The sequence below is a fragment of the Loxodonta africana genome, chromosome 6, assembly GCF_030014295.1.
Source record: "Loxodonta africana isolate mLoxAfr1 chromosome 6, mLoxAfr1.hap2, whole genome shotgun sequence".
Taxonomy (NCBI): Eukaryota; Metazoa; Chordata; class Mammalia; order Proboscidea; family Elephantidae; genus Loxodonta; species Loxodonta africana.
Window position 1 is genome coordinate 139162384 of NC_087347.1, and position 144179 is coordinate 139306562.

At 43.2% G+C, this 144179-nt stretch overlaps 3 protein-coding genes across 9 annotated transcripts; 2 read left to right on the plus strand and 1 right to left on the minus strand.

Annotated features, from left to right (window-relative positions):
* Positions 1-28188: 28188 nt before the first annotated feature.
* CCDC115 (coiled-coil domain containing 115) lies at positions 28189-33145 on the minus strand. The gene is made up of 5 exons (XM_003416693.4): positions 32891-33145; positions 32708-32811; positions 32509-32591; positions 31571-31702; positions 28189-30516 (listed from the first exon to the last, which is right to left on the minus strand). Exons 1-5 carry the CDS (start codon positions 32999-33001, stop codon positions 30404-30406), a joined length of 543 nt encoding a protein of 180 aa, XP_003416741.1. The 5' UTR covers positions 33002-33145; the 3' UTR covers positions 28189-30403.
* Positions 33146-33163: 18 nt separating this feature from the next.
* IMP4 (IMP U3 small nucleolar ribonucleoprotein 4) lies at positions 33164-53259 on the plus strand. Its single transcript, XM_010596419.3, has 10 exons — positions 33164-33716; positions 34131-34239; positions 43445-43528; positions 44276-44385; positions 44491-44623; positions 44710-44864; positions 44941-45035; positions 45136-45209; positions 45299-45453; positions 53115-53259. The coding sequence occupies exons 1-9, from the start codon at positions 33714-33716 to the stop codon at positions 45409-45411; spliced, it is 876 nt and encodes a 291-aa protein (XP_010594721.1). The 5' UTR covers positions 33164-33713; the 3' UTR covers positions 45412-45453; positions 53115-53259.
* Positions 53260-58730: 5471 nt separating this feature from the next.
* PTPN18 (protein tyrosine phosphatase non-receptor type 18) lies at positions 58731-108121 on the plus strand. Of its 7 annotated transcripts, XR_010322346.1 has the most exons (17): positions 58746-58880; positions 62083-62191; positions 62438-62514; positions 62597-62692; positions 62852-62890; positions 88916-88984; positions 90068-90130; positions 90336-90478; positions 91038-91104; positions 91193-91270; positions 91374-91463; positions 91759-91847; positions 92502-92725; positions 93241-93315; positions 93542-93738; positions 107250-107346; positions 107612-108121. XR_010322346.1 is itself a non-coding variant. In XM_023556097.2 (15 exons), exons 1-15 carry the CDS (start codon positions 58788-58790, stop codon positions 93607-93609), a joined length of 1380 nt encoding a protein of 459 aa, XP_023411865.2. In that variant the 5' UTR covers positions 58746-58787; the 3' UTR covers positions 93610-93742. The 7 variants fall into 7 exon arrangements, 1 of the variants encoding a protein (XP_023411865.2); XR_010322348.1 differs by lacking the exons at positions 107250-107346; positions 107612-108121 and adding an exon at positions 97080-103068; XR_010322345.1 differs by lacking the exons at positions 107250-107346; positions 107612-108121 and adding an exon at positions 97097-103068.
* The last annotated feature ends 36058 nt before the right edge of the window (positions 108122-144179 follow it).

Genomic DNA, 144179 nt, shown 5'->3' on the forward strand with positions numbered 1-144179 from the left:
TAGCAGTTCTTTGAGTCACATGGCCAGAGTAGCACACGTAAATGAGGAATATGTTGCCTCCAAAATTCAAAGAGGTCACTAGGTGTTGTACCTCCTTTTTAGTTGTGGGAGCAGCCAGATGCAATAACTTATCCTTCACTTTAGAAGGAATATCTCAACATGCCCCACACCACTGGACCCCTAGGAATTTCACTGAGGTGGAAGGTGCCTGAATTTTGTGGGATTAATTTCCCACCCTCTAGCACACAAATGGTTTACCAGTAAGTCCAGAGTCATTGACACTTCTTGCTTACTAGTCCAATCAGCATAATGTCATCAATGTGGAAGGAAAAAGTGATCAAGCTCCCTTCGGACTAAGTTATGACATAGACCTGGAGAGTTGATGTAGCTGTGAGGTAAGCAAGTGAAAGTGTATTGCTGGCCTTGCCAGCTGAAGGCAAACTGTTTCTGATGGTCCTTCAAAACAGGTATGGAGAAAAAGGCATTAGTCACATCTGTATAGCTGGATACCACGTACCAGGAGATGTACTAATTTGCTCAAGCAATGAAACTACATCTGGAACAGCAGCTGCAGTTGGAGTCACTACCTGGCTAGGTTTCCAATAATCTACTGTCATTCTCCAAGATCCATCTGTCTTTTGCACAGGCCAAATAGGCGAGTTGAAGGGGGATGTGGTGGGAATAACCCCCCCCGCCACATCCTTCAAGTCCTTGGCAGTAATTTCTGCAATCCCTTCAGGAATGCAGTATTGCTTTTGGTTTACTACTTTCCTAGTTAGAGGCAGTTCTAATGGCTTCCACTTGGCTTTTCTTACCATAATAACCCTTACTCTATTTGTTAGGGATCTAATGTGGGGGTTCTGTCAGTTGCTGAGTATATCTATTCCAATTATGCACTCTGGAACTGGGGAAATCACTACAGGATGGGTTCAGGGACCCACTGGACCTACTGTGAGATGGACGTGAGCCAAGACTCCATTAACAACCTGATCTCCATATGTCCCCATTCTGACTGGTGGGTGTTAGTAGTGCCTGAGCCTCAAACTAGTCCATAAAGTGTTTTCTGCAGCACCATTTAAAATTTTAGACCTGGTACTAATCTTGGTAATGGCGTAATGATTAAGCACTCAGCTGCTAACTGAAAGGTCATCAATTCAAACACACCTAGTGGCTCTGCAGGAGAAAAGACCTGGCAATCTGCTCCTTTAAAGATTACAGTCTAGAGACCCTCTGGGACAGTTCTACTCTATCCTGTATAGGGTTGCTATCAGTCAGAATCGACCTGACAGTACACAACAACCACCACCACCATCCTTGGGGATTATATCCTAAGGAAATAAAAGGTGTTCTCCAAGAACAAACAACAAATGGCTGCCACAATAGGCTCAAACACAGCAACCATTGTGGGAATGGCACAGGACCCAGCAGTGTTTTCTGTTGTACATAGGGTTGCCGTGAGTCAGTACCAACTAGTCAGCACCTAACAACCACCACCACCAAAAAGAAAATTGCTCATGATAGTAACAACTGAATTTATACAAATATTCAATAATAGCAAAATCCTCCAAACAAACAAGCCCACTGATGTCAATTCTGCCTCATAGTGACTCTGTAGGACAGAGTAGAACTGTCCCATTGGGGTTCCAAGGCTGTAATCTTTACAGAAGCAGACTGCCACATCTTTCTGCTGCCAAGCAGCTTGTGGGTTTGAACGGTCGACATTTCTGTTACTGAGGCTTACCCATTGCACCACCAGGGTGCAGGTGGTATAAGTTATGGAGCATCCATACTTACCTTTTGTAGATATGAAAAATACTGATCTCAATCTATGTTTACTGATATAGAGAGATGATCATTATTAAGTGAAAAATCAGGTCTTTTTTTTCCTATTCGTGTGCACGGAAGCACATGAGTATACTAATAAGAAAAAGATGGGTCGGTAAGACATTTTCAATTTTAAGTAAGACAAAGCTGTACCACAAATGACTCTACAATGAGGAAATGTATTTTCCAAAATAAGACATCCAGAGGTGGCGGAGCTCTGGGCTCATGCCCCACTTCTTGGTGTTTCTGCTGCTGGCTCTATCCTCCTTGTGTTGGTCCTGCCCTTAGGCTGTCCTCCCTCCTCATCAGACAACAGCTGCCCACATAAAAAAAAAAAAAGAGAAGCCAAAACCCAGAAGGAGAGCTATACAGATGAATCCTCTGTGGCTCACAGATTAAGCACAAAGAGGCCTTTCCCAAAATCCCCAAGAGTACTGCCTTTGTTTCTCATTGGCCAGAACTGGGTCCCATGCTCACGCTTTGACCAATCACGGGCAAATGGCAGAGGCCCACCATGATTGGCTTAGACCTATCAACTGTCCCCCTGTTCCCCCCGCCCCCCCCACACACAGAGAAAGGGCTTCACCTCCCACAAGGTACGTGGCCAAAGCAAGGAGGTGGCTACCTGCATGGCTTCAGGATTTTATTAAAAAGAGGGGCTGGAAAATGGAAGTTTGGGAGGCAACCTACAGTGTCTGCTGCACAGAGCACACAACATAGTGCTAACAGGGAAATCTATGAACAGCAACGTGCTTAAGAATGCTGGGGTTTGAGTCCAGCTTCTGCTTACTTGATAGATAATTTTTCCCTGAATAAATTATTCAACTTCTCTGGGCCTGTACTATAAAATGCAGATAATTAATTCACCAATTAATTACTTAATTAAATTCACCAATTTTGGTGAATTAAATGAGACAACATGTGAGAACGTCTTAGCACAGTCCCAGAAATATTAAATGCTCACTACAGTTTAGCTGTTATTATTAGCCTTATTATTGGGTTATAAACTGTGATCTGTACATGGATCAAGAGGCAGTCATTCAAACAGAACAAAGTGTTACTGCATGGTTTAAAGTCAGGAAAGGTGTGTGTTGGGGTTATATCCCTTCACCATACCTATTCAATCTGTACATTGAGCAAAAAACCCAAGATGCTGGACTATCTGAAGAAGAACGTAACATCAAGATTGGAGGAAGACTCATTAACAACCTGCATTTTGCAGATGGCACAACCTTGCTTGTTGAAAGCGAAGAGGACTTGAAGCACTTACTGATGAAGATCAAAGACCACAGCCTTCAGTATGGATTATACCTCAACATAAAGAAAACAAACATCCTCACATCTGGACCAATAAGCAACATCATGATAAATGGAGAAAAGATTGAGGTTGTCAAGGATTTCATTCTACTTGGATCCACAATCAATACCCATGGAAGCAGCAGTCAAGAAATCAAAAGACCCATTGCATTGGGAAAATCTGCTGCAAAGGATCTTTTTAAGTTGTTGAAAAGCAAGGATGTCACCTTGAAGACTAGGTGCACCTGACCCAAGCTGTGGTGTCTTCAATCACCTCATATGCATGCGGAAGCTGGACAATGAATAAGAAAGACCAAAGAAGAATTGACACCCTTGAATTGTGGTGTTGGAGAAGAATAGTGGATATACCATGGACTGCCAAAAGAATGAACAAATCTGTCTTGGAAGAAGTACAACCAGAATGCTCCTTAGACGCAAAGTTGGTGAGACTTTGTCTCACATACTTTGGACATGTTGTCAGGAGGGATCAGTCCCTGGAGAAGGACATCATGCTTGGTAAAGTAGAGCGTCAGCGTAAAAGAGGAAGGCCCTCAACAAGATGTATTGACACAGTGGCTGCAACAATAGACTCAAGCACAACAACAATTGTGAGCATGGCTCAGGACAAGGCAGTGTTTTGTTCTGTTGTGCATAGTGTCACTATGAGTTGGAACTGACTCAATGGCACCTAACAACAATAACAAATTATGAGGTTGGAGATATCAATTTTTAAATATGTTACCTAGCTCCAGACTTATTTTTCAGTACTTGCTTGTTCATAATCTGAATTTTTAAAGCTTTTCTCTTTTTCACTGAGCATCACATTGAGGTTTCTCAATAGAGGACGCTGAAGGTTCACTGTAGGAGGAAGCTGCTTCTTTTACACGTTCTGGCTATTGCACCATCGGTCACTGGTGCAGGTATGAGGTGTAGCCTGGGGCAGGTGATGGGATTCACAGACTCTGGGAAAGCCTTTGGAGCCCCCAGGAAGTTTTCCTGCTCTGACCACAGGGAGGGGGTGCAACACTTCCCAAGCTGCCATTAGGTGATGGTGCCCCCAGTGGTGAGTGGTCCAACTGCAATGGAGGGAGCCTGGCTCCCAGGTGAGAATCACAGCAAGCCCTGGCCCCATCCTTACCCATCCCACTTGCATGTTGCTATTGTGTCAAATACCTTCAAGTCCTTTATCTTGAAGGGAAAACCAGGTTTTCCAGGAAGAGCCAGTACAGGTCAAGCTCTCAATCTTGATGCTTGGCAGGGAAAGGAAAAACATAGGTTTCAAAAAATGGGTTCCTCCCACGTGGATCAAAGGAGAATGAAGAACATCAAGGTCATACGATAACTATGAGCCCGAGACAGAAAGGGCCACATGAACTAGAGACTTACATCATCCTGAGACCAGAAGAACGAGATGGTGCCCAGACACAACCAATGACTGCTCTGACAGGGAGCACAACAGAGAACTCCTGAGGGAGCAGGAGATCAGTGGGATGCAGACCCCAAATTCTCATTAAAAGACCAGACTTAATGGTCTGACTGAGGCTAGAAGAATCCTGGCGGTCATGGTCCCCAAACCTTCTGTTGGCCCAGGACAGGAACCATTCCCGAAGACTACTCCTCAGACATGGAAGGGACTGGACAATGGGTTGGAGAGAGATGCTGATGAAGAGTGAGCTACTTGTATCAGGTGGACACTTGAGACTGTATTGGCATCTCCTGTCTGGAGAGGAGATGGGAGGGTAGAGAGGGTTAGAAACTGGCAAAATGGTCACGAAAGGAGAGACTGGAAGGAGGGAGTGGGCTGGCTCATTAGGGGGAGAGTAAATGGGAGTATAGTAAGGCCTATATAAGCTTATATGTGACAGACTGACTTGATTTGTAACTTTCACTTAAAACATTATAAAAATTATTAAAAAAAAAATGGGTTCCTGGAGTGATGCTTAGGCCCCTCACTTTTCTAAAGTACCCCAGTGAGCTCAGGATGCAGCCAAGATGCAGAACCATGACCCAATGGCTTGGGCCCAGCAGTCAGCATTCTGGCTGCAACTCACTTGCTGCATGAACTTGGCCAAGAAGTTTCTCTCTCTTGGCTTGGCTTTCCTTCTTTATGATATAGGAGCCCCGTGCTGGGCACAGAGCAGCTCCTCAATGCATGTTTTCTTTTTTTGGCTGCCAAGCAACCATTTCCCATTCTCCAGGTTCCTGGAGACAATAGGGCAGGACATTGTAATGGAGGCTCCCCTAGTCACGGAACAGACATGTGTCCCAGGCCAGGCCAATCTGATGCTCCCTCCCTGGAACTGACACCTTAAACAGATGGATATAGGGTGGGAGCTCCTGTCACTGGAGAGGTGGAGCCCTAATCACACTGTCCTCGCTGGGCGATTATCCCCAGGAGTACCCCTTCCTGGCCTTCCAGAGCTGCCTTGGTTTTGTCCCATTTCCCAGTTCTCCAGCCCTGCAAGGATTCTGGGAATGTCCATCATCTTCCCAGTTTATCCCCCGTGCTGAGTTAGCTAACTTTGGCTTCATGGATCCATGGCTGCAGGGAGGGGGCATGCTCAGTGCTTGCACCCAGTTCCGTCTTCAGAAGGGTGCACTGAATACTGGGGGTTTAGAGGGCAATGCAAATCCTAACAGTGGCTTCCAAGGCCCTTTGTGTCCTGGCCCACTACTCCTCTGGCCCACATGTCCACTCCACCCCATTGGCCTCCTGGCTATTTGTCACACTCAGTAGGCACACTCACACTTCTTGGCTTTTGCACTTGCTGTTCCCTTTGCCTGGAACACTCTTCCTCCAGAAATTCCCATGGCTCACTCCTTTTCCTGTTTTCTCAAATGTCACCATCTCAGCGGAGCCTCTCTGGACCACCCTGTTTTTAAATACAAATCCCACCCCTCAGACCCTCCTATCCCCCTTGCCTGCTTTTATTTTTCTCCATGACTTTCTAACATACTATATAATTTGCATATTCATTTTGGTCTACCTTTAAGCTCCACAGAGGTAGGGCTTTTTGTCTGTCTTGCTCATTTCACTAACTCCAGCAGAGTAATCTGCCACATAGTAGGTGCTCAGTAAATATTTGTTGATTTGAGTTGCATTCTGGGTGGACAGTCAAGGACTTGGGGTTAGTTGGCCTCTTGATGGAACAAGTCTTGGTCCCTCACAGCTCACTGCCTGCCCAGACCTGGAGATCCTGGCTGACAGATGGTCCCCCTTGGAGGCAAACTCCTGGGGGGGCCCCAGACCCAATGACTGCCCGGTGAGGGGAGGGGCTCTTAAGTCCTGGCCTTTCCTGGCTGGACAGCCAGTATATCTTGGAGGACTCTCACTCTTAAAAATAATAATGACGACTCAATAGGGGGAGAGCAAGTGGGAGTACGGAGTAAGATGTATGTAAACTTACATGTGACAGACTGATTGGATTTGTAAATGTTCACTTGAAGCTTAATAAAAGTTAATAATAAAAAAAAAATAATAATGACAACCACGATGTTAATAGTGCAGCTGCCATTTATGATTGTTGACCTTTATGCCCTGGGTCTGTGTTAAGGGCTTCACATCCAAAATCTCACTGAAGTCTCAAATCATTCCCATGAGATATTCATATTATAAGGAGACTTGGTGGTGCAAAAGTTGAGAGCTAGGCTGATAACCGAAAGGCTGACTGTTCAAACACAGCCACTCTTCAGGAGAAAGGCGTGGTGATTCGCTCCTGCCAAGATTACAGCCTAGAAATCTATGAGGCAGATCTACCCTGTCACATGGGGTCACTGTAAGTTGAAAGCTACTTGACAGCACCTAAGAGTGACAGCTTTCATATTACACCCATTTTAAAGATGAGAAAACTAAGGCTTGGAGAGGGTAAGTAGTAGCCCCATTATCCCCAGGCCTGGCACATAGCAGAGGTTCCATAGACGATGCTTTCCTTCCCTGCTCCACGTAAGGGTAGTGGGACGGGGGGGGGGGGGGGGGGGGGGGCGGAGTTGAGCATGCAGGGTTAGAGGGGATTCCTGGAAGTGATGGCGCTGGACGTGTGAGAGCAAGGGTGTGTGTATATCTGTCCTGGAGGATCCTTCCATTGGCGGTCCCTGCTGCCCCACAGCAGGGTGGTGTTCCAGAGGGATGGGGTCTGGTGGCTGGCAGAGCCTGACATCCGGCGCCCTGGGCCTTCCCTGGGCGCTGGCCACGCCCTCCGCGGCTGCAGCAACAGCGCCCAGCGAGGAGCAGCCTCTGTCGCCGCCGCCCCCACCTCTCAGGCTCGGAACGCAGCCTGGAGCCATGGCTTCCGGCCCTGCGGCTATCGGGCGCGGGCTGGGGGCAGGAGGGCAGCCCGGGCCCCCTACTCTCGGCTAACAGGCACTCTTCCGTCTGCTCCACAGAGGCAGACACCTGGCAGAGGCTGCTGTGCACCCTCAAGAAGAAGATAGGTGCCAGTGGGGACGGGGGTCGGGACTCCCAAGGGGAGGGGGCAACTGCAGCCACCCGGGGAAAGGTGCTCCGCAGGACGGGTGGCTACTGGCCGCGGGGGCGGCTGCCTCCGATGTGGGGCTCACTTCCGTGGGTATTTACCTCTGGTGAAGGCCCTCCAGGTGGGGGCACCCCTAGATGTGTCTGGGTAGGATCCACCTATCGGGGGACAGCCCCAACAAGGAAAGACCCTCGCTGTGCCTCCTGGCAGATAATCTGAAGAACTGACACATAGCCCTTTCCAGATGCATACGCCTTCAGGGAAACTTACTGACACGGGCAAGCAGCTGTGCTGCAGCGGCAGTTGGCTGGAGTATTTTCTGCAGCCACCTAGCAAGGGACCCAAGCTTATATACCACTCCAGCTGGGACCAAGGCTCATTGTTTTTCTCTCACCTCCTTGGGCAGTCAGCATTCCCAGGGACTTCGTGTCCAAGCCCAGATGTTTTCCTTCTTGTTGCTAAGGCATTCTTCAGCCTTGGCGGCTGGCCCAGTCATGGCACTCCCGGCCTTTTATCTTAGCCCAAGTCCATCCCGAAATCATCCCCAGGTGCTTGGGGAAGAGCAAAGCTGATTCCATTAGGGAGAGGGTGCATACAGCTGAATAGCATTACCCTACACCGCCCCCCCCCCATTGTGGAGGGGCAGGTGAGTGGGCCTCATTGGGAGGCCTTCAAGGTGACAAGTCCCTGGAGGGTTAGCAGGTCATGTGTGTGTGTGTTGGTAGGGGGTTGTGGTGTAACACGACCTTACTAATGCCAGTAAATTTCTATTAGTCTTTAAACTAGCCCAAATCAGATTTGGCCTGCCCCGCACATGCAGAAGGGCCACCTGTGACCACTAATTGACCTCAACAGAGGATGCAAAAACAGGAAGAAGTCAGAAGAAAAATTGTCACTGAAGCCTATTTTGAAGCAAGGAGTCTGACAAGAACCACGTCACTTCTTGTTTCCTGGTCACCTTCTAGAGTTTTCCCTCCCCAGAACACCTGCGTGGCCACCACCTTGCTGCCCAAATCACACATAAGCCCTGCCTACCAGTAGCTTCCTAAGCTGAATCTGAGGAACTTCCTCCCAGCTCCTTGCTCTGCACATTCCGATAAAGTTACTTTCTCTTTCTCAAAGACCGTTGTCCAGATATTTGGCAGGTCTCAGCACGCCGTACAAGGACCTACCTTTCCAGGTTCAGTAACAATTTTCGTGCCCAGCGTGGGGCCTCTGTCTGCAGTCCGGCACCCCCTCAACCAAGAGCGGAAACTCCAGCGACCCTCAGCATGCACTGAGCCCCTTGTTTGGGAGGATCCGGTGGGTCTCCTAACCTCTACTGAGGCTGCAACCGGCCCAAGGTGCTTTTACTTTGAGGATTAGAAACTAACTCTGGAGTGGACGCAGACTAGGTAAGTGCCCTAAGAATTTCTCTTGTTAAGTGTAAGTGTAAGTGCTTGGGATTGGAGGTGGGGAGGTATCTGGAGGATTGAGGTAGGACTAAGACACCTCCATTGCGGGGATTGAAGTCCTACTAAAATCATCCCCCTTACTCTGCCACTCCCCCTAGCCACAACAGAGAATGGGCACACTAGTTTCTGGTTGACCGTGGTTCTGGTTCTGGTTCTGAGGTATCTGAAGGACTGAGGCAGAACTCAGAGCTAAGACATCCCTATTAGGCGGGACTGAAGCCTGAAGCCCTACTAAGATCATCCTCGTTACCTCGCCACTTCCTGGTTCTGGGGTGAGGAGGTATCCGGAGGATTGAGGTAGGACTCAGACATCCCCACTGGGGGGATTGAAACCCTACTAAAATCATCCTCATTATCCTACCCCACCACTCCCCCTAGCCAATGGCAGAGAAGAACAACCTAGTTTATGGTTGTTGACTTTGGTTAAGTTCAGGTTCTGTTTCTGTTTCTGAGTATGACAAAAGAGAGGGATGTCTCTCTGGCAAAATAAAAACCTCTGTTTCTGAGTGAGTATGTGTCTGTAAGTGAAATATAGGCCCTGAATGTTCCGCTTCTTTAGTTATCAGCCTATGGAGAAAGTGAACCTTATTTTCCTTTGTAACACTGTCTGGCCCCGGTACCAGTTGGAGTCCAGCGAAAGGTGGCTTGAGTATGGGTAACTTAACTATTCTACCATTTTACAGTTAGACCTGTTTTGCAAAAGAGAAGAAAATTGGGATGGAATCCCCTGTGTGCAAAACTTTTATGTGTCTCTGGCAGAATAAGAACCTACAAAAACTGTACTAGCTAATGGTGCAGGCAGCAGGGGAAAAAAAGGAGTGGGGGATAGGAAGCCCCTGGTCCTTCCAGACTCAGAGAGCAATCCATATCCCTCAGTCTCTTCTCTCTACCTGTGTCCCCTCCTCCTTATCCACCTGATGGTGTAGGCCTGGTTGCTGGCCCGGTGCTGGCCCCGGCGGCCCTTGTGCCTACTGCAGCAGCAGCTGCCCCTTTGGCAAAACATTTGCTGGTCCCTCATGAGTCAGAAACTCCCAGTCCTGCCCAGGGATTAGTTTCCCCAGCACACACCCATAGTGGGGTACAGTTCGTTCAGGGATCCACCCAAGTCTCCCGAGGGCAATTTCCACTGAGACAAATGCCTGCTGGACTGGATCACAATGGCCAGGCTAGAGGATTTATCTGGGTCCGTACACTGTTCTCCACCTCTGACCTGTACAATTAGAAAAATAATCTCCCAGTGCGTAGAGATAACCCAAAACACGTCGAAAGCTTTGTGTCCATCTTTGCCACGTATCACCCTAATTGGGCCAATGGTCAGTGACTCCTAAATATTCTTCTAACTCCAGAGAAAAGGATGATGGTCTTAGAAAAGGCACACCAAGAGGCCGACAGATTGCATAACCTCAACCCTCAGAAAGGTATTAGACTCCTGGCAGCCCAAGCTGTACCTGCCATAGATCCACGCTGGGACCCAAATGATCAGCTGGGGGCAGGACAGCTAGAACACTATAAAAACTATTTGATAGTTGGTTTGCAGCAAGGGGCCCCATAACAGAAAAGCCTTAGAATAGTTCAGGATGTACAAGGCCACAAGGAAAATGCCCCCAGCTTCCTAGAGCAGGTGAACGAAGCATACCTACATTTTACTGAGATAAACCTTGAGGACCCAGAGAATGCTAGGTTAATAAATATGACTTTCATCAGCCAGAGCACCCTTGACATCAAGTGGAAACTTCAAAAATCAGGAGATCTAGGAATGAATACTTCACAACTTGTTGAGAGTGCCTTTAAGGTCTTCAATAATCAGGACCAGGTACAAGGAAAAAGGTCATGCTCCTGGCAGCAGCTCTTGGAGGTAACCCGCCACTCAGGCAGACCTCATGTGGGGTATTTCCTCGTGGGCCCCAAAAGGGCCGGTGGCCAACCCAAGGCCTCCTAAAGCTAGGCTCCAGGCAGTGTGCCTACTGCAAACAAGAAGGCCACTAGAAATGAGAGTGCCAATCGCAGCCAGCCCAGTCCTTGCAGGAAACCCATAACACACAGCTCCCACAGCTGTCAGCCAATGACTTAGATTCATGGGACCCAGGGGCTCCTCTGCAACCCACGAGGGGCCCAGGGTTGCAATAACAGTAGAAGGACAACTTACTGACACAACAAACCTGAGAGCTGAACAACATGGCCTCTGTTGCTGTCTCAGGCACACAAAGGACCCTTCCTTGGCTCCAGACAGGGACAAGTCTGCAGTCCCAGGCCTCCGCTGGCTTCATCAGTCAAGTGGAGAGCTGCCAAACACAGGCAGAGGCGGCACACAGCTTCAGGGCTTGGTGAGATGGTCACCATCCTTAACTCACCCCAAACCCTGGCAGGCTCGTGATAGCAAAGAGCATCTCAGCTGGTGGGACTGGAGGAAAGAAAGCCTAATAAAACCCGTTGCTGTGAAGTCGATTCTGACTCATAGCGACCCTACAGGACAGAGTAGAACTGCCCTATAGAGTTTCCAAGAAGTGTCTGATGGATTCAAACTGCTGACCTTTTGGTTAGCAGCTGTAGCTCTTAACCACTACGCCACCAGGGTTTCCAGAAAGCCTAATAGAGATGCCTTTTTTGAATAGTGTACTATGGTCAACAGGGGTGGCAGTTATACACTGCCCTGGGCACCAGCAGGGAGAGTTTTTTCAGCTACCAGAAAACCCCCAGGGATAAACAAAGCATGTGAATGGGGTTTTGACCTTAATAACAGAGCAGAAGATGGGTACAATTTCCAAAGAGAGGTGTTAATACCAGACCTCCTGATGTACCTGATAATAAAGAGAGCTCATGGGAGCACACATTATGGTCGGGATGCTATGTTTCAGCAATGTGCAAAGAACAATTCAAAACCAGGCCCACCACCTCCTATGCTTGGCGTACAAGCCCACGGAACCAGACCAGAGAAGACTGGCAAGTGGGCTTAAGATATGCCAAAGGCTACAGGAGGTTGTTTGTATATACCAAAAAAAAAAAAAAAAAAAACCAAACCCAATACCTTCGAGTTGATTCCGACTCATAGCGACCCTATAAGACAGAGTAGAACTGTTCCATAGAGTTTCCAAGGAACACCTGGTGGATTCGAACTGCCAACCTTTTGGTTAGCAGCCGTAGCACTTAACCACTGTGCCGCCAGGGTTTCCATACATTTTTTTGTGTGTGTGTGCTTTAAGTGAAAGTTTACAAATCAAGTCAGTCTCTCATACAAAAACTTACATACACCTTGCTATATACTCCAAGTTGCTCTGCCTCTAACGAGACAGCACACTCCTTTACTCCACTCTCTATTTTCATGTCCATTCGGCCAGCTTCTGCTCCCCCTGCCCTCTTATCTCCCCTCCAGACAGGAACTGCCCACATAGTCTCACGTGTCTACTTGATCCAAGGAGCCCACTCTTCACCAGTATCATTTTCTACCCCATAAAGTCCAGTCTAATCCCTATCTGAAGAGTTGGCTTTCGGAATGGCTCCTGTCCTTGGCTAACAGAAGGTCTGGGGGCCGTGACCACCGAGGTCTTCTAGTCTCAGTCAGACCATTAAGTCTGGTCTTTTTACAAGAATTTGGGGTCTGCATCCCACTGCTTTCCTGCTCCCTCACGGGTTCTCTGTTGTGTTCCATGTCAGGGCAGTCATTGGTTGTAGCCAAGCACCATCTAGTTCTTCTGGTCTCACGCTGATATAGTCTCTGGTTTATGTGGCCCCTTCTGTCTGTTGCGCTCATAATTACATTGTGCCTTTGGTGTTCTTAATTCTTCTTTGCTCCAGGTGGGTTGAGACCAATTGATGCATCTTAGATGGCCACTTGCTAGCGTTTAAGACCCCAGACGCCACTCTCCAAAGTGGGATGCAAGAATGTTTTCTTAATAGATTTTATTATGCCAATTCATTTAGATGTCCCCTGAAACCACGGTTGCCAAATCCCTGCCCCTGTTACACTGGCCTTCGAAGTGTTCAGTTTATTCAGGAAACTTCTTTGCTTTTGGTTTAGTCCAGTTGTGCTCACCTCTCCTGTATTGTCTGTTCTTTCCCTTCACCTAAAATAGTTCTTACCTACTAATTAGTGAAAACCCCTCTCCATCCTTCCCTCCCCACTCTCATAACCATCAAAGAATATTTTCTTCTCCGTTTTAATTATTTTTAGAATTCTTATAATAGTGGTCTCATATAATATTTGTCCTTTTGCAACTGACTCAGTTCACTCAACATAATGCCTTCCAGATTCCTCCATGTTATGAAATGTTTCACAGATTCATCATTGTTATCAATACATAGTATTCCATTGTGTGAATATACCATAATTTCTTTATCCGTTCATCTGTTGATGGGCATCTTGGTTGCTTCCTTCTTTTTGGTATTGTAAACAATGCTGCAGTGAACATGGGTGTGCATATATTGGCTGGTGTAAATGCTCTTATTCCTCTAGGATGTATTCCAAGGAGTGGGATTTCTGGATTGTATTGTAGTTCTATTTCTAGCTTTTTAAGGAAGCGCCAAATCAATTTCCAAAGTGGTTGTACCATTTTACATTCCCACCAGCAGTGTAGAAGTGTTACAGTCTCTCTACAACCTCTCCAACATTTATTACTTTGTGTGTTTTGGATTCATGCCAGTCTTGTTGGGGTGAGATGTAATCTCATTGTAGTTTTGATTTGCATTTCTCTAATGGCTAATGATTGTGAGCATTTCCTCATATATCTGAATGTCTTCTTTAGTGAAGTGCCTGTTCATCTCCTTTGCCCATTTTTTAATTGGGTTATTTGTCTTTTTGTTGTTGAGTATTTGCAGTATCATGTAGATTTTAGAGATCAGATGCTGATCGGAAATATCATAGCTAAAAACTTTTTCCCAGTCTGCAGGTAATCTTTTCACTCTTTTGGTGAAGTCTTTGGATAAGCATAGGTGTTTGATTTGTAGGAGCTCCCAGTTATCTAGTTTCTCTTCTGCACTGTTAGTAATGTTTTCTATATTGTTTATGCCATGTATTCGGGCTCCTAGCATTATCCCTATTTTTTCTTCCATAATATTTATTGTTTTAGATTTTATATTTAGGTCTTTGATCCATTTTGAGTTAGTTTTCATGCATGGTGTGAGGTATGGGTCTTGTTTCATTTTTTTGCTGATGGATATCCAGATATGCCAGCACCATTTGTTAAAGAGACTGTCTTTTCCCCATTTAACTGATGTTGGGCCTTTGTCATATATTAGCTGCTCATATGTGGATGGATTTATGTCTGGATTCTCAATTCTGTTCCATTGGTCTATATATCTGTTGTTGTACCAGTACCAGGCTGTTTTGACTACTGTGGCTGTATAATAGATTCTAAAATCAGGTAGTGTAAGGCCTCCCACTTTGTTCTGCTTTTTCAGTAATGCTTTACTTATGTGGGGCCTCTTTCCCTTCCATATGAAGTTGGTGATTTTTTTCACCATCTCATTAAAAAATGTCATTGGAATTTGGATCAGAATTGCGTTGTATCTATAGATGGCTTCTGATAGACATTTTTACAATGTTAAGTCTTCCTATCCATGAGCAACGTATGTTTTTCCACTTATGTAAGTCTGTTTTGATTTCTTGCAGTAGTGTCTTGTAGCTTTCTTTGTATGGGTCTTTTATGTCTTTGGTAAGATTTATTCCTAAGTATTTTATCTTCTTGGGGGCTACTGTAAATATTATTAATTTCCTTTTCAGTGTTCTTTTTGTTGGTGTAGAGGAATCTGACTGATTTTTGTATGTTTATCTTATATCGTGATACTCTGCTGATCTCTTCTATTAGTTTCAGTAGTTTTCTTTAGGGAATTCTGTACATAAGATCATGTTATCTGCAAACAGAGATACTTTTACTTCTTCCTTACCAATCTGGATGCCCTTTATTTTTTATCTAGCCTAATTGCTCTGGCTAGGACCTCCAGCACAATGTTGAATAAGAGTGGTGATAAAGGGCATCCTTGTCTGGTTCCCGTTCTCAAGAGGAATCCTTTTAGACTCTCTCCGTTTAGGATGATGTTGGCTGTTGGCTTTGTATAAATGCCCTTTATTAGGTTGAGGAATTTTCCTTCTATTCCTATTTTGCCGAGAGTTTTTATCATGAATGAGTGTTGGACTTTGTCAAATGCCTTTTATGCATCAATTGATGAGATCATGTGGTTCTTGTCTTTTGTTTTATTTATGTAATGGGTTACCTTGATTGTTTTTCTAATGTTGAACCATCCCTGCATCCCTGGTATGAATCCCACTTGGTCATGGTGAATTGTTTTTTTGATATGTTGTTGAATTCTAGTGGCTAGAATTTTGTTGAGGATTTTTGCATCTAAGTCCATGAGGGATATAGGTCTGTAATTTTCTTTTATGTCGTGTCTTTACCTGGTTTTGCTTTCAGGGATATGCTGGCTTCATAGAATGAGTTTGGGGGTATTCTGTCTTTTTCTAAGCTCTGAAATACCTTTAGTAGTAGTGGTGTTAACTCTTCTCTGAAAGTTCGGTAGAACTTTGCAGTGAATCTGTCCAGGCCAGGGCTTTTTTGTTGTTGTTGGGAGTTTTGTAATTACCTTTTCAGTCTCTTCTTTTTGTTATGGGTATACTTAGTTGTTCTACCTCTGCTTGTGTTAGTTTAGGTAGGTAGTGTGTTTCTAGAAATTCATCCATTTCTTCTAGGTTTTCAAATTTGTTAGAGTACAGTATTTCTTAGTAATCTGATAGAATTCTTTTAATTTCAGTTGGGTCTGTTGTGATATCACCCATCTCATTTCTTAGTCAGGTTATTTGCTTCCTCTCCTGTTTGTCTTTTGTCAGTTTGGACAATGGTTTATCAATTTTGTTAATTTTTTCAAAGAACCAGCTTTTGCTCTTGTTAACTCAATATTTCTCTTCTCTATTTCATTTAATTCTGCTCTAATTTTTATTATTTGCTTTCTTCTGGTGCCTGAAGGTTTCTTTTGTTGCTCTCTATTTATTCAAGTTGTAGTGATAATTCTTTGATTGTAGCCCTTTCTTCTTTTGGATATACGCATTTATTGATATAATATGACCTCTGAGCACTGCTTTTGCTGTGTCCCAAAGGTTCTGATAGGAAGTGTTTTCATTCTCATTGGATTCTATGAATTTCTTTATTCCATCCTTGATGTCTTCTATAACCTAGTCGTTTTTGAGCAGGGTATTGTTCAGTTTCCAAGTGTTTGATTTCTTTTCCCTGCTTTTTCTGTTATTGATTTCTACTTTTATGACCTTATGGTCAGAGAAGATTCTCTGTAATATTTAGATGGTTTGGATTCTGCTAAGCCTTGCTTTATGACCTAATATGTGGTCTATTCTAGGGAATGTTCCATGTATGTTGGAAAAGAAAGTATACATGGCTGCTGTTGGGTGGAGTGTTCTGTATATATCTATGAGGTCGAGTTGGTTGATTGTGGCATTCAGATCTTCTGTATCTTTATTGAGCTTCTTTCTGGATATTCTGTCCTTTACCAAAAGTGGTATGTTGAAGTCTCCTACGATAATTGTGGTGCTGTCTATCTCACTTTTCAATGCCATTAGAGTTTGTTTTATGTATCTTGGAGCCCTGTCTTTGGGTATATAAATATTTAATATGGTTATATTCGTATACAGTGTCCTTCCTTATCCTTTGTGGTGGATTTAACTTTAAAGTCTATTTTGTCAGAAATTAATATTGCCACTTCTGCTCTTTATTGGTTGCTGTTTGCTTGATATATTTTTTTCCATCCTTAGAGTTTTAGTTTGTTTGTATTTCTAAGTCTAAGTTGTGTCTCTTGTAGGCAGCATATAGACAGATCGTGTTTTTGTATCCATTCTGCCACTCTTTGTCTCTTTATTGGTGCATTTAGTCCATTTACATTCAGCATAATTGTGGATAAGTATAAGTTTAGTGCTGTCATTTTGATGTCTTTTTTTGTGTGTTGTTGACAATTTCTTTTTCCCACTTAATTTTTTGTGCTGAGTAACTATCTTTATATATTGTCTTTTCCTCTTATTCATTGTAGTTGATTTTGTTTCTGTTGAGTCTTTTTTTTTTTCTTATATTTTATTTTGATGAGTAGGTTGTTCGTCTCCTTTGTGGTTACCTTAATATTTACACCTATTTTTCTAAGTTCAAACGTCAATTTTATTTCTTATATCGCCTTGACTTCCTCTCCATATGAAAGATCTATGACTACATTTTTTGTCCCTCTTTATTTTTTTAATGTTATCTTCTTTTACATAATGACACTGCCGCTTTCCTGTTTTGAGCATTTCTTTATTTTTTTTAAACCTTGATTTATTTTTGTGATTTCCCTATCTGGGTTGACATCTGATTGCTGTGTCCTGTGTTCTGATATTATTGATTTTCTAACCAAAGAACTCTCTTTAGAATTTCTTGTAGTTTTGGTTTGGTTTTTACGAATTCCCTAAACTTCCGTTTATGTGGAAATTTCCTAATATCACCTTCATATTGAGAGACAGTTTTACTGGATATGTGATTCTTGGCTGGCAATTTTTTTCCTTCAATGCTTTATATAAGTCATCCCACTGCCTTCTTGCCTGCATGGTTTCTGCTGAGTAGTCCGAGCTTATTTTTATTGACTGTCCTTTGTAGGTGACTTTTCATTTATCCCTAGCTGCTCTTAAAATTGTCTCTTTATCTTTGGTTCTTGCAAGTTTGATTATAATATGTATTGGTAACTTTCTTTTGAGATCTACCTTATGTAGAGTTCGTGGAGCATCTTGGATAGTTATCTTCTCATCTTTCATATCAGGGAAGTTTTCTGCCAACAAATCTTCAACAATTCTCTCTGTATTTTCTCTTATCCCTCCCTGTTCTGGTACTCCAGTCACTCATAGGTTATTTCTCTTTATAAAGTCCCACATGATTCTTAGGGTTTCCTCATTTTTTTAATTGTTTTATCTGATTTTTCTTCAAGTATATTGGTGGCAAATGCTTTATCTTCAGTCTCACAAACTCTGCCTTCCACTCCCTCAATTCTGCTTCTCTGACTTTCTATTGAGTTGTCTAATTCTGTAATTTTATTGCTAATCTTCTGGATTTCTGATTCCTATGTCTCTATTGGTTCTTGCAGCTTCTTAAATTTTTCATTATGTTCTTGAATAACCCTTTTAATTTCTTCAACTGCTTTATCTGTGTGTTCCTTGGCTTATTCTGCATATTGCCTGATCTCCTTCTGGATGTCTTAAAGAGTTCTATATATTAATCTTTTGTATTCTGCATCTGGTAATTCCAGGAAGGCACCTTCATCCAGAAAATCCCTTGATTCTTTGAGAGCTTGTTGAAGCAATCATGGTCTGCTTCTTTACGTGATTTGATATTGACTCTTGTCTCTGAGCCATCTATAAGTTATTGTATTAGTTTATTATATGTTTGCTTACTGTATCTGAGCTTGTTGCTTTGTTTTGTTTTGATATGCCCAGATAGGTTACTTGAGTGAGCTAGCTTGATGATTTTCGCCTTTGAAGCTCTAACGTCCTGTCACCAGATGGCTAGAGGTGTTACCAGGTATGTGAGCCTAGGAGTCCATTCACTTTTCTTGTATGGATTCGGCTCAGGTGTCCAGGTAGTTGGTCATTAAGTTTGTGGTTAAGGCTCTGTCCTACAGTCTTAGGGGGGCAGGGGTGATTGGTGTAGGTATCAGTACCTGGTTGCAGCAGGGGGTCATGCTCTGAATAAAGCAGGGGGCTGAAAACCGTCCCGAGTGTCTGTGAGGAAAGCGCGTCCCCGTTCCCAAGAGCACACAGGTGGTTCTGCAGACAGACATTGGGTACACAATGCTTTTGGTAGTAAGGACTGGGAGGTACTGCTTATTCTTGGACCCCAGTTGTGGGTGGCTGGGTGACCTGAGTGGAGCCACCAGTCTTTAGGCCCCTGTTGTGGGTAGGTGAGGGCCCTGTTTAATAGGCAAAGCGGTGTCAGACATCAAACACCCACATCTCCACTGCACAGCTGAAACCATTGCAGTCCGTCAACAAGGGCCTATTCTCCTGAAATAGGCCTGCACAGGTCTATGCAGGGGGAAAGGTATTCAAAGTCCACGGACTGTTTATGCCTGGACAGGAGCTGCTTCTGTCCTGAGCTCCCCAGGTTAGTGGAGCTGGCAGATTATCTTTTCCCCGAATGTGAATTTATTCCTTCTCCAAGGCCACGAGAATGGCTCAGATCGCACAACAGGACTTATCTCAGGCCCAGGGAAATCAACAGATACTGAAGCCGGCTTTGGGGCGGGAGGCATGGTAAAACATACGCAAGTGTTTAGTTTCTGCCAAGAGCCCACTTCTTCTCTGGGTCCAGAGGTGTGAGTAGGCTGTGCAGTTGGATGTTTCTCCCTGAGGGAACTGCGGCTGGACACTACCACCAGCCCACTGCTGCTGCTCCTGGGAATGGTGCCTGAGGGTTCCTGGTGATTCAGGTCCGGCAACTCCTCTCTGCTTCTGAACTGTCTCTCCCTCCCTCTGTCATTCAGTCTGTTTTCTGACTTTGCGTTTGATGTTCAGGGCTGCTAGCTTGTTATAAATGTAATCTTTTCACTAGTTTTTTCAGGTCTTTATTATAAGAGGGTTCACTGGAAGCATCTGACTACTCCACCATCTGGACTCTGCCCCCCGACTATATACTTTTACCTGATGGGTAGAAGCCTTCCCCTTCCAAACAGAAAAGTCATCCAAGGTAAGCAAAGCTCTCCTAAATGAAAACATTCCTAGATTTGGCCTACCTTATTCAATTCAAAGGGATAACAGAGGAGCCTTTGTATTCAAAGTCAGGACATTTAGGAATTCGGTGGAAGCTACATGCTCCCTGGAGACCAGAGTAACCTAAGCTAGTGTGGGCAATGTGAGTGAATACTTGTATTCTAAGACACCAACCTGCCATGGATCAAGCTGCTACATTGCCCTGTTGAGAGTCTGGGTGGCCCCTAGAAGCAGGCTCCAATTGAGCCCCTATGAAATGCTATATGGGAGACCTTTCCATACGGCAGCCTGGGGATGTAGTGCTTCAGATGATCCTTAAGTAGTCCAGGAACTTGTGTTTCCAAGTATCTTAGGCAATGGTTCTATTTCAGTCTCCTGGGCCGGGGGTGAGGTCAACTTGCATTCTACTCATTATTGATGCATATGCAAGGCAATTTTCTTTGCTTCTCCTAGCACCTGAGAAACTTCCGTTGGCCATTCTTTTTGTACTCTTAAATCTCAGGGGTGGAGCAAGGTGGCAGATGCTGCAAGTAGTACTGGTGCCCAGAAGTTGGAAGCCATCAGCAAGTGTACAGTCTTTACAGGGAGGTTGTTAATTGGATTGAAGGGAAACCTCTGAGTGTATGAAAGGACCTGGCAGCAGAAGACAGCCAATAAAGCTTCTGGTGGCAGTAAAGCAGAAGGGTCCTGGAGACCATCTGCCTGAGTTCAAATCTTGACTCTGCTAGCTTTTGATTTTTGGGTCACGGGGCTTCACTTTCAGGAGGGTCAGTTTCCTTATCTGCAAAATAACTGTGAACAACAGTGGCCACTTTATTGTGAAGATTAAATAAGATAAACTGAAAACCACTTAGCTTATTGCCTGGCATATATTCTTTATAAACTATGTTATGCCAATTGAGCTAGATGTTCCCTAGTAATTTGATCCGTTGGGAAGTTTGGATGTGTACCTTGCCTTGGACAAATTGTGCTGGCTTCCCCAGTTGTTTTTGTTTTATGGGCCTGTCTAATCTTTGGCTAAAGGGTGAACCTTAGGCTCCAGCTCCGTCTGGGACCCTCTATTGTGCTACCTGTCAGAGCAGTCAGTGGTGGTAGCCAGGTACCATCTAGGTGTGCTGAACTCAGTCTGGTGGAGGCTGTGGCACTTGTGGTCCATTGGTCCTCTGGAGTAGTTTTTCCCTTGTGTCTTTGGTTTTAAGTCTTCTTTGCCTGCTACCCCCAGGAACTAATCATTCCTTGCCTATTCCTAGGTCCCTAAGACTTAAAGCCATGTCAGCAGGAAGTAGCCAGATGAGTTGCCAACCCTTATCCCCTAAGATTAAGGAATTGCTACAACTTAAGGGGGGATTGTAATCTGACCTTAGGAATGCCAGTAAACCTCCGTAACTATCCCAAGCCAGAGTTGGTCCTCTCCATATGTGCAGAAGGGCCAGCTGTGACCACTGACATTCAACAGAAGGCACAGCAACAGGTGGAATGAATCAGAAGGAAAATCATCACCTGGACCCTATTCCAAGTGAGAGGTCTGACGAGACTCACGTCACCTCCTGTTTTCTGGTCACCTTCTAGAATTTTCCCTCCCCAGTATGCCTGTGAGGCTGCCATCTTGCTGCCCAAATCACATATAAGCCCTGCTACCCCGTAGCTTGGTGAGCAGAACCTGAGGAACTTCCTCCTGGCTCCTTGCTCTGCACATTGCAATAAAGTTACTTTCTCAAAGACTAGTGTCCAAATAATTAGCAAGTCTGAGCATGCTGGACAAGGACCTGCCTTTCCAGGCCCAGCAACGCAAACATCCATTAATAATTGAAACATGGAATGAAGTATGAATCCAGGAAAATTGGAAGTCATCAAAAATAAAATGGAATGCATAAAGATCGACATCCTAGGCATTAGTGAGCTGAAATGGACTGGTATTGGCCATTTTGAATTGTATAATCATATGGTCTCCTATGCCAGGAATGTTAACTTGAAAAGGAATGGCATCGCATTCATCATCAAAAAGAACATCTCAAGATCTATCCTGAAGTACAGTGCTGCCAGTGATAGGACAATATCCACACACCTACAAGGAAGACCAGTCAATATGACTATGACTATGCACCAACCATTAATGCCAAAGATGAGGAAACTGAAGATTTTTACCAACTTCTGCAGTCTGAAATTGATCAAACATGCAATCAGGATACATTGATAATTACTGGTGATTGGAAAGCGAAAGTTGCAAACAAAGAAGGAATAGTAGTTAGAAAATACGGCCTTGATGACAGAAACGATGCCAGAGATTGCATGATGGAATTTTCCAAGACCAACAACTTCACTCCAAATACCTTTTTTCACCAACATAAATGGCTACTATACACATGGACCTCACCAGATGGAATACACAGGAATCAAGTTGACTACACCTGTAGAAAGAGATGATGGGAAAGCTTAATATATCAGTCAGAACAAGGCGAGGAGCTGACCATGGAACAGACCAAGTTGAAGCTGAAGAAAACTAGAACAAGTCCACAAAAGCTAAAGTATGACCTTGAGTATATTCAACCTGAATTTAGAGACCACCTTAGGAATAGATTTGACTCATTAAACACCAGTGACCAAAGACCAGATGAGTTGTGGAATGACATCAAGGACATCATACATGAAGAAAGCTAAAGATCATTAAAAAGACAGGAAAGAAAGAAAAGACCAAAGTGGATGTCAGAAGAGACTCTTAAACTTGCTCTTGAATGTACAGTTGCTAAACTGAAAGTAAGAGCTGAACAGGAGATTTCAAAGTGTGGCTCAAGAAGACAAAGTATTATAATGACATGTGGAAAGAGCTAGAGATAGAAAACCAAAAGGGAAAAACACGCTGGGCAATACTCAAGCCGAAAGAACTGAAGAGAAAATTCAAGCCTTGAGTTGCAACATTGAAGAATTCTATGGGGAAAGTAGTAAACGAAGCACGAAGCATCTAAAGAAGATGGAAGGAATAGAGTCAATGTACCAAAAATAACTGGTTGACATTCAACTATTTCACAAGGTAGCATATGATCAGGAACCAATGGTACTGAAGGAAGAAGTACAAGCTGCACTGAAGGCATTGGTGAAAAACAAGTCTCCAGGAATTGGCAGAATACCAATTGAGATGTTTCAACAAATGGATGCAGTGCTGGAAGCCCTCACTCGTCTATGCCTAGAAATTTTGAAGACACTTACCTGGAAGAAATTTCAAAGACACTGGAAGAGATCCATATTTCTGCCCATTTCAAAGAAAGTGATCCAACAGAACGTGAAATTATCGAATAGTATACACAAGTAAAATTTTGCTGAAGATCACTCAAAAGCGGTTGCAGCAGTACATTGACAGAAAACTGCCAGAAATTCAAGCCAGATGCAGAAGAGGACGTGGAATGAGGGATATCATTGCTGATATCGCATGAATCTTGACTGAAAGCAGGGAATACCAGAAAGGTGTTTACCTGTGTTTTATTAACTCCACAAAGGCATCTGACTGTGTGGACCATAACAAATTATGAATATTATCAAAATGGGAATTCCAGAACACTTAACTGTGCTCATGAGGAGTCTGTACATAGACCAAGAGGCAGTTGTTCCAACAGAACAAGGGGATACTATGTGGTTAAAAGTCAGGAAAGGTGTGCATCAGAGTTGTACCCTTTCACCATACTTATTCAATCTGTATGCTGAGCAAATAATCCGAGAAGCTGGACTACATGAAGAACATGGCATCAGGATTGGAGGAAGACTCATTAACAACCTGCATTATGCAGATGACACAACCTCGCTTGCTGAAAGTGAAGAAGACTTGAAGCACTTACTGATGAAGCTCAAAGACCACAGCATTCAGTATGGATTATATCTAACATAAATTCTCACAACTGGACCAATAAGCAACATCATGATAAAAAGAGAAGAGATTTAAGTTGCCAAGGATTTCATTTTACCTGGATCCACAATCGATGCCTATGGAAGCAGCAGTCAGGAAATCAAATTACATTGCATTGGGCAAATCTGCAGCAAGAGATGTCTTTGAAGTGTTCAAAACAAAAATATCACTTTAAGGATTAATGTATACCTGACCTAAGCCATGGTGTTTCAATCATCTCATATGCATGCCAAAGCTGGACAATGAATAAAGAAGACTGGAAAAGAGTTTGATGTCTTTGAATTACAGTGCTGGCAAATAACACTGAATATACATACTACAGACTGCCAGAAGAACAAACAAATCTGTCTTGGAACAAGTACAGCCAGAATGTTCCTTAGAAGCAAGGATGGTGAGACTTCATCTCACATACCTTGAACATGTTATCAGGAGGGATCAGTTCCTGGAGAAGGACATCATGCTTGGTAAAGTAGAGTATCATCAAAAAAGAGGAAGACCCTCAATGAGATGGACTGACACAGTGGCTGGAACACTGGGCTCAAACACAACTATCACGAGGATGGCACAGGACCCGGCGGTATTTCCTTCCGTTGTACATAGGGTCGCAATGAGTTGGAACTGACTTGACGGCACCTAACAACAACAACAACAACAACAGGCATGTATGATTCCATAATAGGAAATAAAATACAATGGCTATTTTACAACACTGAAATTACTTTATGCATATTCCTCACTTTAATGATCACAAACTGCACAGCAGAAAGCTTGTTTTCATCCCTAAAGAGATTTCAAAAACCCTCAGCGTACAAAAATGATTTAAGAAAGACTCGTTTTATTATCTTTATTATGTACAGAAGTAAATATTGTTTGGCAGCTTAATTGTGATGAAATCATTGAAGAATTGTAAGAGCAAAGAGTAGAAATGTTTTTAATTATAACATGTTAGAGATGAAAGATCCAGCTAAAAGTAAAATATAGTAATTTCTTGTAATACTTGTAAAACACGGTAATTTCTTATAATAGTTCATTAAACTTTATGACATCTTTTCATTTGTTCATTTATAATTATAGCAGTTATTATGCAACAAGCATCAAAATTGAAGTATGAGCTGTTTAAAGCAAAATTGGTGAAAGTCAATTTTTTGTTATGGGAGATTGACAGATTTTTACATTCATTGTTGAAACAACTGAGTTCACTGACTCATTTCTTCATTGTAGAATATGTAGAATATTCTTTTTGTAGAAAATGTGTTATATCCACTAAAAATTCTGTAATTCATTTCATCTCATTCTGCTAAAATATTATACAACACTTCTGCATTCAATTTCTAATAAAAAATATTATAGTCACACGTAAAAAGAAGTTACATCATGGGTAGCTAAAACACACACACATATAACTTAATCTGTTACTGTTGAGTCAATTCCGACTCATAACAACCCTATAGGACAGAGTGTTGCCAGAATCGAACAAGGTTCTTGCCTCTCACTGGTCAAGAATGAGCAAGTAAGGCACACAGTTTTCCACACGAGCAAAACTTTACTGAAGAGGCTTGCAAGCAGAGACGAGGAGGGCCTAAAGCAACGCTTACCCCCATCTCACAGAACAAAAGACTTGCCTGGGTTTTTAAAAGTTCTTGGGCGGGAAAAGATTCATGTTTATTTACAAGCAGGGTTTTCCCCGGCAAGTAGCCCATCTTGGGCAGGGATAGGTTAACTACAGTGCGTGCATAGCAGCTTTCTAAGATGGCTCCTGTCCCGGAGGCCTCTGGGATTCGTAGCAGGACTTATTATGGGGTGTCAAACCTGCGCAGTCTCCAGGCTGCTGCTGCAGCCCCTCACTGCCCCTGGTGGAAGGTCACACAGTGGTCACAGGTGGATGTTCTGCACATGTCCCTGGGGCTGGTTTTATCCAGCTGCTTCTGAAAGCCAACTTTAAAGACATTTGCGGGCTATTTTCCAATACCCTGCCCCACTGTTCTGGTGAATGGCTTTGTTTCTACACCCTGGCCTATTTCCTATACTTTGCAGGTTTGCGGGGGGGCCTCTGTTCCCTGTCTTAAGAGTAGAAAAGAGTACAACGGCAACATAGGGTTTCCAAGGTGCAGCTGGTAGACTTGAACTGCCAACCTTTTGGTTAGCAGCCGAGCTCTAAACCACTGTGCTACCAGAGCTCCACATAAAAAACAAAACAAAACAGTGCCATATATAAAAAATAAAAGCTCCATATATGTAAAAAAAAAAACAGAGCTCCATACATATACACACATATATATATGTATAAAACCAAAACACCCATTGCCCTTGAGTGGATTCTGACTCACTGTGCTACCAGGGCTCCTAAATACATATATATTTATATACACACACACACAAATATATATGTGTGTTTGTGTGTATATACACACATACATGCTGTCGATTCAACTCATACTGACCCTATAAGACAGAGCAGAACTGCCCCCACAGGGTTTCCGAGGTGTGGCTGATGGATTCAAACTGCCGACCTCTTCGGTTAGGAGCCGTAGCTCATGGGAGCTCTTAACCACTGTGCCATCAGGGCTCTCTCTCTCTCTATATATATAACTCACAAATCCCGTTCTCATGCATGAGTTAACAGAAAAGGGGCAACACAGATTATCAGTGTTTAGGCCCCTCACATGCCTTAATCTGGCCCTACTGCTAACCTAAAGGTTGGCAATTCTAACCCACACAGCAGCTTCATGGAAGAAAAGGCCTGGTGATCCACCCCCATAAAAATTAGTCTAGGAAACCCTATGGAGCAGTTTTACTTTGTCCTATGAGTCAGAATCTACAGTTAAGATTATTGATAGACAAAACACCTAGCTAATGGTGTGATGAAAACTGACACTTTGATTAGGACACAGAAGGATGGGGCTTATGGTTCCCCAGGCCTGTTTCTCGGGGTTTAAAATGGAGAACCAAAAATCCAAATTCGTTGCCATCGAGTGGATTCCGACTCACAGCAACCCTATAGGACAGAGTAGAACTGCCCCATAGGGTTTCCAAGGAGCGCCTGGTGGGTGGATCACTTAACCTCTATGCCACCAGGGTTTCCTTAAAATGGAGAGAAACGCCAGATTTGACCTGAGGCCCTTAGTGGCGGAAAACTTAACTTCTGGCCATTGTTTTCTCCAAGTTGGAAAAACCTACATTCTCTTCCCATACCAGGAGTTGAATCCAGGCCGTCTGAATGAAAACCAATATTCCTGACACAAAGAGGTCTTCCCGTCACTGTATACATTGCTTGCGTCAGTTTGGCCTCGGCAGCCCACCCCAGTTGTGGCTGCATGTCATGCCACCTGCCCTACACCCGTGGACATTTGTCCTGAACTTGGCCCCGTCAGCCCGATGCCCTGACCCACTTTCTTCCTGAACTGGCTACATACAGGTGGAACAAAGGGGCTCCTACGGCGCAGGAACCACCCACCTCCTCCTGGGGAAGTCTCCCAGAAAACTGGAGCACAGGCGGAAGGAGGATGAGGAATGCTCACAGATCTTCGCTGTCCTTAGCTACTTTCTGATTGAACGCCACCCCGCACCCCAACTTCAAAGGGCAGATGATTTAGCATGATCAATCCTTGTTCAGGAAGGCTTTTACTTGACCTTCGACATCAAACCTCATCATAAACGGCACCACCAGACACCAACGTTCCACAAAAATCTTTTCCTGGGGAAGAATTTATAGTTGAAAGCAAAAACTGCGCCGTTTCCTTATTTAAGTTCCAAAATCTCACCAGCTGGCAGTTGGTAAACAGCAGAATTTTTTCTGAAATTCAACTCTCTGTCAAGGAAGCGATCTTTTCCTCAGTGTCAGAGGCTCTTTTTGAGTGCTATTAGGCTTTTCGCTGGCAACGCAAGCTCTCCGTGGCCAAAACCGATCTGGGAATGTCCCCCTAACCCAACCCCAAATCTGCCTATCAAAATTAAAATATATGTTAACAGCTCAAGAATTAAAACAGTGTGATGCTGGTGAGTTGACAGGAAGATCCATGAAACAAAATAGCCAAGCCCATTGCCGTCAAGTTGATTCCGACTCAGAGTGACCCTATAGGACAGGGCAGAACTGCTCCCATAGTTGCCAAGGAGCACCTGGTGGATTTGAACTGGTGACCTTTTGGTTAGCAGCCATAGCACTTAACCACTATACCACCAGTTTCCATGAAACAAAATGAATACTCCAAAATTAAAGCCGATGTACACCAGGATTGGATCGCTGACGGTGCAGTGGTTAAGAGCTTGGCTGCTAACCAAAAGGTCGGCAGTTTGAATCCACCAGCCAACCTTTGAAAATCCTATGGGTCAGTTCTACTCTGTCCTATAGGGTTGCTATCAGTTAGAATTGACTCAACAGCAATGGTTTTCTTTGGTTTTATACACTGGGATTACTGTGGAGTTGACTCCAACTCATAGAGAAATGCCCCATAGGGTTTCCAAGGAACCACTGGTGAATTTGAACTGCAGGCCTTTGGGGCAGTTCTATTCTGTCCTGTAGGGTCACCGTGAGTTGAAATCCACTCAATGGTGTTTTTGTTTATTTGAATGCCCTGGGATTAAGTGAAAGATAGAGGTGGTGTCTCAAACTAGGGGTGAGGGCAGTCATTAACACGCAGCATGTAGACACGACGACAGCAAAGATAAAATTTGGATGCAGGACTCCCATACCCCAATAGAAACCTCAAAAATTTTTAATTTTTTTTATAAGTGAAAGTATACAAATCAAGTGAGTCTCCACCCTGTATTCCCCCTGTCCATTCAGCCAGCTTCTGTCCCCCTCTGCCTTGTCATCTTCCCTCCTAACAGGAGCTACCGACAGTCTCATGTGTCTACTTCAGCCAAGAAGCTCACTCCTCACCAGTATCATTTTCTATATTATAGTCCAGTCTGATCCTTGTCTGAAGAGTTGGCTTTGGGAATGGTTCCAGTCTTGGGCTAAAAGAAGGTCTGGGGACCATGAAGAAACCCCATACATTCTTGAGGTAAACACCTGAGAATTGCCTCATTGCCTCATCAGGTTGCCAGGTGGAAACCCCAGGTTTTGCTTTGCATGACTTGTCATAGCCAATAAACAAGAGGCTGTGGTAGGAGATCAGAAAAGCACCTTTATTTAGCTGGCCAAGGAAAAGGAACAGTTAGGGCTGCTGCCTCCAGGACTGCTCGCAGGCGGTTTGGGGAGGAGGGCTTTTACAGAGAGCAGACAAGGAAATGTAAATCTATCGTGGATATTCAGGATCAACCTTCAAGCAGGCATCCAGAGCTTGGGGATGACTATGCATTTTCTTTAGACAAGGGTTCGATTCTCCTGGACAGAAGAAGAGGTCAATTTTCCCTCATTAGCATGTTAAGTCTCCACCTGGGGGCAGGGTGCTTACATGTATTTTGCACTTAATGAGCTAGCAGATAACTTAAAGTGCTAAGATGGTGTTGGAAACCTGCTAAAACTAGTTGGGGCCAGCTGCCATCGTATGGTTATCTTGTCAAGGACAATTTCAGAAGAATGTGTGGCCTATTCGGCTGGGATTAGGAAAGTGAGCCAGGGCAGGTGTCTCCTGGAAAGGCTTGGCTCTGAATCAATTACAGTCCAAATCGAAAAATCATAAAACAGCTGATTAATTCAACTCTATTAAAAAAAAAAATTAAAAAACACAAGAGCTGGATGACAGCTATTAGTGTTCACCTTAGTTATTCATTAAGCTATTCAAATGTCCTGTACAATGCTCCATAATGTTTTCTTTTACAATAAAAAAAATATTGAAAAACACCACAAAGTCAAAAAACAAACTAGGAAAAAATTATTTTTATCTCATATTATGAATGAAGTACTAATTTCCCCCAAACATAAAAACTCCTAGAAATTGCTAACAACATAAACAAACCAGTAGAAAAACAAACCAAGGATAATGACAGAGTTCCCAGAAAAAGAAACACATGAAAAGAGGCTCTGTCTCACTCCTGGTGCGGTAGCAAGCAGATTTTTAAAAACTCAGTTTCCTCCTAGGGTTCCCTTGAAAATCTAAGATCTTTACTTCAAGGCGTAAAACCTGCCAATGGCTGCCCATCTACTCAGGTGTTGCCTGCTTGTTTACTTAGTATCCGATTGTCCTGATCTCTCAGCCATATATGTCACTTTCCTCACCTGAAGCCAGTTTTGAGGACTGAGTGAATGCTGTGGCGCAGGTGTTAAGCGTCTGGCTGCTAACCAAAAGGTCGGCAGTTCGAATTCACCAGCTGCTCCTTGGAAACCCTATGGGGCAGTTCGACTTTGTCCAATAGGATCACTATGAGTCAGAGACGACTGGATGGCAATGGGTTTCATTTTTTTTTTTTTTTTTTTTACAGATAGTGAACCCGAAGCACCTGTTTCTTGCCTTTCTCTGGGACAGGGTTGTACAGTGTCTCACCTTATAACTAAACCACAGCTGATTTATCCATGAGGCTGTTTCTGTTTCCTCACTAAGGTGAACAGCCTTGCATCTGCCCCATGTGAGTGTCTGTCCCATGAGAACACAGGCCTAGAAGTGGTTTTAAAGCAGTGACTTTCAACATTACTCAGTTTGCCTCTTCAAACTAACAAAATTGGAAACATAAAGATCATGGGAATTTTAAGGACGGGCGATTAGCTGAGGTGGAATAGGGGCAATGTGTAAAGGAAGAAGGCCTGATTTAAGGCCGTCACATCTGAGAACAGCTGTGTTCACTGCCCTGACTCTCTGGATGCAGGTCAGTCAGCCCCAGGCTTGAGCTGCCTGAGTTTCTCTTGGAGTCCCTGGAACTGGCTTCGACACCAGGTGATGCGTATCTGGAGGCTGGCTATGTCTGCAGCCAGCTGCAGACCTGGAGGCAAAAGAGACAATGTCATCATGGTATCCCCAAACTCCAGATGGCTGTGCCCAACTGCCCACTTAGTATCTCCACCTGGGCATCAGGTAGACATTGCACACTAACCACAACAGACTGAACTCCCAGCTTCCCCTCAGCTGCTGCCCAAAGCCTTCCCACCGCAGGTAAGGACCACTCCATCCTTCTGGGCATTTGAGATGGAAACTGGGCTCATCCTCAACCGCTCTTCTTATCTTACCCACATCCAATCTGTCAGCAAGTCCTGGGCTTCTATGCTCAATACATGTGCGGGATCCCACTGCTTATTCCTACCTCCGCCTTCATCTCACACTTGGCTGCTCCCTGCCATGTGCCTTCTGCCTTCCAGGCTATCCTTACCCAACAGCCACAAGAATCCTGTTACCCTGCGAGTCCAATCACGCCATCCTCTACTCAGAGCCACCCCATGGCTCCGAAAGTCCTCACTGGGACCTACAGTCTTCAAATCATCTATGTCCAGACCCCTCTCTGCCTTCAGCCCCTAGTACTGTCTACAGCACTGATTCCGCTCCAAACTACTGGCCTCCTCTTTGCTGTTCCTTGAACACACCAGACACGTTTGTCCTGGCTGATCTCTATGCCTGGAACACTGTTTCCCTAGAGAATTTGCACAGCTTTCTCTTTCATCTCCTCAGAGAAGCATTCCCTAGCCACCCTTCATAAAACAGCCCCCAGCCCACTCCTGTCTCACTCCATTCACCACACTATCCTATTTTTTCCTAATAATTTTCACTACGTGGTATTATAGTAATGGCCTACTTTCTTACTTGCATGCTGCCTTTCTCTCCTTCATACAATAAACACTCCATGAAAGATATGTGGAACGCTACCAAAAGACGGTAAATTTTTTTTTTTTAAAGAACAATAAATGTCCAAGCAAAGTCTATGATGAAGGCAATCCATAAAGCCCTTTACAAACTAACCCAAGGTGTGGCATCTCAGGTGCTCCCTGTGGATAGAATCAGAGTTTGCCCCAGGGCCACATGTTCAACTGGCAGGGTCCACTCACCCTCCTGGAAGCTGGCTTGGGCCTGCCGCAGACTTTGAGGAACCAGGATCCCGAACCAGTTCAGGGGATCCTCAGGGGCTGCAGAGGGCTCTGGCTTGGAAGTCCTGGAGAGGCCCTTTCGCCTTCGCAGAGCTGGGGAAAGAAAGGCAGGTGGCTGGGGGTTTTACTCCCTGGCTCTTGTCTCGTTGATGACAGTGTTGAACTTCCTGAGCCTTGTGATCCCAGAGAACAGCAATGGTTGAGAAAATCCCAACAATATTTTGTGTTCTAAGAAACAGCTTACTGTAAAAAACCACCCTTCCCCACACGACTTAGATAAGACTCTCTGTCTGCTCTTTCTCGTAACTCCCAGAAGACTCACAGTGATCCCTTTGTTTACCTATGACAAAATCAAACACGAACTTCTTCCCTTTTGCTTGAACTTGCGGAGAGGTCAGACACAGATCCCCTAACTCCCTGCTGTCTCATGAATGATTAAGGAGATTAGAAGTCTGTCCCCTCCAAACTAGCTAAACACAAAGATAGACATTACCTGTTCAGCTGAGCAAGATTTCTCCTGACTGCAAAACAATCCCAACTGTCTATTCCTCCCCTCCATCAGAGTCTAACCAAAGACCAAACCCGTTGCTGTCAAGTGGATTCCAACTCTTAACGACCTTACAGGGCAGAGTAGAACTGCCCCATAGTGTTTCCAAGGAGCAGCTGGTGGATTCGAACTGCCAACCTTCCGGTTAGCAGCCGAGCTCTTAGCCACCGAGCCATCAGGGCTCCATATCAAAGTCCAAGACAAAACCAAAATCACCCTGACGAGACATTTTCATCTTCTGATCTCGGGTGCTCTGTCTATCGCAACAGCCGGAATGAAAACATCTCCTTGTCTTGTGCACTTTGTCCTCTACATTGGGAAGGTACCCTGACTGGAAGGAGTGGGCGCTCACCTGGCTCGCGCGGGCCCACCTCCTCTGGGGTCTGGCCGACGGCTCTCACCACCCACAACTTCTCAGGTCCGTCTTGGGTCTCGCTGAAGGGCAAGAAAGGATGGATTTCTGGCGGCACCGGGCTGGTCCCCTTTCTGGCCTCTTTCCTGCCCCCCACCTCTCTTGCTCAAGCCTGGCCTTGACATCCATGGCCCCTCACCTGGTGCGGACGCGGCAATGGGGCTCCATGCGGGACGCATACTGCAAAGGCCCTACCGACTTGGCACCCATGGCGTAACGAGCCTTGGAGAGCGAGAACCAGCCCTAAGGCGAGAGAAGAGAGCGGTGAGCCCCAGTTTACCTCCGTGTAGCCACTCGCCCGCCCACCGCCCCAAGCCTCCACCTCCTCCACCCGGGCGTTCAGAGCCGCCCGCTTCGCCTCTAGCTCCTCCAGGTCCCGGAGCAGCTGCAGTAACAGCGAGTCCAACTCGGCCCGCAAGTCTGCTCCTGCCATGGGCTACACGAACAGTCCCTAATTGCGCAAAGGCTCGGGTCTGGGGTCGGTCTCCGTTCAGCTCGCCCAGTCACCGCCCGCCGCTCCGGGTAACAGCCAATCGGCACACGAAACCCTCAGCGGCTGCCCTTGAAGGGCGAGCGCTCCTAGGGACGGAGCGCCGGAAGGCCCAATTCTCCTCTCTCGGATCTGTGCCTGAAGCGTGCCTGGCGGTCGGCGCAGGCTTTGGTGGCTCCGACCCGCTTTCGGAAGCAGGCAAGCGCTGTGGGGAATTAAAGGTAGCGGAAATGGATGGCAACAAATTTGATTAAGGGAGTAGAGGCTTTGAACTTAATTCCAGCTGACAATCCCCTAGTCAATCGTGTACCGCATTTACAACTGCTGGGCTGTTTCGACCCTCCAATTATTGTTGTTTTAGGGGTTTGCCGCCTTAAAATTAGGCATCCTACACAGCTGCAGCAAGCAGTGAAGCCGCGGGCCGGCATCTTTGTAATGGCTAGCCTAAGCCGTGTGACCACCAAGGCTATCGGCTGCTCCAGTGCCCCTCGCCTTGCAACGCCCGCCGCTGCTCGCCATCTTAACATTGGGCATTCTCGTAGACAACAGCAGTGAAGCCTTTAGCGACCTTCTTGGTTGAGGGCGGAAGTGAGGGCTGCGTTGCGCCAGCGACGACCACAGATTCTCCTAGACCCACGTGGGAGCGGCGCTCAGGATGGTAGGAGGAATCGGTTTCCCTTTAGTGGATAGGGGCTCCTCGAGGCAGAAGCGTAGTGGGGAGGGGGGGACAAGTGAGGGGAGGGTTCCCTCGAGAAGAAGTGCAAAGGGGCCGAGGCGCGGAGTGACGTTTCGAGTCCGCACAAATACGAAACGCGCCTGAGGAGACAACCGGGCAAGAGGTGAAGGAGTTTCTACGCTATCAACGTCTATTCATCTTGAAATTGGGGGAGGGCAGCTCAGTTTAGAGGTTACCCCTGGGCGCTCGAGTTGGAGGGGGGCAAGCGCAGTTTAGAGATGGCCCCTGGTCTTTGTTACCCTCGTTACGCCCCTGCCCGCAGGGCTGGGGATGTGAGCCCTGGGGCTCGGGGCGGGTGTGGAAGATGAGGGGCTGACCCGACGCGCTTTGTCCCAGCTGCGCCGCGAGGCCCGCCTGCGCCGCGAGTACCTGTACCGCAAGGCCCGCGAGGAAGCGCGGCGGACGGCCCACGAGAAGAAGGAGAGGCTCCGGCGCGCGCTCGAAGGTACGCCGCCCCAACCGGGGAGTGAGGCAAGGTCCTGGGACTTTAAAATAAGAAGTCATTATAAACATCGCGCGGGAAAATGACCTTCCGTAGTAAACGCGTCTGTTAGTATTTGTTAGTGTGGTTAGGCGTTTTTTCAAGTGTTTACGTACGTTTTCCTTGCCCTTGGGTCCTGCTGTTGATTTACAAGTGTCCCTCCCAAATGGTGGTATTGTTCATTATTTATGCTGCAGTATCCAGGCTCTGGAGCCCTGGTGGCGTAGTAGTTAAGAGCTCCGCTGCAAACCAGAAGGTCAGCAGTTGAAATCCACCAGTCACTTCTTGGAAACTCTGGGGGGCAGTTCTGCTTTGTCCTGTAGGGTCGCTGTGAGTCAGCTCACTCAGCGCCACCTAACACCAACAACATCCATATTTTGGATCCGTGGGTGGTGCAAACGATTAAGGACACTCGCCTGATAACCAAAAGGTTGGAGGTTTTGAGTCCATCCAAAGGGATAGAAAGGCCTGGTGATCTACTTCCAAAAAACCAGCCATTGTAATCCCTATTGAGCACTGATTTTTGTTTGTTTTTAATCCAATTTACAGTTTACTTACTAACTTTGTTTACAGTGTGTTGTTGTTTGATGCCATCTAGTTGGTTCCCACTCACAGCGACCACATGTGTATCAGAACGAAGCACTGCATGGTCCTGCACCATCCTCAGAACAGTTGTGCTTGAGCCTCCTGTTGCAGCCGCTGTGTCAGTCCATCTTCCTCTTTTCCATGACCCTCTACTTTACCAAGCATGATGTCCTTCTCCAGGGACTGATCCCTCTTGATAACATGTCCAAAGTATGTGAGACATAATCTCACCATCCTTGCTTCTAAAGAGCATTCTTGTCATTACTTGTTCCAAGGCAGATTTGTTTGTTCTTTTGGCAGTCCACTATATTCAGCATTCTTAGACGACACCACAGTTCAAAGGCGTCAGTTCTTCTTCAGCCTTCCTTATTCGTTGTCCAGCTTTCACATGCATACGAAGCAATTAAAAACACCATGTCTTGGGTCTGGCGCACATTAGTCTTCAAGCTGACATTTTTGCTTTCAAGACTTTAAAGAGGTCCTTTGCAGTAGACTTGCTCAGTGCAGCGTGTCATTTGATTTCTTGACTGCTGCTTCCATGAGCGTTGATTGTGGTTCCAAGTAAAAAGAAATCCTTGACAACTTCAATTTTTCTGCATTTATCATGATGTTGCTTATTGGTCCAGTTGTGAGAATATTTGTTTTCTTTATGTTAAGATGTAATTTGTACTGAAGGCTGTAGTTTTTGATCTTCGTCAGTAAGTGCTTCACTTTTAGTATGCAAAGTTGTGTCATCTGCATGATGCAGGTTTAATGAACCGCCAGTCCTGATGCCACGTTCTTCTTCATTTAGTCCAACTTCTCTGATTATTTGCTCAGTGTACAGATTGAACAAGGACGGTAAAAGGCTACAGCCCTGATGCACACCTTTCCTGACTTTAAACCACGCGATATCCCCTTGTTCTGTTTGAACGATTGCCTCTTGGTCTATGTACAGGCTTCTCATGAGCACAATTGTTTTGGAATTCCTCTTCTTTGAAACGTTATCTGTAATTTGTTATGACCCACACAGTCCAATGCTTTAGCATAAAAAAAAAAAAAATAGGTAAACATCTTTCTGTATTCTCTGCTTTCAGCTGGGATCCATCTTATATCATCAGTGATACCCTCGTTCCACATCCTCTTGTGAATCCAGCTTGAATTTCTGGCAGTTCCCTGTAGATGTATTGCTGCAGCCACTTTTGAATGATCTTCAGCAAAATTTTACTTGTGTGCGACATTAATGACATCGTTCAGTAATTTCCACATTCTGTTGGATCACCTTTCTTGAGAAATATGCATAAATTTGGATCTCTTCCAGTTGGTTGGTCAGGTAGCTGTCTTCCAAATTTCTTGGCTTAGACGAATGAGCACTTCCAGGACTGCATCCATTTGTTGAAACATCTCAATTAGTATTTCAAAAGTTCCTGTAGCCTTGGACTTCTTCCTTCAGTACCGTTGGTTTCTGATCATATGCTACCACCTGAAATGGTTGAACATCAACCAGTTCTTTTTGGTGCAGTGACTCTGTATTCCTTCCAATTTTCTTTTGAAGCTTCCTGGGTCATTCAATATTTTACCATAGACTCTTTCAGAATTGCAACTTGAGTCTTGAATTTTTTCTTCAGTTCTCTCAGCTTGAGAAATGCCGAGCGTGTTCTTCCATTTTGGTTTACTATCTGCAGGTCTTTGCACATTTCATTATAATACTTTAATTTGTCTTTTTTAAGCTGCCCTTTGAAATCTTCTGTCAGCTTTTTTACTTCATCATTTCTTCCGTTTGCCTTAGCTTCTCCATGTTCAAGAGCAACTATCAGAGTCTCTTCTGATATCCATTTTAGTTTTTTCTTCCTTTGCTGTCTTTTTCATGATCTTTTGCTTTTTTCATGTATGATGTCCTCGATGTCATTGCACAACTCATCTGGTCTTCGGTCATTAATGTTCAATGTGTCAAATCTATTCTTGAGGTGGTCTCTAAATTCAGGTGGGATGTACTCAAGGTTGTACTTTGGCTCTCGTGGACTTTTTCTAATTTTCTTCAGTTTCAACTCGAACTTGCATAGAGCAATTGATAGTCATCTAGTTCTTTCCAATTTTTAAATTATTGCATAGCTCTGTAGATATTTTCCACCCGTGGTTTTTCTCCTTGCTGCCTTTTTCAGTACAAGAATATTTTTTTCTCATTTAGAGCTATTAGGATTCTCTTGTGTTTTTAAAATTGTTAATTGCTGTAGAATTTAATTTATATGTGTTTTGAAGTAGGAATCTAGCTTTGCAGTCCACCTCCCCACCCACATTGCCATTTGTCATATTAGCGAAGAGATTTTTCATACATGCCTGATTGAAATTGCTACACTTATTCCTATTTTGTTGGTTTTTGTGTTGGTTGAGCTTTATGTTTCTTATCTGATGGTTCAGCACATTCCAATAACTTAGATTATTTTAAATTCACTTTGATGGTTTTATGTTTCTGGTGTACAGATACAAAAAGTATATGTGTGTGTGTGTGCGTGCACGTGCATGCATGCTTTTATGTTAAGAAACAACATTAAAATAAACGTCTGTGATCCATCCACCTACCTTAAGGAATGAAAAATCGCCAATACATTGAAATTCAGGAATATTTGCGTCAATTTAGAAAACTATTGTATCCAATACTGTTTAAAAGTAAATCATTTCTTTGCTGTTCTTTGTGTGTACAGCACATTTATTTGTATCTCTAAACCATGCTGGTTGAGTTTTAGTTTTAAAATAGTATCAGGTGGTATGTATTCTTTTGTAGCTTCGCTTTTTCATTCAGCGTTCTAAAACCCATTCTGCAGGATGTTCGTTAGTTATCTAGTGCAGCTATAACAGGCACCAGGGCTCCTTAACAGAAGCACCACAACTGGGTGGTTTTAACAAACAAATTTGTTTTCAAACAGAGAGTGGAAGTCCAAATTCACAGCTCCAGCTCTAGGGTAGGGCTTTCATTCTTTCACCTCTGGGGGAAGGTCCTCGTCTCTTTAGTTACTATTTCTTGGCTCCTAGGTGATCTCATGGCATGGCATCTATCTTCTACCGTCTCTGTTTGCTTAATCTGCTTCTTTTATATTTCACAAAAGTTTGACTCAAGATGCATCCTACACTAATGGTGTGTCATTAATATAACAAAGAAAAGCCGTTTTCAACTACAGGTATAAAACCCATTGTCCTGGAGTCCATTCTGACTCATATAGTGACCCCATAGGACAGAGTAGGAGCCCTGGTGGCACAGTGGTTTAAAGCGCTTGGCTGCTAATTGCGAAAGGTCAGCAGTTCAAACCCAGCAGCCACTGTGTAGGAGAGAGATGTGCAGTCTGCTTCCACAAAGATTACAGCCTTGGAAACCCTATGGGGCAGTTCTACTCTGTGCTATAGGGTCCTTGTGAGTCAGAATTGACTCAATGGCAATGAGTTTAGGACAGAGTAAAACTGCCTGATAGGGTTTCCAAGGTTGTAATCTTTATGGACCATCAATTGCTCATTTGTAAGTTTAAGTTGAAGCTGAAGAAAACTAAGACAAGTCCATGAAAACCAAAATAAGACCTTGAGCATATCCCACCTGAAACCATCTCAAGAATATATTTGACACATTGAATATTAATGATTGAAGACCAGATGAGTTGTGGGATGACATCATACATGAAGAAAGCAAAAAGTCATGAAAAAGACAGGAAAGAAAGAAAAGACCGAAATAGATGTCAGGAGAGACTGAAGCTTGCTCTTAAACTTAGAGTAGCTAAAGCGAATGAAGGAAATGATGAAGTGAAAGACCTGAACAGAATATATCAAAGGGCAGCTCCAGAAGGCAGAGTATTATAAAATGTTCAAAGACCTGGAGTTGGAAAACCAAAAGGGAAGAAAACACTTAGCATTTAGCAAGCTGAAAAAAACTGAAGAAAAAATTCAAGCTTCAAGTTGCAGTTTTGAAGGAATCTATGGAGAAAATATTGAATGACCCAGGAAGCATCAAAAGAAGATGGAAAGAATACACAGAGTGACTGTACCAAAAAGAATTGGTTGACGTTCAACCATTTCAGGAGGTAGCATAAGATCAAGAACCGATGGCACTAAAGGAAGAAGTCCAAGCTGCACTGATGGCATTGGTGAAAAACAAAGAAAGCTCCAGGAGTTGACAGAATATCAGTTGAGATGTTTCAGTGTATGGATATGGGCTGGAGGTGCTCACTCATTTATGCCTGGAAATTTGGAAGACAGCTACCTGCCCAGCCGACTGGAAGAGATCCATACTTGTGCCTATTCCCAAGAATGGTGATCCAACAGAATGTGGAAATTCTCAAACAAATCATCAATACCACACAAAAATAAAATTTTGCTGAAGATCACTCAAAAGTGATTGCAGCAGTTCATCAACAGGGAACTGTGATAAATTCAAGCTGGAATCAGAAGAGGACATGGGAACAAGGGATGTCATTGCTGATGTCAGATGGATCTTGGCTGAAAGCAGAGAAAACCAGAAGGATGTTTATCTGTGTTTTATTGACAATGCAAAGGCATTTGACTGTGTGGATCAAAACATATTATGGATAACATTTCGAAAAATGGGAATTTCAGAACACTTAATTGTGTTCATGAGGAACCTATACATAAAACAAGAGGCAGTCGTTCGAACAGAACAAGGGGATGCTGCATGGTTTAACATCAGGAAAGACGTGCATCAGAATTGTATTCTTTCACTGTACTTATTCAATTTGTATGCTGAGCAAATAATCCGAGAAACTGGACTATATGAAGAATGTGGCATCAGGATTGCAGGAAGCCTCAATAACAACCTGCAGTGCGCAAATGACACAACCTTGCTTGCTGAAAATGAAGAGGACTTGAAGCACTTACTGATGAAGATCAAAGACCACAGCCTTCAGTATGGATTACACAACATAAAACAAGAATTCTTACGATTGGACCAATAAGCAACATCATTATAAATGGAGAAAAGATTGAGGTTGTCACGGATTTCATTTTACTGGGATCTACAATCACACCCATGGAGACAGCAGTCAAATAATCAAACAACACATTGCATTGGACAAATCTGCTGCAAAAGGCCTCTTTAAAGTGTGAAGAAGCAAAGATGTCACTTTGAGGACTATGGTGTACCTGACCCAACCATGGTGTTTTCAATCGCCTCATATGCATGCAAAGGCTGGACAATGAATAAGGAAGACCGAAGAAGAATTGGTGCCTTTGATTGTGACACAAATCTGTCTTGGAAGACATACAGCCAGAATGCTCTTTAGAAGCAGATGGCCATACTACATCTCACATACTTTGGATGTGTTATCAGGAGGGACTGGTCCCTGGAGAAGGACATCATGCTTGGTAAAGTAGAGGGTCAGCGAAAAAGAGGAAGACCCTCAATGAGATGGATGGACATGTTGGCAGCAACAGTGGGCTCAAGCATAACAGCAATTGTGAGGATGGCGCAGGACTGGGCAGTGTTTCATTCTGTTGTCCATAGGGTTGCTATGAGTCAGAACTGGCTTGATGGCATCTAACAGCAACAACAATCTTTATGGAAGCTGACTGCCACATCTTTTCTCCTGTGGAGTGGCTGGTGGTTTGTTTTGTTTAGCAAATTGTGCCGTCAGAGCTCCTAGTCACAGGTTAGGCTTACACACAGTGGAACTACTATGCAATGATAAAGAACAATGGTGAATCTGCGAAACATCTCACAACTTGAATGAGTATGGAGGGCATTCTGCTGAGTGAAATAAGTTGATCACAAAAGGACAAATATTGTATGAGACTGCCAGTATAAAAACTCTTGAAAAGATTTAGACACAAAAAGAAACAATCTTTGCTGGTTACAAGGGAGGGGAGAGGTGGGAATGGAAAATTATTAACTAGACAGTAGATAAGTGGTAGCTTTGATGAAGGGCAAGGCAGTACACAGTACTGGGGAACCCAGTATAACTTGTCCAAGGCAAGGTCCTGGAAGCTCCTAGACACATCCAAACTCCCTGAGGGACCAAATTACTGGGCTGAGGGCTGGGAACTATTGTCTCAGTGAACATCTTAACTCAATTGGCATAACATAGTTTATAAAGAAAATGTTCTACATTCTACTTTGGTGAGTAGTGGCTGGGGTCTTAAAAGCTTGTTAGCAGCCATCTAAGATACTCCACTGGTCTCACCCTGTATGGAGTAAGGGAGAATGAAGAAAGACACATACCATACCATACCATACCATACCATACCCACTGCTGTTGAGCTGATTCCAACTCACAGTGATCCTATAGGACAGAGTAGAACTGCCCCACAGAGTTTCCAAGGAGCACCTGATGGATACCAACTGCCAACCTTTTGGTCAACAGCCGTAGCACTTAATCACTACGCCACCAGGGTTTCCCAGTTGGCATAACATAGTTTATAAAGAAAATGTTCTGCATTCTACGTTGGTGAGTAACTGCTGGGGCCTTAAAGCTTGTGAGCGACCATCTAAAATACTCCACTGGTCTCACCCTGTCTGGAATAAGGGAGAATGAAGACCAAAGATACAAGGGAAGGATTAACTCAAAGGACTAATGGACCTCAAGCACCGCAGTTTCCACCAGACTGAGTCTACCACAACTAGGTGGTGCCTGGGTTCCACCGAGTGCTCTGACAGGGATCACAGTAGAGGGTCCTGGACAGAGCTGGAGAAAAATGTAGAACAATAATTTAAAAAATATATAAAATAAGAAAAAAATACATATTTTGGGGGAACAGAATTCAGTCTATAACATTCATCTGTTTCTCAGTGGTTGGCACTGAGCTTGTGTTCAGTTGTGCGTAGCTAGGAACAGTCCTACTGCTGCTGCTGCTATAAACAAGGCCTCTTCTGTGTGCAAGGCTTCCTCTGGGGCACAACGGAGGGAAACACTGAGTCCTGGGAGGGTACGTTCCTCTTCAGCTCACCTCTATACAGCAATGTCAGAAGTTTCCCAAAGTGGTCATGCCCACAGCCCAGCCCCTCTGACCAAGAGCCAGGACTAGCCATGCTTCTCTTGGCATGATTAGCTATTTGTTTGTTGGAGGGTTTCAGGGTCTCTGGTCTACCTTCATACAGAAACAGCAGTCCATATTTAGTCTTAAAAAAATTAATTTGTTATGAAATTTTGATACACAGTACAATATGGATGGAGCTTGAAGACATGCTGAAATAATTCAATTACAAAAGGAGAATTACTATATGACCTTACTTACATAAAAAGAAAAAGAGCAGATGGATGTGTAGAGACCAAACTCTTAGCGGTTACTAGGCATGGGGAGGTGAGGGAGGTTTTTGCTTATGAAGTACTGAGCTTTGGTTTACGATGATGGAAAATTCCTATTAATTAAGGATAGGGTTGTACAGCCAATTAATGTAATGATTTCAATAAGTTGTGCACCTCTGAAAAGTTGAACTGGCAGAAGTTGTGTGATGGATATATTTGCAGCAGTGACCAGAAGAAAAAACTGCTGAGGCTGCTTATGTACAACCAAAAGCCTCATGGGATTTGGTTTCTTGGTTTGGAAGTGTAGGGTCATACTTTTATGGGACATGCCAGTTAAATGTCCTAATACCATGTGTAGTGCTTCTGTTCTGCCTCCTAGTTTATTGTGCCGTGCCTGGGGTCTTAAAAGCTTGCAAGCAGCCATGCAAGGCACAGCAATTAGTCTGTATTCACCTGGAGCAACAGAGGAAGAAGGAGAGTCAGGAATAGGAGGAGGGTATGCAAAGGGCGACTTACTGCCTCCGTGAACAGCTGCCTCCTTTGCCGTGAGACCAGAAGAACTAGATGGTGCCCAGCTACCATTACTGAATGTTTTGATCAAAGATTTTAGAGAAGAATCCTGATCAAAGGGGGAAAATGCAGAATTTAAAATTCTCACGGAATCCAGATTTTCTTGAGCCATAGAGTTGGATGAACCCTGAAACTACTGTCCTACGATAATCTTCAAAGCTTAAACCAAAAATATCCCCAGAAGTCTTCTTAAAACCAAACCATAGTTTAATTTAACTAAGAAAGAACGTTTGCCTTAAACATAATGCTCTTTTAAGATCAGTCTGTACAGGATCATATTGGCAACAGTAACTGGAAAGAGAGGAACCTTAGGGAGCAATGAGTTTATATTAATGGGGGAGGAGCAACTCAGAAATCCAGGGTGAGAATGTTTGCACAACTCAAAGAATGTAATCAATGTCACTGAATTGTACATCTAGAAACTTGAATGTGGTATATGTTTTTGCTGTGTATATTCTAACAATAAAAAATTAGTTTAAAAAATTAACTTTTTCTGACTGGAAGCAATACATACTTGTAATAAAATATTTGGAAAGACCTCAAGTCATGAGCATCAAGAGCCGTAAAAAATGAAGGTCCTTATACCCGCTGCATATAGACAAATAAGCATATATAGCATATATAAACAAATAAGGTTGGCATATAGACAAATAAGCTTTGCTCCCCCCACCCCCATCAGGGATCACTGCTGTGCTCAGAAAGGAGTAGGATAGGTATTGATATGTATGTTAGCCACAGTGTTGTGTCAGCTAAGGGCTTCATGCATGTGTCTCAGCCCTTCTGTCTTCCTCCTCCAGAGAACCGTCTGATTCCCACCGAGTTACGCCGGGAGGCTCTAGCCTTACAGGGATCCTTGGAGTTTGACGACGCTGGTGGTGAAGGTGACTGTGTGGCCCTCTCTGACCCCGTGAACTGACTTCTCTCTGCGCTTGAGCCCTCTCACCTCCATGTCCTTCCCCAGATGTGCCAAGCACTTTTCTACCTTGGGGAAAAGGCTGTGCTGCTCCCATTCTGTGCTCCTGGGACCCATTTCCCAAATGCTTTCCTGGCTCTGCACAGATGTTACTTCCCAGGGGGGCTCTCCTGGTCTCTCCCAACCTCGTTCTAATGACACGTACGATAGCACCCCGCTTACCCTTTAGTTACTTTGTTAATCCTCCCCCCGCTTAGAATGTGAGCTCCGCAAGGGCAGGACAATGCCCATTTTGTTCATTGCCATGTCCCCAGCCCATCATTGGCACCCAGATGCTTCATTCATTGTGTCATTCAACAAATGCGAAAAGAATAACTAACATGGTAAATGTTTGTTGAGGGACAGGAGTCTGTCACCTCTGACCTTAGCAGAATCTAGACTTGTCCTGTCTTAACATGGTAGCCACGTGACCGTTATAATTTAATTTAAATAAAATTAAAAAATTCATCTCCTTAGTTGCACTGGCCACATTTGACATGCTCGGTAGCCTTCTATGGATGTTAGCTGCCTGTTGAGCACAGTGCAGGTGTGGACCATTCCCATCTCGTTGAAGGTTTTGTGGAGTAGCACTGCTCTAAATAGATTCAGCCCGCCCTCGAGTTAGCGTTTCACTCCCAAGACAATACTGAGTTACTCCTCTTCACGCTCCTGACAGGCGTAACCAGCCATGTAGATGATGAATATCGATGGGCAGGGGTCGAGGATCCCAAGATCATGATCACCACCTCCCGAGACCCCAGTTCCCGCCTCAAGATGTTTGCAAAGGTACTGGTGGGTGAGGGATGAATGGGAGACATGAAGTCAGGAATGGACCAAATAGGCTTACCCATGTATTCTGGGACCAGCCGTGATAGACGTGTTCACGTGCAGGAGCTGAAGCTGGTGTTCCCGGGAGCACAACGCATGAACCGAGGCCGGCATGAGGTGGGCGCCCTGGTAAGAGCCTGCAAAGCCAATGGAGTCACCGACCTGCTGGTTGTTCACGAGCACCGGGGCACACCTGGTAAGCCTGGGCAGGAGGGAGCGGGGGCATAAGACAGGTGCTCTGAGGGCAGACAGGGTCTCTGACAGCCCACCTGGCCCTGCCAGTGGGACTTATTGTCAGCCACCTGCCCTTTGGCCCCACCGCATACTTCACACTTTGCAACGTCGTCATGCGGCACGATATCCCTGACCTGGGCACCATGTCAGAAGCCAAGCCCCACCTCGTCATGCATGGTTTCTCCTCCCACCTGGGCAAGCGGGTGAGTCTGAGGCTGTGGGTGAGGGTGGGGCTTAGGCCTGGCCAGGCACTCACCACTTTCTTCCTTTCTGCCCCAGGTCTCTGATATCCTGCGGTACCTGTTCCCTGTGCCCAAAGATGACAGCCACAGGATTATCACCTTCGCAAACAAGGATGACTATATCTCCTTCCGGTGGGTTCATGGGCCAGGCCCCCAGTGATCATGTCTTGATGTTTACGTCCCTTGTATTGTTTCTCACTGACCCACAGCTGTTCCCACCCCTCCCCACCAGACACCACATCTACAAGAAGATGGATGCCCGCAATGTGGAGCTGACTGAAGTTGGACCTCGTTTCGAGTTGAAGCGTAAGTCTGGGCTTTATCCCACATTTCAGTAGGAAGGGAAGGGGTGGCTGGCTGTGTAAGTATTGACATCCCCCTCCCGCCCCTCCCAGTGTACATGATTCGCCTAGGCACGCTGGAACAGGAGGCCACGGCTGATGTCGAGTGGCGCTGGCACCCGTACACCAATACTGCACACAAGAGGGTTTTCTTGAGTGCTGAATGAGCCTTGCTTGTTGGTCAGAGACATGGACTTGGAACGCAAAAGGTGGGATCGTCATGGACCCATGGAGCTATAGAAAGGAGTTTCATAGGGGAGGGGTGGAGGAGTCAAAATAAACCCTCTGTGGCGTGTTGCCCCCGTCTTCTGAATGTGTTGGGACAGGGACCTAAGCCAGGCTGAGTCTGAAGGAGATCTGGGCATACTCAGACCTGGTATCCTGAAGGGATTGAGGTCACTTTAGGTCTGGAATTTGGGCTTGTGTTTGGAATAAGGCAGGTTCCATGCCCCAGTTTTGCCTTTTAGCCACAGGTAGGGCCTGGTAGGAGCTCACTGAGGAGTCAGGGTTGGACACAGGTGGTAGGGCCTGGTCACACTAGTTGTGTTTACAACTAATGAGCGTGAGCCGACCAGAGTAGAGGAGGACATGGCATGATTCGGTTTGGCCAAGTGGACTTCCCTGAGGTGCTGGGTCATACCTTGCTTTTTTCTTGAGACCTCCTCCAGGCTCACCTTCTCTTCATGCACTGGAGACACAGTGGGGGACCACTCACCGTGCACACCTCCACCTCTCGTGTCAGAGAGGAACCTGCCAGAGGTCACACAGGGGAGGGCCAGTGCAGCCCAGGAGAGGCTGTGGTCTCCTGCTCTCTTCACACTTGTTCCCTCTGGGGATCACCTGAGGCCAGCCCCTTCCTTCTCTTTGCACACATACCTTGTATCTTCCAAAGGGTCCTGGTTTGACACAAGTAGGTTTGAAGACCATGCAGAGTGCACATGACTTTTCAGAGGGCAGTGATAAAAATAAACAATCACGTCAGGTGAGGATAGGAGCCATGAAGACAAAGATGGGTGGGCGGTGGAGATGGGGAGTTGGGAGGCCTCTTGGAGAAAGCTGAATGATGGAATAGGGCAGCAAAGGCCACCTGGATGACCTGGGGGAAAACACTACAGGCAAAGGGTGCAGCCTGTGCAAAGGCCATGTGGTGGACAGTGCTTGTAAGGGTTCTAGGAACAGGAGTGAACCAGTTGTGGGGGGAGGGTGGGCTAAAGAGAGGGCGGGGGCTCACTGGGCCATAGCGTTCAGGGATTGCAGGAGATAGGACCTTTGTGTCTCCTTCTCTGGCTCTGCCTATGGCAGTCCAGTTTCTTCTGCAGAGCATTCCACAGCCTCGGCCAGCTTCCACAGCCTCACTCCATCCTCATTGAAGGATATGCCATTAAATTCTCTCTGTAAATTTTGGGAATTGCCAAACATGTGTAAAAGGATAGTATGATGCCCTGTATTAGATTCCTGTGGCTGCTGTACAAATTACCTCCGAAGTCAAGGTGTCTCCAGGGTCACACTCCCTCCTGGTGTTCCAGGGGAGATCTGCTCCATGCCTGTCTCCCAGCTCCTGGTGATTACCAGCAGTCATTGGCATTCGTTGGCTTGAAGCTTTCTCATTCTCCTCCCTGCCTCCATCTTCACATTGCTTCCTCCTCATCTGTCTTATCTGCCCTGTATGTTTCTTCAAAGGACGATGGTGATTAGATCTGGGACCCAGCTGGGTAATCCAGGATGATCTCTCCATCTCAAGATCCTTAACTTAATCTCAGCTCCAATGATCTTTTTTCCAAGTAAGGTCAGATTTGCAGGTTCTAGGGATTAAGATGTAGACATGTCTTTGGCGTGGGGACAGCATCCAGCCCACTGTGGGTACTCGTAAATACGCTTCAGTGGTCATGGGCTTCCTGTCTTTCCTCTTTCACGTAGCTCCTCACCCCAGCAGGCATCACAGGCATGATGAGGTTGTCCCTCTGCATTGTCCTGGGCTTAGCAGCGAAAGGTCCAGGGCTGTATCAAATGTTTTCCCAGCACAGAACAAGTGCTTAATCAATGTTGTGTGCTTTTTAATAACTGGAGCACAGAATGCTGGTTTAGAGCAGGGCTTGGCACTGTGGGGCCAGCTCTCAGGCACGGGGAGACAGAAAATAAACAAGATACAAAAATGCACTTCATTGTGGCCTTCACTATGTTAAATATGTTAAAGTAAAGCTTCTTAGTGTAATTCTTTCAAATTCCTCAGCTAACCCAGCAGCTCCACCAGCAGTGGAGGACTTTACAAAGGCCAATTATATACCATCAGGGTGGATGGTCTGTAGTATCAGTGGCACTCTGGGACAGGCCCTTTCATACTGCACTGGTGGTAGAACCAAGGACAACAACTTCTCAGAATGCAGGGTGGAAGAGTTTTTACCATTTAAATGTGATCCCACTTCCCGAGTCACCGTCCTGGGCATCACATGAGAACACATGGATGTAGGAGTCAGAAATGGTCATTGGGACAGACTCCTCTGAGGACAGCATGGGAGTGGCTTTCTTCGGAGGCTTGTGCAGGGGATTTTTTTTTAAGCGAGGCAAAGAAAACAAAATTAAGAGAGAAAGTAGTCGGGCGAGAGTGTCACATAGGACGTCTTGTGTGTTGAGCAGATGATGTCTGGAGATTCCCTGCCTGACTGATGACTCTGGCAAGGAGACGTGGATTTTAGGGGTGGTGCAGTGCAAAAGGGGTACTTTTGCATCTCTTTCTTTGATTTTTCTATTAGGAAAATAAGTATAATTTTGAAATGTAAAAGTAAGGGAGGCAAAAGTTGGAGCAGGGTCTCATGCTCCCTTGTGAACATCCTGGGGTTGGTGGTTAGACTGTGGTTGTGGAGAATCACACTCTTAATGGGAATCAGCCTACATCATGTCTGCCACATGTTTCAGGAATGTTAACAAGTGGGATGCCAAGCGAAGGGCATGTGGGAGATCTGTGTCCTGTATTTGCAGTCTTTATATAAATTTGAAATTGTTTCCACAGAAAAAGTTATTGAAGTTTTTAAGGAATTACTGTTAATCTCATTGGGTGATATGGCATTGGGGTTACTTTAGAAAATGTTCTTAATATTTAAAGACATGCTGAAGTATTTGGGGGTGAAATATCAGCCTGGTATTTGAAGATGTTTAAGCAGAGGGAAAAAAATGTAGCTGAAGCAAAATACTAATTGTCAGATGTAGGTGATGCTTTTTTTTTTCTTTTACTTTTATGCGTCTTTGGAAATTTTCTTAATAGTTAAAAAATAATTACAAGTGCCCTTGTCCCCATTAAGACAGCTTAATTGTTTTTCTATTGTTTCAAGTTATTACAGGTATTCAAGTAAGATCTACAAGTGGACATGCCAACCTGTTGATAGTTTAAAAGCCAGTGAGATTTAGGGCAAAAGATAATGGAGATGTTTATTCTACATCTATTTGAAATTTTTTGGAGTGAACATGTATTCATTTGCTACTTAATGTTAAAAAAAAAAGCATAACATGAGATGCATTTTAGGCAGAAGTCTGTCTCACAAAACTGGCTGCGGTTATTTTTGGCAGCTGAGTGGGAAAAGTGGTGCTGGTAAGAGGAGACTTGAATGATATAGTCCGTGTTCTTCCATGCTTGTTTCTAATGGAATAAGATAAAACTGCACCAAAAAAAAAAAATAATAATAATTAAAAATTAGGGCATTGCAAATTAATTTGTAAAAAATGTCCAGAGGAACAAATAGGTATAAAGAAGGTGACCTCACAATGAGACATTTCAACAAAATTTCAGGACCTGTGATCTACCACATAATTTTTATGGCTGCAAAGAATTTTTTTTCTTATGGCTGTGCTATGGTTTATTTAACTAATCCATCATATGTTTAGGTTGCTTCCAGTTTTTCACCATTACAGGAATGAACAATACAGGAATGAACATCTTGCCCACCATCCTCATTGTATCCTTAGAAATAATTATTTTCTAGAAGTAGAATTTTCTGGTCCAAGAAGATGCACACATTTAAGCCTTTTGATATTGACTGCCAGAAAGTTTTTAACAAACCATTTTTATCTGTCAAGTTGACAAATTTGAAAAAACCAGAATATGATTGGTTAAAAAAAAGAAACCAAACCCGTTGCCATTGAGTCGATTCTGATTCATAGCAACCCTATAGGACGAGGCCTCCAAGGAGTAGCTGGTGGATTTGAATTGCTGACCTTTTGGTTAGCAGCCAAGTTCTTGACCACCACCGCACTACCAGCGATTCATGATTGCTAAAGGTTTAGAGAATTAGGCTGGTAATAGGTAAAGACTTCTTTAGAAGGAAATTTCAATAATACCAGTAAAATTAATCAAACATCTACTCTGATCTAGTGGATAGACTTCTAGGGATTACCCAACATGCACACTCCAAAATGTGCCCAGTGATAGCCATCAGAGAAATGTAAATCAAGATTACAATGAGATAACCATTTCACTCCTACTAGGATGGCTGCATAAGGAGCCTTGGTGGCACAGTGGTTAAGAGTTCAGCCGTTCACCAGAAGGTTGGCAGTTCAAATCCGCCAGCCGTTTCTTGAAAACCCTATGGAGTAGTTATACTGCGTCCCGTAGGGTTGCCGTGAGTCCAAATCGACTCATTTTAGGATAGCTAAGGTAAAATGGAAAACAGCAAGTGTTGGAGGGGATGTGGAGAAATTGGAACTTTCATCCACTGTTCGCAGGAATGCAAAATGGTACAGCTGTTGTTGAAAAGTCTGGTGGTTCCTCAAAAAAGTAGAGGTAGAGCTGCCATAAAAAAAAACAAACCTGCTGCTGTCGAGTCGATTCCGATTCATAGCGACCCTGAAGGACGAGTAGAACTGCCCCATAGAGTTTCCAAGAAGCGCCTGGTGGTTTCAAACTGCTGACCACCTGGTTAGCAGCCATAGCACTTAACCATTACGCCACCAGGGTTTCCAGAGCTGCCATATGACCCAATAATTCCATTCCTGGGTATATGCACTAGGGATCTAGAAGTGACATGAAAGATATATGCACACCTGGGTTTATTGCAACACTATTCACAGTAGTGAAAAGATGGAAACGACCTAAGTGCCCATCAGCAGGTGAATAGATGAGTAAAGTGGTGCATATGTACAATGGACTGTTAATCAGCAATAAAGAAAAACGACTTTCCAAGACATCTTGAAACATGAATGAATCTGGGAGACATGTTGACCAAAATAAGTCAATCACAAAAAAAACAAATAGTCTATTTCTCACTTTTATTAAATGACATGAACAGGTAAATATACAGAAATAATGTTCGTTAGTGGCTACCAAGGATGGGGTGTGGGGGAGAGGGCATCACTCTTTAGATAGTAGACACCTGTTATTTTTGGTGATGGGAAAGGTAACAGAATGAGGGTGAAGTGGGCACAGCTTGATGAAGGTAAACAATGTCGTTAGATAGTACACAGAATGAGGGTGAAGCGGGCACAGCTTGATGAAGGTAAACAATGTCGTTAGATAGTACACAGAATGAGGGTGAAGCGTGCACAGCTTGATGAAGGTAAACAATGTCGTTAGATAGTACACAGAATGAGGGTGAAGTGGGCACAGCTTGATGAAGGTAAACAATGTCGTTAGTACACAGAATGAGGGTGAAGCGTGCACAGCTTGATGAAGGTAAACAATGTCGTTAGATAGTACACAGAATGAGGGTGAAGCGTGCACAGCTTGATGAAGGTAAACAATGTCGTTAGATAGTACACAGAATGAGGGTGAAGCGTGCACAGCTTGATGAAGGTAAACAATGTCGTTAGATAGTACACAGGATGAGGGTGAAGCGTGCACAGCTTGATGAAGGTAAATTGTGATGACATCATTTTAAAACAACCAAAAGGTATATGTGTATGTATGTCTATAGATATATATACGTATATATATAGGTATACGTGTATGTGTTTGTATTTGCATCTGTGTGACTTACGCACATGTGTTCGTATGTATAATCAAGCCCATAAGGGGCACAGTTACAGATACTTGTTAGACAATACCTCATGGGATTGGTTTTCTGAGTTTGAAAGATTAGGACCATAGTCTTGTGGGACATCTCAGTCAATTTGTGTAATAGAGTTCATAAAGTTACGTTCTGCATCTTAGTTTTGTGAGTAGTATTTGGAGTCCTAAAAGCTTGTGAGTGGCCGTCTAAGATACAGCTGTTGGTCTACTCCTCTGGATCAAAAGAGATAATCACTATTGACTTTAAAATCTGGCCAGATATTCTCTATTCATGGTATACATACATTTGTCAACTGGTATTTTTTAGCCCAAATGGGATCATGTTATGCACAAAACTCTGAAACTTGTGTCTTTCTCTTTAATGATATCTTTAGGGTGTCTTACTTAACGACAGTTCCATGTGGATCTGTTTCCTTTTTAATGGCTGCACATTCAGGTTGCTTCCTGCTTTGCTACTGCCAATACTGCTTCAGGAACATCAAACTGAAGACTCTCCTGTGTATACTTAGCAAGTGTATCTGATGAATAAATTCCTACAAGTGAAATCCTGTCTTCAAAATGATAATAAAAGACCAAACCAAGACTGTTGCCATCAAGTCATTTCTGACTCATAGTGACCCTACAGCACAGAGTAGGACTGCCCCATAGGGTTTCCAAGGAGCAGCTGCCATCCTTTCGGTTAGCATCTCTTAACCACTGCTCTACCAGGCTCCAGAATGATAATAGATGTTGACAAATTGCCACCGTCAGTGTATGTGAGTGCCTGCTCTTCCATGTCTGCACCAGCACTGAACATTATCAGACTTTTTAATTTTTGCCAAGCTCTAGTTCTGTGTTTCATTATTTGAATTTTCATGGCTATCATTATGACAGGTTTTGCATTTTTTTCAAATACTTGCCATTGTGTGTATATTTTTTTTCTGGGGCATGTCTGCTCTTTCTTTATCCTTTATCATATATGTAGATAACATTTGTTCACCTTCTCTATATTATTTTAATTCTTTTAATTGTGGAACATTTCAAACATACATGAGAGCAGAGAGGATGGTCTGATGAGTCCTGGGAGCCTGTCTCAGGAGTTGGCCAGCCTCATCTCTTCTTAGCCACCCCCATCCACTATACTCTTTTGAAGCAAATCTGACATATCATCCATAAATATTTCCATATATATCTTAAAAGATAAGGACCCAACAAAAATAATACCATTATTACACCTAAAAATATCAACAGCTAGTCCTTTATTATATCATCAGATATCTAGTTGGTGTTCAGTTTTCCCTATTTACAGTGTTTGTTTGAATTAAGATCCAAATTAAGTCCATTGATTGCAAATTGTTAATATGTTTCAAGTTTTTTTTTTTAAACAGGTTTATTGAGATACAATTTACACACCACTCAGTTCACCCATTTAAGATGTACATTTTTTTTTGCATATTTACAGGATTGTGCAGTCACCACTGTGAACTAATTTTTGTTCCTCCTAAAAGAAACCCCATACCTGTTAGCTGTCACTCCCCATTCCCCTCCAACCATTCTTCTACCCCCAGCCCCTGGCAACCACTGAGGTACTTTCTTTCTATGGATTTGCCTACTCTGGACATTTAATATAAATAGAATCATATGATATGTGGTCTTGTTACTGTCTTCTGTAACTTAGCATAATGTTTTCAAAGTTCATCCATGTTCTAGTGTGAATCAGTATTTTCTATTGCTGAGTAATATGGATATACCACATTTTATCCAACTGCTCATCTGTTTATAGAATGTGGGTGGTTTTCCACTTTTTGGCTATATGAATAATGCTGCTGCGAATATCTGTTACAAGTCCTAAGTCTTCTTTAACTTACAGGTTTTTATCTCTTTCTATCTTTGTAGTTTATTCAATTAGGAAACCGGTTGATGTGTCTTGTGGAGCTTCCAGAGTCTGGATGTTGCGGATCTTATCCTTGTGGTGTCATTGACTATTTCCTCCGCCCTGGTGTGTCCTCCGAGTTAATATTAAAGAGGCTCCCTCAGATAACACGTTCAGCCTTTTTTGTCAGGAACCCTTGACCTGGGAGTTCTATGTTCTTCCACCAGGAGAATCACAGTGTCTGGTTATCATTTTCTTGATGTCATTAGTATCATTGCTTAGATCCATTCGTTCATTAGGGATTTGAAACTTGTTGCCTATGTTCTTCAAGAATGTGAAACCTTTTTTTTGCACTATAGTTTCAAATTCAATATTATTTGCATATATGAAAGCAGTTTGAGTTTATATATATGTTTGGTGTGTTTCAACTGGATACTTTATTAAATTTTAAGTTCTTGATGGCTTTTCATAAGATTTCCAAGATCTCCAGAACTTTCCAGCTATTATGCCATCTGCTAGTTGCAGATTTTTTGACTCCTTGTTTCTGGTTTTATAGATCTTTTTTTTTTTCCTTGCCACATTGAATTGGCTAGGACTTGAGGATGCCCTTGGCTAGCTGCAGCAGCGGTGGGAGTGCCCCCTCGAGTCATCCTTGATCTCTTTACTGAATGTCTGTGTATGACTTTTCAGGGAGAATCTTGAGTGTTGGGGCCTGACTGTAGTACACATGCCCACCTCAAGGTATGGCTGGGCCCAGTAGTGTCCCTTGCTGAAAGGGGCCTGCCCCTCAACTCACCCTCAGCCCCAGTGTAGGGGAGGGAGTGTAGAGCTTACTGGGGGGTTCTTTTCCTCCCAATTCCCATTTGCTCTTCTAGGATTCTGTAGTTCAGGTTTTCATTTCCTTCAAAGAAGGCTAGAGATCTGCTGGCGATGGTGAAAATGCTACAGAGTAGTCATGTATTGTCTGTGTCAGAGGTCCAGCCTAGGGCTTGGCGTCAGGTAGACATGGTTCAGAATTAGCCCCACAACCCACAACCTTGGGGAATTATTCCATGCGCTTTCTTTTAAAATGTGATTTTGTGAACCAAAAATTAATTCATGGTTCAAAATTCAAGAAGTAAGGGGATAAAGAAGACAAAAATTTCCCAAATCTGTGTGCCCATTCTTCCCTGCTAGCCAATCATTTTCTTTCCCTATAGGCAGGTAATAACTGGTTTTAGACCCTGAGGTGTCCTTCTGGAGTTATTTACACTCAGTCAAGTATGGGTGTACACTTCTCTCCAGTGGCATAACTGGGTGAGAGAGGCCAATGCAAATGAGTCTGCTTGTCACTCTGGTTTTTGTGGGGACCTTGCTCAGCCATGATGTTGTGGGGACACTCAGTGTGCAGAACCCCAGTGTCAGTCTTAAAAAACACCACCAGAGGGTCTTATCCAAATGAAGGGAACCTTGCTCCACCTAAGCCCAGGGCTGCACACACAGAGGTGTGCTGGGGCTGGACTAGAATTAGGTGGTAGACACTGCAGGCTGAGGCAGCAGGGCCATCTGCTCAGCTCTGGCCATCCACAGAGGCCCCAGGGCTCTGTCAGCATCGCTGTCAGAGCCTCTGTCTGTCTGGAGCTCACAGGAGCCCGAGCTCAGAGGCCCAGGGCTGAGTTTGTTTACTCCAGGTACATGTGCCAGCACCAGGGGCTTGTGCTGTGCACACGTGAAAGTGAGCATGCCTAGGTCTGCCCTGGAGAAGAGTGGGGCCAGCCTGGGGGAAAAGCTGGTATGAGCATTTTAAGGACATGGTGTTTTAGAAATAGCAAGAGGGTTTTCCCTCCTATTTTTCCAATGTTGCCCCCTACCTCCTTGAAGCAGAATTACAAGGCTGTTCCCAAAGGCAGTCTTCCACAAAGACTGGGCATAAGGTAGGCTTGGGGGCTGGGGCTAAGGCCCAGAAAGGGTGGGGTGGCTTTTCTCCTTCAGCTCTCAGCTGCTGACCTGTTACCCAGAGAGGGACCAGAAAGAATCCTATATTCAAAATGCTGAAACCCCTGATGGGAGAGGAGACTAACAAAAGCTGCCATGTGTCCTACTTGCCAAGTGGGGCCAATGCCAGATTTGTGGATGGGCCAAGGCAATAGCCCATCTAGCCCACAATTTCTTAACTGTGGAGCAGTGGAAGATTTTTTTTCAAATTAATTTTACCCTCCATTGGCCTAGTTAAAAAGGAAGCCAGCCATACAGTAGGGCTTATAGTCTCAAAATATCTCCCCAGAAAACTCCTGGGCCAGGTTTCTCCACTGTAGAGTTGCTATTTTCCTTTTGTGCCAGTAGCTCAGGCCAGCCTCCTCATGGCATGTAGAGGCACCTGGAACGCCCTCCAGGCCCCTGTCCTTTTGGCCCTGCTGAGCAACCAGTGCAGCTGCCCTCTGAGCTGTCCTCTGTGTGGTTCTCATGTGTTCAGGGTCTGCACGTTTGCCTTGCCAGCTGTTTCCACTGCGTGGGACTGCTGCAGACAGTGAACAAGAGGGCCACCAGCAGAGGAAATCCACTGGAAGAATACCAGCTTGCAGTCATCTGGGGGGAAGGGAGTAGTGGGGTAGGCCAAGGGCTCCTGGAGGAGGCTTCTGGGTCTCCCCCATCCCCAACACCCAGCTTAAGTGAAGTGGAGGGCAAGATGGGCAAGTTTAGATGTTTGGAGAGACATGATGGGATGGTCAGGGTCAGGAGGGTAAGTGGGTTAAATGCTCAAGAGGGGTGGAAATGGAATGGGAATAGACACCTGGCCAGAAAGACAAAACACCCAATCTAGATGGAAGCATGACAAGTTGACAATAGCTTAGCCACTCATGTCCATAGGCAACAAAGGAGCACATAGCTAGTTTATTCAGATCCTCAGCCAGATAGAAAGATGGATCTCCAAAGAGACCCCTAGTCAGTCAGACACACAGACCCCAGCTAGAGAGATACATACACCCCCTTAGCCAGACAGACTTCTAGCTGGACAGATAGAACCTTAAGGAAACAGACTCAGCTGGACGGACAGATGAACATGTGCACAGGTTTTCAGATGAAAAGACTCCACCCAGACAGCCAGATAGACCTGTGGCCAGACAGACACATGGGCTCCCCTCTGCCCCCGCCCCGCCTCGCAAACCAACTGGAAGATGGACTCCCAGGCAATGAGAAGACAGAACCTCGCTGACAGGCTCCCCTTCCCCCTAGAACTGAACAAAGATGTTAAACCAACTGGAGAGACAGCTGCCTTACTCTCACTCAGTCAACCAGCCAGCCAGACTTTAGCAACAGACAGGCTTACCCTCAGCCAGCAAGACTGACCCCCAACCTGTGAGAAAGACTCAGCAGTATAGACAGATTCCCCCAAGCAAGCTGGATAGACAGACCTTCAAGTGAAGCAGACTGATAGATGCTCAGATCAACAGATCCCATGCCCCAAGTCAGACAAATAGTTGGACAGCAGATCCCCAGCCAGTCAGGTGGAGAGACTTCCCTTGTCACTGTGTCAGCCCCCTGCCCATCCCCTGCTTACCATCATAGATAACACAGATGACCCAGTGGTCCCCCATTGCTGCCACTGTTCCCCACTGCTTCCCGGGTACCACCGTGCTCCCATGACCACTGGCCTCCCAAGGACTCCTCCTCCTCTGACCTCCAATGACATCCACTACCACTAGGGCCCACAAAGACCTTTCATGACCCTCCCCCACTTACTGTAGTATCCACTAGCCCCAAATAACGCCCATTAGTACCCACAAATACTAAGGGACTCAGACATCCGCCATGATTCCCCTAATGAACCTCGGTATTTTCTCGAAGTTCACTGATATCTTTATATCCCCAAAGACAACCACTCCCATTGACCTCACTGAGTTTCCAACAACCTGTGAGCATCCACAGGACCTCAATGATTCCACTGACATTCACTATTATGCCCTGAATAGGAGCCCTCTATAACCATCTCTGACGCTTTAGACCCTGCAATTAACAGTCCAAATCTCAGTGGCCCCTCACTTACTTTACTGTCTTTCATTGACGCCTCATCCCAAATTAACCACAGATCTCCCAGTGATTACCATTAACATACACTGATAGCCCCTCTGTGTCCAGTGACCCCACTGACCCACCCATCCCATTAATCTTTTAAGAACCTCCACTGACCTTTTATGAATCCACTATTACCTGTCCTCAATGATCATTATTGACCCTACTGGCCCCCTTTAAACCCTCAAAGATTAAGGTGATAAACGATGATAAGCCCTGAGCTCTCAGTGACCCCCCCCCCCCACCATATGCTCCTCAATCATTTAAACTGGTACCAACAAACTACAGCCTGTGTGGGCCACTGAAAATAAATCTAAGGAAGAATATTTCATGAAAATTACATGAAATTCAAACTGCAGTGTCCATAAATAAAGTTTTATTGGAACCTGCCATATAGTCCACAAAGTCAAAAGTACTATCTGCTCCTTTATAGGGTACCTATGAATCAGGAATTGATGGCAACGGGTTTAGTTGTTTGGTTGGGTCCTTTAGGGGTTTGCGCATCCCTGACACCTTGATCCTTCAAAGGGTTAAACTGGCAACCTGACAACGTTGATTCAGTTGACCTGCAGTGACTTGGAGCACATCTGAGTTCCCCCAGTGACCATCCTTCTACATCTAAATGATGTCCCCACCGAAATTCCTCCCATGACCCGGGTGAGGGACAGGCTGACTTATCTACCCAGGCCAGGTCCCTGGCGGGTCCCTGGGCGCCTGTCCATTCTCTCCAGCCTCACCTGGGTGACTCCAGGGGCAGGGCAGCAGCAGCATCTCTACCTTTCTCTTGCACATTACCAGAAGATGGGAGAAAAATAGAGAAACTCTTTAAAAGCCTTGTGAGAGAGCCTGCCCCCCCCCCCCGCCCCAACCCCACTTGCAGTGCCTCAGTTCTCAGAATCCCGTCAAATTTATCCGGGTTGAGATGCTCAAAACAGCACTGGACCCTGGCGCCCTCAGCCCCTCGCAGCCTGGGGGAAAGGGAGGAAACAGGAAATAATCACCTACTGAAGCGCCTGCTTTAACCTGGTCTTTTCCACACTGCGAGTGGTTTGGTGTCTTTACTGGGGCCAGGTCGGGTGGGCCCGCCTCGCTTGGCCTCCCTCGGACCTGGCTGGAGCGCAAACGTCGCGACGCCCGGCCCTCTTGAGTCCGCCGGACACGAGAAAGAGCGGGATCCGCGCGCTCGACTCCACTTTCTGCCGCGCCTGCGGCCCGGGTCCCACGCCAGGTCCCCAGAGAGGAGCCTGCTCAGGAGACCCGGGGCGCGAAGGGGCTGGGGGCTGGGCCGCGGCCATCCATCCAGCGCGCGCGCCTCGGGGTCAACCCCGGGAGTGGATCCCCGACGAAGTGTCAGTGGGAGAACGCGGGCGCAGCCCGGCCAGGCTGGACTCGCTTCCCCCGGCCTGGACCAATGGCGCTAGGGGCTCTGGAGGCACCCCTCGGCCCCGGGCGCCTGTGGGCGGGGCTTGGCAGGGTTCTGCGCGTCATTGGCAGAGGAGCGCGCCCCGCCTGCCGCTGCGCGCTTCCATTGGCTGGCACCGACAGGAGCCGGGCGGTCCGCAGCAGGCCCCGCCGCCCGCGGGGTCTATACTCGCTGGGCGCGCGGAGCTCCGCAGTCCGAGTGGACCTCGCAGGCCCGTGGCGTCATGAGTCGCAGCCTGGACTCCGCGCGCAGCTTCCTGGAGCAGCTGGAGGCGCGGGGCGGCCATAAGGCTGCGATCCTCTCCGGCGAGTTCCGCGTGAGTGAGAGAATGTGGACAGTCTAGTGGCACGCTCGGGCTCCTCTGGACTGCCCGGGACACCTGTTCCCTCTGGGCGTCCTGCCGCGCTTCGCCTTCTCTCTCTCGGAGTCCCGGGGGTGTCTCTCCTATTTTTCTCTTGCCAGCAGCCCTCTCTCCTCTCTTGCTCTGTCTCTCCCTGCCTTTGTCTTCACCTCTTGGCGTGGCCGGTCGGAGTGGTGCCCGCAGGGGCGAAGTCCCCCAGCCTGGGACGGGCGGGTCCCCTTGCACACCCTCGGGATTCTCGCTTCCTGCTCGCGCTCCGGGAGCAATCCCGCGGCAGTGCAGCGGGGAAGCGGCCGGCGGGCGCTCACCTATGGCTATATGGACCGCCGACCCCAGTGGCCGCTTCAGGCGACCCAGCGGTCACCCCGTGGTCATGGAGGAAGAAGGAAGTGTGAGCAGGGGGAAGAGGAACCAGGAGGACTGGCCGCGGGGGAGGGTGTGGACGCCCGGCCCTTTCCCAAAAGCAGCTGGGGCGCGTTACTTGGTGCCACCTTCAGTAAAAATGGGGACGTTAATGACCAAACTGGCCTGAGGATTGAATGGCTGATGTGAGAAAAGCGCTTCGCACATCTTGAACACTCACTTCATAGGAGGTTTTGCCACTAGTTATAAAGATTGTAAACATTACAATGGGGTAATGCAAAGCGATGCCAACCAAGCACTAATGAAGTGTCTTAGGTATGAGATACTATAGACACAATGAAACCTTATGTAACAAATATAGAAACATACTGTACAAGTACGTAGACACAATATATGGTGACTTCTCTATCAAATTTGGAAACATGAAATATGTAACACCCAAAAACCCAGGGCCGTCGAAATATATAATAGGTACGTAATAAATTCATATAAAGTATCTAATAAACCAAACCCATAGCGACCCTATAGGACAGAGTGGAATTGCCCATAGGGTTTCCAAGGCTGAAATCTTTACAGAAGCAGACTGACACGCCTTTCTCCGCCAACTGAGCTGGTGGGTTCCAACCCCTGACCTTTTGGTTAGTGGCCAATCGCTTTAACCACTATGCCATCACGGCTTCCTAAAATATGTAGTAAACGTGTAAAATAAATACAAGTATGAATAATTTATATAAACACATTTGAGTAATTTTATAAAATAATATATATAAAATAAATTTGATAAATATAACATAAATCTACTCGACGGCAATGGGTTATACATAAACGAGGAGCCCTGGTGATGCAGTGGTTAAGTGCTTGGCTGCATGGTTCAAACCCACAGCAACTCTGCTGTAGAAAAGACCTGGTAATCTGCTCTCCTAAAGATTACAGCCTAGGAATCCCAGTGGGGCAGTTCTACTCTGTCATATACGGTCACTGTGATGCAAAATTGATTTATCAGCTGATGGGCGCACAACAACAGTCTTGAGTATTGTCTGTGAGTTCTGTGTGGTCATTTCAATGAATTATCAAACCCAGCAGAGAAATGGAGAGTGCCGTGGGAGGGACAGTTGGTGTCAGAATTGGTGAAGATGGTTGAGAGAGGAGGTGTGTCTGACTTCTGCCTCATGAGAATCAGCCTTGGGCTATTGATCTTGATTCTCCTTCCCCCTTGAAGTTAGAAGAGGTCAGAGACTGCCCCCACGCCATTCTTAGGAAAGTATAAGATAAATCTGTAATAATTTAAGCAAATAAAAAAATAATTGTCTTCAAGCCAGTTCCAGGGTAGAACTGCCCCATAGGGTTTCCAAGGCTATAAATCTTTATGGAAGCAGACTGCCATATCTTTTTGCCTCAGAGCAGCTGGTAAGTTTGAATTGCCAACCTTTTGGTTAGCAGCTGAGCACGTTAACCACTGTGCCACCAGGGCTCCATAAATAGAAAAATAAAAAAAAAATTTTTAAATTTTTTTATAGGTATTGTAAAATTGTAAAACACTAAATAAGAAATGTACAACGAACGTAAAATGCATATTTTATGCAAAATGAAAACATACATAATACATGTGAACATATAATACCCATGTGATAGATGACACCATGCCTGTGTAGCATCGTTGGGGACAGTGCATAAGACCTGGTAGAGGTGCTCATGCTCTCTGGGCCTCGGTTTCCCATCTGTATAGTGGTACCTACTACACTAGGATGTCTTTGGGCTTAAATGATCACATGGGCATGAGCAAAGCACTTAGGGTGGTGACTGGCACACAAAAGGTGTTGCCAGGTGTTAATTATTATCATATTGATTATGAATACCTGATAATGATGGTAATATGCTATTCATTAATTATAATATAACAGTAATAGAGTACATTTTGTCTTTATATACATTTTGCGTATTGTTTTAGTTATCTAGTGGTGCTATGACAGAAATACCACAAGTGGATGGCTTTAACAGAAATTTATTTTCTCACAGTTAAGGAGGCTGGAAGTCCAAATTCAGGGTGTCAACTTCCTCTCTCTGTTGGCTTTGGGGAAAGGTCCTTGGAGATCTTCATGTGGCTTGGCATCAGTCTTCCTCCACCTCTGCTTTCTGGCTTGCTTGTTTTAATCTCTTTTATATCTCAAAAGAGATTGACTCAAAACGTTACCTGCACAAATTCTGTCTCATTAACATAACCCATTCCCAAATGGGATTATAGTCAAAAGCACGGAGGTTAGGAATTACAATAAATACTTTTTTGGAACATAATTCAATCCATAACACATATGCATTATATATTATAATTAATATACATTGTATATTATCGTATATTATGTTTATGATATATTAAATAATGCATAGTATAATACAATATAATGTAGGTGGAGTCCTCACTGTATGTGTGACCTGTGCTGAGAGACCTAGTTTATTCCTTATTCTGCCACTTCCTATCTGTGTAACCTTCGAAAATCGTTCAACTACTCCATGCCCCAGCTTTCTCACTGGCACAATGGGGATGTTAATAATAGTACCCACTTTGTAGGCACCTGTGATTATTTTATGCCCTTAGCACAGAAGCTGGCACAGAGAAGGTGCTCTGGGTCACCATTATTGTTAACATCATTACTAGCCAGGCTCTGTGCTAACCGTGGGTTCCTAATTCATCACTTGCCTTTGTATCACAATGAGTGTCCCCTTGTCACCAGGACTCTGATGTGGCTCTTCTCTCTCTCTCCTCTCTCCACTTCGTCTGTTCCCGGTGCCTCCCTAGGACATCCGGGCTCGCTCAGCCTCCTGGAAGACTGAGGGTGTCTGCTCCACGGAGGCAGCCAGTCAGCTGGGGAACATGAAGAAGAACCGCTACAAAGACGTGCTGCCCTGTAAGTCAGAGAGCCTTTCAGAGGGAGCCAGTGGCACTGTGCAGCAGTCCTGGTGTCAGCAAAGACCTCAGGTCACCCATCCTTAGCAGCCAGCTCTCTCAGAGAACCTTGCCTTGGCCACATTTCTCCTGAGCAGCCATGAGGGCAACTCTGTGGAATCTCAGGCCTTTACTGTCCCCCTCTGACTTTTGTCCAGGGGATTGTCAGGGCCTCTGTGACCCCAAACTCCACCTTTCTTGCTGGCAGATGATCAGACAAGAGTGATCCTCTCCCTGCTGCAGGAGGAAGGACATGGCGACTACATCAACGGCAACTTCATCCGGGTCAGGCTGGGGGTCAGGAGGGAGGAGGAGGTGGAAAGGGAGTGGTGGAGGAGCAGTCTACAGTGAACTTAGCCTTTGCCAGGGTGCAGATGGAAGCCAGGCCTACATCGCCACACAAGGACCTCTGCCTCACACGCTGCTAGATTTCTGGCGCCTGGTCTGGGAGTTTGAGGTCAAGGTCAGTTTGGGAAGAGTGTGGGTGGTCCTAATGCCGTGAATCTTCCTTTGCCCTGTTTCCTGACTCTGGGCATCTCCTCTCATCAGTGACCTTGTTAGTTCTCCCTTGATCCTGTTCCCACGGATCCCCTAACCCAGATCACCTCCGTCTCTTGTCTAGGTGATCCTGATGGCGTGTAGAGAGATGGAGCAAGGGCAGGTAAGTGTCTTCAGCCCACCAGAATATGCATGCCTTTGTGCAGCGAGGAGGGAGATGGAATCTTATTTGCTCCTTCCTGAACCCAGGACCAGAGGGCCCAGTTCTTGGAGGTACCTGCTGTGGCTATGGAAAGCTCACTATTACTTCGTTTAGTTTTTTGTGGATTTTTACCTTTTTATTTCTGTTCCTCCTACTCATCCCCCTAGTGTTGGTAACTCCCTTCTTGCTGGCTTCCCACCCCCACTTCATGCCAGAGACCATAGGCCCACTATCATCTGGCACTCCTTACACACCTAATCTTTCCAACACTCTCCCCTTTCTTTACTCCACTCTGGCCTCTGCTATCCCTCAGAGGTGCCAGAGGTGGCTCTGCCTCACGGCCTTTGCCTGTGCCCTTTCCTCTGCCTGGATCTCTCCATCACGACCTTCAGGTCTTTGCTCAAAAGTTATTTTTTCAATGAGACCTTTCTGAACCCACACACCATTTAAAATTCCCAGCATGCCCAATCTCCTTCCCCTGTCCTACGTTTCCTTTTTTTCCCACAGTTCTTACTGTGTGACCAAATATGGTCTATTTTGGCAAGTGTTCTGTGCGCACTTGAAAAGAATGTGTCTTCTGATAATACAGTAGATAATCTATGAATGTATTATGACGATTGTCTATCCTCAGTCTCCTCCATTAGAAGGTAAACTCCACAAGGGCAGGGATCTTTGTTTTGCCCATTGGCGTGAATAGTCTCCTTAATAAATGTATGTCAACACTGAGGGCACATAGCTTGATATAGACATGAAGCCTGGTTTCTACATCCTCACCTGCGCCATGGGTAGGTTGGGGCACAGGTAGAGTTGCCCTGGCATAGATGGCTAGTCCTGGAGGCTGCACTGAGGTGGTGATGATCCCTCTTTCATTCCTGATCGTGGTAATGTGTGTTTTCTCTTTCTTTCTCAATTTCATCAGTCAAGCTAGAGTGAAGATTAACAAACTACAGCCTGTGTGCCAAATCCGCCTTGCTTCCTGTTTTTGTAAATAAAATGTATTGGAACAGAGCCACCCTCAGTTGTTTGCACATGCCTGCTTGCACATAACAATGGCAGGCTTGAATAGTGGCAACAGAGGCTGTAGGCCCTTTACAGAAAAAGTTTGCCAATCCCTGGGTTTATCAATTTTATTAATTTTTTCAAAGAACCAGCTTTGGCTTTTATTGATTTTCTCTATTGTTTGGTCATTTTCTATTCCATTAATTTCCTCTCCTATCTTTATTATTTCCTTCCTTCTGCTTATTTAGGATTCGTATGCTCTTCCTTTTCTAGCTTCTTAAGGTGGAAGCTCAGATCACTGATTTGAGATTTTTCTTTTTTCATATGTAAGATTTAATGTTGTTAATTTCTCTCTAAAGACTGTTTTAGCTTCATCCCAAAAGTATTTCCTAATTTCCTTTGTGATTTCTTCTTTGATCCATGGTGTTCAATCGTGGGTGTTACCTAGTTTCCAAATATTTGGGGACTTTTCCACATGTCTTTCTGTTATTGATTTCTGGCAATTCCATTATGGTTAGAGAATGCACTTTGTTTGATTTCAATCTTTTTAAATGTATTGAAACTTTACATGAATATGGCCATAAATATTGTGTATCTTGGTAAGTGTTCTGTGTGCAATTTAAAAGAATGTCCATTCTGCCTTTGATATGAAGAATGTTCTGTGAATATCAGTTAGATCAAGTTGTTAGTGTTGTCCAGATCTTTCATATCTTTACTGACTTACTTCTCTTCATGCTCCATCAATTACTGAGAGAGGAATGTTGCATTTTCCAACTGTCTATAATGTCAATTAAGTTTGTCAATAGTGTAATTCAAATCTTTTATTATTCCTACTGAATTTTGTCTACTTGCTCGATTATTTCATGAAAGAGGAGTGTTGAAATCTTCAACTATAATTGTAGGTTTATCTATTTCTCCTATCAGTTCTGTTTTGCTTCATGTATTTTTTTTTTTAAATAGTACTTTAGCTGAAGGTTTACAGAGGAAACTAGCTTCTCATTAAATATTTAGTACACATATTGTTTTGTGACGTTGGTTACTACCCCACGATATGTCAACAGTCTTCCCTTCTCAACCTCGGGTCTCCCATTACCAGCTTTCCTGTACCCTCCTGCCTTTTCGTCCTTGCCCTAGGCTAGTGTGCCCCTTTAGTCTCATTTTGTTTTATGGGCCTCTCTAACCTTTAAAAAAAAAAAAAAAATTTTTTTTTTTCTAACCTTTGGGTGAAGGGTGAGCCTCAGGAGGTGACGTCAGGACTGAGTTAAAAGAATGCCTGGAGGCCATACTTTTAGGGTTTCTGCTTCATGTACTTTAAAGCTCTATAACTGAGTGTATATTCATATAAAATTGTTATGTTTGTGATGAATCGACCCCTTTTTCATTATGTACTGTACTCTTTATCTCTGTTAATAATCCTTTACCAAAGTGTACTTTGTTTGATATTAATTTATAGAGCCACTTAAAATTTCTTTACATTACAGTTTTCATGTTATATCTTTTTCCATTCTTTCACTGTTAGTTTGTCTTAATCTTTACTTTTAATGTGTGTTTCTTGTAGGCAGCATATTGTATTTAATCAATCTGGCAATCTCTACCTTTAATTGAATTATTTAATGTGTTTACCTTTAATGTAATTAAATATAATGTAATTATCAATACTGTCAGGCTGATTATCAGTAAGGTTGAGTTTAAATCTTTCATATTGCTATTTGTTTTCTATTTGTTCCATCTGTTCTTTGTTCCTCTATTCTTTCAGATTGAGAATTTTTTATGAATCTGTTTTATAGTCATTATTCACTTATTAGCTATACCTCTTGGTTTTTGGCAGTTCCTTTAGAGTTTGCAATATGTACCTTTAACTTCTTAGTCTGCATTTAAATGATACAGTACATATCACATAAAATATAAGAACTTTACAATAGTATATTTACATTTTCCCTTCTCATACTTTGTGCTATTGTTTCCATACATTTTAATTATATATATTATGTGTATATATATACACTCCACAATGCATTGCCATTATATTTCCTTTAGATTATTTTTTAAAAAACAGTTATATTGAGATACAGCCGGCATGCTCCTTAGAAGCAAGGATGGCTACACTGCACCTTACATACTTTGGACATGTTGTCAGGAGGGATCAGTCCTTGGAGAAGGACATCGTGATTGGTAAAGTCAGGGGAAAAGAGGAAGACCCTCAGAAAGATGGATTGACACAGTGGCTGCAACAATGAGCTCAAGCATAACAACGATTGTAAGGATGGCACAGGAGCAGGCAGTGTTTCATTCTGTTGTGCATGCAGTCGCTATGAGTCGGGACCGACTCGACAGCATCTAACAACAACAAAGCCCTGAAATACAAAGCCCTGATGGTGCAGTGGTTGAGAGCTCGGCTGCTAACCACAAGCTCAGCAATTCGAATCCACCACCCGCTGCTCCCTGGGAAACCCTATGGGGAATTTCTACTCTGTCCTGTAGGGTATATATGAGCTGGCAGCGGGTTATATTGAGATAGAATTTAAAGTGCACAGTTCAGTTGTCTTTAGCATATTCACATAGTTGTGCACCAACTACACTGATCATGGCAATCAATTTTGGAACATTTGCATCATCCCATAAAGAAATCTCATGTCCATTGGCAGTTACTTCACATTTCCTGCAAAACTCTACAGCCCTAACCCCGTTGCTGTCCAATCGATTCCAACTCATAGCAGCCCTATAGGAGAGAGCAGAACTGCTCTGTAGGGTTTCCAAGAAGTGGCTGGTGGGTTCAAACTGCTGACCTTCTGGTTAGCAGCTGCGCTCATAACCACTATGCCACCAGGGCCCCAGGCAACCATTAACCTACTTTTGGTCCAATAGACTTTGCCTGCTCTGGACATTTAATATAAATGAACTCATACAATATGTGTTTTTTTGTGACAGACTTTTTTCACTTAATGTTATGTTTTCAGGGTTCATTGTTTTATTTTAGTATGTATCAGTACTCATTTTTTATTGCCAAATAATATTCCATTTTACTTATCCACTAATCAGTTGATAGAATTTGTGTATACTTTTTGACAAGGAGTCTTGGTGGCACAATGGTTAAGTGCTTGGCTGCTAACCAAAAGTTCAGCAGTTCAGGAGGTGGAGCCGAGGTGGAGCCAAGGTGGAGGAATAGACAGATGCTTCTGGCCAGCCCTCTTTACAAGAAAGACCCCCAAAAAACAAGTGAAACGAGTATATTTATGACAAGCTAGGAGCCCTGGGCATCAAAGGCAATCTTAGAAAATGAACAGGGGGTAGGGAGAGGAAGAGATCGTTCAGAAGCAGAGAGGAGTTACTGGACCTGAATCACAGGGAGCCATCAGGCGCTATTCCCGGGAGTGGTGGACTGGAGAAACAGCCAGCCACACAGCCTACTCACACCTCTGGAACCAGAGAAGAGTGGTGCTCTCGGCAAAAGCTAAGCACTTGCATCTATTTTACCACACCCCCCCACGCCTAAGCCAGCTTCAACAGCTGAATTTCTTGGGCCTCAGATAGGCACTGCTGAGCGCCCAGAGCCATCCTCCCGGACTTGGAGAAGGAAAAAATTTGCAGTTGCGGGAAAAGATAATTTTGCCAGCTCCACTAACCGGGGGAGCTCAGTACAGAAGCGGCTGTTGTCCAGGCATAAACGGTCTGTGGGCTTTGAACACCTTTCCCCTCTGCATGGACCTGTATGGGCATATTTCAGGAGAACAGGCCCTTGTTGGTAGACTCCAACCGTTTCAGCTGTGCGGTGGAGACATGGCTGTTTGATTTTTGACATTGTTTTGTCTATTAAACAGGGTCTTCACCTACCCACATCTGGGGCCTAAGGACTGGTAGCTCCACTCAGGCCACCCAGCCATATGCGACAGGGGTCCAGGGATAACTGGTACCTCCCAATGCTTACAACCAAAAACTTTGGGTGCCCATGGTCCACCTGCAGAACCCACCCACCTGCACACTGTAGGGAACAGGGACGAGCTTTCCTCAGAGACACTCGGGCATTGGTTCTAACCCCACTGCCTTGTTGAGAGCTTGACCCACTGCTGCAACCAGATACCGGTACCTACATCAATCACCCCTGCCCCTCTAAGACTGTAGGACAGAGCCTGTACCACATACTTGATGATCACCTACCTGAACACCTGAGATGAATTCATACAAGAAAACTGAATGGACTCCTAGACTGATATACCTGATAACAGCTCTAGCCATCTGGTGACAGGACGTCAGAGCTCCAAAGGCGAAAATAATCAGGCTAGCTCACTCAAGCAACCCGTGTGGGTATATCAAAACAAAACAAAGCAAGAAGCTATGACACAGTAAGCAAGCATAAACTACTACAATAACTTATAGATGGCTCAGAGACAACAGTCAATATCAAGTCACATAACGAAACAGAACATGATCACCTGAACAAGCTCTCGAAACAAAGAATCCAGTGATCTTCTAGATGAAAGTGCATTCCTGGAACTACCAGAGCCAGAATACAAATGATTAACATATAGAACCCTTCAAAACATCAGGAAGGAAATGAGGCAATACGCAGAACAAGCCAAGGAACACCCAGATAAAGCAATTGAAGAAATGAGAAAGTTTATTCAGGAACATAATGAAAAGTTTAATAAGCTGGAAAAATCCATAGACAGACAGCAATCAGAAATTCAGAAGATTAACAATAAAATTATAGAAGTAGACATCTCAATAGAAAGTCAGAGATGCAGAATTGAGCAAGTAGAAGCCAGAATTTCTGAACTCGAAGATAAATCACTTGGCACTAATATATTTGAAGAAAAATCAGATGAAAGAATTTTAAAAAATGAAGAAACCTTAAGAATCATGTGGGACTCTATCAAGAGAAATAACCTATGAGTGATTAGAGTACCAGAACAGGGAGGGATAAGAGAAAATACAGAGAGAATTGTTGAAGATTTGTTGGCAGAACACTTCCCTGATATCGTGAAAGATGAGAAGATATCTATCCAAGATGCTCATCGAACTCCACATAAGGTAGATGTTAAAAGAAAGTCACCAAGATATATTATAATCAAACTTGCAAAAACCTAAGATAAAGACAGAATTTTAAGAGCAGCTAGGGATAAATGAAAAGTCACCTACAAAGGAGAGCCAATAAGAATAAACTTGACTACTCGGCAGAAACCATGCAGGCAAGAAGGCAATGGGATGACATATTTAAAAAATTGAAGGAAAAAACTTCCCAGCCAAGAACCATATATCCAGCAAACACTGTCTCTTAAATATAAAGGTGAAATTTGGACATTTCAAGATAAACAAAAGTTTAGGAAATGTGTAAAAACCAAACCAAAACTACAAGAAATACTGAAGGGAGTTCTTCAGTTAGAAAATCAATAATATGAGGTATCAACCCAAGACTAGAACACTGGGCATAGCAATCAGAAGTCAACCCAGACAGGGAAATCAAAAAAACAAAGCAAGATTAAAAAAAAAAAAAAAAAAGCTCAAAACAGAGTAACAACGATGTTATCATATAGTAGAAGACAACATCAAAACAATAAAGAGGGACTAAGAAATGTAATCATAGACCTTCCATATGGAGAGGAAGATATGGCACTACAGAAAAACAAAAGTCAGGTTTAAATTTAGAGAAATAGGGGTAAATAGTAAGGTAACCACAAAGGAGACAAAGTATTCTACTCAACAAAATAAAATACAAGAAAAAAAAAAACTCAGCAGTAATAAAATCAACAACAACAAATATGAGGAAAGGACAATATATAAAGATACTCTACTCAGCACATAAAATTAAGTGGGAAAAAGAAACTGTCAACAACACACAAAAAAGATATCAAAATGAGAGCACTAAATTCATACCTATCCATAATTATGTTGAATGTAAATGGACTAAATGAACCAATAAAGAGACAGTGGCACAATGGATTAAAAAACACAATCCATCCCTATGCTGCCTACAAGAGACACACCTTAGACTTAGAGACACAAACAAACACTCAAAGGGTGGAAAAAAATATATCAAGGAAACAACAATCAAAAAAGAGCAGGAGTGGCAATATTAATTTCTGACAAAATACAGTTAAATGCATCATAACGGATAAGGAAGGATACTATATAATGATTAAAGGGACAATACACCAAGAAGATATAACCATATTAAATATTTATGCACCCAATGCCAGGGCTGCAAGATACATAAAACAAACTATCAGCATTGAAAAGTGAGATAGACAGCTCCACAATAATAGTAGGAGACTTCTACACACCACTTTCGGTAAAGGACAGGACATCCAGAAAGAAGCTCAATAAAGACATGGAAGATCTAAATGCCACAATCAACCAAGTTGACCTCATAGACATATACAGAACACTCCACCCAAGAGCAACCGAGCATACTTTCTTTTCTAGTGCACATGGAACATTCTCTAGAATAGACCACATATTAGGTCATAAAGCAAGCCTTAGCAGAATCCAGAACATTGAAACATTACAAAGCATCTTTGACCATTAGGCCATAAAAGTGGGAATCAATAAATGAAAAATCAGGGAAAAGAAATGAAACACTTGGAAACTGAACAATACCCTGCTCAAAAAAGACTGGATTATAGAAGACATTAAGAATGGAGTAGAGAAATTCATAGAATCCAAGGAGAATGAAAACACTCCCTATCAGAACCTTTGGGACACAGCTAAAGCAGTGCTCAGAGGTCAATTTGTATCAATAAATGCACACATCCAAAAAGAAGAAAGGGCCAAAGTCAAAGAATTACCCCTACAACTTGAACAAATGGAAGGAGAGCAACAAAAGAAACCCACAGGCACCAGAAGAAAAGAAATAATAAAAGTTAGAGCAGAACTAAATGAAACAGAAAACAGAAAAACAATTGAAAGAATTAACAAGACCAAAAGCTGGTTCTTTGAAACAATCAACAAAATTGGTAAACCACTGGCCAAACTGACAAAAGAAAAACAGGAGAGGAAGCTAATAACCCGAATAAGAAATGAGATGGGCGATATTACAGCAGACCCAACTGAAATTGAAAGAATCATATCAGATTACTATAAAAAATGGTACTCTAACAAATTTTAAAACCGAGAAGAAATGGTTGATTTCCTAGAAACACACTACCTACCTAAACTAACAGAAACAGAGGTAGAACAACTAAATAGACCCATAACAAAAGAAGAGATTGAAAAGGTAATCAAAGAATTCCCAACAACAACAACAAAAAAAGCCCTGGCGCGGACAGCTTCACTGCAGAGTTCTACCAAACTTCCCGAGAAGAGTTAACACCATTACTACTAAAGGAATTTCAGAGCATAGAAAAGGATGAAATACTCCCAAACTCATTCTATGAAGCCACCATATCCCTGATACCAAAACCAGGTAAAGACACCACAAAAAAAGAAAATTACAGACCTATATCCCTCATGAACTTAGATGCAAAAACCCTCAACAAAATTCCAGCCAATAGAATTCAACAACATATCAAAAAAATAATTCACCATGACCAAGTGGGATTCATACCAGGTATGCAGGGATGGTTCAACATTAGAAAAACAGTTAATGTAATTCACCACATAAATAAAACAAAAGACAAGAATCACATGATCTTATCAATTGATACAGAAAAGACATTTGACAAAGTCCAACACCCATTCATGATAAAAACTCTCAGCAAAATAGGAATAGAAAGAAAATTCCTCAACGTAATAAAGGGCATTTATACAAAGCCAACAGGAAACATCATCCTAGATGGAGAGAGCCTGAAAGCATTCCGCTTGAGAATGGAACCAGACAAGGATGCCCTTTATCACTGCTGTTATTCAACATTGTGCTGGAGGTCCTAGCCAGGGCACTTAGGCTAGAGAAAGGAATAAAGGGCATCCAGGTTGGCAAGGAAGAAGTGAAAATTATCTCTATTTGCAGACAACATGATCTTATACACAGAAAACCCTACTAAATCCTCAAAAAAACTACTGAAACTAAGAAGAGTTCAGCAGAGTATCAGGATACAAGATAAACATGCAAAAATCAGTTAGTTTCCTCTACACCAACAAAAAGAACATCAAAAAGGAGATCACCAAATCAATACCATTTACAGTAACCCCCAAGAAGATAAAATACTTAGGAACAAATCTTACCAGAGATGTAAAAGACTTATACAAAGAAAACTACAATATACTTCAGCAAGAAACCAAAAGATACCTACCCAAAAACCCAAAGATACCTACATAAGTGGAAAAATGTAACTTGCTCATGGACAGGAAGACTTAACATTATAAAAATGACTATTCTACCAAAAGCGATCTATACATTTAATGCAATTCTGATCCAAATTCCAATGACATTCTTTAATTAGTTGGAGAAACAAATCACCGACTTCATATGGAAGGGAAAGAGGCCCCAGATAAGTAAAGCATTACTGAAAAAGAAGAACAAAGTGGGAGGCTTTACTCTACCTGATTTTAGAACCTATTATTTCTCCACAGTAGTCAAAACAGCCTGGTACCGGTAAAACAGCAGATACATAGACCAACGGAACAGAATTGAGAATCCAGACATAAATCCATCCACATACGAGCAGTTGATATTTGCCAAAGGCCCCAAAACATTTAAATGGGGGAAAAGACAGACTTTTAACAAATGGTGCTGGCATAACTGGATATCCATCTGCAAAAAAATGAAACAAGACCCATACCTCACTCCATGCACAAAAACGAGCTCAAAATGCATCAAAGACTTTAAAATTTAAAACGATAAAGATCATGGAAGAAAAAATAGGGACGTTAGGAGTCCTAAAAAAAAAAATACATGGCATAAAGAGTATACAAAACATTACTAACAATGCAGAAAAAAAACTAGATAACTGGGAGCTCCTAAAAATCAAACACCTATGCTCATCCAAAGACTTCATCAAGAAAGTAAAAAGATTACCTATAGATTGGGAAAAAGTTTTTAGGTATTACATCTCTGATCAGCACCTGATCTCTAAAATCTACATAATACAGCAAAAACTAAACTGCAAAAAGACAAATAACCCAATTAAAAAATGGGCAAAACATATGAACGGACACTTCACTAAAGAAGACATTCAGGTAGCTAACAGATACATGAGGAAATCCTCATGATCATCAGCCATTAAAAAAAAACCCCGTGCCGTCGAGTCATTAGAGACATGGAAATGAAAACTACAATGAGATTCCATCTCACTCCAACAAGGCTGGTATTAATCCAAAACACACAAAACAATAAATGTTGGAGAGGCTGTGGAGAGACTGGAACACTTATACAGTGCTCGTGGGAATGTCAAATGGTACAACCACTTTGGAAATTGATTTGGCACTTCCTTATAAAGCTAGAAATAGAACTACCAAAGGATCCAGCAATCCCACTCCTTGGAATATATCCTACAGAAATAAGAGCCTTTACAAGAACAGATATATGCACACCCATGTTCATGGTAGCACTGTTTACAATAGCAAAAAGATGGAAGCAACCAAGGTCCCCATCAACGGATGAATGGATAAATAAATTATGGTATATTCATACGATGGAATACTATGCATCGATAAAGAACAGTGATGAATCTATGAAACATTTCATAACATGGAGAAATCTGGAAGGTATTATGCTGAGCGAAATTAGTTACAGAAGGAGAAATATTGTATAAGACCACTATTATAAGAACTCAAGCAATAGTTTAAATAGAGTAGAAAATATTCTTTGATGGTTATGAGAGTGGGGAGGGAGGGAGAGAGAGGGATGTTCACTAATTAGATAAGAACTACTCTAGGTGACAGGAAAGACAACACACAGTACAGGAGAGGTCAGCACAACTGGACTAATCCAAAAGCAAAGAAGTTTCCTGAATAAACCGAATACTTCGAAGGCCAGTGTAGCAGGGGCGGGGGTTTGGGGACCATGGTTTCAGGGGACATCTAAGTCAATTGGCATAATTAAATCTATTAAGGAAACATTCTGCATCCCACCTTGGAAAGAGGCGTCTGGGGTCTTAAACGATAGCAAGCAGCCATCCAAGATACATCAACTGGTCTCAACCCACCTGGATCAAAGGAGAATGAAGAACACCAAGGACACAAGAAAATTGTGAGCCCAAGAGAGAGAAAGGGCCACATAAGCCTGAGACCAGAATAGCTAGATGGTGCCTGGCTACAACCTATGACTGCCCTGACAGGGAACACAACAGAGAACCCCTGAGGGAGCAGGAGAACAGTGGGATACAGACCCCAAATTCTCGTAAAAAGACCAGACTTGATAGTCTGACTGAGACTAGAAGGTCCCTGGTAGTCATGGCCCCCAGACTTTCTATTGGCTCAGGACAGGAACCATTCCCAAAGCCAACTCTTCAGACATGGATTGGACTGGACAATGGGTTGGAGAGGGATGCTGGTGAGGAGTGAGCTTCTTGGATCAGGTGGACACTTGAGACTATGTCGGCACCCCCGCCCTGGAGGGGAGATAAGAGGGTAGAGGGGGTTAGAAGCTGGTAAAATGGACACGAAAAGAGAGAGTGGAGGGAGGGAACAGGTTGTCTCATTAGGTGGAGAGCAATTGGAAGTATGTAGTTAGGTGTATATAAGTTTTTGTGTGACAGACTGACTTGATTTGTAAACTTTCACTTAAAGCACAATAAAAAAAAAAAAGTTCTGCCACTGTGAGGGTGGCCTCAGTAGAAGACCTGCCCTGACTCCACTGCAGATTAAGTACCATTGGTGAGTTTGCCTGTGATCTCTCCCCTGAAAATAGTCTTGGCTTCCACAATAAATGGTATCCTTTAACCTCAATTGCAATTTGCTCACATCTTGAGACCAGAGCCTAACCAAGCGTCTGCAACAATTACGTTGGGCAGCTGTAAAACCTTTCTGTTTGTTAGGATTTGATTTGCTCATCATGTTTCTTGAGGGGTCACTGACCAGAGACAATGTTATGGCTTATGTAAAAGCTAGAAGAATTTAGTGTACATGGAAGTGGAATAAAGAAAAAGCGATTGCCTTCCTAAGAATTTCTGGGAAGTGAATTGGGAAAGAAAAAAAAAAAAAAAAGTTCAGCAGTTCGAACCCACCAGTGGTTCCATGGGAGAAAGATGCGGCAGTCAGGTTCCGTAAAGATTACAGCCTTGGAAACCCTGTGGGTCAGTTTTGCTCTGTCCTATTGGGTCATTATGAGTCAGAATCGATTCAATTAAAGTTTTATTATACTTTTTGGCTATTATGAATAATGTTGCTGTGAACATTCACGTACAGATTTTTGTGTAGACATTTTTTTCCTACTTAGGAGCAGAACTGCAGGAGTGGAATTGCTGTGTCATCTGGTAACTTTATGTTCCTAAGGACTAATTATGCAAACATATTTTCATGTGCTCTCATTGCCTATTTGTATGTCTTCTTTGAATAAATGTCTATTCAGATTCTTTGCCTATTTATTAATTGTGTTGTTTGTATTTTTTATTATTGAGTTGTGAGAATTTCTTTGTATATTCTGGATAAGAAGATCAGTTGCCATCAAGGCAATTCTGACTCGTGATGACCCCATGTGTGTCAGGGTAGGACTGTGCACCATAGGGTTTTTTTTTTTTTAAGACTTGTATTTTTTTTCTATTAACTTTTATTGAGCTTCAAGTGAATGTTTACAAATCAAGGCAGACTGTCACATTTAAGTTTATATACACCTTACTCCGTTCTCCCACTTGCTCTCCCCCTAATCAGTCAGCCCTTCCAGTCTCTCCTTTCATGACAATTTTGCCAGCTTCCAACTATCTCTATCCTCCCATCCCCCCTCCAGACAGGAGATGCCAACACAGTCTCAAGTGTCCACCTGATATCATTAGCTCACTCTTCATCAGCATCTCTCTCCTACCCACTGTCCAGTCCCTTTCATGTCTGCTGAGTTGTCTTCGGGAATGGTTCCTGTCCTGGGCCAACAGAAGGTTTCGGGACCATGACCGCCGGGATTCCTCTAGTCTCAGTCAGACCATTAAGTATGGTCTTTTTGTGAGAATTTGGGGTCTGCATCCCACAGATCTCCTGCTCCCTCAGGGGTTCTCTGTTGTGCTCCCTGCCAGGGCAGTCATCGGTTGTAGCCGGGCACCATCTAGTTCTTCTGGTCTCAGGATGATGTAAATCTCTAGTTCATGTGGCCCTTTCTGTCTCTTGGGCTCTTAGTTATCGTGTGACCTTGGTGTTCTTCAGTCTCCTTTGATCCAGGTGGGTTGAGATCAATTGATGCATCTTAGATGGCTGCTTGTTAGCATTTAAGACCCCAGACGCCACATTTCAAAGTGGGATGCAGAATGTTTTCATAATAGAATTATTTTGCCAATTGACTTAGAAGTCCCCTTAAGCCATAGTCCCCAAACCCCTGCCCTTGCTCCGCTGACCTTTGAAGTATTCAGTTTATCCCGGAAACTTCTTTGCTTTTGGTCCAGTCCAGTCCAGTTGAGCTGACCTTCCATGTATTCAGTATTGTCCTTCCCTTCATCTAAAGCGGTTCTTATCTACTAATTAATCAGTAAAAAACCCTCTCCCACCCTCCCTCCCTCCCCGCCTCGTAACCACAAAAGTATGTGTTCTTCTCAGCTTATACTATTTCCCAAGATCTTATAATAGTGGTCTTATACAATATTTGTCCTTTTGCCTCTGACTCATTTCGCTCAGCATAATGCCTTCCAGGTTCCTCCATGTTATGAAATGTTTCACAGATTCGTCACTGTTCTTTATCGATGCGTAGTATTCCACTGTGTGAATATACCACAATTTATTTACCCATTCATCCATTGATGGACACCTTGGTTGCTTCCAGCTTTTTGCTATTGTAAACAGAGCTACAATAAACATGGGTGTGCATATATCTGTTTGTGTGAAGGCTCTTATTTCTCTAGGGTATATTGCGAGGAGTGGGATTTCTGGGTTGTATGGTAGTTCTATTTCTAACTGTTTAAGATAACGCCAGATAGATTTCCAAAGTGGTTGTACCATTTTACATTCCCATCAGCAGTGTATAAGAGTTCCAATCTCTCTGCAGCCTCTCCAACATTTATTATTTTGTGTTTTTTGGATTAATGCCAGCCTTGTTGGAGTGAGATGGAATCTCATTGTAGTTTTAATTTGCATTTCTCTAATGGCTAATGATCAAGAGCATTTTCTCATGTATCTGTTAGCTGCCTGAATATCTTCTTTAGTGAAGTGTGTGTTCATATCCTTTGCCCACTTCTTTTTTTTTTTTTTAATAACTTTTATTAAGCTTCAAGTGAACGTTTACAAATCCAATCAGTCTGTCACATATAAGTTTACATACATCTCACTCCCTACTCCCACTTGCTCTCCCCCTCTTGAGTCAGCCCTTTCAGTCTCTCCTTTCTTGACAATTTTGCTGGCTTCCCTCTCTCTCTATCCTCCCAACCCCCCTCCAGACAAGAGTTGCCAACGCAATCTCAAGTGTCCACCTGATATAATTAGCTCACTCTTCATCAGCATCTCTCTCCCACCCGCTGACCAGTCCCTTTCATTTCTGATGAGTTGTCTTCGGGGATGGTTCCTGTCCTGTGTCAACTGAAGGTCTGGGGAGCATGGCCACCGGGATTCCTCCAGTCTCAGTCAGACCATTAAGTTTGGTCTTTTTATGAGAATTTGGGGTCTGTATCCCACTGATCTCCTGCTCCCTCAGGGGTCCTCTGCTGTGCTCCCTGTCAGGGCAGTCATCGATTGTGGCCGGGCACCAACTAGTTCTTCTGGTCTCAGGATGATGTAGGTCTCTGGTTCATGTGGCCCTTTCTGTCTCTTGGGCTCTTAGTTGTCATGTGGCCTTGGTGTTCTTCATTTTCCTTTGCTCCAGGTGGGTTGAGACCAATTGCTGCATCTTAGATGGCCGCTTGTTAGCATTTAAGACCCCAGACGCCACATTTCAAAGTGGGATGCAGAATGATTTCATAATAGAATTATTTTGCCAATTGACTTAGAAGTCCCCGCAAACCATGTTCCCCAGACCCCCGCACTTGCTCCGCTGACCTTTGAAGCATTCATTTTATCCCGGAAACTTCTTTGCTTTTGGTCCAGTCCAATTGAGCTGACCTTCCATGTATTGAGTGTTGTCTTTCCCTTCACCTAAAGCAGTTCTTATCTACTGATTAATCAATAAAAAACCATCCCCCCCCTCCCTCCCCCCCCTCGTAACCACAAAAGTATGTGTTCTTCTCAGGTTTACTATTTCTCAAGATCTTATAATAGTGGTCTTGTACAATATTTGTCCTTTTGCCTCTGACTCATTTCGCTCAGCATAATGCCTTCCAGGTTCCTCCATGTTATGAAATGTTTCAGAGATTTCGTCACCGTTCTTTAACGATGCGTAGTATTCCATTGTGTGAATATACCACAATTTATTTACCCATTCATCCGTTGATGGACACCGTGGTTGCTTCCAACTTTTTGCTATTGTAAACAGAGCTGCAATAAACATGGGTGTGCATGTATCTGTTTGTATGAAGGCTCTTGTATCTCTCGGGTATATTGCGAGGAGTGGGATTTCTGGGTTGTATGGTAGTTCTATTTCTAACTGTTTAAGATAACGCCAGATAGATTTCCAAAGTGGTTGTACCATTTTACATTCCCACCAGCAGTGTATGAGAGTTCCAATCTCTCTGCAGCCTCTCCAACATTTATTATTTTGTGTTTTTTGGATTAATGCCAGCCTTGCTGGTGTGAGATGGAATCTCATCGTAGTTTTAATTTGCATTTCTCTAATGGCTAATGATCGAGAGCATTTTCTCATGTATCTGTTGGCTGCCTGAATATCTTCTTTAGTGAAATGTGTGTTCATATCCTTTGCCCACTTCTTGATTGGGTTGTTTGTCTTTTTGTGGTTGAGTTTTGACAGAATCATGTAGATTTTAGAGATCAGGCGCTGGTCGGAGATGTCATAGCTGAAAATTCTTTCCCAGTCTGTAGGTGGTCTTTTTACTCTTTTGGTGAAGTCTTTAGATGAGCATAGGTGTTTGATTTTTAGGAGCTCCCAGTTATCTGGTTTCTCTTCGTCATTTTTGGTAATGTTTTGTATTCTGTTTATGCCTTGTATTAGGGCTCCTAAGGTTGTCCCTATTTTTTCTTCCATGATCTTTATCGTTTTAGTCTTTGATCCACTTGGAGTTAGTTTTTGTGCTTGGTGTGAGGTATGGGTCCTGTTTCATTGTTTTGCAAATGGATATCCAGTTATGCCAGCACCATTTGTTAAAAAGACTATCTTTTCCCCAATTAAGTGACACTGGGCCTTTGTCAAATATCAGCTGCTCATATGTGGACGGATTTATATTCTGGGTTCTCAATTCTGTTCCACTGGTCTATGTGTCTGTTGTTGTACCAGTACCAGGCTGTTTTGACTACTGTGGCTGTATAATACGTTCTGAAATCAGGTAGAGTGAGGCCTCCCACTTTCTTCATCTTTTTCAGTAATGCTTTGCTTATCCGAGGCTTCTTTCCCTTCCGTATGAAGTTGGTGATTTGTTTCTCTATCCCCTTAAAAAATGACATTGGAATTTGGATCGGAAGTGCACTGTATGTATAGATGGCTTTTGGTAGAATAGACATTTTTACTATGTTAAGTCTTCCTATCCATGAGCAAGGTATGTTTTTCCACTTAAGTATGTCCTTTTGAATTTCTTGTAGTAGTGCTTTGTAGTTTTCTTTGTATGGGTCTCTTGCATCTTTGGTAAGATTTATTCCTAAGTATTTTATCTTCTTGGGGGCTACTGTGAATGGTATTGATTTGGTTACTTCCTCTTCGATGTTCTTTTTGTTGATGTAGAGGAATCCAAGGGATTTTTGTATGTTTATCTTATAACCTGAGACTCTGCCAAACTCTTCTATTAGTTTCAGTAGTTTTCTGGAGGATTCCTTAGGGTTTTCTGTGTATAAGATCATGTCGTCTGCACATAGAGATAATTTTACTTCCTCCTTGCCAGTCCGGATGCCCTTTATTTCTTTGTCTAGCCTAATTGCTCTGGCTAGGACTTCTCGTTTCTTATTCGGTTATTCTTATTTGGGTTATTTGTTTCCTTTCCTGTGTTTCTTTAGTCAGTCTAGCCAATGGTTTATCAATTTTGTTAATTTTTTCAAAGAACCAGCTTTTGGCTTTGTGAATTCTTTCAATTGTTTTTCTGTTCTCTAAATCATTTAGTTCAGCTCTAATTTTTATTATTTGTTTTCTTCTGGTGCCTGATGGATTCTTTTGTTGCTCACTTTCTATTTGTTCAAGTTGTAGGGACAGTTCTCTGATTTTGGCTCTTTCTTCTTTTTGTATGTGTGCATTTATCGATATAAATTGGCCTCTGAGCACTGCTTTTGCTGTGTCCCAGAGGTTTTGATAGGAAGTATTTTCATTCTCGTTGCACTCTATGAATTTCCTTATTCCCTCCTTAATGTCTTCTATAACCCAGTCTTTTTTCAGCAGGGTATTGTTCAGTTTCCAAGTATTTGATTTCTTTTCCCTAATTTTTCTGTTATTGATTTCCACTTTTATGGCCTTATGGTCTGAGAAGATGCTTTGTAATATTTCGATGTTTTGGACTCTGCAAAGGTTTGTTTTATGACCTAATATGTGGTCTATTCTAGAGAATGTTCCATGTGCGCTAGAAAAAAAAGTATACTTTGCAGCAGTTGGGTGGAGAGTTCTGTATAAGTCAATGAGGTCAAGTTGGTTGATTGTTATAATTAGCTCTTCCGTGTCTCTGTTGAGCTTCTTACTGGATGTCCTGTCCTTCTCCGAAAGTGGTGTGTTGAAGTCTCCTACTATAATTGTGGAGGTGTCTGTCTCACTTTTCAGTTCTGTTAAAATTTGATTTATGTATCTTGCAGCCCTGTCATTGGGTGCATAAGTATTTAATATGGTGATATCTTCCTGGTCAATTGTCCCTTTTATCATTATGTAGTGTCCTTCTTTTCCTTTGTGGTGGATTTAAGTTTAAAGTCTATTTTGTCCGAAATTAATATTGCTACTCCTCTTCTTTTTTGCTTGTTGTTTGCTTGATATATTTTTTTCCATCCTTTGAGTTTTAGTTTGTTTGTGTCTCTAAGTCTAAAGTGTGTCTCTTCTAGGCAGCATATAGACGGATCGTATTTCTTTATCCAGTCTGAGACTCTCTGTCTCTTTATTGGTGCATTTAGTCCATTTACATTCAGCGTAATTATAGATAAGTGTTTAGTGTTGTCATTTTGATGCCTTTTTATGTGTGTTGTTGACAATTTCATTTTTCCACTTACTGTTTTGTGCTGAGACGTTTTTCTTTGTAAATTGTGAGATCCTCATTTTCATAGTATTTGACTTGGTGTTTGCTGAGTTGTTACGTTTTTCTTGGTTTTTATTTTGAGTTATGGAGTTGTTATACCTCTTTGTGGTTACCTTAATATTTACCCCTATTTTTCTAAGTAAAAACCTGACTTGTGTTGTCCTATATCGCCTTGCATCCCTCTCCATATGGCAGTTCTATGCCTCCTCTATTTAGTCCCTCTTTTTGATTATTGTGATCTTTTACATATTGACTTCAATGATTCCCTGTTTTGAGCATTTTTTTTTTCTTTTAATTAATCTTAATTTGTTTTTGCGATTTCCCTATTTGAGTTGATATCAGTATGTTCTGTTCTGTGACCTTGTGTTGTGCTGGTATCGGATATTATTGGTTTTCTGACCAAACAATTTCCTTTAGTATTTGTTGTAGCTTTGGTTTGGTTTTTGCAAATTCTCTAAGCTTGTGTTTATCTGTAAATATCTTAATTTTGCCTTCATATTTGAGAGAGAGTTTTGCTGGATATATGATCCTTGGCTGGCAGTTTTTCTCCTTCAGTGCTCTGTATATGTCATCCCATTGCCTTCTCGCCTGCATGGTTTCTGCTGAGTAGTCTGAACTTATTCTTATTGATTCTCCCTTGAAGGAGACCTTTCTTTTCTCCCTGGCTGCTTTTAAAATTTTCTCTTTATCTTTGGTTTTGGCAAGTTTGATGATAATATGTCTTGGTGTTTTTCTTTTTGGATCAATCTTAAATGGGGTTCGATGAGCATCTTGGATAGATATCCTTTCGTCTTTCATGATGGCAGGGAAGTTTTGTGTCAGCAGATCTTCAACTATTCTCTCTGTGTTTTCTGTCCTCCCTCCCTATTCTGGAACTCCAATCACATGCAAGTTATCCTTCTTGATAGAGTCCCACATGATTCTTAGGGTTTCTTCATTTTTTTTAATTCTTTTATCTGATTTTTTTTCAGCTATGTTGGTGTTAATTCCCCGGTCCTCCAGATTTCCCACTCTGCATTCTAATTGCTCGAGTCTGCTCCTCTGACTTCCTATTGCGTTGTCTAATTCTGTAATTTTATTGTTAATCTTTTGGATTTCTGCATGCTGTCTCTCTATGGATTCTTGCAACTTATTAATTTTTCCACTATGTTCTTGAATAATCTTTTTGAGTTCTTCAACTGTTTTATCAGTGTGTTCCTTGGCTTTTTCTGCAGTTTGCCTTATTTCATTTCTGAGGTCATCCCTGATGTCTTGAAGCATTCTGTAAATTAGTTTTTTATGTTCTGTATCTGATAATTCCAGGATTGTATCTTCATTTGGGAAAGATTTTGATTCTTTTGTTTGGGGGGTTGTAGAAGCTGTCATGGTCTGCTTCTTTATGTGGTTTGAAATCGACTGCTGTCTCCGAGCCATCACTAAGATATTGTAGTGATTTATTCTATATTTGCTCACTGAGTCTTATCTTGTTTTGTTTTCTTTCAATATACCTGGATGGGTTACTAGATTGTGCTGTCTTGATTGTTGTAGCCCATGACTTACTTATGGCCTATTACCAGCTGGTTTGGGCTGTTGCCAGATATATATGCCTGAGTCTATTCTCTATTCTTGTGTAGAATCTGATTTTGGGTCATCAAGTGTGTGCTGCACCCTAACACCTATCCACCTTGAGAAGTAGTGGTGATAGTTGTGTGCACCGGATTCTATTAGCAGCTGGGGTTCACACTCTAGGGGGGGCAGGATCCTGACAGGCTTACCCCAAGTGTCAGTGAGGTAGGTGTGTCTCTATTCCTAAAGCACCTTGGTGGGGGGGCTCTGTGGCTGTACCTTAGGCCCCCAATGCAAGTACCTCTAAAGATTGGTAGGTGTCACCCTTCTTAGACCCCTAAGGCAGGAGGCTAGGTGGTCTGGGGGGAGCCTCAGCCCTCAGTTCCCTGTTGTGGGTCAGTTAGGAGTCTGTTGAATAAGCAGAGATATCAGACCTGGGAAACTTGTTTTTCCAGTAAATCCGCTAAAAAAAATGCAGTCAGATCCCTATCAGAAATGCCTTTGCATTATAATAGCCACCTTGTTCCCTGTAGGGATGAAAGCCCGAGGTATAGATCATATATGCTTGGCTGGAGCTGGTTCTGTGTTTTTAGTCCAATCAGGGAAGGATTTTTGGTCTCTGGGTTTTTTGTGGTTGCTTCTCTCAGGCGGGAAGAATGGGTTAGGAAAAGACCAAAAAAAAAAAAAAAAAAAGGGAAAAGAAAAGCCGCAGAGCCGGAGCCATTCTCCCTCTGGCTCAGGAAATTCCAATGTTAATGAAGCCTCCTGGGAAGGGGAGGGGAGGGTTCAGAAAAACAGGAAAGAGTAGCACCCCGGGATATAGCCAAAATTGCTTATCTTGCTTGGGATGACTATTTTATCTGAGATTCCCGAGGGGCATGTCGCCTATGTGTGCTGGCTGGGTAGAGATTGCCCCCGAGGGTCTGGTCCGCAGAAGCTGCGGTCAGTTCCTCCGCTGCCAGTCCAAAGCCCAGCGTCAAGGTTCCCCGGCTGGGACGCTGCACTCCCGGCTCCAAAACCAGTCACTGCCTCCCGGCGACTTCTTCCCCCGGCAGCCCTGCCGCCGCGCCGCCCACGCAGACCTGCAGGGCCCCCTCCCGGGGTCATTTCAGGGGGGTAGGGCTGCATCCCGTGTTGCACCATCACAAGATGTTGTGTTCAGCTCCCCTGCGCCCAATCCTAAGCCTGGCGCCAAGGTTACCTGACTGGGATGCTGGCTCCAGGCTCCAAAAACAATCGTTGCTTCCCGGTAGTTGTTTGTCCTCCGTCTCTGTCACTCAGGTCAACTCTTTAAATCTGTGTTTGTTGTTCAGGGTACGTAGATTGTCATGTATGTGATCGATTCACTTGTTTTTCCAAGTCTTTGTTGCAAGAGGGATCCGAGGTAGCGTCTACCTAGTCAGCCATCTTGGCCCCCTCTCTACGTCTTGTATTTTATAAGTGAAGAAAACAAAAATATTTGATGCACACATACAAAGCAGAAATACTCATAACAATTACAGTCCTTGTTTCTGCAACTGGTCACGTGGTCATAACTGGTGTTTAGAACTACCTTCTTCCACCGCCCACTCTATATTCCTTGTGCCCTCAGCAAGCACCACAGCTGGCCGTGGTTCTCTGCCCGGTGGAGTGACCCGCCATAGGGTTTTTAATGGCTGATTTTGCAGAAGTAGGTCACCAGGCCTTTCTTCTGAGGCACCTCTGGGTGGACTGAAGTCACCAACATTTCAGTTAGCAGCCGAGTGCTTCACTCTTTGCATCACCCAGGGACTCCTATATTCTGGGTGAAAAGAAACCCACAACAAAACCCTTTGCCATCGAATCGATTCTAACTCATATTGACCCTAAAGGACATAATAGAACTGCTCCTTATGTTTCCAAGGCTGTAATCTTTATGGAAGCCAATTGCCACATCTTTCTCACACAAACTGGCTGGTGAGTTTTATCCACCGACCTTTCTGTTAGCAGCCAAGTGCTTAACCACTGCACCACCAGGGCTACTTATATTCTGGGTAAGGAAAAACCAAACACATTGCCTTCAAGTCAATTTGACTCATAGTGACCCCAAAAAACAGAGTAGAACTGCCCCACAGAGTTCCCAAGGCTATAAATCTTTACGGAAGCAGATTGCCACATCTTTCTCCTATGGAGCAGCTGGTGGGTTGAAACCTCAACCTTTAGGTTAGCAGCTGAGCACCTAACCATTGCACCGCCAGGGCTCCATATATTTTGGTTACAAGTCCCTTATTAGACATAAACCAACAACCAACCCAGTGCCATCGAGTCGATTCCAACGCATAGTGACCCTATAGGACAGAATATATGATTTGTAATTAATTTTTTCCCAGTTTGTGGGCTTTTCACTTTCTTAATGCTATCCTTTGAAGCACAAGTGTTTTTTGTTTTTTTTAATATTTTATTGTGTTTTTGGTGAAAGTTTACACAGCAGATGGGTTATATTTTTCACAATGTGTCAGCATTCTCATTATTTCCGTTCTGGTGGTTCTGCTTCCATTAATCTAGCTTCCCTTCCCCCCGCCCCCTTACCGTCTCATCTGTGGTCGAGGGTAAATGTTTACCATTTGGCTTCATTTAGTTGATTATTCAGAGGAGCACAGTAATCACAGGGGATATTATTTATTTTATGAGCCTATCTGTCATTTGGCTGAAAAGTGACCTCTGGGAGTGGCTGGAGTTCCAAATTTAAAGGGAATCTCAGGGTGATAGTCTCAGGGTTTCCTCTAGTCTCTACTGCTCCAGTAAGTCTGGCTTTTTTTTTTTAGGAATTTGAGTTTTTTTTTTTTTTAATTGGAAGCACAAGTGTTTTTAATTTTGATGTACTCCATTTGTGCATTTGGTGCTGTATCTCGGAAGCCATCGCCTAACCAAAGGTCATAAAGATTTACCCTTATGTTTTCTTCTAAGTATATTATAGTTTTAGCTCTTACATTGGGGTCTCTGATCCATTTTGAGTTAATTTTTGTATATGGTGTGAGGTAGATGTCCAAATTCATTCTTCTGCATGTATGTGTCCAGTGGTCTGAGCACCCTTCATTCAGGGGTGTGTTAGTTTCCTAGGGGTATAACAAAGTACCACAAGTGGGTGGCTTTAAACAACAGAAATTTATTCTCTCACAGTTCTGGAAGTTGAACGTTCTAAATCAGGGTGTTGGCAGTGTTGATTTCTCCCGAGGGCTCAGAGAGAAAATCTGTTCTATGTCTCTCTCTTAGCTTCTGGCGACAGCTGGCAACCCTTGGCCTTCCTTGCCTTGTAGATACATCACTCCAGTCTCCACCTCTGTCTTCACATGATGTGTCTCTGTCTCTATGTCCCTTCTCCTCCTTCACAACGACATCGGTCATATAGGATAAGGGCCCATTCTGCTCCACTATGACCTTATGTTAACTAATTGCATCTGCAAAGACATCATTTCCAAATAAGGTCACATTCACAAGTACTGGGACCTTAGGACTTAAACATATCATTTTGGAACACACAAATTAACCCATAACAATTGGTTTTGGCATTCTTGTTGAAAATCAATTGACCATAACTTTAAGGGTTTATTTCTGAACTCTCAGTTATATTCCGTTGATTTATATATCTATCCTTGTGCCAGTACCACACTGTCTTGTTTACTGTAGCTTTGTCAAGGTGTTTGTCCTTTTTATACATTGCTGCATTTGGTTTACTAGTATTTTGTTGAAGATTTTTGTTATTTATAGTCACAAGCAACATCAGCCTTTAGTTTTCTTGTAAAGTCTTCAGTTTTGGTATCAAGGTAATACCAGCCTCTTAAAATGTGTTGGGAAGTGTTCTCTCTTCTTCAGTTTTTGGAAGAGTTTGTGAAGGTTTGTGTCATGGGTGGAATTGTGTCCCTTCAAAATATGTGTCAACTTGGCAAGACCATGATTCCCACTATTGTGTGATTGTCCTCCATTTTGTGATGTGTTGTAAATTCTAGCCTCTATGCCTGTGGTTATGTTCTCATGTGGGAGTGAGCTGTCTGTTATATTAAGGAGATAGGATTAGGTCTTGTTAAAAAGGATTAGGTTATATTTGTTATGTTAATGAGACAGAATTAGGGTAGGATACAACACGCTTACTCAGGTCACAGCCCTGATCTGATGTAAGGGGAGTTTCCCTGAGGTGTGGCCTGCATCACCTTTTATCTTAACCCAAAACACCCAGTGCCACCTTTTATCTTACAAGAGATAAAAGAAGAGAGAAGCAAGCAGAGAGAGACAGAGGGACCTCCTACCACCAAAAGGTAGAGCCAGGATAGAGCACGTCCTTCGGACCTCAGATCCCTGCACTGAGAACCTCCTAGACCCACGAGGAGATTGATGCCAAGAAAAAAAAAAAAAAGGGGGACATATGGAAATTTCCAAGGAAAGCTGGGCCCACGGATGCTGAAAGGAGACAGACCTTCCCCCAGAGCTGACATAGAGAGAAAGCCTTCCCCTAGAGCCAGCACCCTGAATTTGGACTTCTAGCCTCCTAAACCATGAGAGGAGCCCTAGTGGTGCAGTGGTTTAGAGCTTGGCTGCTTAACCAAAAGGTTGTCAGTTTGAATCCACCGGGTGCTCTTTGGAAACCCTATGGGGCAGTTCTACTCTGTCCTGTAGGGTTGCTATGAGTCAGAATCAACTCGACAGCAACAAGGTTTTTAAACAGTGAGAGAATAAATCTCTGTTTGTTAAAGCCATCCACTTGCAGTATTTCTGTTACGCCAGTACTAGAAAACTAAGACAGTTTGCTATTAATTCTCCCTTAAATGTTCTGGTAGACCACACTAGATTATCTTTTAAAGCTGTTAAAAATGAGAAAACTATTTTTTATATTTAGTCACATATTTACCTTCATTCCTTTGTGTAGAGGCTTGTGCGGAAGACTTCTTTTAATATTTCTTATAGTGCAGATTTTCTTGTGGTGAATTTTATCAGCTTTTTTTTTATCTAAAAAAGATTTTTTTTTTTAATTTCAGCATTTTTAGGATGTCACAGCATTGTCCTGTGGCTTGCATAGTTTCTGGGGAAAAAATCTGTACTTCTTGTCTTCCTTCTGCCTTTTTGTATGTGATGTTTTTAAGATTTTCTCTTTATCGCTGCTTTTCAGCAATTTGAGCATGATGTGCCTTGTTGTGGTTTTATGGTCATTCTGCTTGTGGTTCAGTGACCTCTTCCTATTTTTCTATATGCTTAGTACTTTTACAGGGTGCTTGATATTTTGAGTTATACATATATAAATATTGGATTTTTTGCCTTCTTTTGAAGAATGTTGTATTTTTCTGGAAGACAGTTAAGGTGCACTTGGATGTTTGTTTTGATGTTTGTTGTTAAGCTATTTTATTAGCTAGAGTAGCCTTCATTCTAGAGCTAATTTGCTGTACTTTTAACGTGTGGACCTTCTGGGCTCCCTGCTGCACGTTCCGTGTAATCAGTGAGATATCGCCACTATGACTACACGGAATTTCAATGATGTGTGTCCCTTTTTGAGCTCTAGTAAATGTTCATCTTACAGGTCCCTATCTGTTATTCTTTCATGTGTAGCTATTCTTGCCTGGCTTCATGGGGTTTCAACTATATATATGCTCAGATAAGTGTTTTGGCAAACATTCAAGGGAACCTCTATGCAAATTCCTGGAGAGTTGTCTGTGTGCACAGCTCTCTTTACAAGACTCTGCCTTCCAAATTTTAGCTGAGCTGTGATGTCTGGCTTCTCAACTCATTGGACTTTCCATGGGTTTCAGCCTGGTGACTGCCTTAAAGGTAGTAAGCTGGAGTAGTCATAGGGTTTGACTCATTTGCTTCCCTCGTTCAGTGATCACTGCCCTGCAGTGCCTGTTGTTCAATGTCTGAGAATAGTGACTCATGCATTTTGCCCAGTTTTTTAGTTGGGAGCGAATCCTGAACTGTCTTCCTCCTGCATGGTCAGAACTCAAGTCTCTATTGAGTCTGCACATGTTGAATCTGAGCAGCTCTGTCAGCTGACCTCCATTATAGGAGCAGCTGCTTGTGCTTCCTTCAGCAGTACCTGGGCTGTCTTGTGGGAGTGTGGACGTGTTGAGCTGGAGCTCTGAATCAACCCCCCCTCCACTCACTCCTGCCCTTTCTCTCTTGCCTTTTGCAGAAAAAGTGCGAGCGTTACTGGGCCCAAGAACAAGAGCAGCTGAAGATCGGGCTCTTCTCCGTCATCCTGGTGGGCTGGGGCAGAGGTGGAACCAGGGTTTTGCAGAATCTTAGATACTGTGGGAGGTTTCAAGAAAGATTCCCAGGGGTGGGAAGCCTTTTGGGCCGAGTCTGGAAGAATAAAACTTTTCCCACCTTCCTCGGAGAGTACTGCAGGGAACTCTCTGGTGTTAGCCTACAGTCAATATTCGTTATATACAGAGCCATTAGTATTTTCATTTTGGGTATGATCATGGTTGTTGTTGTTAGGTGCTATCGAGTTGGTTCTGACTTATACCAGCCCTATGTACAACAAAACGAAACACCGCCCGGTCTGATCATGGTTATCTCTGTGATATAGAGATTGGGTTCTTGACATATGATTTCTCTTACCATTTCAAAAGAACCCAGGGAAGCTTCTTCCCTGAGGAGACATATTATACATACATACATATGTTGTTGTTAGGTGCCGTTGAGTCGGTTCCAACTCACAGCAACCCTATGTACAACAGAACGAAACACTGCCCAGTCCTGCACCATCCTCACGATCATTTTTATGCTTGAGCCCATTGTGCCAGCCACTGTGTCAGTCCATCTCGTTGAGGGTCTTCCTCTTTTTCGCTGACCCTCTACCAAGCTTGATGTCCATATACATACATACATATAGAGACAGTGAGAGAAAGAGCCCTGGTGGTGCAGTGGTTAAGCATTCCGCTAAACAAAAATGTCAGCTGTTCGAATCCACCAGCCACTCCTTGTGAACCCTATGGGGCAGTTCTATTTTGTCCTGTAGGGCCACCATGAGTCAGAATCAACTCAACGGCAATGGGTTTATATATATATATTTGGTGCTTGATAAATTCAGTGAAACCTTCTAGAATAAAATAGTCTTTTTCACTGTAAATGGGCTTGGTTGGGTTTTTATAATAGTTCCTCTTTCTCCATCTGTCAAATGTTTCCTTCTTGAAAGCCATAGGGAATGTTTGGGTAAATGTATTTTTTTAAGTGTTTTTAAAATGTCATTTGTAATCTATCATGCATTGTTTTCTATGTGTTTTCTGGCACCCTAGTGATCCTTTTCTCCTTCCCTTTCCCACTTGTTCCATATACTCAGACAAAGGCGATGCAGGTGAATGCAGACATTATGCTCAGGACCCTCCAAGTCACATTCCAGGAGGTATTGAAAGGGCTAGAGGAGGTGAAGGGGCTTCTACATGGGGGAAGCTATTTCCTTGTTTGTAAAATGGCCATTAACAATAGTACCCACCTCCTCAATTATTATCTGAAGGGATTTAAATGGAAGATGCATAAAACTGGCATGTAGTAGGTGCTCAATAAATGCTTTTTAAAAAATTCTTTTCCCTTCTTTTCCTGTGTTCCAGAAATCCCGTTCTGTGCACCAGCTGCAGTTTATCTCCTGGCCAGACCATGGGGTCCCTAACAACCCTGACTGTGTACTCACCATGGTGGAGGAAGCCCGGCGCCTCCAGGGATCTGGGCCTGGGCCCCTCTGTGTTCACTGCAGGTTTAGGGAACAGGTTTTATGTGGGTCTTGTGAGGTAGAGGAAACCCTGGTGGTGTAGTGGCTGGGTGCTACGGCTGCTAACCAAAGGGTTGGCAGTTCGAATCTGCTAGGTGCTCTTTGGAAACTTTATAGGGCAGTTCTACTCTGTCCTTCCAGTAGGGTCACTATGAGTCAGAATCGACTCAAAGGCAACAGGTTTTTTTTTTTTGGTTTGTGAGGCAGAGGGCAGTGAAGGGTGTGAAGTGCAGGGCTTGGAGCCAGTAGACAAGTTTGAGTGCCTGTTTTGAGAAACCTTGAGGCCATACTTGCTCACACTGTATCGACTGGAATTATTAGCATTTATTGAGCACTGCCTGCTGCTCACGAGCACAGTTGATGCTCAACGACTGTAGGCAATTTTTTTTTTTCCTTTTAAATTATAACCTGGGGATTCTCAGAATCAAGAGGTCCCACAGGGGATCCCCCATTAGGGCCCTCACCCCAACCCCAAATGTCCCGTTTAAAAGGGGCTGTGATTAGGTAGGCCTTGACTGAGTTTGCTCTGATTCTTGCTCCTCAGTGCGGGCTGCGGGCGAACAGGTGTCCTGTGCACTGTGGATTATGTGAGGCAGCTGCTCCTGACTCAGGTACAATGAGCCCATACATGTGTGTACATGTGTCATACACATCCCAGGTGCATTTGGTCCCACACGTGTGTCTCATCTCTCTGCCTAGACGATTCCACCCAACTTCAGCCTCTATGATGTGGTCCTCGAGATGCGGAAGCAGCGGCCTTCTGCTATCCAGACGGAGGTGCAGCCACGGGCTTCTCATTCCCAAGGACACAGCTAGGCTTCCATCCCTCCTCCCCTCCTTGCCTCATCTTCCCTTCTTGATGATGCTCCTCCCCATCCAGGAGCAGTACAGGTTTGTGTACCACACGGTGGCTCAGATGTTCTGCTCAGCACTCCAGAATGCCAGCCCCCACTCTGAAAAACTCAAGGAGGTAAATAGGTCTCTTCCCTACTGTCTTCCTGTCCATACTCAGTAGCCTTCACTACCCTCTGATGCCAGGACCCAGAGCAGGGATCTAATGCTTCCACCATCACAACACCTAGACCCTGGAGTCTTCTTGGAGCAGGAGCTGGTCCCTGCCACATCCACCCTTGCCCTCCTCCTTTCTCCCTTATCAAGCTGCCCCCTGTGAAGCTCACTCCACATGCGCCCCTCCCGCCCCCCGCCCTCCACCCCAGCCAGTGTCCTTGGATGCCTCATGCTCTTTCCGTCCTGTCTTTCCCCAGAATCGTTCCCCACTCCGTGGTGATGCCCTCTCCTTCCGGACTTCCCCTGCACTCCCTGCAATACCCCGCCCACTTGGTGTAATACTCAGGTACCCAGCTTCACCCCTCTATTCTTCCCTTTCAATTTCTCATGCTCCCAGGCTAGCCCTTTCCTCATCCTTGAGACACTAGCCCCTTCTTTGCTGTTCATTTCACCAAATATTTTCTGGACACTTTCTCTGAGTTGAGCTCTAGGGACTTGCTCTTATTCCAGAGATCCCATTGCCTTTGCCTCTAAAGCTAGTCCTACATTCCGAGGTTAGCCCTTTCCCTGCTACCACAGTCATTAATTCAGCAAATATTTCCTGATGCTGCCTACGTGACACCAGAGAGTTCATCCTCCTAGCCGTTGGGACTAGATGCCATTTCCTCATTGATCTACTCAACAAACATTTACACAGAAATGGCCACCCTCCAATACTCTGCCCCATTTAGCTTCAAGGCTGGCCCTTTCCTCCAAGACCAGGGTCTTTTTATTATTATTCATCCACCTAACTTTCCCGGAGCGTTAGGGATACAGAAACAAGATCCCCTAACCCAGAGACCCCTTCCTCTTCTGTCCAACCCTCCTTTCCTGCGCTTGGCCTCCGGCGAGAAGGAGTGGTTTGCACACTGAACACTTCCTCTCCTCCGAACCTGCGGTTTCACTTCCTCCGGGCCCGGGGGCCCTCGCGCCCTCACCGCCTTCGCTGTGCCGTCCGCAGGAGCATCTCGGTGCCCGGGGCCCCCGCCCTCGCCATGGAGGACGCGTACGCGGTGGTGCAGAAGCGCGGGGCCCCTGAGGGTGCGGGGCCGGAGGCGAGTGGGCGCAGGGCGGAGGAGTCGCCGCTCTACAGCCAGGTGACGCCGCGCGCCCTGCGGCCCCGGGCGGACCCGCCTGACGTCGGGGCCCGGGCGGAAGACGCGCGGCGGCCGCTGACCGGTCACGGTGAGTCTGGGCCCTGGCGCGGGAGCCGCGGGAGGTCGGCACCCCCCTGCTTTCTCCAGCTGCCTATGCTCCGAGGACTGGGGGGCCCGAAAGGCCCCGGCGGCGAGGAGGACCCCTTGCCCCGAGTCCGGCCTGGCAACGCCCCGGAGCTTGACGTCGGGCTGCCCTGGTCAGATCCCCAGGGAGTACCACCCGTCCCACTGGGCATCTCGGGAACTCCTGGCCACACCTCGGAAATTTCTCCAGGCCTGACCGTGCTCCGGAGACTGGGTCCCAGTTTCTCTGGAGACGCCACTTTGTCTGAGCCGTGCCCAAAGGCGGATATCCTCGTCCTGGCCACACCCCCGACCTGTCACCTCCCTACTGAGCCCGCCCGCGCTCGCCCTTTCCCCCGCCCCCAGCTCCATCTCTCAACCCCTCCCGCGGGCCTCTGGAAGTTACGTCTCCGCCCGGTGGTGGGATCTCGTGACTCCAGGGTGAGGCCTGAGCTGACTCATGGGGGTCTCCTGCCTCAGCTCCTGCAATCCAAGGCCCTGCCTGGCCCGGCGCCTGTGAGGATGTGGCGAATGGAGTTCAGACTGGTGGACTAGGTAAGCCAGGCAGAGCCTCGAGTCGCAGAGACCCTCTGCAGCTTTAAGTGAAGCCCGGGACTTTGGGGTTTAGTGCTGGGGGCGTGGGACTCCGGCTCCTGGAGTCTTGTGGGTGTGGCTGGCAGTAAACCAGGAGGGCATTGAGGTGTGGGGGTGGCAGCCTCCGTATCTAAGCTTCCGCAAGTGTCCCGGTTTTTTGTGACCCACAGCACCTTTCCTTTCCTAGGTTTCAACCTGCGCATTGGAAGACCAAAAGGGCCTCGGGACCCACCTGCCGAGTGGACCCGAGTGTGAGTGGAGTGGCTGCACCTGCCTGTTGCCCCACGTTACTGCTTGGAGTGCCCAGCCAACTTTCATTGCTCGTTTATGCAGAATGTTGGGAATGGGAACCCTGAGCCTGGATCAAAATAAAAGTTTCTAAGGGTGAGGAATGTGGGGGCTTTGCCTCAGTAATTATGGCATAGCTAATGGGGCTGCACTGAGCAGATTCAAGAAAGAATATCAGAAATGGGCCCAACCCCCAGGGGCTGGGCAACTGGGGTCCCCAATGTGAGGGGGGAGATGGCTAGATTGGTTTCCCGGAGACGGCCTCCCATCACCAGTTATGGCTTGGTCCATCTCTCAGTATTTGAGGTTCAGTCATTCAGATGTTCACACAGAGATGGATGGACCCTGAGAAAGACGGATGGACCTGCAGCCATCCAGACAGGTCCAAGCCATGCATAACCACAGCCAAGTAAGCTGACCTTCTCCTGACAGGCAAACAGATCCCTGGCCAGAGAGAGAGACACACTCCTAGGTGGCAGACAGATGGATCTCTGACCTGGACAAACAGACAGCCAGACCATTAGAGGAGCAGTACCCAGATAGGTGGATGGACCCCCAGCTGGAGAAAGAGACTGACCAATAGCCTGACAGACCATCTCAGAGAGATTATCAGACAGTGCCCCTAAAAGAGAAACACCCCCCTCCCCCCCCCACTTAGATGTCCAGACAGATTCCCCAGACAGGAGGAGCCCTAGCCGGACAGACTCTCAGATACAAATAGATTTGCAGCTGGACAAACACACAGACATTCCCTCAGCTATACAGACCCTCAACTACACAGACCCCTCATCTTCAGTTGAGCAAATAGACTCACAGACTTACCAAACAGTCTCTCAACTAGCCACACAGACACCAACCATAAAGATGGACCCCTTACCACTCATACCCGAATCATCCAGAAAGACTCCCAACTAGCCAGGTGGATAGACCCCACCAATTCCACAGAGCCCACACCTTGGCAAAAAAACTGAGGGTCCATCTGCTATCTGGATAGCTGCCTGCCTGAGGGGAGAGTGGGGAGCCATCTGGCTGCTCACCCAACAGGAGGTGCATCACGGGAGCCACCTATTTGAAGGGCAAGGGGTTCATCTGTCTGGCTAGCAGGGAGTCTGTCTGAAGGATCTGCCAATATGCTTTCTGCCCAATTGGGAGACAGCTGTGTCTGGCTCCAGATGCTTATCTGAGGGTCCGTCTGCTATCTGGATGGCTGCCTGCCTGAGGGGAGAGTGGGGAGCCATCTGGCTGCTCACCCAACAGGAGGTGCATCAGATAAGCATCTGGAGTCGGACACAGCTGTCTCCCAACTGGGCAGAAAGCATATTGGCAGATCCTTCAGACAGACTCCCTGCTAGCCAGACAGATTAACCCCTTGCCCTTCAAATAGGTGGCTCCCGCCCCTGAGATAGGTGGGTCTCCTGGTAGATAGATGAACTCCTAGCTGGATGGACACTCCTCAGCTGGATAAACCCCTAGCTAGAGTGGCGGGTGGATTCCCCTCTGGACAGACATGGAGCCGCAACTGATCGGACATGATCCGCAAATAGACAGGCAGGCCCCCCATATGAGTAGATAAGCACACCTCTAGCTATTCGGACAGATAGACCTCCCCCCACCCCCAGCCAGTCAGACCTCCCTCTTTGGACAGTCAGACTCCCCAACCAGACAAATCCCTAGTCCTTGACCTGGGCAGACAGACACAACAGACCGCCAGCTTATCAGACAAGTCTGAAGCCATCTAGACAGATCTCTAGCATGACAGACAGATGGGCCCACACACAGACCATTCTCCAGAGTGACTTGACAGACATACTCCTAACCAGACAGACTGATGATCTTCCAAGTACATAGACTCAGCTGGACCCCAGATAGACTGATTCCAAGCTTGTCAGGACCCTCTGACAGACACACAGACCCTGGGCTGAACAGACATGCAGACCTCCAGCCAGAGAGAGAGCAGTCAGACAGAATTCCAGATAGACACCCAACAAGCCAGACAGTCTGTAGCCGGACAGACTTGACAGATGGACCAACCAGCCAGAAAGACTAACAGTCTGGATCCAGATAGAACATCAAACTATACATATCTCTAGCTGGACAGAAAGACTAGAGCAAATTAACGTGTGATGCTCCAAAACTGGTCTTGCTCTGTGAGCCTCTCTCTCAATATAGTCTTCTTCCCAAACAGGTCAGTATCTGTTCAACAATGTTAGGTTCATCCAGACAGTCTTCAAGCTAGTCCTTTGAATCCAGTGCCCTTCCCAGGCTGTTGGAAAACCATCCTGTGTCTGTGATGTGCAGGGTTCACGCCAGGGTCTCAACCAGCCATCTGTCTAACCTCCTACAGTTATTGTGAGAATTTAATGAAATAGTGCATATAAAATGTTTAGTCCAAGGCCCTGCACTGTGTTTGGTATATGCTAGGCCATGGTCAGCTCTGGGCCCCTGCATTCAATATCAGTCCTGGAACAAGTCATTTGCCCTCTGGGGCTGAGAAAATGAAAATAAAACTTGTTTTCGTTGATTTCAACAAGACTTCCTGGCAAGGACTATAAGTTGTCTTGGTCTGTATGGTTTCTGCACTAAAAGCAGCTCAACTAATACAAATCAGGAATTGCAGAGAAACCTAGGGATTCTCCAGTTTAACAGAAACAGGAAGCCTAAGTTCCAGCACCATTGGGAATCCAAAGGCTCAGATGAAAGTTAGAGCTGACACGGTTAGAGAAAGGTAAGAAGGAGGCTCCAGGGCTGCTGGTAGGAGAGGAGAGTTCAGGTGTCATTTAGAGTATAAGCCAACCTCAAAACCAGAAACACTAAATTCATTTGACTGTGGAGATGAGAAGAGGAAAAGCAGTAGTGCCCAGAAGAGAGAAGGGCTATGTCAGAAAGAGGAGGCACAATTCCCGCCTGAGGTTTACAGCTTTCTCCTGGGATGTGATCTGAGGCCAGTATGAACTCAGTCTAATTTCCTACCAGAGACCAAACTATGGTACTATAGTTGACAGATCCAGGTAAGATTTTTTAAGGATTAGATTTAAAACTGGACTATTTGCAGTTCTTAGCTGCCCATTCTGGATAGACTGAAGAGCAGTTATGCTGAAATTGAAAAGAACAAACCTCTGTGACTAGCTGACTGAGAATATGCCTGACAGCAAAGAGAAATGAGTTAACATGTAAAGGCAGAGTATGCAGGAGAGCCTGGGCTGGTGTGCTGTAGTGAATTACTTAATATGGCCCTTCTAGCCATGGTCTTTGTGACTCCCAACAAAATGATTGGGTGGGACTATGCAAATAAGTTGCTTGTGGCCCACCAAGGTGCTTGTGGCCCACCAAGGGGATTGGACAGCTTGCTAATAATGCAAAAAAGGTGCATGGAACCCTTGCAGGGGTGGGGCTATGCATATAAGGTGTATGGAACCCTGATGAGGTGGATTGGTCAGTTTTGCAATCCCACTAGGCTTAAAGGGAGCCAATCCCAGAAGCAGAGAAAAGGGACCTGGCAACCATCAAGAAGAAGAGCCAGAAGCAGAGCATGTCCTTTGGATCCAGGATCACTGCTGAGAACCTCCTAGACCAAGGAGACAGAGCTGTAACACTGGAGACAGCTGTAGATGACAGGAAGTGGCAGCAGAGAAATGGCAGCGGGAGGAACTAGGAGACCGGCATGAGATGGCACAGTTGGCTTCCGGGCCCACAAAGCGAGGTGGCTACAGTGCGCATGCCAAGCCATGGAGCAAGAGAGCTGAGCACCTTCTGGCAGGAGTTTTCCTGGCAAAATGAGGTACATTCAGGCACTTCCCGAAGGAGTTAAACAGCTTTTAACACTTGCCATAGCAGGGCAGAGGCCAAGCCGAGGGGCTGAGGGGCCAAGAGCTGAGAGAGGCCTGCCTGTGGGCACAGCCAGGAAGTTGCTCTGACCAAAGAACTGTACCTTGAGTTGTTCCTGATCCTGAAATGTAGCCTGTTGCTTTCAAATAAATCTCATGTCTGTGAGCATAGTTTGTGAGTTCTGTGTGGCTGCTGCAATGAATTATCAAACCCAGCAGAGACGTAGAGAGCACTGTTGCAGTGTGATGGATCGCTTTTCTGTGACCTTTCTACCTATGGTCTTGTAATTCCCACCCAAGTGATTGGGCAGGGCTGTGTGGTAGGGTAATTGTGGCCCACTAAGGGGATTGGTCAGTTTTGCCATCCTGCTGTTCTTGAAATTAGCCACCTCAGAGGCAGGAAGCAGAGGATCCTCTTATCTAGTGGTATAAAGAGAACTAAACGTTTGATGGAAATGAGTATTGGGCATTATAGATCACAGACAGCTTGTAACTTCACTTTCAGGCAATACTTGATATGCTAAAAGCTGAACTGGGATTTACCCTAGGGAAACATAGATTTTGAATGCAGTAGTCCTGCATGTAGAGTATTGGGGTCTTAGGTCCAAAACCTGAGCCCTACCTGGAATCTTTTGGAGCCAGGAGATTTGCATTTGAAAAGACATGCGGACCCACCCAGAACTTCGGGAGAGCATATTTGCGTTTGAAAGAAAGACGTGCAGAGGAAAAAAGATGACCAATTTGCTTTTTGAATTTCAAGCAAGCGGTTTGCCCTTGGGTACATCAAGGCAGGAAAAGTCAGTGCCCTTCAGAAGAATCCCCTTCTAAGACAAGAAGTTAAAGGGAACCAGTTAGTAGACAGCCTGGTATGCTGGCTTGATGTACAGCAGTGAACAGATGGGCTGAGTTTGGACATGTTCCATTGGCACCTCTTGACCTGGCCCACGGAGGCTAGGGATGACAGACAGAGAAGGGGCTGGCTGATCTGAAGTGCAGGGAGCTGTGTAGACTCCTGAGCCTACAGGTGGCACCTGTTGACCTAGCCCATTGGGGGTAGGAATGAGAGAAAGAGAGAAGGGGTTAGCTGGCCTAATAGCAGGGAAGTATGTGGAATCCCAAGCCTACAGCTGGTGTCCATTAACCTAGCCCTTGGGGAATAGGGATGAGGTGACCAGACCCAGACCGAATGAAGAGAGAGAGAGATGTTTCACACTGTGAGTTGGTGTAGATTGCTGCAATTTGATGGCTTGCTCTGGATTGGAGTTTGCTTGTGGATGCAGATGTATAAAGATCTAACAGGAACAGAAGATTCTTCAGATCGAGGAACATGTTTGTCTCCTCAGAGTACTGGTTTGGTAGGGATGAGCAATTTAAACACTGTCCCCACCGAATAGCTTCTTCTTTTCTCTCTTCCTGGTGGGTCTGGGTAAGAGAGGGTAGGGAAAGATGCTGATAGGATTATATAATTCACTTGTGAATATTGATTGTTAACAGGGTTAATTTGTGACTGTAAAATCTGTAATTGTAGAACCTGTAAGTGGGAAAGAGTGGACTAAGGGGGAGGCACTGCTGGACTGGAATACAGTGGCCAAACCTAAAGTCAGTTAAAGATTTTGCGATGCTGATACCTCAAGAGAGGCTCAGAGCAAGGAAATAATCATCTCTCAGTTAAATTTTATCAGAGGCCAGAAAGGGTAAAGGTGAGATGACATTTGGAGAACCTAACCAAGTCAGATGGAGACCTACAGCAGACCTGAATTGCTGATAACCTGAGTAACCTCACCCAGAGAACTCTACACCCTACGGAAGGATTAATTGTTAATGACTGGTTTGGACTGGTAAAATGATTGGAAGGAGAATGTTACCCTCCAAGTATGAAAGGACCAATGGCTAGAAGAACCAGGGGGTGGCCTGCAGTGCAGTGAATTAGTTAATATGGCCCTTCAAGCCATGGACTTTGTATTCCCATAAAATGATTGGGTGGGACTATGCAAATAAGTTGCTTGTGGCTCACCAAGGGGATTGGACAGCTTGCAAATAATGCAAATAAAAGTGCATGGAGCCTTGTGGGGATGGGACCATGCAAATAAGGAGTATGGAACCCTAATGAGGGAACTGGCCAGTTTTGCCACCCTGCTAGGCTTAAAGGGAGCTGTCATGGATTGAATCGTGTCCCCCCAAAATATCTGTTAACTTGGCTAGAACATGATTCTCAGTATTGTGTGATTTTCCACCATTTTGTCATCTGATGTGATTTTCCTATGTGTTGTAAATCCTATCTCCACGATGTTAATGAAGTGGGATTATCCGCAGTTATGTAAATGAGGCAGGACTCAATCTACAAGATTAGGTTGTGTCTTAAGCCAATCTTTTTTTGAGATATAAAAGAAAGAAGCAAGCAGAGAGACATGGGGATTTCATCCCACCAAGAAAGTAGTGCCAGAAGAAGAATGTATCCTTTGAACCAGGGGTCCCTGCACTGAGAAGCTCCTAGTCCAGAGGATGATTGATGACAAGGACCTTCCTCCAGAGCCAACAGAGAGAGAAAGCCTTCCTCTGGAGCTGACACCCTGAATTTGGACTTCCAGCCTCCTAGACTGTGAGAAAATAAGCTTCTGTTTGTTGAGGCCATCCACTTGTGATATTTCTGTTATAGCAGCACTAGATAACTAAGACAGGATTAAATCCCAGAAGCAGAAAAAGGGGACTTCACTACCATGAAGAAGCAGAGGAGCCAGGAACAGTGTGCATCCTTTGGACCTGGGGTCCCTTTGCAAAGAACCTCCTAGTCCCAGGAGACAGAGAGAGCTGTAACACCAGAGATGGCTGTAGATGATAAGAAGTGGTGGCAGAGAAATGACAGCAGCAGGAACCAAGACAGACCAGTATAAGACAGCACAGTGAGCTTCCTGGCCCCTAGAATGAGGCAGCTGTCGTGGGTGTGCTGACCCATGGAACGAGAAGGCTAAGCACCTTTGGGCAGGAGGCTTCCTGGCAGAGTGGGTTGCCTTTGGGCACTTATCGGAGGAGCACCCGAGAAGGCCAGAGGCCAGATTGAGAGGCCAAAGGGTTGATGGGCTGAGAGCTGAGAGAAAGGCCTGCCTGCAGGCACAACTGAGAAGCTGTTCTGACTGAAGAACTGTATCCTGAGTTGTTCCCAATCCTGAATTGTAACCTTTTACTTCCTTAAAAAACTCCATGACTGTGAGTATGGTTTGTGAGTTCTGTGTGGCCATTGCAGTGAATTATTGAACCCAGCTGAGTAGAGAGTGCTGTGGGAAGGACAGCTGGTGTCAGACTTGGTAAAAAGGTTGGAGGGTGGAGGTATGTTTGACCTCCACCTTAATAGGAGTCAGCCTTTGGCTTGACTGAATGATCTTGATTCTCTCTCCTCCCCATTGTGAAGTTAGACGAGGTCTGTTGCCACTGTATTGTTTTTACAGCTGGGCTCTGTACATATTTTAACTCATTTAATCTGTAAAACAATATTAAAAACAAGCCAAACCCATTGCCGTCGAGTTGATTCTGACTCATAGTGACCCTATAGGACAGAGTAGAGCTGCCCCATAGGGTTTCTAAGGAGCGGCTGGTGTATTTGAATGCTGACCTTTTTGGTTAACAGCTGAACTTGTAACCACTTTGCCACTAGGGCCCCCAAAACACTGTTAGGAAGTAGGTATTGTCAGCTGTGCCCATTTTACTGAATAAGGTTCAAAGAATACAGCTGTTAATCTGAAATTCAGTTTCAGATCTGGGCAACACCCAAGCCGATGATGATATAAAGCCATAGGGGTCTTGGTGTTTGGGGTGTATAATACATGGCCATGAGCAAATGAGGTCCTAAATCATTAAATAAATACTAATAGCCCACCCCTGAGTGGGTGCTTGGTGTGCATTTGTGCTGATTCAGTAATCTCTGGAGTAATCCCATAATAGAGGTAATGTCGTCATGCCCATTTTTTGTAATCTAGTAATAACTGGCGTGAACAAAGGATTGTTTCTTTAATCTGTGAAAGGCCACGTATCATACCTTTGACTTGGTCTCTAATAGCTATGTGATCTTGAGCAAGTTTATTAATTTTTCTCTGCCTCAGTATCTAGTCTTTAAAATAGGGATAATAAAGTTTCTCTGTCATAGGGTTGCTACAATTATAATTGCCCAGAGTGAATCTGTAGGTGACTTCCTTAATGTTTGTAGTGTGAACAGTTCCACACTCTCATCCCCCCAAAGGATCACCAAGGGAAACAACCATGTATCAGTAGACTCAACTTTGTAGAACTCTGAAAAGCAGTTGGAGCATTGCAACAACTAAGTGAATGCTGAATCAAGAAAAAGACTATTTTTAAATGGTAGGAAAGCTGTGGTTTTATACTCTCTGCAGCCCTCACCTTTCTTGGCCCGGCAGCAGCAGCAGTAGATGGTGGTTTGTACTCTGAGAGAGGGGGACTGATACCTGATTCTGGAGTGAGCAGAGCAGACTTTACTAGAGGATAGTTGTGTGTGTTCTGATCTGTCTTGGGGCCTCCTGAAAGACTGAAGGCAGGGTGTTCCTCTTGGTTTTACCTGCCTCAGGGTAGTGGTGGTAGGGGGCAATGACTGAAGGCACATATAGCCATCTGGGGCTAAACAGTGTGGTTGAAGCATACAATTAATGCCTAAAGGCTGAAGGAGAACCCAGAGTGAGAGTTCCATGCAAAAATTAGCCCTTTCAAAAGTCCCCTGTGTAAGAAGATACTAAGAAAGCCACACATATGCTCAGGGGAAAAGATATGAGCCAAAAACACCAAAGAAGACCTACACTTTCACCTTGGGCAGATCCCTAAGTATACTTTAAACCAGCCTAAATGTTGAGAGAGGGGCCGGCACAGAGCCAATTTGGAAAGAAAAGGAGAGGTCCCCTTCCCACTGGAGTACAAGAAAACTACTTTTGAAGCACTGGGTTGACATGGGCTGGGGAACAGAATCCCTTGATTACCACACAAATCTAGCAGGCAGTCATTGCAAAAATATTTAGGGGAGGTCTGTGAGCAAATGGAATACTACAACCTTCAAAATTAAAAAAAACTCAAAACCTGGGGAAGGGTAAGAGTCTGAGTTCTAGAGCCAACACATTCCCAGTTTCAACAAAAAAATCACAAGGAGCACAAAGAAATATGCAATGATGATCCATTTCAGAGAACAAAATGAAACAATCCCTGTGGAAGCCTGGATAAGATGGATAGACTATAAGACTTCAAACGACAGCATTAAAAATGCACAAACAACTAAAGGAAAACACAAAGAACTAAAAGAAATCAGGAAATCAATACAGGAACAAAGTGAGAATATCAATAAGAGATAGACGCTGTGAAAGGAACCAAACAGAATTACTGAAGCTGAAAAACACAATAACTGAAATGAAAAATTCACTGAAGAGGCTCAACAGGAGATTTGAGCTGGCAGAAGAAGGAATCCGTGATCTAGAAAAGATTATTGAAATTACTGAGTCCAGAAGCAAAAAGAAAAAAGTGAACAGAGTCTAAATGGCTTGTGGAACACTACCAACAAACACATTATGGGAGTCCCAGAAGGGAGAGAGAGAGAAAAAAAAGGGACAGAGAGTATTTGAAGAAATAATGGCAGAAAATGTCCCAAATTTGACAAAAGACATGAATTTACACATCTAAGAAGGCCAACAAACTTCAGGTAGGCTAAACCCAAAGAGATCCACATTGAGATGTGTTGTAATCAAGTTCTTTGTTATGGGTTGAACTGCATCCACCAAAAATGTGTACTGTAAACCCTAACCTGGAAGCCTATGGTTATAATCCCATTTGGAATTGGGTTGTCTTTGTTGTTAATGAGGCAGGATAAGTGTACAGTGTATCTTGAGTCAATCTGATTTGCAATATAAAGAGATTTAATGCAAACTAGCAAGCAGAGATGGGGAAAGAGAGATGCCAAGCCACATCAAGATTGCCCAGGAGCAGAAGCTCAAAGAGACAAGGACCTTTCTCCAGAGCCAACGGAAAGAGAAAGCCTTGCTCTAGAGCTGGAACCCTGAATTCAGACTTCTAACCTCCTAAACTGTGAGAAAATAAATTTGTTTGTTAAAGCCACCATTTTATATATTTCTGTTATAGCAGCAATAGATAACTAAGACAGAATTTGGTACTGGAAGAATAGGGTGCTGCTCTAACAGATACCTAAAATGTGGAACAGTTTTGAAACTGGGTAATGGGTAGAGCTGGAAGAGTCTTAAGGTACCTAATAATAAAAGCCTAGATTGCCTTGAAGAGACTGTTGGTAGAATTATGGACATCAAGGGCCATTCAGAGGAAGGCTTTGAAGGAAGTGAGGAGAGATACAGAGAAAGTCTCTATCAGAGAATACAAATGGCACCAGCAACAGAATGTTGCAAGAAATACAGATGTTAAAGGTGCTCCTGGTAAGGCTTTAAAAGAAAATAGTGAACATGTAATTAGACCAGGGAAGAAGGATGTTGCTTTTTATACGGTGGCAAAGAACTTGTCTGAATTATGTTCAAATGTTTGATGGAAGGTAGAACTTGAAGTCATCAACTTGGATACTTAGCTGAGTAGATTTCTAAGCAAGGCCTTAAAGGGGTTACGTGCTTTCTCCTTGCCTCTTAAAAAAAAAAAAAAAATTTTTTTTTTTTTTTGTCTCTTAGACAGTAGAATATGAGAGGAAAGTGATGGACTTAAATATGAATGGTGAAAAATGGAAACAAAAGTTAAAGATTTTGAAAATTCTTTTGTGTAGACTGAGGACATGTATCCTAGAATTTTCACCAAGGAGGTGGCTACACAACTTTTGTTAAAGAGATTAAGCCTGTAACTGATGGATCTAAGCAACTACCACAGCAGAAAACCCATCAGCTTAGACTGCAGGGAACAGAGAAAGAGCCAAAGGAAAGAATGCTGTCTGCTTCTTGGAATCGTACAGGCAGGAAATTGGCCAAAGCAGCTACATCTGTTGTCTTCCGAGAAAAGAAAAGGACTACCCTTGGAGCAACTTGGAGCTCAGCAGAACTGTCGGAAGGAATACAGGGAAGGAGGGCCTTCTCGGTTCCAAAGGCTGGGGCCACAGTCTCCTGCATCTCAAAGAGTAGGGCCACAGCCTTAAAGGTTTCAAAGAGTCGAATGTTTGTCAACTCGGTTTCAGAGTGTGGGGCTACCTCTCATGAATGCCAGTGGGATGGGGCCACTGCCCAAAGCTGAAGGGGTGGTGCTGCCATACCCAGGGGCAGAAGAATGGTGTCTGCCGGGGCCAAAGAGGTGGGATCACACCGCAGATGGACTAGGAGAATGGGGCCACCCAAAGCCGAGGGAGCAGAGTTGCTGTCCCAGTAGGCATGGAAGGTGGAGCTGAAGCCCAGGGCCCAGGGGCTTCCACCCAGCATCCAGAGGGCTTGGCCAACACCCAGAGTCTGGAAGGTGGGGCCGTAGCCCATATGGTCTCAAGAGATCAGAGAATTATTTTCAAGCCTTGAGAGCGAATGTTGCCTGGGACTTGGGGACAGGGAAGCCAACACACGCATGACACTTGTGCTCCTTTGTTTGTGACCCAAGAGTCTCATGTCTTCCAGCATTCATGAAGGAGCATTTGTCATTAGGGCAGTATCAGAGCACACCTTGCTAATTCCTGCAGGCAGGAGTTACTCCTTCTTCCTGTTTTCAGTGACCTGTGACTATTTCTCTTTTATATATATTGTGTTTGTCTTACTCCTTCTAGATTGTGAAGTCCCTGAGAGAAAATTGTCCGTGGCTAGGTTTGTTGTTTTTAATCCCACACAGCATCACCTGGCCTACTCTTGTCTAACGGGCAATAGGGAATGTTCTTTGGAACAGAGACTCAGAGAGGCCTGTGGTTTTCTCATGGCACAGAACAGCTTTAAACAGTCATGAATACTTTTGTTTCAATTTCCTAACTCTTAATTCAATGGTGTTTCCTCTTACCTCCATGCTTATATCCCATTACCTTCAGAAATGAAACATGGGATGAAAAGTTGCTGCTGAATGTTGGACGGTGGGTATCTGACCTCAAGCAGTAAAAAAAGAAGCTGAAGAATTTCCATTTAGCCTGTGGATCCCAGACTACTCCCCAGAGAACTTCTCAAATGTTAATATCCCCCCAGGGGATCTTGTTGAAAAGCAGACTCAGGCTCAGGAAGTCTAGTGCTGCCAAGATCTTTCATAATCTGGCCTGCCTGGACACCTTTCCTGTCCTCTCTCCCTGCCTCCCACCTACTACCACACAGAAAGCCAGTGCTCCCACCAAACTGCTTGGGCAGTCCCCAGCTCACAGCCTTCCTGCAGTCAGTGTCTCCCTCTATTCCACAAGACCAACTCCCACCTTGCCTCACTGATGAAGGGCGGAGCCTTCTCTCTCACCAGCCTTGCCTCTCCGTCTGCCCCCATTCTCAAAGCAGCAGGCACAAAGCTTTGCTGCATACCTCCCGCTGGCTGGCATGATGGCAGTGGCTGCATTTAATTTTTGTGAGAGGGACGCATCTTGCTCTGCGCAGAGCCCAAAAACCAGGTGCTGTCGAGTCGATTCTGACTCATAGTGACCCTATAGAGCGTTTGATAAATGTTTGTGGGTTTGAACTCAGTAAGTGTAATTGCCCAGTTGGGTAATCAAAAAGATGGTCTTTTGTAGCCTTGGTGAAGGTCAAGTGAGAATATAACGAATCAGGTATTGTTTGCCGGTCAGTGTTTGATAACAGGAAAATTTAGCCCAAACTTAAAAAGTTAATATATAATAAATGATCCACTGAGTTAGAATTATTTTTTTTAATTAAAAGTATGAAAAGGTTGTGGCATATTCTTTTAGAATACTCAAAGTAGCCCAGGGGACATGAACCCTTAAGAAAATCTGAGAAAGATAAATGTTTGCAAAGCCATGCCAGAATTCTAATCAATTTCAGAAACTTTCAGAGCAAAGAATAGTATCCAAACATAATCAATGCAAAATGCACTTAAAAAGTGATTTAATGGGATTCCATAAGTCAGCTCGGGACTAAGCCCTGCTTAGGTTCTTACCTTCTTCTGACGAAGAATGACCAGGAGAGGCTCAGAGATTCCACACGAACAACGGTTTATTAGGGACGGAGTAAAAGGCTCATGAGGGAGAGGGGTTTCCACCTACAGTAGCCTCTAGTCTCTCACTGGACAAAGGATTCCCTAGGGCTTATGAAAATTTTTGGGTGTGGGGGCGAAGGAATTGTATTTATTCATTAGATGGGTGGAGATTTCCAGGAGAAGGGGAGGGATTACAAAAATCAAATTCACGCGCAGTTAGGATTCAAGATGGACTTCCTTGCAGAGGTTGCTGGAACCAAGGTGGAGTCTGTCACAAAGGCTGCCGGGAGGCCAAACAGGACTTATTCTGGGATGCTGTGCATGTGTGATGCCTCTGGATCTTGGTTTGAGCCCTGGCGACGGGTCCCTGTTCATGTTTGTCTCATGTGGAAGGTCATTCGTAGTCCACGTTAATCTTTACTGCGCATGCTCTGCACCTGGTGAAGCCTTGAAAAATAACTCAGGAGGATTGTCAGTAATTTATAGCTGGTCAAGCACACCGGGCTTTGAAATGTAGCCCCTTATCTTGTCTAAGCACCTACTTTGTTAATCGCAAGTAGTTCTTGGGTGCCAACAGTAAAAGTTATATGGGGGTCTGTATTAGGTTTAGATTTAATTATAGCTGGTTGAGCACACAGGGCCTTGAAATGTATCCCTTATTTAATTCAGCCAGGTCGATCTCTTCCCTGTCTCACATAGAGCTCAAGCAAACCGATGGCCTTGCAGCCTTGCCTTTGAGGGTGACCTCTCCGAGGGATCTGCCTGCCTGTGTGTCTGGGAATTGATGACTAATGAGGTCAGCATGCTGATTCTTATGACCTGTCCTGTTCACAGACTTTTTCACGTACTAGAAATGGGAATTTTTCACATTATCTTGTTTAACTTTTCTTGGGGAGTGGAACGCCAGTCTTAGAAATTTGGGGGCTTTTCGTGAGTTTAGTACAGAGTTTTTGGTTCAGTAAGTATTTATTGAGTTTAATAGGAAGGGAAGAAGCTTGGTGAGAAAGGGCACTAAAGAGCAGCCATGCCTAAAAGCCTAAAGTTGAATTTTCTCTACCCAGACCTTCCTCAAGCAGGTGAAAGAGCCACTCCAGAGTTTGGAATCAGCAGCTCTGCAGCTACCAGAAGATATTTTGTTTTTGCATTGTCGGGTGTACAGTGGATGGTGTTAAGTAAAGCAGTCCACATCCAGAATATCAACAATGACTCTGAACTTTTTGGTGGAGCTTTTGCATTCCCACTTTGAGTTCGTTCTAGGGAAAGGAATTTCTTCTTGATCAGGACTTAGCTTAAACAGAAGACTCAACCATATTTCCATTTTTCCCAAACCCAACAGGTGTATTTAGACTTAAGCAGAGGGAAGTCAGCGTGGGTGAGACGCTATGAGAGTCGCTGGGGAAACATAGTCAAGACATGGTCTCCATAGTGTCTAGGGGATGGGGAGGAGGTGGAGGTGAAAGACAAGGAAGGAATTTATAATCTGATGTGAAACGTATAATAAGTATAGGGGGAACCTTGGCCCAGAAAAAAATAAAGAAGCAGAGGAATGCACCAGGCAGGACCTAGCAAAATTGACATATGGAATGAGCTATCCAAGTTAGATTACTTGGGCTAAGTTAACCACTAGAGAGAGTTAACCCTACATATACTCCTGGCCAATCCATGGAAAGGAAACCACAAAGAAGTAATGATAAATGAAACGGCACTCTCATACTGGCAGTGGGAAAGCATTGGGGTAACTGTTTTTAAGAATTATTTGGCAATGCCTACCTTTAACAAGCCAGTTCACTAAGAATCGACCCTCTGAATATAGCCTGAAAAGTTCACCAAAAAAATGGTTACCTCTGGAGGCAGGGGTAGTCTGGCTGTGAAGGGCAGTCACCAGGAAATACCTCTGGGAGGGTTCTGTGTGACTGTTAAAAGCAGCCAAATGAAAAACTCCCCAAAGGACTGTGAACAGGCAAACTTGTCCTGTGCCATCTGCCACCACATGAAAAAACTAAAAACCAAACCCGTTGCCATCAAGTCGATTCCGACACATAGCGACCATATAGCCCAGAGGAGAACTGCCCCTTACAGTTTCCAAGCACTGGCTGGTGGGTCCAAACTGCTGACCGTATCTCTTAACCACTGTGCCATCAGGGCTCCCACCAGCACGTAGGAGAGAATCAAATGTGTACACATCATTAACTGTTGCTTGTACCCTCCTCCTCTCAAACCTGACAGGGCTCTGGGGGCAGGGTTCTTTGTGACTGTCTCTACTTCCCTGGTCAAAATTGTGATCATTGTGTGCATAAAAAAGGAAGGGACCAAATGGGCTGGTAAGGACGAGGAAGCAGGCGCGTGAAATATATTTACACTATCTGCTTCCCTCTAGTAACTGTTCCAGGGAAACCTGACTTCCCAAATGGACCATCTTCATTTCTGATATTTGGGAGACAGGGAATCCTATGCTTTCCCCTAGACATGGAGATAAAAGTGTTTGGCATCCTCCTCAATAAGGTTGAGCAAAGCCCGCTCTAACCCCGTAACAAAGTAGTGAGAGTGGAAGTGCTGAGTGAGCAGCAAAGAAGCAGCTGGGGGGTGAGTAGGTGCATTCAGAGGGAAGCAGGCCTCAGAGGTTGGTTCTGGCTTTTAGCATAGAAGAGCTTCAGAAAGTCTGTGCCTTGACTGATACTTGGTTCATAAATTGGGGTTTATATGCCGCCAACGTGTATGCAGGAGAATAAAATCCTAAGAAGTTTTCTTTAAGTGGCTGAATTTCCTTGTTTTCTGATAGTTTGATGATTGGTAAAGACCTTATCAAGAGTTATTTGAGTTGAAAGGGGATTTTGATTGCATTAAAATAATCAGACTTCAAGAAATTTAGAATTCACACCAAATATATACACAGCCCTCATCTTTAGACTTGTACTTCTTCCCATATAAGGTTATTAAATAATACTTGTCTCTTTCTGGAACCACAACACATCTGTCAGTTTGTCGTACTGTGGTGGCCTGTGTGGTGATGGAAGCTATGCCACCAGTATTTCAAATACCAGCCAGGTCAGCGGTGGTCAAGATGTTTCAATGGAGCTTTCAGACTAAGATGGACTAGGAAATTAGCCAATGAAGACCCTATGAATCACAGCAAAATATTGTCCAATATAGTGCTGGAAGATGAACCCTGTAGGTTGGAAGGCACTCAAAATACACAGTGGCAGCAACAGTGGACTCAATCATACCAACGATTGTAAAGATGGCACAGGGCCAGACAGTGTTACTTTGTGTTGTACATGGGGTCACCAAGAATTGGAGCGAAGTGGATGGCAACAAACAGCAATAACTTTCTGGAAAGACAAGTTTAGATGCCTAAGGAATTTCATGTCTGGAAAATGCTTCTAATCGAAGGTGCATTAAAAAGAAATATAGGTTCCCCAAAGCAGAGTGTCAGCTGGGCCTAGGGGAATAATGAGTAAATTTCTAAAATGGCTTTACCATTTGCTGGGAAAAGACAAAATATATTTTGTGGAGGATCCCCACCAATTTTGGAAGCCTTTTTTCTCCTGCTGCACCAACCACAGCATACTTGTTCTAAAGTCAGCAATGCTACATATTCCCCAAGTCCTAAATTTCTTGAAAAAGCTTTGCAAAAGACCCATGTTACCGTGCTCTTTTAAGCAATTGAGTTCTGTGGTTCTAAGATGAATAGATACTTTTAGTTCTAATATGGAATTGAGGACAAGATGTTTGGGGAAGGAAGAGGTAAAAAACCATGGTGTAATGAACTAAAAACAATGGTGTTTTCTAGAAGAGGGCAAAGAGAGAGAAGGGGACAGGTAGTGTGACAAGGAGACCATTTAGGAGACATGTACCAATGAATGTGAACCAGGATGAAGGCAGCAGAAATGAAGGTACAAATGCAAAAGCATAAAAACAAAACACAAAACCAACAGAAAAGAAACATTGCTGACTTAACCAAGCCTGGTTAAGTGTAGGCAAGCAAGTTAAAAAGCTGAGTTCCTGTCAGCTGACATTTCTGCCAAGCTAGAGTGTGTTTATTGCAGACCATTCCTGTCCCTCAAGGCAGCAAGAACAGGAGCAACATTGTAAAGTGGGTCTGGGACTCTGGGAGGCAAACTATGTCTGGTCTGGTTGGTCTGCTGGTCGAGAGCTGTTGGAGTTGAGGGGAATACTGACTGCTGTAGAAAACTCAGACTTAAAAAGTGAGCGGAAAAACTTCCTGTGCTTAGATGTCCAGTTGTGGAGAGGCCTTGCTGTAAATTAAGGTGCAAAATGTACAATACACACTGTAGATGGCTCATAGACACAGGTACAGGGTTTTGCTGTAGGCTAAGAGAGAACCTGAGCCAAAGGATCCAGATTCCTGACCCACAGAAACCGTGTACTAATAAATGCTATTGTTTTAAGCCTCTTAAGTTTTGGGACAGTTTGTTTTGCACATTAGATATGTAACAGAAAATGTTTTACCTGGGAAGATGTGGCCTACTTGGAGCCCCAAAGACGGATCCATTAGATCAGAAGCCCTCAGGGCTTGGGCAGCCCCATCCAGGGGCATCCCTGGTGGGCAGAGATCCTTCATCAGGCCTACTGGGTGCATGACTCTCCCCAAGACTCTTCTCACCTGGCTCCAATTACAGGTTCAGTAATTGGAGCCAGGTCCCTTCCATTGCTGAAGCAGGTCTTTCTGGGGCCAGAAGCTCCTAAGAAATCACTGAGCTTTCCTCTCACTGGAGAGGGTTGTCTCCCTGCTAGCAGTTGACAAAGTGGGGTTATAACTACACATTGTAACAGTTCTCAAATTGTGAATTTTCTTATTATTTGGTCCATGGAAGCCTTCTCGATTTTAGGTAGCTGGAAAAAAAAAAAAATTTCTGGACTTCATGAAGCCAGATCCAGGGGCTTAATCAACCTCCCTCTATGACATTCTGTCATCTTCCTTTAACATCACCATGAATCACAGGGAAAAAGAGGGACTAGGGATGGGGTCCCTCCCCCAGGGAGTCAGTACTCAAGAATTATGTTTGGGGGACATTGTCTCTATTAATAATCATGCTGAAATGTATCTACATTTTTATTTTCATGTGTATGTATTTGTTTATGATTGATCCCCAAAAATGGACTCCTTGGGTTAAAAGGCAGCAAGAAAGAGAGCAGCAGCCCCTGACATCCAGGAGCCGGCTGACTTCATGGCTGGGCCGTGGGTTCTCATGGCGAACACACCATATCACAGAACATCCAAATGAGACAAGGCCACTCTGTGACCTTGGAGGATCAAGATAAGAACAAGCCCACTCCATCTCATGTCTGAGCACAGACAAAATGGGAACATAACCCAGGCCACAAACATGACCAAACATCCCCTGTCCCAGCTAATGAGTCACTGCTGCCTTTTTTTTTTTTTTTGCATTTAGAGCATTAGCCTTACTTCATTCCCCCTGCATTCTAGAAAAAGATACCTAATCATAGAATTGGAGCCCTGGTGGTGTAGTGGTTAAGAGCCTGGCTGCTAATCAGAAGGTTATAAATTCCAATCTACCAGCTGCTCCTTGGAAGCTCTGTGAGGCAGTTCTACTCTGTTCATAGGGTCAGTATGAGTCAAAATTGACTTGATGGCAATGCGTTTTTGTTTTTTTTTTGAATCATAGAATTGCATCTACTTTCTGACAGCATCCAATGCAGATCACAGCCTGCTTCCTTAAACCCTACCCCAAGTCACCTAAACAAGCCCAAATCCTACAATAAGTCCCTTCTAACACCTCCTTATGGAGATGCCCCATAGCTCCCCATGGTAGTGGTCTTCTTCACTGCAATAAACTGTAATAAACCCAACTTGTTTAATTACAGGTGTGCTCCTTTAGTTCCAGAGGGAATATCAAAGAGAGTGCAGTGTGGAAATAGTGGTCTGTTTGGGCAGCAAGGAGGCACGATTAATAAAGGGTAGCCTCTAACTTCCGTCTATGTTGTTTTATTTGCATATTTAAAAAATATTACATATTCAAATTGCCAAAATGATTTTTAAGTTAAACTTGGTGTACTGTGGTAGTGGAAACCCTGGTGGCATAGTGGTTAAGAGCTATGGCTGCTAACCAAAAAGTTGGCAGTTAGAATCCACCAGGTGCTCCTTGGAAACCCCATGGTACAGTACTGTGTCCTATAAGGTCGCTATGAGTTGGAATCAACTTGACAACCACGGGTTTGGTTTTTGGTTTAATGTGGTAGCAATAGTGTCATCCGTTGTATAACCCAGGGAGAATGAGAATCACCATTAGCATTAGTCCAAAGTTCATTCTTATGAGGTGAAGGTCAGATGCACCTCCACTCTCCAACCTTTCTACCAGTTCTGACACCAGCTTTCCTCATGGTACTCTCTGGGTTCAGTAATTCATTGCAATGGCCATACGTAACTCAAAGACCATACTCACAGTTATAAGGTTTATGAGGAAGTAACATGGGATTGGGATTAACTTGGAAGTAACAGCAATAGGATCAATGTCAGGAAGCACACTGGCAAGATCTGGAGGGCTACCCCAAAGTGAGGAGTGCATCCTTTTCTTCTTTAGTGTAGGACAGCTTTATCTCTCCTCTCTCAGCCATGCATGTCCCCTTAGGGTAGGTCTCCTCTAGGCCCTTAGGATAGGCCTCCTCTTGGCTCCTGCACTGCTCAGGCAAGTGTCAGAGCTCTTTTAGCTCGGCCAACAAGTACCTGGAGCACTCCACTCTGTCAGCAAGTCTCCTGTATGAAGACCCTCAGCCCTCTGTCGGTGGCTCAGCAAGCCCACTATAGGCACCTCAGTCCATGAGCTGGGAAGCCCACTGTGCTCTCTGTCACTGGTCTCCTGGTTTTGCCACTGTTTATCTGCCTCTGGACTCTGCCATGCTTGCTGCCACTTCTTGACATTTTGTGCTGTCTGCAGTGTTACAGTTCTCTCTGTTTCCTGGGTCTAGGAGGTTCTCAGCACAGGGACCCCAGGTCTAAAGGACATGCTCTGCTCCAGGACCTTCTCGATGGTAGTGAGGTCTCCCCTCAACCTCTATTTGATGGCTGCTTATATAGGCAAGTGGCTCAATCCTATTGGGCAAATTTTATACAACCTATTTGCATAGTAGACTGGCCAATCCCATCACTGGGCTAAACTGGCCAATCCCCTCACAAGTGGCACCATCTTTTTGGATAATAACTGATATTTCCTGCTGACAGGGACTGGCTTCTTCCCTGGGCAAAAGTAACAAGCTTTTCCAAAGGACTAGGGCAAACTAACCCAAACCAACCCAATGCCATCGAGTCGATTCCAACTCATAGTGACCCTGTAGGCCAGAGTAGAACTGCCCCATAGAGCTTCCAAGGAGTGCCTGGTGGATTTGAACTGCCAGCCCTTTGGTTAGCAGCTGTAGCACTTAACCACTACGCCACCAGGGTTTCCAGGGCAAACTAGTCCTTTGGAAAAGCCTACAAGGAAGACCAGTTAATAGGACTTTTTCAAATTTATGCACGAACCAATGAGGCCAAAGATGAAGAAACTGAAGATCTTTACCAACTTTTGCAGTCTGAAATTGATCAAACATGCAATCGGGATACATTGATAATTACTGGTGATTGGAATGCAAAAGTTGGAAATGAAGAAGAAAGATCGGTAGTTGGAAAATACAGCCTTGATGATAGAAATGATGCTGGAGGTCCTATGATAGAATTTTGCAAGTGTGCAACAACTTCTTCATTCCAAATATATTTTTTCAACAACATAAACAGTAACTATACACTTGGACCATTTTTGTTTGTTTATTTATATATATATGTTTTGTTGCTTCTATCTCTCCTTTCTTTCCTTTCCTTTCTCCTGCCCAGTTAGCTCATATGCCAACCCCTCCTCTTCTTGAGGGGTTTTTTTGGTTTGTTTGCTTTGTTCTTCTTTTTTTCCTGTTTCTTCTTTTTCTCTCCTTTCCATCCTTTCTCCTGCCCACCCAACCCTATCCATCGCCCCCACCCCTTCACAAGGGGTTGTGCTGCACTGCTCAGCTGGAGAGTCACTGCACGTGGCCTCCATGAGCCTGTGCCACCATCACCGATTGGCTCACTGAATGCCATTTTATGTATTTATATTTGTCTGTTTTTTATCTTTGTTGTTGTTTCTTCTGTCTCTCTCCATTCCTTCCTTTTGTTTCTCACACCCACTTAGCCCTGTGTCCCCCTCCTGTCCTTCCTGACTGGCTGTGCTATACCACTTGACTGGAGAGCCTCTGAAACACATCCTCCTCAGATCTGTGCTGTTACAACAGGCCAGCTCCCTCAGTGCCATATCTTTTATTTTTCTCTATCTTTCCCCTTCTCCCTTCCACCTAGGCCCTGTGCTGCCTCCGCCCCTTCCTGATGGGCCACGCTGCCCCACCCCCAATGGCCAGCTCCTCCCCACCATATTTTTTTGTCTTTTTAATTAACTAATTTAATTTTTGTTTGTTGGTTTCTTCTCTCTATTTCCCCTCTTTTCTTTCCTTTTGTCTGCCCACCTAGCCTCGTGCACTGCCCATAAGCCTTCTCAACAGGCCGAGCCACACTGCACAGCTAAAGAGCGACACCAGTGCATGGCCTTGCCGTGTCTGCCCTGCCCCCACCCACGAAATTCTATTGAGTTGCCATTTTATTTACTTTTTTTCTTTTTCCCTTCATTCTTTTCTTTTTGCCTTTTCTGCTTTTGTTTCTCTCTCTTTTCTTCTTTCACCCACCCACTTAGCTCCACACATTACATCCTCTCCTTTCTCTTCTGCCTAGCTGTACCATGTGACAAGCACTGTGCCCCTAAGTGGCACTGACAAGGTCCCTGGACCTCAGCCTGCACTGGTCCCCCAGCCCTGCCCCATTAGCCCCAATTCATGCTGCAAACTACCCATCCCCACCCATCCAACCCCACTGGATCTGCTCTGCAGCATTGCTGAGTGACCAGCCCTGCCCACCTGGACAAGGTGGTTAGAAGCATTGTTCCCATAGATGAGCAAACAACAAAACACACCTCATTCACCTGCCCAGACATAACCAGATAAAACAAAAAAAGCAGAATGAAACAATCAAATCTACAATCAATAAAGAAAATACACCTGAACATCCTGAAGACAGAAGACAACATCAAAACATATTTTTTAAAAAGGAAAGGATGGCTCCAGAAAGCAACCCAAGTAAAATGCCAGATGACCATCCAGTAGAAGAAAAGTCACTAGAACTACCTGGTAGGGAATTCAAAACTCTAATATTCAGGGTCCCCCAACTGATAAAGGAAAATGCAGACATAAATGAGGAAAAAATAGACAAAATCATGGAAGATACAGACAAATTCAGGAAAAACACAGAGCAATGGAAGAATTCAAGAAAATAATACAGAAACAAAATGTCAAAATAAACAATTAGAAATCATACAGAAACAGCAATTAAAAATCCAAAAGATAAACAACAATATTTCAGAAATGGACAGTGCAATAGAAGGTTTTAGGAGCAAATTTCAAACAATGGAAGACAGGACCAGTGAAATTGAAGACAAATCCTTGGCTACCACTTTGTTTAAGGAAAAATTAGAGAGAAGAATGAAGAAACTCTGAGAACAATGTGGGATACAATCAATAGCAAAAATTTGTGTGTGATCAGAGCTGTAGAGCAGGGGGAGAAAATGGGAAGCAGAGAGAATCATTGAAGATTTGTGGACAGAAAACTTCCCTAATATCATGACAGATGAAAAGCCAGCCACCCAAGAAGCTCAATGAACCCCATATAGGATAGGCCCCTAAAGAAGAACACCAAGACATATCATAACCCCTCTTACTAAAACCAAATACAGAGAAAGAATCCTGAGAACAGCTTAAGAAAAATGAAAATTCACATGCAAAGGGGAAACAACTAAGCTGTGATTACTTGGCAGAAACCATGCAGGCAAGAAGGCAGTGGGATGACGTATATAAAGTCTTGAAAGAAAAGAACTGCCAACCAAGAATAAATGATGGTGAAATTAGGATGTTTCCAGATAAACAGAAATTAAGGGAATATGTAAAAAACAAACCAGAGTTACAAGCATTATTAAAGGAGTCCCTCAGAGAACCAACAACATCAGACAACAACTGGAATCTAGGACACAGGACAGCATCAGCCAAACACCAAACTAGATAATGAACTCTCAAGGATAAAACAAAACTAAAAAAATTTACAACAGGGAACAAGAGAGGCCAATCTGTAAACAAGAATGTCAGATCAATAAGAGGGAATAAATGGTGTAGTTGTAGAACTTTCAAATGGAGAGGAAGTCAAGGAGTTATCAAGTAATAAAAGACTGGTTTAAACTGAGGAAGTAGGGATAAATTTCAAATTAACCACAAAGAAAGTTAACAAGCCTACTCATCAAAATAAAGAAGAAAAACAAAGTCTCAGTAAACGCAAAATCTACAAAAATGAAAGTGATAAAAAAAAAAAAACACAAAAGGAATTCAGCATAAAAGATTAAGAGGAACAAAGAAAACGTTAGCGCCACAAAAAAAAAGCTACAAAATGACAGCAATAAACTCACACCTATCAATAATTACACTGAATGTTAATGCCTTAAATGCACCCATAAAGAGAGGACCCATCAATATGCTGTCTACCAGTGACACACCTTAGTAAAAAAGACATAAATATATTAAACATCAAATGATGGAAAATATATATATATATATATCAATCCTACAGCATCCAAAAAAGAGCAGGAGTGGCAATACTAATCTCAGATAATACAGACTTTAAACAAAATCCACCATAAAGCCAAGAAGGGACATTATATAATGATTAAAAAAATTAAGCACTGTGAGGACATAACCATAACAAATATCTATGCACCCATTGACAGGCTGCCAAAATATGAAAAACAATCTCTAACAGCACTGAAAAGAGAAATTTGACAGTTCCATAATAATAGTAGGAGATTTCAACACACCACTCTTGGTAAAGGACAGAACATCTAGAGAGAAACTCAACAAAGATACAGAAGATCTAAAGGCCACAATCAACCAACTTGACCTCACAGTTATATAGAACAGTCCAACCAACAGCAGCAAAGTACACATTCTTTTCCAAAGCGTGTGGAACATTCTCCAGACTAGACCACATCTCAGGCCACAAAGCAACCCTCGACAAAATCTGAAACATTGAGATAATATAGAGCATCTTTCTTCTCTAATCACAATGCCAAAAAGCAGAAATTAACAGAATGAACAAGGAAAAAAAAATCAAATGCATGGAAACTGAATAACACCTTGCTTGAAAACCACTGGGTAATAGAAGAAATCAAAGATGGAATAAAAAAAATTCCTAGAATCAAACAAGAATGAAAACACATTATACCAAAACCTCAGGGACACAGCAAATGCAGTGCTCGGAGGTCAATTTATAGCAATAAACACACACATCAGAGAAGAAGAAAGGCATAAAATCAAAATGTTAGCTATACAACTTGAACAAATAGAAGGGGAACAGCCAAAGAAGCCAATAACCACCAGAAGAAAGGAAATATTAAAGATCAGAGCAGAAATAAATGAAATAGAGAACAGAAAAACCATAGAAAGAATCAACAAAATCAAAAGTTGGCTCTTTAAAAGGATCAACAAAATCAACAAACCACTGGCCAAATTAACAAAAACAAAAGTGGACACAAATAACCCAAATAAAAAACAAAACAGGGGACAGACATTACAATAGACCTAACCAAAATAAAAAAATTAATACACCAGGACCAAGTGGGATTCATCCCAGGTATGTGAGGATGGCTCAACTTTAGAATATCAATCAATGTAATCTACCACATAAATAAAACAAAAGAATCACATAATCATTTGAATCAGTGCAGAAAAGGCATTCGATAAAGTCCAACATCATTCCTGATAATAACTTTCAATAAAATGGGTATAGAACGGAAATTCCTCAACATAATAAAGGGCATCTATAAAAACCAACAGCCAACATCATTTTTTTAATTGAACTTTAGATGAAGGTTTACAGAACAAACTAGTTTCTCGTCAAAAAGTTAGTGCACACATTGTTGTATGACATTGGTTAACAACCCCTCGACATGCCAGCACTCTCCCGTCTCAACCCTGGGTTCCCTATTACCAGCTTTCCTGTTCCCGCCCAACTTCCAGTCCCTGCCCCAGGGCTGGTGTGCCCCTTTAGTCTTGTTTTGTTCCATGAGTCTGTTCAATCTTTGGCTGAAGGGTGAACCTGAGGAGTGGCCTCATTACTGAGCTGAAAGTGTGTCTGGGGGCCATACTCTCAGGGTTTCTCCATTCTCTGTCAGGCCAGCAAGTCTAGTCTTTCTTTTTGAGTTATAATTTTGTTCTACATTTTTCTCCAGCTCTGTCCAGGACCCTCTATTGTGATCCCTGTCAGAACAGTCAGTTGTGGTAGCTGGGCACCATCTAGTTGTACTGGACTCAGTCTGGTGGAGGCCATCAACATCATTCTTAATGGAGAGGGGCTGAAAACATTCCCCCTGAGAACAAGACATGGATGCCCTTTATCACCACTCCTATTTAACATTGTGCTGAAAGTTCTAGTTAGAGTGTTAAGGCAGAAGAAGAAGTAAAGGATATCCAAATTGGGAAGGAAAAAGTAAAACTGTCCCTATTTGTGAATGTTATGATACTGTACATAGAGAACCCAAAAGACTCCATGAGAAAACTACTGGAACTAATAGATTAGCAGGACACAAGATAAACATACAAAAATAGTTGGATTCTTATACACCAATAAAGAGAACTATGAAAATGAAATCAGGAAAGCAATACTACTAATAATCCAAACCAAGACATACCTAACCCACTGCTCTCGAGTTGATTCTGATTCATAGTGACCCTATAGGACACAGTAGAACTACCCCACAGGGTTTCCAAGGAGCAGCTGCATTCAAACTGCTAACCTTTTGGTTAGCAGCCAACCTCTTAACCACTGTGCTGCCAAGGGTCCCCATTTATAATAGCCCCTAAGTAAAATAAAATACTTAGGAATAAATCTAGCCAGGGATGTAAAAGACCTATACAAAGAAAACTATAAAACACTACTCCAAGAAACCAAATGAGACCTACATAAATGGAAAAACATACCATGCTCATGGATGGGAACAATTAACATCATGAAAATGACAATTCTACCCAAAGCAATCTACAAATTCAGTGCAATTCCAATCCAAATTCCAACAGCATTCTTTAGCAAGATGGAAAAACTAATCATTATATGGAAAAGAAAGAAGCCTGGGATAAGTAAAGCACTGTTGTAGAAAAAGAATAAAGTAGGAGGACTTTCACTACCTGACCTCAGAAACTAGACTATATAGCTACAGTAGTCAAAACAGCCTGCTGCTGAGGGCCAAGATGGTGGATAGTCAGACGTTTCCTGTGGTCCCTCTTACAAGAAAAAAAAAAAAAAAAAAACCCCAAAACAAGTGAATCAATTATATATGATAATCTAGGAGCCCAGAACTTCAAAGACAAAGTTGAGGAGTCAGACTGAGGGGCAGGGGGAGAGAGAGACAGTTCAGAAGCAGCAAAGAAGTGCCAGACCTGACCTGGCCAGCACCTTGCAGGCTGGATCATTTGGGCACGCAGGCTGAGGCAACAACCAACAGTGCTCAGGATGCATTTTACCGCTTCGGGAGAGATCCAGTAGTGGAGAGTCTGCACAAGCCATCAGAGCTAGGGGGAAGTGGATCTAGATCTGTGAAAGTTAACTGAAAGTGTCTAACCTATCGTGCAGGATCAAAACAACTCTTTCCCCTTTGGAACTTCCATAAGGAAGAAGTGCCTCTCTTCCCTTCCTCACCCCTTCCAGCTCTGCTCCTGTGCCAGTCCCAGCAGTGCTCAGCGCCTGCTGGATCCCCTAGGCTGGAAGTGGGTCCCATTGCTTCCGAGCCAGTCTCCTGGCTTCAGGGTGGGAACAAAAAAAACAAACGAACAAACAAAAGGAAGAAACCTCTGGCTCCCCTAAACTGGGAGCTCAGGATTAACCACGCCCAAACCAGTCTCACAGCTTTAAAAAATCACCACATCCCCTAAGCTGGGAACTCAGGGCAGGCATTGCCCCTCTGCCCAGGCAAAGGCATTATGGGTCCACAGACTTCAAATGCCTTTCACCCTGCCTAGACCTGTGTGGGTCCATTCAACAGTGTAGGCCCTCATTAGTATAGTACAGCAGGGTGTATATATATACCTGAAGCCTATTTATGACTGCAACAGCTAAGGGGGAGTGGTAGATTCATGATATTTGATACTGCTCTGCCCATTCAGCAGAGTTCTTACCCACTCACATCAGGGTCCTGAGGACTGGTGCCTTCATCCATCCCACCTAGCCACCCATGACAGGGTCCAAGAATAAGTAGTGCCTTTCAGTCCTTACAGTCAAAACCATTGGGTACCCAAAGTCCAGCTGCAAGACTCAGCCACTACCATTCTAAGGGATAGGAAAATGCCTTCCTCCTAGGCACTCAGGGGCAGCCATCAGCCCCCAACCTTGCTTGGCTCATAAATCCCTACTGATGCTTGATGGCACTGGATTGGGCCATATACCTGTGTCTGCTCCAGTCACCCCTATGTAGCCCTGCTCATCTAGGACTGTTGGTGAGAGCCTGCACCACACACTCAGTGACTGGTGATCTGGACACCTGAGCTGAATCCACAAAAGTGAACAAACTCCTGGGCTCACACAACCTAGTAGCAGCTCTAATGGCCTGGTGACAGGATGTGAGAGCTTTGAAGATGCCAATAATCAAAGTAGCTCATATGCCCTGTCTGTGTGGGCTTATCAGAAAAAAACAAAACAAGAAACTAGGAAATAGTAAGCAAACATACAATAAATAAATATAATAACTTATTGATGGCTTGGAGACGATAGTCAATATCAAATAACATAAAGAGGCAGACCATGATGGCTCCAGCAAGTGACCAAACAAACAGGAAACTTCCCACAGGAAGAGAAAATCTTGAAATTACCAAAGGTAGAATTCAAAAGATTAATATACAGACTTCCGGCCAACATGGTGCCGAAGACAGAAGCACCAAGCTCTCCCTCCATAGCAAAGACCCAAAAAACTAAGTAAAACAGAGACAAATGTCCATCTGTGAACCTGAAGTGTCAAACGAAGAGATTAAGAACTCAGCCAAGCACCAAATGGAATAAGAAACTGACAGAGAACAGAGAGCGAGGAGAGAGATGTGCAGAGGTTCTCTATCAACTAGTGCAGCAGGGATTTGCCACGTTGGACTCCTGTCGGAGATTGGCAGAGACGGAATATGGTGAAGCAGCTTCACAGGACTCCCAGCAGGAGACAAAACACCCTGTAACCAGTGATACATGCGTTTGCACGCCCCATTCTCTTCCCACTGCTCCATCTCCGTGCTTCCTGGCTGGCAGCTGTGGCTCAGCCAGCCAAGAAACGCAGTGTCTGCGCCACTTCGATTTGCCCCACCCACATCGGAAATCACCAGACAGAGAGTATGGGAAAGCAGCTTCATGAAGTTCCTGGCAGGAGACGGAGCACTGCTGATAGACACTTTCCTAACCCTCACGCCTCTTCCTTCCCCCCTGGGCCTCCTCTGCTTTCTGCCAGCCACAGTCTCTTGGCTGGAAGGCAGCTACTTCGGCTCCAGGCAGCTTGGATTCACCCTTTCCACATTGGCCAGCTCCCTGAGTGCCATTTGTCTGTTGCTAGGTGTTGCTTTTTCCATTTCTTCCATGCCTCCCACCACCTCCCCCTCCTATCTCTCCAACACGTGGCTCTGTGTGCCATCTTTGTTTCTTGAAAGGCTGTGAAGCGCTGCTTGACTGGGTAACCGCTCCCCCAGCCCAAGACACCACACTGGTGGGGTCCCTGGGGCTTTTATCTTTTTTGCTTTGTTTTGTTTTGCTTTGTTCTGTTTATTTTCTTTTTCTTTTTGGTGCTTGGGAGCCCCTTCTAGCCAGGCTGCACTGCAAGGCTTAGGAGCCACTTACCCAGTCTGTGCAGCCCCTGGGGGCGTTTTTTCTTTCTTTTTTTCCCTTTCTGTCTTTTTTCATTTCTCAGTTCTTGTCTCTCTATATCCCCTCTAGCCAGGCTATACTGTGCAGCCTGGGAGCCACTTCTTTTTATTTTCCAAATTTTTATCTAGTTATTTTTTTCTTTCTTCCCCTCCTGCTTTTTTTTTTTTTTCATTTTTCTCCATTTCTCAGTTTCTCATCTCTCCATTCCAATGGTAGGCTCCCTTAGCACACTTTTTTTTTTGTTTGTTTGTTTTTGGTTCTTGACTCTCTCCTCTTTCCCATACCAATATTAGCTCCACACATCACAACCTGTCCCCTCCTTCCTGCCTACCTGCACCATGCACTGAACATCACACCCTCGAGCAGCACAAGCATGACCTACTAGATCCTGTCCAGCACTGATTCCCGGCCCGCCTGTTGGCCCTACTACATGCCAAAAACAACCCATCCCAGACCCTCCCCTTCAGCTGCACCTGCCCTGCTGCACCATAGCAGAGCGACTGGCCCTGCCCATTGGACAAGGAGGTGAAAAGCATCATGACCACAGATGAGCCAACAACAAAGAACACACAGCCCACCTGCTCAGACATAACCAAATAAAACAAAAAAGCAGGACAAAACAAACAGATCTATAATCAATAAATAAAGAAAATAACTACTGAATGTCCTGAAGACAGCAGACTATCAAAAAACATTAAAAAAAGTACAGGATGGTTCCAGTAGGCATCCAAAACAAAACACTGGATGACTTTCCAGTAGAAGAAAGGCACTAGAACTACCTGATAGGGAATTCAAATCTCTAATATTCAGAGCTATCCAAGAGTTGAAGCAAAAAGCAGACAAAAAATGAGGAAAAATAGACAAAGTCATGGAAAATACAGATCAAAAAAATTGAAGAATTCAGGAAAATAATACAGGAACAAAATACCAAAATAAATTCACAACTAGAAATCATACAAAAAACAACATTTAGAAATCCAGAAGATAAACAATGAGATTTCAGATATGGACAGTGTCATAGAAGGGCTGAGGAGCAGATCTGAAATGATGGAACACAGGATCAACGAAATTGAAGACAAACACATGGATACAACTCTGAGGAAAAATCAGAAAAAAGAATGAAGAAAAATGAAGAAACCCTGAGCATTACGTGGAATACAATAAAAAGCAAAAATTTGTGAATGATCAGTATTCCAGAAAAGGGAGAGGAAACGGTAAACACAGAGAGGATCATTGAAGAATTCCTGGCAGAAAATGTCCCTAATGTCATGAATAATGGAAAGCTGATCATCCAAGAAGCTCAACAAACCCCATATAAGATAGACCCCAAAAGAAAAACACAAGCATATCATAGCCACACTTGCTAAAACCAAAGACAAAGAAAAAACCTACAAACAGCTCCAGAAAAACAAAAAGTCACATATAAAGGAGAAACAATAAGACTAAGCTCTTATTACTCATCAGAAACCATACAGGCAAGAAGGCAATGGGATGACATATGTAAAACCTTGAAAGGAAAAAATTTCCAACCACAGATAATGTATCCTGCAAAACTTCTGTTCAAATATGGTGGAGAAACTAGGACATTTCCAGCTAAACAGAAAATAAGGGACTATGTAAAAATCAAACCAAACTTACAAGAACTATTAAAGGGAGTCCTTTGGTTTGAGAACAAACAGCATCAGACCACAGCCTGGATCTAGGTTGCAAGACTGTGCCAGCCAGATATGAATGTAGGAAATGAACTCTCAAGGAGTATCCAAAACCAAAAGAATTGCAACAGGGTACCAAAGAGATTAATCTGTAAATGACAACAACGTCAGAACAATAAAAGAGGGAATATATGGTGTAGGTATAGAGCTTTCTAACGCAGAGGAAGGCAAGGTGATACCAAATGATAGTAGACCGGTTCAAACCTAGGAATATGAGGGTAAATTTCAAGGTAACCACAAAGACAGTTAACAAACCTACTCATCAAAATAAACAAAAACATATATACCCACCCAGTGCCGTTGAGTTGATTCCGACTCACAAAAACATAGTCTCGATAAAAACAGAATAAATGGAAAAGAAATCCACAAACAAAAGGAACTCAGCACAGGAGATTAATAGGAACAAAGAAAATGTTAGCACCAAAAAGAAAGCACTACAAAATGACAGCAATGAACTCACACCTATCAATAATTACACTGAATGTAAATGGCCTAAATGCATTCATAAAGACACACAGAGTGACTGACTGTGAAAAAACAGGATCCAACAATATGCTGTCTACAAGAGACACACCTTAGAAACAAAGACATAAATTTATTAAAAATCAAAGGATGGAAAAAAATTTTTATGAAGCAAATAACTACCAAAAAAGAGTAGGAGTAGCAATACTAATCTCAGATAAAATAGACTTTAAAACAAAATCCACCATAAAAGACAAAGAAGGGCACTATATAATGATTAAAGGGACAATCCATCATGAAGACTTAACCATAATGAACATCTACACACCCAATGACAGGGCTCCAAAATACATAAAACAAACTCTAAAAGCACTGAAAAGAGAAATAGACAGTCCACAATAACAGTAGGAGGCTTCAACACACCACTCTCAGAAAAGGACAGAACATCTAGAAACAAGCTCAACAAAGACACAGTAGAGGTAAAGAGTGCAATCAGCCAACTTGACCTCATAGAACACTCCACCCAACAACGCACATGAAATGTTCTCCAGAATAGACCACATCTTAGGACACAGAGCTACCCTCAACAAAATCCAAAACATTGAGATAATACAAAGTATCTCCTCTGACCACAATGCCATAAAAGTAGAAGTTAACAACAGGAGAAAAAAAATCAATTACATGGAAACTGAATAACACCCTGCTTAAAAACCACAGAGTAATAGAAGATAACAGAAATGGGATCAGAAAATTCCTAGAATCAAACCAGAATGAAAACACGTCACATCAAAACCTTTGGGGTGGGAGGCGGGGCCGAGATGGCGGACTAGGTAGAAGCTACCTCGGATCCCTCTTGCAACAAAGACTCAGAAAAACAAGTGAATCGATCACATACATAACAATCTACGAACCCTGAACAACAAACACAGATTTAGAGATGGAGAACGAACAAATACGGGGAAGCAGCAATTGTTTTCAGAGCCTGGAGCCAGCGTACCAGTCAGCGGATTTTCTGGAAAAACTAGTTTCCCAGTGATGGCTCGGAGACAGCAGTCCATATCAAACCACATAAAGAAGCAGACCATGACAGCTTCTCCAACCCCCCAAACAAAAGAATCAAAATCTTTACAAAATGAAGATACAATCCTGGAATTATCAGATATAGAATATAAAAAACTAATTTACAGAATGCTTCAAGACATCACAAACGAAATAAGGCAAACTGCAGAAAAAGCCAAGGAACACACTGATAAAACTGTTGAAGAACTCAAAAAGATTATTCAAGAACATAGTGGAAAAATTAATAAGTTGCAAGAATCCATAGAGAGACAGCATGTAGAAATCTAAAAGATTAATAATAAACTTACAGAATTAGACAACGCAATAGGAAGTCAGAGGAGCAGACTTGAGCAATTAGAATGCAGACTGGGACATCTGGAGGACCAGGGAATCAACACCAACATAGCTGAAAAAAAATCAGATAAAAGAATTAAAAAAAATGAAGAAACCCTAAGAATCATGTGGGACTCTATCAAGAAGGATAACTTGCGGGTGATTGGAGTCCCAGAACAGGGAGGGGGGACAGAAAACACAGAGAAAATAGTTGAAGAACTCCTGACACAAAACTTCCCTGACATCATGAAAGACGAAAATATATCTATCCAAGATGCTCATCAAACCCCATTTAAGATTGATACAAAAAGAAAAACACCAAGACATATTATCATCAAACTTGCCAAAACCAAAGATAAAGAGAAAATTTTAAAAGCAGCCAGGGAGAAAAGAAAGGTTTCCTTCAAGGGAGAATCAATAAGAATAAGTTCAGACTACTCAGCAGAAACCATGCAGGCGAGAAGGGAATGGGACGACATATACAGAGCACTGAAGGAGAAAAACTGCCAGCAAAGGTTCATATATCCAGCAAAACTCTCTCTGAAATATGAAGGCGAAATTAAGATATTTACAGATAAACACAAGTTTAGAGAATTTGCAAAATCCAAACCAAAGCTACAAGAAATACTAAAGGATATTGTTTGGTCAGAAAACCAATAATATCAGATACCAGCACAACAAAAGGTCACAAAACAGAACGTCCTGATATCAACTGAAATAGGGAAATCACAAAAACAAACAAATTAGGATTAATTAAAAAATAAATAAATAAAAAAATACACATAACAGGGAATCATGGAAGTCAATAGGTAAAAGATCACAATAATCAAAAAGAGGGACTAAGTACAGGAGGCATTGAACTGCCATATGGAGAGTGATACAAGGCGATATAGAACAATACAAGTTAGGTTTTTACTTAGAAAAATAGGGGTAAATAATAAGGTAACCACAAAAAGGTATAACAACTCCATAACTCAAGACAAAAGCCAAGAAAAACGTAACGACTCAACTAACATAAAGTCAAACACTATGAAAATGAGGATCTCACAATTTACTAAGAAAAACGTCCCAGCACAAAAAAGTATGTGGAAAAATGAAATTGCCAACAACACACATGAAAAGGCATCCAAATGACAGCACTAAAAACTTATTTATCTATAATTACGCTCAATGTAAATGGACTAAATGCACCAATAAAGAGACAGAGAGTCACGGACTGGATAAAGAAACACGATCCATCTATATGCTGCCTACAAGAGACACACCTTAGACTTAGAGACACAAACAAACTAAAACTCAAAGGATGGAAAAAAATATATCAAGCAAACAACAAGCAAAAAAGAAGAGGAGTAGCAATATTAATTTCTGACAAAATAGTCTTTAGACTTAAATCCACCACAAAGGATAAAGAAGGACACTATATAATGGTAAAAGGGACAATTCATCAGGAAGACATAACCATATTAAATATTTATGCACCCAATGACAGGGCTGCAAGATACATAAATCAAATTTTAACAGAACTGAAAAGTGAGATAGACGCCTCCACAATTATACTAGGAGACTTCAACACACCACTTTCGGAGAAGGACAGGACATCCAGTAAGAAGCTCAATAGAGACACGGAAGACCTACTTACAACAATCAACCAACTTGACCTCATTGACTTATACAGAACTCTCCACCCAACTGCTGCGAAGTATACTTTTTTTTCTAGCGCACATGGAACATTCTCTAGAATAGACCACATATTAGGTCATAAAACAAACTTTTGCAGAGTCCAAAACATCGAAATATTACAAAGCATCTTCTCAGACCACAGGACAATAAAACTAGAAATCAATAACAGAAAAACTAGGGAAAAGAAATCAAATACTTGGAAACTGAACAATACCCTCCTGAAAAAAGACTGGGTTATAGAAGACATCAAGGAGGGGATAAGGAAATTCATAGAATGCAACGAGAATGAAAATACTTCCTATCAAAACCTCTGGGACACAGCAAAAGCAGTGCTCAGAGGCCAATTTATATCGATAAATGCACACATACAAAAAGAAGAAAGAGCCAAAATCAGAGAACTGTCCCTACAACTTGAACAAATAGAAACTGAGCAACAAAAGAATCCATCAGGCACCAGAAGAAAACAAATAATAAAAATTAGACCTGAACTAAATGAATTAGAGAACAGAAAAACAATTGAAAGAATTAACAAAGCCAAAAGCTGGTTCTTTGAAAAAATTAACAAAATTGATAAACCGTTGGCTAGACTGACTAAAGAAATACAAGAAAGGAAACAAATAACCCGAATAAGAAACGAGAAGGACCACATCACAACAGAACCAAATGAAATTAAAGGAATCATTTCAGATTACTACGAAAAATTGTACTCTAACAAATTTGAAAACCTAGAAGAAATGGATGAATTCCTGGAAAAACACTACCTACCTAAACTAACACATTCAGAAGTAGAACAACTAAATAGACCCATAACAGAAAAAGAGATTGAAATGGTAATCAAAAAACTCCCAACAAAAAAAAGCCCTGGCCCGGACGGCTTCACTGCAGAGTTCTACCAAACTTTCAGAGAAGAGTTAACACCACTACTACTAAAGGTATTCCAAAGCATAGAAAATGATGGAATACTACCCAACTCATTCTATAAAGCCACCATCTCCCTGATACCAAAACCAGGTAAAGACATTACCAAAAAAGAAAATTATAGACCTATATCCCTCATGAACATTGATGCAAAAATCCTCAAGAAAATGCTAGCCAATAGAATCCAACAACACATCAAAAAAATAATTCACCCTGATCAAGTGGGATTTATACCAGGTATGCAAGGCTGGTTTAATATCAGAAAAACCATTAATGTAATCCATCACATAAATAAAACAAAAGACAAAAACCACATGATCTTATCAATTGATGCAGAAAAGGCATTTGACAAAGTCCAACACCCATTTATGATAAAAACTCTTACCAAAATAGGAATTGAAGGAAAATTCCTCAACATAATAAAGGGCATCTATGCAAAGCCAACAGCCAATATCACTCTAAATGGAGAGAACCTGAAAGCATTTCCCTTGAGAACGGGAACCAGACAAGGATGCCCGTTATCACCGCTCTTATTCAACATTGTGCTGGAAGTCCTAGCCAGGGCAATTAGGCTAGACAAAGAAATAAAAGGCATCCGGATTGGCAAGGAGGAAGTAAAGTTATCCCTATTTGCAGATGACATGATCTTATACACAGAAAACCCTAAGGAATCCTCCAGAAAACTACTGAAACTAATAGAAGAGTTTGGCAGAGTCTCAGGTTATAAAATAAACATACAAAAATCGCTTGGATTCCTCTGCATCAACAAAAAGAACACCGAAGAGGAAATAACCAAATCAATACCATTCACAGTAGCCCCCAAGAAGATAAAATACTTAGGAATAAATCTTACCAAGGATGTAAAAGACCTATACAAAGAAAACTACAAAGCTCTACTACAAGAAATTCAAAAGGACATACTTAAGTGGAAAAACATACCTTGCTCATGGATAGAAAGACTTAACATAGTAAAAATGTCTATTCTACCAAAAGCCATCTATACATGTAACGCACTTCCGATCCAAATTCCAATGTCATATTTTAAGGGGATAGAGAAACAAATCACCAATTTCATATGGAAGGGAAAGAAGCCCCGGATAAGCAAAGCACTACTGAAAAAGAAGAAGAAAGTGGGAGGCCTCACTCTACCTGATTTCAGAAGCTATTATACAGCCACAGTAGTCAAAACAGCCTGGTACTGGTACAATAACAGGCACATAGACCCATGGAACAGAATTGAGAACCCAGATATAAATCCATCCACGTATGAGGAGCTGATATTTGACAAAGGCCCAGTGCCAGTTAATTGGGGAAAAGATAGTCTTTTTAACAAATGGTGCTGGCCTAACTGGATATCCATTTGCAAAAAAATGAAACAGGACCCATACCTCACACCATGCACAAAAACTAACTCCAAGTGGATCAAAGACCTAAACATAAAGACTAAAACGATAAAGATCATGGAAGAAAAAATAGGGACAACCCTAGGAGCCCTAATACAAGGCATAAACAGAATACAAAACATTACCAAAAATGACGAACAGAAGCCAGTTAAGTGGGAGCTCCTAAAAATCAAACACCTATGCTCATCTAAAGACTTCACCAAAAGAGTAAAAAGACCACCTACAGACTGGGAAAGAATTTTCAGCTATGACATCTCAGACCAGCGCCTGATCTCTAAAATCTACATGATTCTGTCAAAACTCAACCACAAAAAGACAAACAACCCAATCAAGAAGTGGGCAAAGGATATGAACACACACTTCACTAAAGAAGATATTCAGGCAGCTAACAGATACATGAGAATATGCTCTCGATCATTAGCCATTAGAGAAATGCAAATTAAAACTACGATGAGATTCCATCTCACACCAACAAGGCTGGCATTAATCCAAAAAACACAAAATAATAAATGTTGGAGAGGCTGCAGAGAGATTGGAACTCTTATACACTGCTGGTGGGAATGTAAAATGGTACAATCACTTGGGAAATCTATCTGGAGTTATCTTAAACAGAAATAGATCTACCATACAACCCAGAAATCCCACTCCTTGGAATATACCCTAGAGATACAAGAGCCTTCACACAAACAGACATATGCACACCCATGTTTATTGCAGCTCTGTTTACAATAGCACAAAGCTGGAAGCAACCACGGTGTCCATCAACGGATGAATGGGTAAATAAATTGTGGTATATTCACACAATGGAATACTACGCATCGATAAAGAACAGTGACGAATCTGTGAAACATTTCATAACATGGAGGAACCTGGAAGGCATTATGCTGAGCGAAATGAGTCAGAGGCAAAAGGACAAATATTGTATAAGACCACTATTATAAGATCTTGGGAAATAGTATAAACTGAGAAGAACACATACTTTTGTGGTTACGAAGGGAGGAGGGAGGGAGGGAGGGAGAGGGTTTTTTATTGATTAATCAGTAGATAAGAACTGCTTTAGGTGAAGAGAAAGACAACAGTCAATACATGGAAGGTCAGCTCAATTGGACTGGATCAAAAGCAAAGAAGTTTCTGGGATAAAATGAATGCTTCAAAGGTCAGCGGAGCAAGCGCGGGGGTCTGGGGAACATGGTTTGCGGGGACTTCTAAGTCAATTGGCAAAATAATTCTATTATGAAATCATTCTGCATCCCACTTTGAAATGTGGCGTCTGGGGTCTTAAATGCTAACAAGCGGCCATCTAAGATGCATCAATTGGTCTCAACCCACGTGGAGCAAAGGAAAATGAAGAACACCAAGGTCACACGACAACCAAGAGCCCAGGAGACAGAAAGGGCCGCATGAACCAGAGACCTACATCATCCTGAGACCAGAAGAACTAGTTGGTGCCCGGCCACAATCGATGACTGCCCTGACAGGGAGCACAACAGAGAACTCCTGAGGGAACAGGAGATCAGTGGGATGCAGACCCCAAATTCTCATAAAAAGACCATACTTATGGTCTGACTGAGACTAGAGGAATTCCGGCGGCCATGGTCCCCAGACCTTCTGTTGGCACAGGACAGGAACCATCCCCAAAGACAACTCATCAGACATGAAAGGGACTGGTCAGTGGGTGGCAGAGAGATGCTGATGAAGAGTGAGCTAATTATATCAGGTGGACACTTGAGATTGTGTTGGCAACTCTTGTCTGGAGGGGGGATGGGAGGATAGAGAGAGAGGGGGAGCTGGCAAAATTGTCACAAAAGGAGAGACTGAAAGGGTTGACTCAATAGGGGGAGAGAAAGTAGGAGTACGGAATAAGATGTATGTAAACTTATATGTGACAGACTGGATTTGTAAACATTCACTTGAAGCTTAATAAAAGTTAATTAAAAAAAAAAACCTTTGGGGCACAGGAAAGGCAGTCCTCAGAAGTCAATTTATAACAATAGATGCACACATCAAAAAAGAAGAAGGGGCGAAATCCAAACGTTAGCTACACAACTTGAACAAATGGAAAGAGAATAGCAAAAGGAGCCCAAAGCCACCAGGAGAAAGGAAATAATAACGATCAGAGCAGAAATAAATGAAATAGAGAATAGGAAAACAATAGAAAGAATATACAAAACCAAAAGTGGTTTCTTTGAAAGGATCATCAAAAGCGACAAACCACTGGCTAAGTTCACAAAAGAAAAACAAGACAGGATGCAAATTACCCAAATAAGAAATGAAATGGGCAGATTACAACCTACCCAACTGAAATAAAAAAGGTCATAGCAGAGTATTATGAAAAAGTATACTGTAACAAATTTGAAAATCTAGAGGAAACGCACAAATTCCTAGAGAGACACTACCTACCAAAACTAACACAAAATGATATAGAAAATCTGAACAGACCCATAACAGGAGAAGAGCTTGAAAAGGTAATTAATAAACTCCCAACAAAAAAAGCCCTAGCCTAGAAGGCTTCACTGGAGAATTCTACCAACCAATAAGAGAAGAGCTTACACCAGTACTACTCAAACTATTTCAAAACATAGAAATGGAAGCAATACTTCTAAATGCATTCTATGAAGCCAGCATAACCCTGGTACCAAAACTAGGCAAAGACACTAAAAAAAAGAAAATTACAGACCAATACCTCACATGAATATAGATGCAAAAAATTTTCATCAAAATTCTAGCCAGTATAATCCAGCATCATATAAAAAAAAAATACACCATGACCAAGTAGGATTCATATCAGGTGTGCAAGGATGGTTCAACATTAGAAAATCAATCAATGTAATCTACTACATAAGTAAAAAGACAGAAAAGAATGACATGATCTTCTCAATCAATGCAGAAAAGGCATTCTACAAAGTCCAACACCCATTCCTGATAAAAAGTCTCAACAGAATAGGTATAAAAGGAAAGTTTCTTAACATAATAAAGGGCATCTATGCAAAACCAATGGCCAACATCATTCTTAATGGAGAGAGGCTGAAAACAGTCCCCTTGAGAACAGGAAGAAGACAAGGATGCCCTTTATAACCACTCCTATTTAACATTGAGTTGGAAGACCTAGCTAGAGCAATAAGGCAAGAAACGAATACAAAGCACCCAAATTTGTAACAAAGAAGTTAAACGCTCCCTATATGTGGATGATATAACATTATACACAGAACACCCAAAAGACTCCACGAGAGAACTACAGGAACTAATAGAAAGATTCAGCAGATTAGCAGGATACAAGATAAACACACAAAAATCAATTGGATTCCTGTACAATAAAGAACAATGAAAAGGAAATCAGGAAAACAATACCATTTATAATAGCCCTTAAAAACAAAACAAAACAAAACAAAACAAAACAAAAAAACCTTGGGACTAAATCTAATCAGGAATGTGAAAGACCTATGCAAAGAAAACTACGAAACACTACTGCAAGAAAACAAAAGAGATCTTCATAAATGGAAAAACATACCATGCTCATGGATTCGTAGACTCAACATTGTGAAAATGACAATTCTACTCAAAGTGATTTACAAATTCAATGCAATACAAATCCAAATACCAACAACGTTCTTGAAAAAGATGGAAAAACTTATGATTAACTTTATATGGAAAGGGAAGTAGTGCAGGGTAAGTAAAGCACTATTGAAGAAGAGGAATAAAGTAGGAGGACTTGCACTACCTGATCTCAGAACCTACCATTCAGGTATGGTAGTTGAAACAGCCTGGTGCTGGTACAATGACAGATACATTGACCAATGGAACAAAATTGAGAACCCAGATGTAAATTCATCTACCTCTGGTCACCTGATCTTCGACAGGGACCCAACAGCCTGACAGCCCCGTTGCCGTCGAGTCAATTCTGACTCATAGCGACCCTATAGGACAGAGTAGAACTGCCCCATAGAGTTTCCAAGGAGCACCTGGTGGATTCAAACTGCCGACCTTTTGGTTAGCAGCTGTAGTACTTAACCACCACACCACCAGGGTTTCTGACAAGGGCCCAAAGTCTATCAAATGGGGAAAAGACAGTCTTTTTAACAAATGATGCTGGCAAAACTGGATGTCCATCTGCAAATCAAACAAACAAACAAAAAAAGAATGCATACCTCACACCATATACAAAAACTAACTAAAAATGGATCAGAGACCTAAATATAAAGCCAAAAACTATGAAGTTCATAGAAGAAAATACAGGATGAACGCTAGAGGACCTAATACATGGCATTAACAGGAGAGAAACCACAACCAACAACACACAAGCTCCAGAGGATAAGCTAGATAACTGGGATCCTCTAAAAATTATGTACTTATGCTCATCAAAAGGTTTCACCAAAACCGTAAAAATAAAACCTACAGACTGGGAAAAAATTGGGGGGTATTACAAATCAGACAAAGGTCTAATCTCTAAAACCTACAAGAGAATCCAACACCTCTACAATAAAAAGAGGAATGATCCATTTAAGAAAAGGGCAAAGAAAATGAACAGATACTTCACCAAAGAAGACATTTAAGCAGCCAACAGATACATTAGGAAATGCACACAGTCTCTAGCCATTAGGGAAATGCAAATCAAAACTGCAATGAGATACCATCTCACCCAGGCATTACTGGCACAATAAGACAGGAAATAACAAATGTTGGAGAGGCTGCGAGATTAGTACTCTTATGCACTGGTGGTGGGAATGCAAAATGATACAACCATCTTGGAACTAGATGGTTAGAAAGCTGGAACTAGAAATACCATATGATCCAGCAATCCCACTCCTAAGAATATACCCTAGAGAGAAAAGAGTTGTCACATGAATAGACATATGCGCACCAATGTTCATTGTAGCATTGTTCACAATAGCAAAAAGATGGAAACAACCTAGATGCCTTTCAACAGATGAATGGATAAATTGTGCTACATACACACAATGATAAAGAACAACGATGAATCTGTGAAGCACCTTGTATCATGGATGAATCTGGAAGGCATTATGCTGAGTGAAATAAGTCAATCACAAAAGGATATTGTATGAGACCACAATTGTAAAAAGTCAAGAAAAAGTTTACATACAGAAAGAAACAATCTTTGATGGCTGTGAGGGAGGGGAGAGGAAGGGAGGGAAAAACACTTCATAGACAATAGATAAGTGGTAACTTTGGTGAAGGGTAAGACAGTACACAATACTGGGGAAGCCAGCACAACTTGTACAAGGCAAGGCCACGGAAACTCCATAGACACATCCAGACTCCTTGAGGTACTGAATTGCTGGCTGAGGGCTGTGTGGACTGTAGTCTTGGGGATCATATAGCTCAACTGGTATAACATCATTTATAAAGAAAAATCTGCATTCTACTTTGGTGAGTAGTGTCTGGGGTCATAAAAGCCTGTGAGCAGCCATCTAGGATACTCCACTGGTCTCATCCCTTTGGGAGCAAGAAAGAATGAAAATAAATAAATAAATAAAGATACAAGGAAAAGATTAGTCCAAAGGATTACTACCACAGCCTCCGCCAGACTGAGTTCAGTACAACTAGATGTTGTCTGGCTTCCACCACTGACTGCTCTGACAGAGATCACACTAAAGGGTCCTGGACAGAGCTGGAGAAAAATGTAGAACAAAATTATAACTCAAAAAATAAGACCAGACTTGCTGGCCCAAGGGAGACTGGAGAAGCCCTGAGAATATGGCACCAGATACACTTTCAGCTCAGTAATGAAGTCATTCTGGAGGTTCGCCTTTCAGCCAAAGATTGCACAGGCCCATAAAACAAAACAAGTCTAAAGGGGCACACCCATCCTGGAGAAAGGACTAGAAGGGAGGAGGGACAGGAAAGCTGGTAATAGGGAACCCAAGATTGAGAAGGGTGAGTGTTGACATGTTATGGGGTTGTTAACCATTGTCATAAAACAATATGTGTACTAACAGTTGAATGAGAAACTAGCTCGTTCTGTAAACCTTCACCTAAAGTATAGAAAAAAAAAAAAAAGATATATATACAGAGCTCTTCAAGAGATCTGGATGGAAATCAGGAAAACCTCAAACCAAGCCAAGGAGCACACAGACAAAGCAATAGAGGACTTTATGAAAGTTATACAAGAACAAAATGATGAATTTACCAGGTTGGTAGTATCCACAGAGAGACAGCGAATAGAAATCCAAAAGACTATCCATAGAATTTCAGAATTAGACACCTCATTAGAAAGTCATAGGAGCAGAATTCCGGGAATGGAAGTCAGAATTAGTGAGATGGAATATTAAGCACTTGACCCCAATCTATTTGAGGAAAAATCAGATAAAAGAGTTAAAAAAAAAAGAAGAAACCCTAAGAATTATGTGGGACTGTATCAATTTGTATCAATAGGGATTATCTATGAGCAATTGGAGTACAAGAAGGGGCAGGGGATAACAGAAAATACAGACAGAATTGTTGAAGATTTGTTGGCAGAAAACTTCCCTGATATCATGAAAGACGAGAAGATATCTACCCAAGAAGCTAATCAAACCCCACACAGGGTAGATCCCAAAAGAAGGTTACCAAGACATAATCAAACTAGCCAAAACCAAAGATAGAGAATTTTAAGAGCAGCTAGAGATAAATGAAAAATCACCTACAGAGGTGACATGATAGTACTAAGCACTGACTACTCAGGAGAAACCGTAAGGCAAGAATACAATGGGATGACTTATATAAAGCCTTGAAGGGAAAAATTGCCAGCCAAGAATTATATATCAAGCAAAACTACCTCTCAAATATGAAGGTGAAATTAGGGCATTTCCAGATAAACAGAAGTTAAGGGAATTTGTAAAAACCAAACCAAAATTTCAAGAAATACTAAAGGGAGTCTTCTGGCTAGAGATTTAATAATATCAAATAACAACCTAAGACTAGACCACAGGACAGAACAACCAGACATCAACCCAGATAAGGAAGATACAAAAATTAGTCAAAGTCAAAATACTGAAAATAGGGAAACTGAGATGTCAGTGTGTAAAATCTGATAACATTAAAACAAAAAAAAGGTACTAAATAGTGTCATCATAGAACTTTCATATGGAGAGAAAGTTAAGGTGATACCCAGAAATAAAAGATTGGTTTAAACTTAGAAAATAGAGGTAAATTTTAGGGTAATCACAAAGTAAACTAACAAATTTACACATCAGAATAAAAAGAAGAAAAACATAAAGACTCAGCAAATACAAAATCAACAACAATGGAAAAGATGAAAAGGAAATACGTAATGAATAATGCCTCAGCACATAGTATTAAGTGGAACAAAGAAACTGTCAACACCACAAAAAAAAAAAAAAAAAAAAAAATCAAAATTACAGCACTAAACTCATACCTGGAAACCCTGGTGGAGTAGCGGTTAAGAAATATGGCTGCTAACAAAAAGGTCAGCAGTTTGAACTCACCAGGCACTCCTTGGAAACCCCATGGGGCAGGTCTGCCCTATCCTTTAGAGCCACTATGAGTCGGAATTGACTTGACAGCAATGGGTAAACTCAAACTTATCAATAATTACACTGAATGTAAATGGCCTAAATGCACCAATAAAGAGACAGAGAGTGGCAGAATGGATTTAAAAAAACATGACCTGCCTATATGCTGCCTACAAGAGACATACTTTAGACCCAAAGACACAAAGTAAAACTTCATGGATGGAAAAAAATATACCAAGCAAACAACAATCAAAAAAGAGCAGGAGTGGCAATATTAATCTCTGACAAAATAGACTTTGAAGCAAAATCCACCACAAAGGATAAGGAAGGACACTATGTAATGATTAAACGGTCAATACACTAGGAGCACATAACCATAATAAATATATATACACCCAATGACATAAACTCTAACAGCATTGAAAAGAGAAATGGCTCCACAATAGTAGTAGGAAACTTCCACACCACTTTTGGTGAACAACAGAACATCTAGGAAGAAGCTGAATAAAGACACGGAAGATCTAAATCACAGTCAACAAACTTGATCTCATAGACATATACAGAAAACTCCACCCAATAGCAGCCAAGTATACTTTCTTTTCCAATCCACGTGGAATATTCTCCAGAATAGACCACATATTAGGCCACAAAGCAAGCCTTAACAGAATCCAAACATAGACTTACTACAAAGCATCTTTTCTGACCATAAAGCCATAGAAGTAGAAATTGATAACAGAATAAGCAAGGAAAAATATCAAATACATGAAAACTGAACACCACCTTGCTCAAAAACTACTGGGCAATAGAAGAAATCAAGGACAGAATAAAGAAACTAATAGAATCAAACGAGGATGAAAACACACCTTATCAGAACCTTTGGGACACAGTAAAAGCAGTAAATGCAATAAACGGACACATCCATAAAGAAGAAAGCACCAAATCAAAACATAAACCCTACAACTCAAACAGAGAGCAGCAAAAGGAGCCTTCAGGCACTAGAAGAAAGGAAATTGTAAAAATTAGGGGTGAAATAAATGAAATAGAGAATAGAAAAACAATCCAAAGAGTCAACAAAACCAAAAGTTAGTTCTTTGAAAATATCAACAAAACCAATAAACCACTGACCAAACTAAGAAAAACAAGAGAGGAAGCAAATAATCAAATAAGAAATGAGATGAGTGATATCACGACAGACCCAACTAAGATAAAAGTATCATAACAGAATAGTATGAAAAAATGTACTCCAACAAATTTGAAAACCTAGAGAAAATGGACAAATTTCTCGAAATACACTACCTACCTAATCTAACACAAATCGTGTTAGAAAAACTAAATAAACCTATAACAAGAGATTGAAGAGGTAATAAAATAACTTCTTACCAAAAAAAAAAAAAAAGCCCTGGCCCAGACGGCTTCACTGGAGAATTCTACCAATCTTTCAGGAAAGAGTTAACAGCAGTACTACTAAAGGTATTTCAGAGCATAGAAAATGAAGGAAAACTCCCAAACTCATTCTATGAAGCCAGCATAACCCTGATGCCAAAACCAGGTAAAGACACCACAAAAAAGAAAATTACAGGCCAATATCCCTCATGAACATAGCACAAAAATCCTCAACAAAATTCTAGCCAATAGAATTCAACAACGTATCACAAAAATAATTCATCATGACCAAGTGAATACCAGGTATGCAGGGATTGTTCAACATTAGAAAAATGATCGATGTAACCTGTCGTATAAATAAAACAAAAGATAAGAACCACATGATCTTATCAATTGACACAGAAAAGGGATTTGACAAAGTCCAACACCCATTCATGACAAATCTCTCAGCAAAAGAGGGATAGAAGGAAAATTCCTCAACATAATAAAGGGCATTTATATAAAACCAGCAGCCAACCTTATCCTAAACAGAGTCTGAGAGCATTCCCCTTGAGAACAGGAATCAGACAAGGATGCCCTTTATCACCACTCTTATTCAACATTGTGCTGGAGGTCCTATCCAGAGCAATAAGGTAAGAAAAAGAAATAAAGGCATCCAGATTGTTAAGGACGAAGTATTTACAGATAATATGATCTTATACATAGAAAAAAAATCCACAAGAAAACTACTGGAACTAATAGAAGATGTCAGCAAAGTATCAGGATGCAAGATTAACATACAAAAATCAGTTGGATTCCTCTACACCAACAAAGAGAACTTTGAAAAGGAAATCGCTAAATCAGTGCCATTTACAATAGCCCCCAAGAAGATAAAATACTTAGGAATAAATCTAACTAGAGACATAAAAGGCCTATACAAAGGAAATTATAAAACACTACTGCAAGTAACCAAAAGAGACCTACGTAAGTGAAAAAAACGTACCATGCTCATGGATAGGAAGACTTGACATTGTGAAAATGTCACTTCTACTCAAGGTGATCTACTGATAAAATGCAATCCCAATCCAAATTTCAATGACATTGTTTAATGAGATGAAGAAACAAATCAACTTCATATGGAAAGGGAAGAGGCCCCAAATAAGTAAAGCATTACTGAAGAAGAACAATGTGGGAGGCCTCACACCGCCTGATTTTAGAACCTATTATACCTCCACAGTAGTCAAAACAGTCTGGTACTGGTACAACAACAGATACATAGACAAATTGAACAGAGCCGAGAATCCAGATGTAAATTCATCCACCTATGAGCAGCTAACAAAGGCCCAAAGTCCGTTACATAGGGAAAAGACAGTCTCTTTAACAAATGGCGCTGGCATAACGGATATCCATCTGCAAAAAAGTGATCAAGACCCATACCTTGCACCATGTACAAAAACTAAAGCAAAATAGATCAAAGACCTAAATATAAAAATCTAAAATGATAAAGATCATGGAAGAAAAAATAGGGGCAATGCCAGGAGCCCTAACACATGGCATAAACAGAATACAATCCATCACTAACAATGCACGAATGCCAGAAGAGAAACTAGATAACTGGGAAGTCCTAAAAATCAAACACTTAATGCTTGTCAAAAGACTTCACCAAAAGAGTAAAAAGAGAACCTACAACTGGGAAAAAAAAATTGGCTATGACGTATTGGATAAGAGTCTAATCTCTAAAACCTACAAGATACTGTCACACCTCAACAACAAAAAGGCAAATAACTAAATTAAAAAATGGACAAAGGATAAGAACAAATACTTCATCAAAGAAGACATTCAGGCAACTAACAGATGGATGAGGAAATGATCACGATCATTAGCCAATAGAGGAATGCAAATCGAAACTACAATGAAATACCATCTTAGCCCAACAAGACTGGCATTAATCCAAAAAATGCAAAATAATAAATGTTGGAGAGGTTATTGAGAAACTGGAACACTTATGCACTGCTGGTAGGAATGTAAAATGGTACAGCAACTTTGGAAATTGATTTGGCCCTTCCTTAAAAACCTGGAAATAGAAGTACATATGTTCCAGCAATCCCACTGCTTGGAATATATCCTCGAGAAATAAGAGCCACCACATGAATAGATATATGCACACCCATGTTCATTGCAGCACTGTTCACCATAGCAAAAAGATGGAAACACCCAAGGTGCCCATCGATGGATGAGTGGATAAACAATTTATGGTACATACACACAATGGAATACTATGTAACAATAACAATGATGAGTCTGCGAAACATCTCACAACATGGATGAACCTGGAGGGCATTATGCTGAGTGAAATTTTCAGTCGTGAGGCAACAAATATATGAGACCACTATTATCAGAACTCATTAAAAGGTTTAAACAGAGAAGAAACCATTCTTTTATGGTTAGGAGGGTGGGGAGGAAGGGAGAGGGAATTCATTAACTAGATAGTAGACAAGAGCTAATTTAGGTAAAGGGAAGGACAACACACTATACAGAAGATGCCAGCACAACTGGACTAAACCAAAAGCTAAGAAGTTTCCAGAATACCACCAAACACTTTGAGGGTCAGAGTATCTGGGACTGGGGTCTGGGGACCATGGTTTCAGGGGACATCTATGTCAATTGGCATAATAAATTTTATTAAGAAAATATTCTGCATCCTGCTTTGGTCAGTGGCATCTCGGGTCTTAAAAGCTTGCGAGGGGCCATCTGAGATGCATCAATTGGACCCAACCCACTTGGAGCAAAGGACAATGAAGAACACCAAAGACATAAGGAACATACTAGCCCAAGAGACTAAAGAACCACATAAAACAGAGACTCCATTAGCCTGAGACCAGAAGAACTAGATGGTGCCCAGCTACCACTAATGACCACCCTGATAGGGAATGCAACAGAGAGTCCCTGACAGAGCAGGAGAAAAGTGTGGAGCAGAACTCAGATTCTTATAAAAAGTCCAGTTTTAATATTGTAACTAAGGTTGGAGGAACCCCTGAAGCCATGGCCTCTGTTAACCAAGAACTAAAACCATTCCTGAAGTCAACTCTTCAGACAAAGATTAGACTGGACTATAAAAGATGAAATAATTCTTGTGAAGAGTGTGCTTCTTAGTTCAAGCAGATACAGGAGACCAAAAGGGTGGCCCATGTCCGGAGGCAGGATGAAAAGGCAGGAAGGGACAGGAGCTTGTTGGATGGACATGGGAAACCCAGCATGGAAAGGGGGAGTGTGCTGTCACATTATAGAGATTGCAACTAGTGTCACATAACAATACATGTATAAATTTTTGTATGAGAAATTCACTTGAGCGGTAAACTTCCGCCTAAAGCATAAAAAAAAAGAAAGGCCTGCTACTAGTACAGTGACAGACATATTGACCAATGGAACAGAATTAAGAACCCAGATGTAAATTCATCCACATATGGTCACCTGATCTTCAACTAAAGGCCCAAAGTCCATTAAATGGGAAAAAGACAGTCTTTAACAAATGGTGCTCGCAAAACCGGGCGTCCATCTGTAAAAAAAAAAGAAACAGGATCCGTACCTCACACCATATACAAAAACTGATTCAAAATGGATCAAAGACCTAAATGTTGTAAAACCAAAAACTCTAAAGACCATAGAAGAAAAAATAAGGTCAAAGCTAGAGGCCCTAATACATGGCATAAATAGCATACAAGCGATAACTAACAATACACAAATGCCAGAAGATAAGCTAGATAACTGGGATCTTCTAAAAATTAAACACTTATGCTCATCAAAAGACTTCACCAGAAGTGTAAAAAAGAGAACCTGCAGACTGGGAAAAAATTTTGGCTATGACAAATCCAACAAAGGTGTAATCTCTAAAGTCTGTGGGAAAATCCAACGCCTCCACAACAAAAAGACAAATAACCCAGTTAAAAAATGGGCAAAGGAAATGAACAGACACTTCACCAAAGAAGACATTCGAGTGGCTTAACAGACACATGAGGAAATGGTTTCAATCACTAACCATTAGAGAAATGCAGATGAAAACTGCAAGGAGATACCATCTCAACCCAACATTACTGGCACAAATAAAAAAATAGAAAATGACAAATGTTGGAGAGGCTGTGGGGAGCTTTTAACTCTTATGCACTGTTGGTGGGAATGTAAAATGGTACAACCATTTTGGAAAATGATATGACACTTCCTCAAAAAGCTAGAAATAGAAATACCACATGATCCAGCAATCCCACCCCTAGGAAATATATCCTAGAGAAATGAGCCATCACACAAATAGACATATGCACACCCATGTTCCTTGCAGCATTATGCACAATAGCAAAAAGATGGAAACAACCTAAATGCCCATCAACAGATGAATGGATAAACAAACTATGGTACATACACACAATGGAATGCTACATAATGATAAAGAGCAATGATGAATCTGTGAAATATCTCCCAACATGGGTGAATCTGGAGGGCATTATGCTGAATGAAATAAGTCAATCACAAAAGGACAAGTACTGTATGGGACCACTGTTACAAAAACTCATGAAAAGGTTTACACACAGAAAGAAACAATCTTTGATGGTTACTAGGGAGGGAAGAGGTGGGAGGGAAAAACACTAAATAGACAATAGATAAGTGATAACTTTGGTGAAGGGTAAGACAGTACACAGTACTGGGGAAGTCAGCACAGCTTGACCAAGGCAAGGTCATGGAGGGTTCATAGACACATCCAAACTCCCTGAGGGCCCAAATTACTGGACAGAGGGCTGGGGACCATGGTCTCAGGGGACATCCAGCTTAATTGGCATAACATGGTTTATAAAGAAAATGTTCTACATCCTATTTTGGTGAGTAGCGTCTGGGGTCTTAAAAGCTTGTGAGTGGCCATCTAAGATACTCCACTCATCCCACCCCATCTGGAGCTAGGGAGAATGAAGGAAACCAAAGACATAAGGGAAAGATTACTACCACAGCCTCCACCAGACAGAGTCCAGCATAGCTAGATGGTGCCTGGCTACCATCACTGACTGCTCTGACATGGATCACAATAGATGGTCCTGGAGAATGCCAGAGAAAAATATAGAACGAAATTCTAACTCACAAAAAAGACCAGACTTACTAATCCAACAGAGACTGGAGAAACTCCGAGAGTATGGCATCCAGACACCCTTTTAACTCAGTACAGAAGTCACTCC

What these genes read in the sequence shown, in the direction of transcription:
- CCDC115 (XM_003416693.4), bottom strand. Translation starts at nt 33,001, where the DNA reads ATGGCAGGAGCAGACTTGCGGGCCGAGTTGGACTCGCTGTTACTGCAG. An exon ending in CATTGCCGCGTCCGCACCAG is followed by an intron (nt 32,592 to 32,707) that starts GTGAGGGGCCAT and finishes CTTGCCCTTCAG; the next exon opens with CGAGACCCAAGACGGACCTG. An exon ending in CCAAGCCAGCTTCCAGGAGG is followed by an intron (nt 30,517 to 31,570) that starts GTGAGTGGACCC and finishes TTTTGCCTCCAG; the next exon opens with GTCTGCAGCTGGCTGCAGAC.
- IMP4 (XM_010596419.3), top strand. An exon ending in CGAGCACCGGGGCACACCTG is followed by an intron (nt 44,624 to 44,709) that starts GTAAGCCTGGGC and finishes TGGCCCTGCCAG; the next exon opens with TGGGACTTATTGTCAGCCAC. An exon ending in GATGACTATATCTCCTTCCG is followed by an intron (nt 45,036 to 45,135) that starts GTGGGTTCATGG and finishes CCTCCCCACCAG; the next exon opens with ACACCACATCTACAAGAAGA.
- PTPN18 (XM_023556097.2), top strand. Translation starts at nt 58,788, where the DNA reads ATGAGTCGCAGCCTGGACTCCGCGCGCAGCTTCCTGGAGCAGCTGGAG. An exon ending in TCAACGGCAACTTCATCCGG is followed by an intron (nt 62,515 to 62,596) that starts GTCAGGCTGGGG and finishes AGCCTTTGCCAG; the next exon opens with GGTGCAGATGGAAGCCAGGC. An exon ending in GAGAGATGGAGCAAGGGCAG is followed by an intron (nt 62,891 to 88,915) that starts GTAAGTGTCTTC and finishes TGCCTTTTGCAG; the next exon opens with AAAAAGTGCGAGCGTTACTG.